A 133,839-nucleotide genomic window follows, 5' to 3' on the forward strand; every position below is an offset into this window, starting at 1 on the left:
TTTGGAAAAAGTAGTGTTTGAGTGCAAAACACAGCATGCAGGGGATGTTCACGTCATTTCCTTTGGGCTATTTTAAGCATTTTAGCAATGAATCAGTCCAGAAGACCTGATGTCCTCTGGCCCATGAGTGGGGACCAGGAGGCACCTGAAGCCATCCCAAGCCCCAGGAAGAGGGGGACAAGGTCTCAGCACCTCCATCAGATGGCAGCCAGCCATGGGCTTGCCTGAGTGGGTGCTAGGCCTGGGATCAGCAGCAGCAAGGAGGAGACCAGGGGAGGCAGGATGGGCACTGGGAGGCTGTCTAGTCCCACTGCCCCACAGCCACTCTGTGAGGCACCAGCTCCACTGTCAGCCTGGGCTTTCCATGTCCCCTCTGCAACAGCCAAGCCTGCTCTCACTCTGCATCCTAAAACATTCTCTGGGTTGGATAGTATTTTTTTTCAATTGCATATGAAAATTCAGAGGGTGGAGAAACCTTAAAAACACAAGTTGGAACAGTGACACTCAGACTGCAGAATGCTTGAAATAACAAATTTTTTTTGGCAAACATGGAGAACTCTCACATCTCACTAGAATTAACTTTTGACCTCCAGACCTAAGAGAGTCAGAGTTTCAAAAAATGCAGCTTTGCACAATGTGCACTGAATTACTACAGTTCCCATGTGCATACAATCGGGTAATTATGTATGCAAAAGTTTAAATTAAGGCCAGAACAGACAATATACTTTAAAATACTCTGAGTTTAAAAAGTGTGTATTGATTTGTTGCAGTGAGTTAACCTGAATGCAACAAAGGGTTTACCAAATAAAAGCTCTGCCTCTTCCTTTGTGCAATGATTACACTGTCCAAAGTACGGTCCTTGACACCCCCAGTAACACACCACTGCCTTTAGCAACATGAAGATCCACTACAGAAGGAGGACAGTACATTTTGGGACAGTTGCAGGGCCTTCAGTGAAAAAGGATCTCATTTAAGAGGGCATTTGCAATTCTCCACTGGATTCACCAGATGCTCTTGATAGTGCCTAGTTACTACATTTATCTAACCACACATTGACATTCTGGGTATATGGGAAAAAACTTGGGAATAGCTGAAGTGATGATACACTTAAGCACAGCACCCTGCAGCTGTTCTGGAAGGGATTAATTTTCAAAAAGTGGGGTGAGCCCTTAGAAACTTGTAATTCCTACTTTGAGAACTTGGACAGGCTGGTCTGCATGAAGGTTCAGGGTGTATGGCACAGACATGAGGTCACCCTCCCAGGCTCATTAGACCCACGACTAAGCAAAGCTATCACTTTTCAAACACCAAATGTGGGCAATTGCTATCAGCATTTCCATGCATGTTTTACTTTAAATAGTTGCTACTTGCTCATCCTTCTCTTAGCTGAAAATTACCTATATACCTAATGCATACACTTGTTATGTGCCTGTATATATTTATTTTTAAATAGCTTATGCATATATAACACAGAGACACAAAACTTCTCTGATGCTTGCTCCTGGAGGGGTAATAACACAGAAATATTTAAGATGATTCAATAGTGGACAGCTCAGCAGATGTCTCCAGCATGGTGCAAGACATTAACATCTGCTGACTCATCATAGCAGTTAATTCGTGCCTGGCTCATGTTCCCGTCATCTCAGCAGCAATTTAGTACTTGGTGAATTTTCTCTCATCAGGAGTAAATGTTATCACAGACTTGTGATTATGTGCTATTTGAAACTGGTAGAGCTAAAGCCATGTGTGATAATAAAAGGTAATTGTTTACCTTTGAAGTTGATATCTATGGCCTTCGTGGCACTCTGCAGGAAATTGGGCCAGTCCACGACTGCTCAGGCAGTCAGGCTGCGTCTGACACCCCTCTCTAGGGCGTGAAAATGAGGTGGGTGCACGTGCAGAAGTTAAAACAAGCTAGTGGCACTTTTATAGACTTGTTTTCCCTTACTGAGTGAAGCTGAACACACTGAAGAATTCAGTAAGGGAAAGGTTCCCCTTCTATTTAATGTGATGGCATTGCTGGCTAGAGTGGAGTAATCGAATTTTCTTATTTTCTTCCAGTGGAAGGACAAGCGATGCAACACCAGCTATGTACCCATAAGCACACCTGAGCATAGGCCCAGATGTCACAGACACAATGGAAGGCAGGGGAGTGTGTCAGCCTGGGGGTGCCCAGTGGCTCAAGGCCATCCCTCAGCCAGCAGCACAGCCATCTGCACAGGGCTGGCCGCACTCTCTGCAAGCAGTGCCTGAACACCGGAGGCCACCATGTCCTGGGACATGGCACAGTCAGCATCACCTCCATGTCTGGGACTTGATGCATGTCAGCTGATGGATGACCTGAAGAAGACAGCATTTTGGGAGCTTCAGGGGCAATTTTTCCTTCAGCAGCCGGAAGCTGGGTGCAATTTCATGCCATCCTTAAGAAGCAGATCCCTAAGTGCCCGAACCTGGTTCTGCAGTTACTGGCTTGGCAGACACAAACTGCATTTACCATGAATTCCCTGATCTAAGAAACAGATAAAGGTATAAATCAGGAGTACCAGTTGAAGGGGTTTAGTGTTTGTAACATATGCTATTTACATACTGTTAGCTTTCACAACTCAGTTTCAGTGGATTATAACTACTCCTAACAGAAATGGCCAGGGAGATGAAGAGGTCTCAACATTTTTGCCTGCTTTTCCTTTTTCCATCTTATCCTCCCAAACAATCCACATTGGAATTCATAAATAAAGACATATGCACATTTGGAGCACGTTCAGATCAATTATCCCACATAATTTTTTTTGGAGCTGGGAAGAAGGTATATTGCCTAAACGGTAATGCCTATGGATCTTTAATATTAATGTGATGCTCAAGAGATAATTACTTCTCATGAACCGGAATGAGTCTGGCCAAAAAGGTTGAACACATCCAAAATTCAGCTGATTTGAGTGCAGCTAATTCTGGCTGAGTTTTTTTCCCCCCTTCTGGACATACTGCCAGATGTAATAGAAATAAACCCCATTGAAACTGGCTGAGGATACGTATCATATTCTGATTGGTAACAGATTTGCAGATTATGGGACAGGGGAGGAGAATTTACTAAAATACAAAAGTCAGTTAAAATACCATCATGGTTCAGTACAGTCTCTCCAAAAAGTAAGAGTCTTTCCCAAGAGGAATCCTCATATGGAAACTTAGCTTCTGCCCTGGCAGAGGGTCCCAGAAGGAAGAGAAAGGAAACCATTTACTGCAACCCTGCCCATGGTCAAATGCAAGAAAACTCTGGTGCCAATATGATGGAAATGGACTTCTGGAAAAAGAAGAAAAGATTAGGCTTGGATTGAACTACAACCTAGGAGTGTCAGACCTGCAGCAGGATGCTTAGTGGGTAACCTATAGAGAATGGCAAGATTCAAAGCCTGAGTAAATAAAAGCTGCCTCCATCACTTTACAGAGGGAAAAGCATCTGTCTCTTGTATGGGAAGGGTATGAGAGCCCTTGCGTACCTGACCTGCAAAGCAACACTGAGCCCAGCTGACACAAGCACAAGTTAATTCCTGCAGCCTGGAGAACTGCTCCTCTGCATGGGACTGCCTTCCAGAAAGCTGCCCAAAACAGGGCTGGTGAGTAAGGAAAGCAGCTCCTGGGTAGGCCAGCTCTGCCCTGGCTCCTCCGTCCTGCTGTGGATGAGTCATGTACAGAGCCGGAAAGGAAATAAATGCAAACACATGGCAGTCAAAATGGCTTTCACAGAAAAGAAAACATTGGGCTGGAGCTGCTGTGGGTGTGCAGCATGGAGCTGGCCCTTGTGGGACGGGCACCTCTCGGTGTGCAGCTTCGTGCAGCCATCTGCCATGGCATAGGCAGCTAGCAACATTTCCTACTTGCTAAAACTCTTTGCCAAGGTCAGGTTAAATATATCATTTCTTCATAACTGAGTTTTAAATGTTTAATTTACATGGTTCTGTTTGACATTAAAAAGACTGGAAGAGGGAAAAAGGGGCGGCAGAGCAAAGGAAAAAGCCAGCAACCCTGGATACAGCAGGAGTGGAGGGATATAAGGGTAAAAATCTATCTGGAAAGAATACATCTGTCTACTTCTAGTATTAAATGCAAACATACACTTAAACATATAGGTTACACATTCAAATCTGGAAATACCATGTATTTATCCCATGCCACTTTTATTTCACCTCCTCATACAAGGACTGTTTAATGGTTTTTAATTGCACTATCATGTCCTCACATCTCCATAGCACCTCCTTGCAAAGACAGGTGACAGATGAACTGTGGTGTAGCAGATCCTTCTTGCAGGAACCCCTTTTCCTTTGCTTTGGAAGAAAGCTGCGCTTTTTTTACAGCTGGTACTTCTCCTCAAGAAGTACCCCTGCAGCTTTCTGCACTAACAGGAGTGTAAAAGAATCTATAGAACACCCCCATCATTTTTATTTTGGTGGTCTGACAGCATTTTCTGAATAAATTAAAGGCAAAATGTAACTACATTTTTAAGAAAAGGTCCCAAAATTTGATAATGGAAAAAAAAAGTACTTTCCTGGCAAACTTTGTCTATTCTTGCACCTAGAAAGACATGACTTTTTACAAACCATGTGTCAGTACTGCAGCTTTCTAAAAAGTTTATCTCTAAGCACAGTCAACATAATGATTTTTACCAGTCTCCTCTACCAACATAGTCTGGACCTTGCAATGTGTTCTTGAGCCTTATTCCTTTTACCATCTGGGGAGACCTTTCCAGAAACAAAGAAGATGCCCTGTTTTAACAACACAGTGTATCTCCAATGTCAGAGAAAACACTTATGATTAAAAACACTCACAGATAAGGACCATGACTTTTTAAATGCCTGAGTGACAAAATAATTCAACCCATTAATATTACTACTACAAAATGGAGAGGATTTCAGTAGTTCTCGCCAGAAATACTTTTCATGTATATCATGGATCTCAGGTTCCTATTTCCCAATGAGTACCCAAAGACATGTCAGGTGTAAAGGCGTAAGAGAACAGCCAGCCATGGCATGTTTTGTTAGCATGAGGTGAGATGCTCCACTCAGCTTTTGCATAACTATCCAGCCATGATTTTAAGTATTCAATTCTACTTGTATGACTTCTTAAAATTCCCTGCAATATAATTATACTGATGGGAATGCAGAAAGATAATTGCTTTTAGAGAAAAGTTTCTCTTTTGTTTCATATTCATCTGGCTTCCATAAATAGAACAGGAGACCTTGAACAGCAGCAATATGCATTCATGTGTCTCTAGCTATTTATTTACAAAGCTAGACCTTGACAAATCTAATTTGTTCAATAAAATTATAAAGTATGCACAATAATTCATTTAGACAAAAAGGCTTGAAAAGGAATGTCACTGGGAGTGTGTCTCATCACTGGAAGTGATCAGCTGATTCCTAAAGAATTGGCAGGTGCTCTCCTTTTGGAAAGCAGCAGTGAGGTAGTACTTAGGAGAGGAAAAAAGTGAGCTAGGAATCAGAGTAGTTCTTTATTCAGACAATAATTATACAAATTAGATCCATGAAAGCCAGAGAATAACTGTGCCTTGAACCCTGTCTGTGTGCATAGAACAATGGAGAAATTAATAATTAAATCTATTACATATGCTCAAAACTCAGCACAAAAGAGACTTCACTAGCTCAAACAATTCTGCATTTTCATTTGAATAAAGCTTTCATACATTTTTTCTCATTATATATATGTATTATATCTTAAATGTAACAGCTTATTTTGTTGCCTTTATGCCTTAAATTAATAAGGCTACACTTTAATGCACTAATGTTGAATAGCATTAGCATGCTTTACAGTCATTACTTGTGGGGGCAAAAAAAATCCCAAGTTTCCCAGTGGTGAAATCAATTTGCCCATAACTTCCTGTCTCTCATAACCTCTGCTAGCATAGCTTGAAACTTTGTGCTGCTTTTCGTACCAGAAGACTTGTTTATATGTTCTGGCTGTGGCTGGGGCAGGATCTGAAGGTAACACTATTCCGTTAAGTTTGCACAAACAGTTCAGGAACAGACTGAAATCTTTTCAGCCAGTTAAAGCAATTAGCAGCCAGATACACCGACCTAATGCTATTTCCTTTGCAAGAAATAATTTAGCCTCAGAAACACAGATGGCTCAGTGAGTTTTGACCCAGAATTATTTTCCTTTGGCCGGGCGGGGGGACCTAGACACACGGGGGGGCTGGTGGGGCGCAGAGCGGGAGGAGCAGCCAACTTCACCCCTTCCCAGCTGGAAAGAAGGACTGGCTGCAGTATCTGAATGCCGAGGGTGGAGGGAAGAGGATATGGGGGAGAGAAACCACTGAGAGACTTCAGATGTAAAAATTACTGAGAGTTCCTCCAAAGTCCTCTTCCTAGATGGAGCCTGACTCCAGGCCCTCACAGCCTACAGCCCACGCAGGCCCTCCGACGGCTGCCAAGTCAAATAACACTAATTGCATTACAGATTGCAAGCAGAATTTGCTGTTCTTTTCAACTAAACCCAAGACTTTCCATTTCCACTTTGTTTGGGGAATTTAAGTGGTCTGCGTATTCCTACTGCCAGCCAGGATATGGGGTTAGGAAAGGGGTGGCAATCGCTCACTCAGAGACCAAAAGCAGATCTGTAAACTTGAGAAACCAGAGAGAGTAATTGAAGGAGCAGGCTAAAGACTGACAGCTGTGAGAACAGGAGCCTTGGTGGAGGCTGGCTGCCCCTCACACACCCTGGGCAGTGCAGATGGCAGTGGCTGGACCCTGGTCCAGTGTGGGGAGTGCAGATGCTGCTGTGCCTCACCACAGGGGCCACAAACCTCCTGCTCTCCAACAAGGGGCACCCATACCCACGCTCCCTGTGCCACTGCTATGGGAGGCATCCGTGGCATCATCCTGCAGGGGACATGAGCCACAGCTTAGCACTCAGCCATCCCCCAGAAACAGGAATGTGGGACAAGCAGTTCTGGGCTGCTCCCTGAGCACCAGTGGGGAAACAGCCCATCTCAGGGGGCAGAACCACAGCTAGTGGTGCTTCCTGTAGCAGTACACAGGGGAGCGACTTTCAGCAGCACAGCATAAAATCCTCCCACTTCTCCATAACTTTTAGAGTAAATTTAAAAAGGTTTTCTGTAGGAAAACCAGATGCCCATACTTAACTTAAAAACTTTACATCATCCTATTGTTTCCTCAGAAATCTGTAATACAGAAATGCATGCATGTGTCCTGTCTCTTTTTGCTTAGTTGCACATCACATTCAAAATCCCTAACACTATTCAGTATTAAAGTACTTTGCAATTATTAGGATGGCTCCCATTGTCTGGCAGCCTCCAGGGAGAAATGAACTCCAATTTTTAGGGTGAACAGAAATTCTGACAAACCCTCCCATCAGTCATTGAACATGGGAAGACTCCAGTCCTCTTGAAAAACCTCCTCAGAATTGCTCACCCCACTCCATCAGCTGCAATGCAATACACATTTCACACTGCAGCATCCTTTTCAGTGGCATTTCAGCTGAACAGAGATGTTAGACTGTCACGCTTATTTAAGCAGAAGGGTTATCACTGTTCCTTCACACAATACTATATAGCTCAAAGGTGCCATAAGAAGCCCCAGATACATGCCAAAAAGGTTTGTGAAAATAAACAACGTAAATTTGCTCCTTTAAGTATCATCATGACAAATTTACCGGGAGGCCGGAGAGATAAAATGCAGCACTTTAAATACCTAAACTAATCAATAGAGAGAGCCAAGCATGCAATCCATTTTCTGAGAAGGGCAACCTTTTAAGGTTAATTCTTCATTCATATAAATACAATGCCGGGGTCATTATTTAACTTGAAGCAGCCCTTCATTAAACTATAATACTGGGCTCAATTTAGCACTAAAATGAGCCACCCCAAGCACCCGCCTTCCTGCAAAGGCGGGCCGAGCGCGGGAAGGCCGCCTGAGGGCCGCGCTGTGGCGGCGGAGCTGCGGCGGGGGCGGCGCGGCATGCCCGCTCCTCGGGCGCCATCTCGCGGCGCTTTAGGGTTAGGGCAAGGGGTTAGGCTCAGGATTGAGGTTAGGCCCTTAGGGTTAGGGTGAGGGTCAGAGTTAGGGTTATGGTTAGGGGTTAGGGTTAGCGTTAGGGTCAGAGTTAGGGTTATGGTTAGGGGTTAGGGTTAGCGTTAGGCCCTTAGGGTCTAAACCTTTTTGAACGTTTCCAGGGATGGCGGTTCTACCACTTCAGAGCCTCACCAAGATTGAATTCAGCAGCTGCTAGTTTATCTGTCCTCAGATTCATCTCAGAACATCATCTGGTTAAAGACTGGGCTTTTTCATTATAAAAGTGATAAAAAGCACAAATGATCTTTGTCATTACCAGCCATGTCACTGCAACTCTGCATCTGCCACCTCCTAACCCGGGCAGGGGGACGGCGAGCAGCCGCCCACACACTCAGCAGCCGCTTTGCACACTGCCTTTGCCCACAGCCCTGAGCTCCCGCTGCAGCTCGGCACGGACACTGCTCCTGCTGCAGCTCAGCACGGACACTGCTCCTGCTGCTGCCCCAGACACTGCTCCTGCTGCAGCTCAGCACGGACACTGCTCCTGCTGCTGCTCAACAGGGACACTGCCCCTGCTGCTGCCCCGGACACTGCTCCTGCTGCAGCTCAGTACGGACACTGCTCCTGCTGCTGCCCCAGACACTGCTCCTGCTGCAGCTCAGCACGGACACTGCTCCTGCTGCTGCCCCAGACACTGCTCCTGCTGCAGCTCAGCACGGACACTGCTCCTGCTGCTGCAGCCTTGGGCGGCCGGCTCCAAGGCCCTGTTGGCAGAGGGGGGTTCTGAGCAGGGATGCCAGGGGCACATCCTGCTCAGACACCACCCTCCAGGGCTCTCTGGCAGCACAGGACTTCAGTCATTTGTTGGCCAAATCATTCCATATGTTAGTGCTAACAAAAATATTTCCTGTCACACCTTAAAGAAGCCATTGTATCTTGCCATGCCTCATTTTCTCCTTTTATAAACCAGAGCTAAATACTTCTTTTAACTGTATAGTAGTACTGTAAAAATCCAGTGCTGTTTCCATCTCTGAATATCCTTCCTTTTACAACATATTATCTAATTTCTGTCCCCTAATTAACTCAACTGCTACTCCATCACACTTCGAATATTGCTTGAAGAAGGAAACAAAGCCTCTGTGACTAAACAAGTAAGCTCTTCTCCCACCTTTCTCTCAAATATTGTACACTGTGATCTAAGTGACACTGGGGAGCACTGGTATCATCACCATCTGCTAAGGTGCAGCACCCAAACAGGGACAGATAGAATCCCCATAGTCCTGGGACAGACACGGCTTTGGCAGCCACTGGCCTGCCACACAGTCAGTGTTCATGCACAGTCAACTTCACAAGAAGGAAAAGGATTAGCAGCACTTCTGGTCAAAGCAAAGGAGATAGCACGAGTTCAAAATGACTTTCCCGTGACCACACAGGAAATCTGCAGTGAGATGGAGGGTATGACCGGAGACTTGTGACCATGGCTCATGCTGGGCACGGCAAGGGGCCACCCCTTCAGCAGTGGTGGAAAGGCACATGCACATGCTTCTGAGATATGGATACAGAATGAGCTTAATGCCTTTCCTTGGCATAACCCATCTGCAACGTGCTGCAACTGGCCTAAGAGGTGAATTAAAAGTGAACTCTCTCTCAACACTTGCATTGGATTTCTTTGCTTTGGACTTCATTTCTCATAAGCAGACATTATTTAAATCTAGTGAATTGAATTTTAAAAAGAAAATAAATTCTTATGCCTATTAGAAAAAAACCCAACCCCAACATGAAACAGGTCTTCTGCCTTTTGTGAGAGTCATCTGCAACACACAGCCATGGAGGGTCTGTCCCATGGGTACTGAGCACTGGTGGCAGCCAGCAGCAGTTCCTGGCAGGAACTGATTTCGCTGGTTTCCCAAAGGTAAGTGCATCAGCACAGATCTCTGCCTAAGACAACAGAGGGCAAACACAGGAGACACATACCTTCAACAAGAAGGCCAAAGGTGGCAGCAGAGCCATGGGACTCCGCTGGGTTGGCAGGGTGGGGATTGCTCAGAAGTGTGGGTAATGGCAGCATGTTCCCGGTGAGCACCACAGATGTCACATGCCCTGGACACAAAGATTCTTCCATCCCCATAAAAACGGAAAAACTTATTTTGAAGGGCAGGGGGAGGGGAGCAGAGAGATGTAGAAACAAATGGGTTCAAACAAAGTTTTATGAGGAGAGCTGGAGTGCACTCAGCCTGTAAAACAGCCCATGGTAGTGTCAGGCCACCACTGGGCAAAGGTACTTCATGATGGTGTATAATCAGGTTTTATGAGAGGGATACCACTGTCAACAGGTGATTGAATGGCTTTTTGCATGATGGACCTTGCCAGGGATCAGCAGGGGGAAGGACAGAGATGGCCATTTACCTTGACATGCTTCTTCCACACAAGCCAAACTAATTGCACACGTCAAAAGGAAAAGGCAATGCATGGCTTTCATCCGCTCCTGATAACGATCAGATAGGGCTCTTCCTGTCTTCTCCAGCAGCCCTTCCTCCAGCATAGCTTGCAGAGGAGAAACAAAGTACAGCTTTGAAGGTCAGGTAATGGCCTAATTAAAGCAGAATTCCAACTCCAACGCTGTGGCCCTGCCCTTTTAAAGCACAGCACTGGGTCAGGCTGTCAGTTGTGGTTTAGTGCACTGGTGCTGTTAGCACACCCCTAGTAATATGCTCTTTGGCTTAACATGGGTCATCTGACAAGGAGGTTTCTAAATAATTGCAGCAAGTGCAAAAAGACATGTGTTCATTTTAAAGCAGTTATTGCCCTGTGAAGGGTGCCTACCCCCAGCCCTGCTGGAGATGGGGAGAGTTTTCAGAGGCCATGAGAGCAGGTCTCCACTTCAAGCACCAAAGCACAGAGTGGGTAGTCAGGGATGGGGAGGTTGCTACAGAGGCCTTTGCAAAATAGTCAGGCAGAGTTTAAATCTGTTACTTGCCTAGAGTTCCAAAAAAAGTGTGCAGTGGACCTGCAAGTATGAAAAGCCCTGGGAGATCTGCTCTCTAAAACAGGTATGATGTTTTACCCCTCAATTTGCACAGACATGTATTTATGGTCCACTGGTATTTCTTTGGAGTGCAGGGGGAAGTAATATTCCTTTTGACAGCATTACTGTATGGCAAGGGCACAGGTGCTCCTGGGCTTGTTTTCAGTTAGACACAGGCCTGAATGTATAGTGAAAAGTGAAAAGGTTTTTTTGGCATGATCTCAATCCAATATCCTCATGCTTTCATTTTGTATGACTAGTCCTTGCTAGGGCAGGGAAAGATGCTTCCTTTCTTTTTCAAAATGAAGTAAAATAACCTCTTTTTACCCTGTTAAATATTAATGGAGCTTGGACAAGAGGGATGTCAGTCTGGGAACAAAGTGTTCTATATAATATGCTGCTTTCTGTGTCTCCCCAATTCCTTCCACCAGCTGCATACTTCACCACAAGGCTAGCCCAAGACAGGGCTCTGACACACCACTGTTCCCAACAGCTACAGCTGTCCAAAAGGATCAGATCACCTTCTCTGATCATTTTCCTCATTGTTTTTTAAACAAGAGGTTAATATAGCAGGCAAACAAAGAAGGTAATTGTGACATTTCTTTTCAAATCTTCAGAAGCAAGAATCAGACCTGGGGTGAGAAAAGCAGGTGCAATTGCTGCTCTGTAATCCACTAACGCTGCCAGCACAGACAGCTTTTCCTGTTCTGACTCTTTTCCAAATCAGTCAAACTAGCTGCAATATTCAGTACATAATTGTATGTTGCTTTATTTCTCACTTCAGAGCCTAGGATTAATTCTGGCATCCCAAATAACAATATCTTGTTTCCTGATACGGCCAATAACAGCAAGTTTGATTCATAACTCATGAGCAGTGCTGCAAATGCAGCGCTCCCCTGACACCTACACCTGTTTTTTGACCCTTCATGGTGCCTGAAACATGACAGGCAAGTACAAAAATTAAATTCCGTATTAAGACATAAATTATTACTTTATTATATTAAAATGCTAGAGGTTAGCACACATTAATTGGGAACATTAGTCATGCCAAGGTAGAAAGTTCTACAGGAAGAAGATTAACGAAAAGACAGGAGCAGCCTGTGCAGGGCTCAGGAGGTCTGAATTCCTGGCTCCTCCACAGTGTTCTTGCCTAGCTGGAGGCAATTCACATATATCAACACCAGTGCTATATTTGCAGATACCACACTCTTGGCTTAGGAGTGCAGTGAAAAACCCAATCTTGCTGTTATCTCAGCACACATCAGTATCAAAACAGCTCAGCAGGCAGACCCACCAGGTCTTCATTCCTCCAAACTGTTCCAGGCTGCTGTACCTGACAGCTGGCAGCAGAGAGGGGAATCCAGGGAGCCATTCCCCCCTCCAGGCACAGGGCAGCCCTGCCCAGGCCCCAGCCCACCATGCTGTAGCTGGGCGAGGCTGCACACAGGCAGCAGCAGCAGCCATCAGAAGATGCAGCTTCTCAGACAGGCAAACCCACCAGAGCTTCAGTGCTTACTTCTGACACAGGACAACAGTACCAGATTTTCTAACCAAAACACTGTAAAGGTTAAGGGGACTTTATTCAATACTACCCAGTAATAAACAGATATTCTGGCAGCCACACAGCAATACCTCTGACCAACACAGGCTTCCTTTGGATCTGCAGCACAACTGCATTGTGTGCCAATAAAAACATTTCTGTGCAGTAATACTAACACAGCTCTTTATCTAATTGATCAACAAAGAACAAGCATCTATACTGGCCCAAAATAGGTAAAGAAAGTGCTTACCTGATGGAGGGACTTCTCTCTGCTGGACAGATGATGATAACAGGTGCCCAGAGATGAGTGGGAAGATGAGATGTGCCAGATGCAGCAATTCACCTCTGGCACCTGTGTTTGTCTACTTGCTTTGCACGTGCAGGGTGAAACATCTGTCTCTGATGAGTAACTGTGGGGAAGTTACTTAAACTTCTCAGTTATGCTCTGTGTCATCTAAAAGACTGGAAAATCATAATTCCTAAAACCTGACACCAATATCCCACAACTAACCTTTCTCCTGCCTTTCAACAGACAAGTCTTCAGCTAGCAGTCAGTTTTTACCATCTCTTGGATATTCTTCACAGGAATTAGAGACACCAACAAATGCTAATAAATCTCATTATTTGACGCATTTATTGAGAGTTGATGCATCAGTGGATGAAGCCTAAAAACCAATCCACAGAACCCTAAGAAACTAAAACTAAAACCCCTCCTCATCTGAAAGGACATTCAGAGAGTGGAATCCTATCAATTTTGAAGTGATGTGGGTAAGGATTTGTACCAGCTTTAGGCAGGGTGAAAATTTGGCTTTGTTTTTAATTTACATTGCTTAAACTTTGTTTCTCAAAAATCCTTTAAGATTCTATTAGTGGCCTGTTTTTTGTGGTAGCAACATCACATGAAAACTAGCTATTTATTCCTTGAGGGTTCCCCCTGCCCCCACATGATTTGGGAAGAACAGCTGTATGGGGTTTTTTGATTTATATGGAAAGAGGAAACCACCCTGGGCAAAAAAGTCTACAGTCAGCAGAAGCAGCACTTTGTCTTCAAAGACTTAGACACAAGGCTCCCAAATGATTAATGTTTCTAACTCACATTTTTCTTGCAGATGTGATTACAGAAGAGAATATGAAGAGGAAATGATTTTTTAAAAAATTGTCAGAAATGTATGTATGTATTTTCACAACAAGGCATGAAACAACAGAAACCAATTTTCTGGCTGGTTTTAGAAGAATAAAGTCAACAATTACAAACTCAGATGCCAGAGTGTTGAAATTTGAATACCTTGTCACAAAACTAGGTATTATGCTTTCCTAGAAAGTTACAATACTTGCTCAACCTGAAAGAAAACAACCCATGAACAATTTATTACTTAACTATATGTTAACATAAATAGCTAAAGTCAGGCTCCACACTTGAAAAATTGACAAATACTGTCAAGTATCACAACATTTAGCTTGCATTGCTTTTAGTTACGGAGTATCACAGACTTGAAGAAATTTTAGAACATCCAGTATAGCTGTGGTACCCAGATCCCCATTTCCTATTCTTCTGCAGTACCTTTGGAACTAGACAGGAAGACTTCCAGTCTTCAATCATGATTTGAATTTGGATAAACAAAATGAGATTGGCATGGGAGAGAGTCTATTTTGGACTTTAAACCCATCTTTTTCATGCCTATGATAAAGGACAAGAGAGTTTAAATTACCACACACAAATCAGACATGAAATGATGCAATTAATTTGAACAATCATCTGTGAACATATAGGATAAACCATGATGACATCAGGGTTTCTCCCTCCTCTTTCAGTCACAAGGTACACAATTGCCTTGGAAAACACTGTTGTCAAAGGAGCAACAAGCTTTAACATTAGGATCTTTAATTGAAGAAAGCTCTTTTAAACTTGTTTCCTAGGTACCTGAACTGAGTACAGCCCCAGCTGTACTCAGATGCTGAGAGACACAAAGAAGCTGGGTTTTGAAAGCACATTCATGCATCTGCCTGTGCCTCTGACTACTTACAAGGTTTTCAACCTTGTCTTCAAAAGCTGCCTTTGGCCTTGTAATTCACTCTTCATTTTTCTTGAACTTTCTTGGTTGGGTGAGTTGGGGAAGACGCAGTATAGAACCAAAGATAGACATAAGCTTACTGCAAAGCTTTGCTCAATAAAACCTGTTGATTGCAGCCTAATTCTCATCTTGTCAGGCACTTTTCCTGCACAAAGTTTAAAAGAAGAAAAAATATCCCCCCCGGGTTAAGTATCCTTGCCAGATAGATGGAGTAGATGCATGCAAACTGTCCTTGGTGCTGTCAGCAGCACACACAAGCTAATGCAGCACAACACACCAGTGCTGCCCCCACACACAGGACAGGCACCTCCACTGCCACCAGGCTCTCAAAGGTGACCCTGAGTAAACACCGAGTTTGATAAACTCCATACTGCGGTGTGATCTCATGTCCCACAACAATACCTGCAAGATAAGACTTGTCCTTTGGAAGACTTGTGGAGGAACAAAAACTAGCACACTATCTCATAGAGCCAGCTGAGAAAAGGGACAGACTGAACACAGATGTCATGCACTCATACATATTTTTCCACACACTAGGGGGTAAAAAAATAAAAGGACACTGACAGAGAATGTTTGCTAGTGTGGGGAGGGCACTGACACGTTCCTGTTTTGCTCTGTTTTAAGGGGAAAACTCCCTGTTTGCCTTACAAAAAAACCCTTTAAAAACCTTGTTGAAAAGTTTTGTGGAAAACATTTACAGCCATTTTTGCTGACAGTAAAACTCATGTTTCTAACCATCTCTCTGAAGTAGCCTTTAGTATTAACAGATGTCTTGTTGGAATCTGCCTGAGCCAGTGAACTCATTCTGAATGGACACCAAAAAAAAAGTGCAGCATTTTTGCTCCACATAATCTGAACATTAAGTTGCTTTCTCCCAGATTTTACGGATTTGACTTCTATCATGCAATTATTATTTTATCTTCAAGAAGCAAAGACCTCAGATGCAGAGCACATGAGCCTACCAGTCAATGTAATTTACTTTTCCAGATCCATAGCTTAGCTGTCAGTAGTATTGGAGCACTGTGGGAAGTAGGTATATGGTCTGGGCTATAAATAGGAGACATTTCATTTGGTGGTGTACAGGCCTTGCTTATAATAGCAGCAGCCTCGATGGCTGCAGCTTTAAGTTTATTAATTCAGTCAGGAGAAGGCACTGAAGATCCAAAGCAGATAATTAGGCCAGAGACAGCCATCATAGCTGTTAATTTAAGCAATTACTGCAATATATAGTGGTTTATATATATTGTACTTTCCTCTGTTCTTTACAGACTGTCTTTGCAGATGTAAATACACCCCTCCTTCCATATCAACTGCTTTGCATGATGTTTGTCCATATTTACACCCATTGTTACACACTGCTGTGAGGCAGTCTTCACAAAGCCAGCCTGTAACTGCACAAGTCTCTAGCATTCCTTCTCCTCTTGCCAATTCTCCAAGTCATACAACATTTTTAAAGTTATTAAATTCTAAATAAAGGAGATTAAGGATTCCAAATTCTATTCTGTGCTAAAAACAGCAATCAATAATTGTCAAGACTGTAATAGTGCCTTTAGGCCGTCTAGGCCATTATTCTCTACACTAGCTTTTCTCTTTTTTTGGTAAAGAGACAGCTTATAATATTTTCCAGTAACTGCTGCATCAAACTCAGAGTTCTGGTAGAGTTAGAGCATTCAAATTATGATACCAAATTAGGTATGTTTCTCTTTCAAAACAGAACAAGGTTTTTCATTATTGGTAAATAATGAAACTGTGTTTGAAATAACACACATGTATACAGCATAGAAGTGAATTATTTCTTAAAACATCAGAGGAATGCAATACCTATATACTCGAACTATAACCACAATTCCCATGAATCACCATTTTAACCTATTTTGTTCCCAATTTTAACTTTTTTTTTCAATAGGAAGATTATTCTCTGTGCAATTATTTTGACAGTCATATTTATTACAAAAGGTTAATGTCTGTGTGTAGCAAATGTGAGAACGGATTCAGGATCAGCCTTGTAAGTGTGCAGGAAAGGGGCAGAGAATGTTTATCACAGTATTTTCCATTTTTATGAGGATGCAGTTGGTTATTATAACAAGGTTAAAGGTCTCAAAGCCTTCATTTTTAGGCCACAGGTGTTCTTTGTAGAGGTTTTTTTTTAATAAAGAAAATTATTAGTCCTTTAAATTAGCTCTTATTGAAAGTTACCACATCTGTGTTATGTGGTAATGAAGCTGGGGGAGGAGGTCATAGCAGGGGACATGTGCTTGAAGAAAACATCTGGGTAGTGCTTTGACATTCACTAGCAACTTTTTTTATTTTATTAAAAAGTAAGGAAATTATACTGAAATCAATTGCAAGATGCAAACAATAAATAAAATGAAAATACAGGATCTGAAAAAAAAAAATTGGTTAGAACAAAAACCACCTTTCCCTTCTATTGCTCCCCTCCCATGAATTCCAACTGCTGAGATTAATTACATGGGCAAATGGCAGCATCAGTTAAAAATGGTCCAACCAGTACCTACCACATACACTAGTAATTCTGTCTTTCAGAGGAGGAGCTACTGTCATTTTAAATAAAGCTTTTTGTTGTATTGCAACTTATTTTGGCTGTCATTCTATTTTACTACATCATTTCAGAAACAGGTACAGTGACCTTAGGAAGTCCTCTAAATAGGCATTTTTTTCCTCCACTTCCCCCAGCTGATAAAAGCAGAGACTTTGTTTCCTGTGCACAATTACACCTATCACTTCCATTCACAGGAGCAAGGAAAAATCTATTTTAAACAAAAGGGGGATTTAAAAGCCATCAAAATCCTCGAGTGGAAGTTGCGGAATAGTTCCATGATGGTTTTTAATCGTCAAGGCTGATAACTACATACTGAGGAACTCCTGCATTAACTCCTGACCCCTTGGCGGGGTCAGATGATGTTCAGCTCCTTAGCACACACAGCCAGGGATGTTTATAGGGCAGTGGTTACAATATGCCTCAGAAATCATAAACAGCAGCATACCCATGCTCACTGTATTTTCTTGTTCTAAGTCCTTGCTTACAAATGCAAATGACATTTCTAGTCTACTCAAGTTCTTACACCACTCTCAGCACTGCAGTAACTGAGGCTGTTCCCATACCACAGCAATTGGTTGGTCATTAGTTTCCTCAGGCAGGGAAGCACAAAGGTATAAATCCTCTGTTTTAATGCCAATTTTCTGTTCTTACAAATCTTGGCTTTAATATCAAGAACTTTTCATTGACACTTTCAAGCACAGTGTATAACCCCTACAAACTTAAAACCTATCTGGTCACAAAGCCCATGCAAGTTCTGAGGGCCTCTAAATATATTTGGTTATAGCTGTATGAAATTATTACAGAAGAGCTACACTCCAGCTTGTCTCTCCCCTCCAAAATCACAATAGCTGCTAACGAAGTTCACAATACTGTATAACAACATACTCCAGAAAAAAAGCATTCCATGTGAATGTGACATGCAAATATTAAGACAGGACACCAGACTTCTTTTCTTTCCCCTTCCCAATGGGTATTTTATTTTATAGCATTTGCATTAGGTAATCAACTGAAACACTTAAACAACAGAAAGCTGGCAGCACAGTGAGGGAAAATGGAGATTATTTCTCAAACAAATAGCTGTGACAAAATTGTTTCAAGTTGGAATAGTATTGCACAAATGAATCAATTTACGGAGGGTGAGTGGGAGCAAGCATCTTCAACATGGATTGTGAGGAAAAAAGGCACTATTTAGCTGTGTGTGTGTTTAAAAATAAAAAGGTCATGAAGCACAATCCATGTTTTTCAAAATTACATTCAGTACTGCTTTAGAAATGCTCACAAACCTGTCTCTTTTGCAGAAGCTATGGAAAGCTGCTGATGTAAGTATCAGACAGTACAAGTGTACGAACATTTATAATTATGCTCCAGATAAGTCTCAAGAAGAGAGGCTCTTTCTATAAATACTGCTGCAAAGGTTATACAGTTGCATAGGCTTACAGTAAAGGAAGCATCCATCCAACTAAGCAGCCTTAAACTTTCTTTAAGTTCAATCTCTAGTAGTCATAAAATATGCTCTAACTTTGAAGAGCTAGATTGGCAGTGCACTTGAATCAGGCTTTTCCACTGACTGCTTAAGCAGCACAGCTCAGACAGTATCATCCACACACCTTTTTGTCACATACACCTTTAAGTATACATATACACATTAAGCCAGGTAAGCTTAATGGAAAATTTTAACAGAAGTGTAAAAAAAAAAACTGAATTTTTCCCAGTATAAGATAGAATTACTCTGAGATCATCAATAAGCAAAAGTTTATTCCGGTAATGTAAAAATAGCTAGGTATCTTCAGAAAACCTAAATACCCAGAAAAGGCATTTCAAATGATCAGGGTGGGCTGGTTCTCCACATCCTACATTGTATAGCTATACATTTTAATGTGTGTTTGAAAATGAAGCCATAATCAGCATACCAATAAAAGAGAGATTGCTAGAAAATCCACCCAGAACAAGCAGGAATGTGCACAGAGGACATTCTGCATCCTAGCCTTGGGTCTGCTTATAGATGCACTAAGAAAATAAAAGTGAAATTCTTGTTGTGTGGCTGCAGAATTATTAAGGGAAGGAGCTAAAAGCACTGCTGCTCTCCTGCCAGCACTGCCCAGAGTATCACAAGTGCCCCGAGCATGCTGTGGGCAGGGCTGTGTAGTCACCTGCACAGCAGGACCTTGTGCCTCAGGCTGACATCAGGAGTTTCAACAGGGCTAGAGTTGTGCACAAAATCTGGGTGGCACTTTTGTACAGAAAGTACACAACAGTGTCACAAAATCTACTCTCAACTATATGTAGATATATGAGCATTTCAGCACCTTTCAAATGAACTCAGCCCTGCAAAAAGCCAATCTCACTCCTCTACAGAGAGTACAGTGACTCCACTATAAAGATCTGTGTTCAGGAGGCTGCATAATAGTTTACTGACCATACAACCTGCAAAAACAAAACTTCACATATTGCTGCTTTCCTCTATGAGTCATTAAGGGAAAATACATGAAATAAATAATATTTATATACCATCAAATATTATTAATGGCAACAACTTGGATTGTTCCTGTTTCTAAACAGAAAACAAATAGAACAGATTATTAAAAAATCTGTAAAGCTCCTTTTCCTAAACTGTCTTTTAGGAAATCCAATTTGATAGTTGTAAATTCAAATTATTCTAAGTTCACAGTTGTCCTTAATGGTTGCACTAGATATAAAAGCAGATAGTCTTGTCTGCAGTCCTTGTGTGTTCTACAGATGATCACATTTTCTGAGTATACCTGAAATCAGTACCGCTCCAACTGTTGTTAGCATTTCTAAAAATGTTCCTAAAATTCTTGTTTGTCTCAACCATCACAGTTCACAGCAAAGAACAGGAAATTATAGCTGCTTAAATAAAATGTGTTATCTTACATGAACTATGAAAAATATATTGCTCTTTTAAAAGTAAAAAAATTTGCATTGTTCTATTGGTTTTGTTATTGGAGACTCGTAATTAAGAAATTCTAAATCCTGGAAGGAAAAAAAAGAAACATAACTTTCAAAACTGCTTACAGAATAGAAGTTGTTTCTGTAGACCCTACTGAAATCAGTAGAAGTTTTGTCTATTGTTTTCTTGTCAATAGAGAAGCAATTGTACATACCTACTTAGATGAATATTTTGCATTTTCTCTTAGCAAGCTCTTCAGCTCTCTTAGAGGTGCTCTGCTGAAAATTCTGAAGGAGATTCAAGAAGATAAACTAATCTGAATTAGAACAACATAGTAAAAAATCTAACATAAAACTATCACTGAGTGGAAATCTTTCCTGGGACTATAGATATTTATTTTACTTTTAAAAAAGGTGTCTGCTTTTCAATTAAAACTTTTAGATCTCCATTAACTACTTTTTGTGTATGACTCCTCAGTTCCTTTCATTAGCTAGGAAACATGTCTTCATGTGTGACCTAACACATCCTATATCCAAAGATGTTGGCATTATTATTATGTCAACAGACAAGAACAGGAAGTCTTATGCATGGTTCATGCTATATAAATGGTAACTTACGAGAAGGAACTTCCCTGATTATTTGGGAAGAACAAAGAGAGATCTATTTTTAAAATCAGAAGGGAAAAATCTAAGAAAACAAAGAAACTGCAAGATGTACTTGATAGTCTCTCGTTATCCTCTCTGTAATTGGGCTGTTGCTTTTGGCTGCAGACATCCAGTTCACAGACCATTTTCCATTTCCTTTGTTTTCATTACAAGAACAAGCTGGTTAAAGAAACTCCACTTGGTAATTTTAAACTAAACCTTCAGCATCATACCTTAAGAATTTAAACCTTTCCCACCATTCCTTTCTTTGTCTCCTCAGTGCCTTCCCGATCAAATCTTGTGAAAAGCACTTTTAAGAAAAGGCAGGTGGAAGCTGTGTAAATAGTCATATCTTTAAGAAAATTCAATAGGAAAAATTCTTGCAGTGCTCCATGGCCATTTGCTATAATGCAGTGGCCCCAAACATCTGTTCTCAAATTTCAATTTACTTCATTTGCCAGGTGTTTCACATTCTTAATAATTGCAACTCACAAATTCACAACAGTCACGTAAGGCAGTTACATAAATACAATTATGTCAATCAAGTTCACTGCACCTTTCCCAACCAGACTGCATATGACAATTTTCTTCTTGTTCTCTTACCCTAATAAAAGGATGAAGACTACTTTTCTGAAAAGAAAATCCCTGGAAAACATTCTGGTATTGAAGTCAGAGAGGTCACTGAAGTGCATTTCAGCAATGTCCAACAGTTAACTCAACCAGGAAGTAGATGTGATGTTTTTCACTTCACACATAACAGAACCAGTGCAAAAAACCCCACTTAAAACTAATTACTTTAAACCTTTTGGTCCAAATACATAAAATAAGCAGTATTTACAGCATTTTACTCCTTTTGTAAATGCAATGCTTTAAAACACATTATAAAGCACCTCAGTAAAAATATTCTACAGATAAAAGTATTGAAGTAGTAGGAAAACCCTAGCCATACCACAGCTCACTAGTAGAGTCATAATATGGATTCACCAATACCTCAGTTTACAATTATTACAAAGAATCCATGGAGAAACTTACTGAATTTACAATTTTTATACCACTGTGTAAGGATCAACTAGAACTGCAGACAATACCAAATTTCTTTGTAGTTTTCCCAACCTCAGCCAGTGGTGGTGGTGATCAAAAAAAAAAAAAAAAAAAAACAAAAACAAACCAAAAAAAACCCAACAAAATCCCCACTGCTGATTCTTTAACTTTTTACAATAGTAATGTGAAAATGACATTTTTAACACCAATGAGTAGTTGTAATTTTTTAATAAAACCACATATATAAATATGGGCAATTCCAGCAGCAGCATTTCTCAGCAGAACATGATTAACCATCCCAATTAATATCATGTGACATGATTCACTAAAACAAAGCACAGATGTCAACCAGTTATTAGGACTACTCATACTGTATACAACCAAAATTTCCATGTTGAAAGCTGGGGAAAAATGATTTCCTCTTCACAGAAGTATAAATGAAAATAAATTGCTCTGAAAATTAAAAAGAGCATCAATAGAAGTGGTTTTTTGATTGTTTACATTTTCAAATAGGACTGCCGTGTTTTAATTGCTCCAAATTACATTGTAGATTTCTTCAGGTTAAGGATATTGACTCCCACTGAAAATATTAGTTAGATAAAAGAAATGAAGCCTTTGCTTCTGGATTACCAACACAGCTATATCCAAAGCCCTGGAGGTGATCCACAACCCACTTTTCCTGTATAAAGAAATGTCTTGGAGGTCTACAAGCAATCTAGTTTCCATGGTTGAGGACTAAGATGATGATGTGGCCAAAGATTTAGGTCCATAAATCTAATAGTATAGCATTCTTAGTTTGATTTAGGGTAAATCTTTTCATAGAAAAAGTTTTGAGCCAGAATATACAATTCTCCATCTTTTTCCCGAACTGCATGTGCTCTGACAAACTGAAATTGCTCCAGTGCAAATTCATAGAACTCATTCTCCATTTTCCAGATTTCAGACTGCTGTAGCTTGGCAATAGTTTCTTTTGTGGGAAGTTTTTTCTCAGTTGTTTTCCTAAGATGCGACTTCTTTCCTAAATGCAAAATGAAAGCAATAACTTCACTTTCAAGTTCACGTGCTCAAAAAATGTTTACAGTCCTTTGTTATTTACAGAGGTTTTATATTCTCAGTGTGTTGATAAACTGCATTAGAAGAAGCAGGCTTTAATCCAAAATTTATTAACACAACATGAAGAGTTGGAAACCTGCAGTCTCTCTCACTCAATGTTTATGAATTTTGCATCCATTCTTTCAATTCTTCCTGTTTGCTCTAATAAACCCAGGGAAGGAACATTAATTTAAGGAGTAAGATTACTCCATATAATGGACCTGGAGCAAAACTGGTCTTTCAAAATTAATTATTTATATGCTAAGCTGGTATCAAATGTTAAGAATTTTAGAAACTGCAGAGACTTCTTTCATAGAATCATAGAAACATTTATGTTGGAAAAGACATTTAAGGTCATCGAGTCCAACCACAAACCCAACATTGCCAAGTCCCAGTCAGCCATGTCCCCCAGTGCCACATCTACACATCTTTTAAATACCTCCAGGGAAGGTTATATTCAACTCAGACTACCAAAAACCTCCCTGTTCTGGTGTAGCTCTCTGTAGCTCTCCATAAAAGAAAAAAAAATCTTGTTTTTGCATGATTTCAATTGTCTATTTCTAATCAAAATATAATCTCTACTAATAGCATTTAAACCATTATTCTCCCATCTAAATAGGATACTATAGTCTTATCACAAATTATACATAAGCCATATCCCTGTTGCAGAGTTTCTGAGACAAAGATGACCAAAATGATGACGAGATTTTCCCCAAGGAGTGCTGCTGCTTTCTAATTAACTTGTTAATACTACATATCCAGGCTCTGTACATCAGATCCTTTTCTCCCTCTATTTGCAGCAAGGAGCCCTGCTAAGATAGATCTTCTCTTCATCATAAATTGCATGGCCAGCTCCTAGAAACTGAGCTACTTCTTGTAGCTAGGAGTGCAGGAAGATAAACATCTACTTCAGTCTCTGCATCCCTCAGGCTTTATTGCTCAGCCAACCAGGCTGCATTGAGCACAGGGCTTCTGAGGAAATGGAAATCTGCCACATCAGCTACTTTAAAAAGCTGAAGCCACTGTAAAACTTTAAAAAAAATACTCTGTTACAAACATATCACAATGTTACATGCAGTATACCTACACATCTACCTTTACCCCAGCCTTAAATATTTATAATTTGTGTGAGGCAGAAAGATACTTAGACTAGCATCACCCCTGACAGAAAGAGAGAGAGAGAGAGAGAGAAAGAAAGAACTGAGAATCTTTGAAAAGGAGTTTGTTTCTTATATAGGAGCATCATCCAGCTGAGAGGCACACCTGGCAGAGACTCAAACTATTCACCTAGATCTAAACAATTTACAGTAAAAAAGGCAGAAAGTGGTTGAAAACTCCATGAATCAACTGTTTTAATACCTGTCCGGTACAGTTCTGTGGCACCCCTGAAGAACCGGGGCAGAGCTGCCTCCAATAACATGATAAAGTCTTCAAGCTCTTCAGTAACTCCCACTAGGAAGTATTCATTAATCAGATTGTATTTGGCTTGTTCCAAAGCCCATCTGCTTCCCACATTCCTAAAATGACAGAGAACAATTATATCAAGTTCCGATGTCAGCCAACAATCCTTAGTCCCTAGATGGAGATTACTTCACAACAGGACATTTGTATAGGAAAGGCAAGACTCATTCCAAGTTATAACCATTGCTAACTTCATTTCCCTTTGCAGTTCCTCTCATTTGTGTTCTCACCTAAAAATGTGACTCCTCTACTTATAAAATAGTCTAAACAAAAATATCCAGTGTGTGTGTGTATATGATTAATGCCTCTATTCAAGCAATTTTTTGGGGATTTACACTGTCTCAATATTAATACTCTGTCTCTACTTTCACATTAGATACCAGAAATCTGGCAAGAGCATACCTTCCCTTTTGCATCTTCTTTCTTTCCCTGCTTCTCCACATGGCCAGAGAGGAGACAGGTATGAACAACAGGCACTGAAAGAGGAGCTCCCAAGTGGCCATTTACTTTGCTTATGTTTGAAAGAACAAAACCTTTGACAAATAATTGCCCTTGCTATCACTCAATCTTTCAAAAACTCTATGGGGTTTTTTTGGGGTTTTTTTGCTTAAGAGTTTTTTAAAGTCTTTGCCATTATTATAAAATATTTTGCATTGACAGATGGACACAATTTGCTTTTGTTTCAGTTTCTGCTAAGTAGCATTGACTACTGGATATCTGGTAAACGTTTAAAAAGACGATAAATTTATCCTGATCTCAATTATTGTGTAATTCCCAGGAACTTTGGGAGCTTGAACTAAAATATATCCATTCCAAAAGAAGGATTCTGTAGTCTGACATAAGAGAAAAATGTCAAGACTTTAAATCTGCAAAAATGATTTTTAAAATTGAAAACATGTTTTCCCTCATAGCACTGCTGATACAGTATTGTAACATACTGCTAGTTTAAAGAAGTGCAAAACTGTTTCAGTAAATCCATCTTTAACAGAAAACACTCAAGTATCCACTGCTTCAATCTGTTCAGTCCCTCACACTTTTATCAACTGGACTACATACTGAAATTTGTTAAAGTTTAGATTTCAGCACTGATGTACTTGATGAACAAGCTACATTCAGCTCCCTACCAGCATTCTGAGCTGTGGCCACAGAAGAATGGAATTTGAAGCCAAAGTTTCTCTGGAGCACAGTCGGAACCTCCAGCTGCCACACATTCATCAAAGGTCTGGAACAAAGACAAAATTGAGCTGAGCTTTAAAATCTCATCTATGTATCTAACATCTCAAACAGAAAAACACATATATGATGTTTTAGAAAAAAATGTCAAGCCTTGCTTTCACAGTGTTATCAGGATGATCTACTATCTCAGCTAAACAGTACTTGGACAGTCCTTTATGGTTACAAGTAATGAACAATTGATCTTACCTGATACATTGATATACCTTTGATATAACTTTAGCAAAGGCTATTTGTCAAAACTAGCAAAAATAGTCAATAACTGTTGGTATAATTATTTTCCCCTATAAAAGAAGTCACTAAAGATACAGCATCAAATGCCATGAGGAATTGTGTGATCCTGCAACAGCTGGGTCTTTTTTAATACAGAACATTGTGCATTTTGTCTTTTAGATTAAACAAGCTTCTATTACATTTGAATAATGAGAAATAATTGCCATTTCAAAGGCTAATTTTGTTTTGGCAATCAGAAGAACTGAAAAGAAGTTGTTCACAGCAGAACAGAATATTCCATACAATATTGCTCTTGATGTGGATACACTGCTGTAGTAACAGAGTTTCAACTGCAGTAACACAGTTACAATAGAAACTCCATTAGCGCGGCAGGGAATTTGTAAATGCTTTACTGTGTCACAATAAAGGAAGCACTTGTGACACTTCTAATCAAGATATAAGGCCTGTACCTAGGATATATTAAAAAATAATAGATCCCATGGACAACTTTTTAGATTGCTTCTTCAGTATAATTACAAGTTTCTGTTCAAAGCAACTATGTAAAAACACATTTGTGTAATTATTTGGGGTTAAGAAAAAGAACAACATGATTTGCTTTTATTTTGAGGTGAAGTTTATGAGATAATCTGAAAAAATTATTGATACTATGCCAAAGCAGGGAGTAAACTATGGTGCCTTGGTTCACATTGAACTCTGAGTTTAGAATAGCTTGTACATGTCACACATCATAGATAAAAATGCAGCTTAAGTGGGAAAACAAGACATTGGTATGCTTTTCCTAGCATAGTTCTCTAGGGAAAGTCTGCACTGATCTATTGTTAAATGCACCTCCTAAATTATGAATGTTTATACTAAAAATGAACTGGCATCTATGCAAAGAAAGATTTCTTTGCTTATACCTGCAGGTTATTTTACAGTTAATAAGCAAGAGGAAGCAAGCCATTTTCTAAGTAAGCTGAAATAGGACAGACTTCCTTCCACACTTCCTCTTATGCACCTACCTTGGCTGTTCCATCCAGAGATTTATTATAAGAAACACTTGCCTCTACAGACTCTGCATTTGGAGCCAAGCTAACTATGACTGGAAGCACAGGGTACAGAAAACAACCAAGTTTAGAATTCTTCTATATAGATGCCATGGTATGGACTAGGAGGGGCCAGAGTATAAAATACATTGAGATTCCTTCCCACTAATAAAGGAACAATTGAGTTTCACTAGAAGTAATTCCTGATCTTCCCTACTTTTCAACTCTAGAGCTTTTCATTAATCTACTGTAACACATACTAGAATAAAGACACTGCAGTTGGCTCAATCCATTTTTGAGCTTAATTTTAAGCTGAATTTTATAACTAAGGTATGCAAAATTTACATCATCTATATATGGACAGTTCTCCAGAGACACTTTGGAAAAATAGTACTACCTGATTTACATGAAAGAAGCCAGAAGCTTGATACAGTAAATCAATTTCACTTCAAATGAACTTGAAATGCTTACAGAACATTTTAAGTCTGTACAACAACTAAGTCTCTCAAACCAAAAGAAAGTGGTATCGTAGTGATAAAATGTAAAAAGTCCCTTCAATAGAAAAACATCAAATTAATAACGCAATGCATTGCAAGCATTATAAACAGAAATGCATATGACCTTTTTCCCAGCAAATCAAATCCCAGCTTACAGTGCAGTCTACCAAGCAGCAACACTAAGGATTTTTGGCATGTTTCTCAGTGACTACCTAACCACCTTGTTTGGATTATAATTCAAAATTAAAATAAACACTTAAATTTTACTCTTTTCAGTAAGTTTTATGTCCTAGAAACAGCTCAGACTTAGCAGCATGCTCAGCTTTCCAAGTGACTGATCTCAAGCAGGAAAGAGGAAGACAGGCTACAAAAGATGAGATCCTATCTCTCTTTTTTTAAAATGCCTTTATGATATCATATCACATCACCTGTTCATCTGTTTAGCCAGTTCTATAATGACAATTTTTAATCTTAATTTCAATTTATTCTTGAAGCTTTCCTCTTCCTATGCTGCTGTGCTTCAGGATACCGGGACAAACTGAACTGCAGTAACTGAAGATGGCGCTAAAGCCTAAATAACAGAGGAACATTTAGTTCCCAACTGGAAAAAAAAGAGGAATGGTTTGCTCCAAATATTTTAAAAGCACTATTTAGATGTGGACAGCACACAAAATGATTATTCACAATCATTAGTTGTTATGGTGTTTATAGACTAAGCTGTATATTTTGTGTGACTTTTGCTTGTTTTTTCAATGTCTCTTGGTACTCACACAGCACTACACTAAATTGTCAACATTACAGAAAAACAGCATCAGCTTAAGAAAATATAATCACTGAAAATGTATAAAGTCTTTGGCTCTGTAAAGTAAAAAATTTAATTACATTTTATAGGATTCCACACTATTCAAGCTACAATTTTGTAACCCATACTCATGCATTTTATACCCTGCTTTTCTTCCCAATATAAGAAAAATGGAAACCAACATGCCCAGAAAGGTCATACTGCAAACCATGACAGTGGATGTAGAGATTCTTTCTGGAACAAATCGCTTATGGAGCCTAAATGACGTTGCCATCCTGAAACTGTATCAGTAGTCAATGTTTGAATGTGTTAACCTGAATTTGTCTACAGCCACCTAAGACGCGAGGAGGAAGTACAGAAATTTATGTGTCAGACTCCACAGTTTCCAAAAAGATATTGCAGTGTTTACATTTTTAAAAAATAGAATAAATTGGGTTGCTAATTATATGATAATAATCAACAAAGCCAAAGCATCAGCAGTTCTACAGCTTTTGCTGAAAAAATATGTCTCAACATATTTTCAACAAGAAAAGATGTAGCCTGCTTACACAGAGGATAAACCTAATCTGGTAATTATAATTCTGGATACCTAATAACAATTTAAAAACCTATTTTATTTAATTTTTTAACAAATTGCAACATACAGTGAATTTATAAGGGTACAGAGAACCTACTAATGTCATGCTCTGCTCCAGTATGGACAGGAAATGGAGAATATAGCTTACAAAGCCATCACTATCACCAAGGCTGATAAAATAACAATTTGGCTTTGATCAGGGTAGTTTTAAAATTGTCTTCACATTGATTTTAGTAAGCTCAGCATATATTATTGGGTGTACTTTACCTTTTTATCCCCCTGCTTTCGCCTCCGTAGCCCTGGTCTGTAATCATCTCCAAAGCGCAGAAAGTAATAGTAAGAAACTAGGCGTTCTATAGGGTCTCTTATGACATTTATGTAAATTGGTTTCTTTTTAACACCAAATCTAAAGTAAAAGAGGAAAAAACATCTTTCAAAGGACAAGTCAAAGCTTCTCATCTAATACTAAAAGCCTGTCTTTATTGCTACAACTGAAATCCATACACAGAACACATGACACTGAGAGGAAGCTTAATGATCACTTCTTTTCATCTCATACCCAGTGCACTACATGGATGGGAAAGTAAGTTCAATTTCAGTCTGCCTAAGATAATGATTTTAAGGGTTTATTATTAAAGAAACAAACAAAACAGATATATTGTCACATAAATAGATACTAAAAATGTTTACACAACCATCTTGACTCTAGTAATGCCTTAACTAGTTAAGCAGCCACATTCATGTTTATAGTAAGTACAAGGAAGTTTGATATGGAGTTCTGGTCCTTGTGAACTGGGCTTTGCAATGCTGTGAGTGGTTTTCCTGGCAGGTCTCCAGCTGTCAGAGACATTAACTCTAATAGCAGGAAGACAGAGCTCAGAGCCCATCCATAGCCTGGGTTGAATGCATACAGCTATGCTTATTAAATATAAGTCTAAGATAGTATCTGTAACCATATTAACTTTTCTATCTAAAGATATTAAATTTTTCCATAGACATTTACCCTAAGCAAATTTTGATGCCCTCCACTACAAACAGAAGCCTGATGAAATGAGGTGGTAAGCTCATACGACACAGGAGAAAAATTTAAACCACCAAACTGTTTTGTGCAAATGCTACCTTTCAATGATCTATGCTCAAGTCAGCTTTTACAATACATTCTCAGTTTTCTTTTCTTTTCCATTCGAGATATTCTGTGGCAAATTATTATGGTATCCAAATATTAAAGAGTTTATATCACAGTGGAAATTGCAAGTGTGTCAAGTGCCCTGAAGTAAAGCTAGAAGCTGGAAAAAAAAGTTCTCTTCTGTTCCTATGCAAACTGGGAAAGTGTTCTCCATCAAAAGAGGGCCATTCATGCCTAGCTTGGCTAAAACAGAGAACTCACAGTTTTAAGATGCAGTACCATGATTTTTAAAGGGGCAAATTTTACTACCAGATACTGTGCATATGAGGAATGTTAAGTTGAAAAGCTGAAGAACAGAAGTGTAGCAAAAGTAGCAGAAAGGAGGAAGTTAGAAAAAAAACAATTAACAGGCATTGCTTTTGCCAAAAACAAGCACTACAGACAGAGAAATTGTTAAAGGCTACAGAAAGAGCACTTGATTCTCCAGTGCTGCCAGTAGAGTACCAATGATTCAGGCTGGAGCACTCTAAGGCAGAACTGCTGACATCTCTCTGCATGCCAGCTGTGACTTCCCACAGTCTGCAGAGGAGAGAGGGGTGAATATTTCAACTATTCTGATGCAAAGTCCAGGCTTTGAACTTCACCCTCTTTAAACTCCACTGAAGTGCATGAGACATGCAGGTGGTGTCCCCTTCCACAGACTGCTGCAAATGCTGGGGGAGCTGTAACAAACCATTTCCATAGAGAGCAGACTCAGCCAATGAACAGCACATATCTGTGGGTTAATTGCAGATATCCAAGCCCTTAGAAATGCTTGTGCTGCATTGTACAGTCACCTGCATTTGCACATGAGCTTGAAGAACTAGTTTCAGTTACAAGTAACATAAACTTACCAGTAACATAACTTATTACTCTAACCTTATTAATAATGATAATGAATTGGCAATTGCATTGTCAAAGAACATTTTTTCCCAACTATTTACCAGAGAAAATAGAGAATAAATGGATAAGAAATTTTAAAGACAAAAAGAAAAGGGAAAAAACTTAAACTTTTATTAGCATAATTTCTACGTGGATGGATTACAATAACTTGTCCTCAATACTGTGAGTTATTGATGGAATCCAGTACTTTAATTTTCAGCATATTTTAAGAGGTACTTCTGATATTTGAGAGTGGACCTAAGTCTGATGTCCATGGATAAGGAAGCACTGACTCTTCTGAAATATTTTACACTTCTTAACTACAAGAATGTTCATTACAAGAACATACCTCACAGCCTTAAAGGTGTGGGCCTTGCCAAGCACAACCAGCGTATTCAAGATATTATTTTAATAATGAAAACCCAAAGTATGAGAAAGCAAGCTGTTGTGGGGAAAAAAAAATCACTCAGGTGAAAGGGCAACAAACAACAAAGACAAGGATAACACAGTCCTGGAGGGAAGATGCAGATGAAAGAAATCTGTGAAATTGCTTAGATGCTTTCTAGATGTAAAATATTTTAGTTTTAGGAGTTCCAGTATCTGAAAATGTTTTCAGCTTTATGAACTAATGCATAAAATAACATTCAGCTTTGCTGCATCTGAAAGCAGTTACTCAGTTCAAGCGTTTATTAATGTTGAAGCATTTTAATTTTAAAAAGTCAGAAAGGAAACTAATGAATTTTGATGTATTTTATTTGATTGACTGATTTGTCAGTAACTTTTTGCCTGTTACTTCTTGTAAACTTGGTGCTACTGGTTATTTTCAGCTACTACTGTAGCTTTTCGCATTTTCTGATAATGTACAGTATTGGGAATCCACACAGGTCTCACTTCCCCACCTCATTCTTTGTAATAAAAAGTCCAAATTAAAAATCAGAGTACATGACAGAATGAGTAATTAAAAGGAATGACTAAACAAAAGGAATTATTACATACAAAAAAGAATCTAAATAAATACTTTAATGCACAGAAACATAGAAACACTGAGTGACCATCAGCAAGAGGTAAAAGTAGCGGTTACTATCATTTGTGCAGTCAAATGTAATGAGATCTGAAAATGCCACTTTCAATTTTAAATAATTTTCCACATGCTCCAAGTGCAAGATAAAGCACTGCCTAGTAAGCATCTTAAGCAAAACTGACTTGTCAGTTCAAGGGGAGGTTTCATAAGACTGAGGTATTGAGGATCACAGCTTTAGATCCAGAAGCAAAAATAAGACAAGAAAAGAAACACATGAAAGTGGAAATAAAGATATGATCCTGAACCTTTGAAGTCAGTGGGACAATTTTTAAGATATTTTATTTAATTTAATTTTAGAAGTAGCAGCATTTAACTCCACAAGAATTATTTCAATGCTTTTTCTAGCAAATCAAACTATTATAGACCAGAAAACTACTTAAAAAGACAACTTTTCATATTTTGATAAAGTGTAAAAGGATACTAAGGTAGAGAAGAATTACATAACTTAAGAGGCAGGTGGTGTTACTCTTTATATGAAGCATTTTTGAGAATAGGCATGTTAAACCTCCCCAAAATGGGAAGCCAATCCTAAAATCGAACTGCCAGTGCTTCAGAGAAAAGCCATGATTTTCAGCAAAACAAGCTTGGAATTTAGACAAGGAACACTAATCCCAGTATATAAACGTTTTCTTTTATAAATGAGACTCGGCTATAGTTTATCATGCAAGACAAGAAGAGCAATGGGTGAAGATCACCCCCAAACTCCGGCACTCCGCGAGGGCCGGGGCGCGGCTCCTGCCCACGCTGCAGTTCCCAGCTGGAGCGCTGGAGGGCGCGGCTGCCCGGCCGGAGCCCATGGGAACGTACTTGGCGAAGTCCAGGTACGAGACGTGGCCGTGGTAAAATCCCGGCTTCATCTCCTTCCACGAGGTCACGTTCTTCACAAAGCGCACCTGCGAAAGCGGGCAACAAAACGTGTTTCTGTGTGCCTCATTACATTTACCCATACACGCTCTTTCCTGGCTTTTGATCTTATAATGCATTCGATTAAAAACTCTATTTTGAGTATTATAAAAAACAATTGTGCCCCCTAAAGTAGACTTTCCTGCAGCATACAGATGACTGATTTTAGGTCATCAGGATTTAATGATCAGAAACTAACAAAAGCAGAATACAGCAATCAGAAGGACAGGCCAAGGAAACCTATCACAAAAATATCAGCAAAACAAACATTTATTTTTTTGTCAGTGCATTTTATTTGTAATTGGAAAGGAAGGCAGAATTCTTTCAGTAGAAATGCAAGTACATATTTTACGGAATTGTCAGATCTGATATTCAGTCCCTCAAATAAAAGTGTACCAGATTTACAGCATGTTCTTAAACCTATTTTATTGGGATATAAGAAACAAATCTGATGGGTTCATTTGCTCCTCCATCCCAAAATGCAATGCACAAATAATCCAGAAATGTTATAAATGCATGCAATGTAAATCAGATCTATAGTCTGCTATTTTGAATAGTCATCTTAAGCCTAACATTTCAGTGAAATTTTCATGCTAAAGCATGAAGTAGCCCTTAAATGAGGGCTGATAGAACACTTATTGGCAAACTTCACAAAAATAGGAATAGCTTTACATTTCAAAGAACAAAATAAGACACATGCCCCAAACCAGAGAGTGTGATCAAATTAAGTGGGACATGCAAATCCTGATAGAGCTTGGCTTTACCAGATGAACAGAATATTTTAACATCAAAGCAAGTAACTGAAAGTTATTCCAAAACTAGTGAATTGGATAATAAAGAGAGGATGATAAATTTGTACTGCCTGAGCTGTTTGACAAAGATATGCCATTTCTGAGGCTGTGAATTAAAAGATAATGTTCTCTGCACATCTGCAATATCTTTTCTGTTATACAGAGAAACAGATAACCACAAAGATTCTAAGGTGAGACAAGAGAGACAAAAAAGCAAAGTTTGAGAACTCAAGACAACACACTAACTACCATTCTGTAAGGTCAAATGTATTGAAAGTGTCCTGAAGCATAATATTCACTACTATAACCTCCCAGTTGAAGATTTTAAGAGGTGAGACTGGCAGGCTGCTCTGTCTTCAATTGTGCAAAACTCATGGTCTATGATTTAAGAGGTTGGTAACTTTATTTCTTTAAACACTGGCTCTTGGACTCTCAGATAACAGAAATTTATTCTAATTTTTAATAACAGGTAACATTAATTTTTTTTAGTATACAAGTTTCACAGTTTGTGGTATTACAAAATTTAAAGCATATATTGCACATTAAAATGGTGGCAAATCTAGCTGAAAAGCACTGCACAATGTTACACAATGGTGTTTTATAAACTGCATTGGCTTTCTGTCTGATTTTGTCCATAGCACAAACTGTTAATATGGGACTTTGAATCCAGTTGAACTACCTTTACCTTTACAGGTAAATAAACTGAAATAAACCACAATTCCATTCACTGTATCTTTCCAAAATTAATGATAAGATATTTTCAGTGGAGAGCCTCAGCTACAAATACTTCTTTACCTGGCAAAGATATTTCCTAAATACAAAATATCAATCACCTTTCCTTCCCTCACCTTATAAACCCCAAAATGTCATGGCTGGTTCAATTCTCCAAGTAAACCAGTTATGCTATTTAGGCTGTGCAGTGCAGCTCACATATTAAAGTGTTCATTTACGTTTCCATGAATGAGCTTTTTAAAATCTTGTATCATCTAACATGATTTCTAATTCATTTCAGTTTCTAATAGACTTGGACTAGACATAAGGTAATGTTAAGTACAAAATCCTAAGTTTTTTTGTTTTAGATCCCCATGCCAGCCATCTGGCATCAAAATGTAGATCTTTCAGGCCTCTAACACCAGCCAAGCTAAGAGAAGGCTAGGAAGGTTTTATAACACACCTGTGACATTTACATCTCTCTTAGGACAGACCTACAACATGCTGAGCCCTGAGAACTATAGTTTCTAACACCTATAACTAGCCTGCAGGCAAGAGATTTTTTTTTTCTCTCATAATTTGCAGCATTCCAAAAGCCAGAATTGTTCCAGGTCATGGACAGCCTAATGAGTCTGGATTCACACATTTTAGGTCAGAGATTAATATTGCTCACTGCTTCATACTGTTAAATATGATCAATTTTACTTTTCTTTTCAGGGCTTAGCAGATACTGTAGCTTTCAAGAGACAGAGCAAGCTTCTCCATCAGAGCCCAATTGAATAAAATTTGAGGTGACTTTAAAAGTTCACATAGATGTGAATGGAATTCCTGTGAAGCTGTTTCAGGGTGCTTTTATATAATCAGCTACAAAGTTGCTTCACAGCCTTCAGTAAGTGGGAAATCAGCTGAGGTTCACTGAATTAAAAAGCCTGATCAAAGGTACTCCAGGGGCATAAGATGTCCTGACAGGTAAGTTAAACACATTCAGTTTCTAGGACAGTAGGAATTTAAAACAAGTCCCAGTGAGCCAAAAGAAGGAAAAACCCAACCAGCATACCAGGTCTGAGAAAAAGCCATGTGTGCAAACAAGTGATGCTGTAAGTTCTGATCTCTGTCCAGTAACTGCAGCCATCAGTGCCTCTTCTCTAGAGTCTGACTGCACACTCTCACATGAACTCATGCACACCCAGACACACTCACAGTCACACACACTCACACATGCACACACAGATGCATGTGTGCACACGTCTGCAAGCGTGTGTGTGTGTGATTGTGAGTGTCTGAGTGTATCTGATGTGTGTGCATGTGACTGTGCTTGTGTCTCAGCGTGAGAGTGCCTGAGTGTGCAAGAGTGTGTGTGCTAGTGTGCAAGAGAGAGTGTGTGTGTGCTAGTGTGCAAGAGAGAGTGTGTGTGTGCGTGTTAGTGTGCAAGAGAGTGTGTGTGCGCTAGTGTGCAAGAGAGAGTGTGTGTGTGCGTGTCAGTGTGCAAGAGAGAGTGTGTGTGTGTTAGTGTGCAAGAGAGAGTGTGTGTGTGTTAGTGTGCAAGAGAGAGTGTGTGTGTGTTAGTGTGCAAGAGAGAGTGTGTGTGTATGTGTGTGTGTGCTAGTGTGCAAGAGAGAGTGTGTGTATGTGCGTGTTAGTGTGCAAGAGAGAGTGTGTGTGTGTATGTGTGTGTGTGCTAGTGTGCAAGAGAGTGTGTGTGTATGTGTGTGTGTGCTAGTGTGCAAGAGAGAGTGTGTGTGTGTATGTGTGTGTGTGCTAGTGTGCAAGAGAGAGTGTGTGTGTATGTGTGTGTGTGCTAGTGTGCAAGAGAGTGTGTGTGTGTGTGCGTGTTAGTGTGCAAGAGAGAGAGTGTGTGTATGTGTGTGTGTGCTAGTGTGCAAGAGTGTGTGTGTGTGTGTGTGTGTGTGTGTGTGTGTGTGTGTGTGTGTGTGTGTGTGTGTGTGTCTGAGCTGGCTCTGACCCACAGGTCTGGAATGCTGGAACAGGCAAGCAGCACACCTTTGGCTGCATGCCATGAACAGCCACAAGCAAGCTCAAGGCAAGGACAGCTGAGAATCAATTCTGTGAGATGGTGAAAAGATTGAGTTCACCAGTTCAGCCACAGTACAGCCAGGATACCTGCCCTGCAGTAGAAGTTCTTTCTCAGAAGGAAAAGTACAATTGGCACATTCAGCACTTGTACTCAGTAGATCATCTAACTCCAAAAGAAAAGTTCTTAAATGTCCACAAACACATGACAGTACTTTCATTTCTTGCAGAGTTGCTGCAGGCTTTTCACTTGTTCCACTTCTGACAGCCACTGAAACCTCCACTAGCAGAGGAAATAAGTACCACTAAAGCAACTATGACTGTGCTGTCCTCTGAGAGACCAACTGTTTTAGAATGCACTTGGAAGCAAGATAATATATTTTCATGGTGCTCTTTAGAGGAAAAATTGAGAGAGAAACTGAAGGAGAAAAAAACCCAAGAAACAGAAATCAGCAAGCTGAGGGACTGAAACACTGGATAATTGTAGCATTAATAACAGTACAGAGAATGTTCTCACACCCACTTTTTAAATAATATATCAAGAATACATGCTGTAATGCAGAACAGTAATTTAATTTTAAGTGCTTTCAATGACAACTTCACCATGTAACAAAAGCAATAAAGTTTGTGTGACTGGTATGCCATCCTGAGAGCTGTAACACAGGCATTCTTGTATGGACAAAGTGTCACTGCTGAAACGTGCAAGCAGCAAGTAAAACTCAACCAAACAACTACTCTGACTTAATTAAGAAAAGCACACAGGTCAGAAATGCAACATGAGCAACACAGCATTCAGCTTGCTGCAAAGAAAAGGCCCAGACTGGGGAAAGAGGGGCAGCTCCCAGGATCCTGCTGCCACAGATGCTGCAAAAGAAAGGAGGATTGCTGGGACAAGTTACACCTGAAACTAAAATGGTGTTAGCAACTCTTATCAGATTATCTCAAATCAGATACATACTATTTTGGAGTGGATTTTAAATATCATTTGTTTCATACTGCATTCAAGAAGTAAAGGTTTCACATATGGGCAGAGAACTTAGAATCTGTTAGAGAATTACAGTAGTTTGGAAAAAGTACAGCAGAAAAACTGCACAAAAGAACACTCTCTAACTTACAAATTTCTGTCAGGCCCAAAGCAATCTTCACCTTACCCAGGGAGATTTGCTTTAACACACAATATCACTAACAGAACAATTTTGTCTCTATGATATGTTTATATATTTTACTACTGGCACATAAACACCTAATGCACCCAAGTGAGCTATACTGCTGGAGGTGGCATATGAATATGCTGTGCTAGTCCAAGCCCACACAGAGTAAACATCATCAGCTACCACTCAGCACCCCTGCCATCTCTTGAATTATGCACTATGACTTGCAATGGCAAGGTGTTCTCTCCATGTATTGAAGGTGAATAATTATTTCTGCATCTTTGAACAACTATGCAATATATGAAGTTCTTCATTGTCAGCATCTCCTAGTTAATGGCCACCAAAAAACAGTATCAAGTGTCTAATTAAACTACATAATTTACCACCTTGGACAAGAGCATAGTATCAAAATGAAGGTAGGACTGACAGTATTGTGGACATGCTCAGCACAGACAGATTTCCATTTTTCAATAGATTATTATTAGAGGGAAGATGAAGAGTTTCTGTTTTATAAAACTAAGCCAGCAAAGAACAAATTTTATTTGAATTAAGTTCAAACAGGAATAGAAATTTAAGGTAGCCTGTGTTTAATTTATACCTACTCAATGACTAGCTCTCCTATCCTCCAGGACAGACCTCCATTTCAAAAGGCACCTTGACAGAAACAGAATTTGATGGGAAGTGCAGTACTATGATACCTGACTTGAGTATGATTTTTAATTAATAGGCTTATTAAATCTTTTGAAAAATCACCCTGCTCTTCGTGCACAGGTCTTAGTACTTCTTCTATGCAGTGGAAAGGACTATAGTGATGACTACCAGACTTTACTATCAGAGTAATCATGTATGACAGTACCACCTTCATATATAGGAAACAATTTTACAGGAGGAAATACTCCACAGTAACACAACTCCACTATCACAGAACAGATTCCAGTATCACCCAAGTCCATTATTTCCTCTGCACAGAGATCCCTACCTCAACCCCTGCCCCAGTCCAGCTGTGCTGAGCTGCTTCAGCCTGCAGACATGCACTTAGAGGAGCTGGAAGGCTCAGTGCTGACATGCTGCAATGCAGAGCAGCTCCTGCCTCTGCTGCATATCAACTTAAGTGATCAGCATACAACCGGCAGTAGAGAGCTCAGAAACATTTGTTCTACAGGCAGGGATGATGACAGTGATGTTTCAGATCTCTAACCTGGATTCTCTGCAAGTGCACTCATGGCAGCCAAGGAAATACTAATGAAAATAAACCAATAAACCTACTTCCTCACCCCAGCCTAATAAAAAACACAGCACTGAACCCTCATCATCTTTTTAAAATACTCTTTTTGAAATACAGTAGCCATGGCCATTTCTAGTCTGGTACTACAGTGATTTTAGTGAGGATTTTAATGGATGCTAAGTGACCCGTCCTTTGCAGAGCAAGCTATTTACAAGCACTTTTCTATATGCTTTTTATCACCTGTGAGACCTGACCAGCCCCAGTACTAAAGACACAAGTCTAGCCCTGACAGCATGGCACAGTGCCTGCACTACTCAGAGAGCAAATTGCCTAAGACTGCATTCACTGCAGATGGAGATGACAGACAAGTTGTATTACACAGCCAAAACAGTTATAACAACGAAGGTCATTTCTACCCTAGTCATGCCCCCTTTTTAGCTTCATTTTTGTCCAATAAACAGACACTTACCACCTCCAGTAGCCAAGCAAAAACCTCAACCTATTAAGAAATAATATTCTCTACAAAGAAAATATGAAAACATTAGATTTCATTTATATTGGAATATGTGACAAAGAAGTTAAATACATCAGATGACTCAAGTTTACATAGCAAACGTTTTTTCTTATGCTCTTCCCTGGTTTCATAAAGACATCCTGCATTCAGCAGTTTACCTGATCTTGCAGAGACATAACAGGGTTATTTTTGGTTGTATTGATATGTAGAACATGGTATTTGTTCTTCGCACAGAGATCATAGGCAATATTTGTGAAAGATGTGCTGGCAGTCTTGGGTACTCTGTTGTAAATAATCACCACGTCATCTTCCTCATCCAGTGTCACATCTTGTCGGGGACCATCGACTGTGTGACGTTGCTCTATTTCTCTGACTTCATGCCTTGCAATAGCCCTTTCTGTTAAGGAAGAAAAATATAAAATTTCAATGTAAGTCTCACCAACCTGAAGTTCAAACCTTAGAACACAATCTGGTGAAAAGCAGTAACTCCTGAGCAAGAAAAGAAACACTAGCTGTAGTATGTATTTCTGACATATCTGAACAAAACTTTATCAATAAAAATGAAGGAAAGACAGTCCAACACAGAACACGAAGCCTAGAAAACAATATGCTTAGGGAACACAGACCATACTCTGTGACTCACACTGATGTCATTTTCTTTAGACTCACCATCTCTAAAGGAAAGTCTATAATGCACAATGAAATGGTGACATCCCTGAAATATCCCACATGATTTCTGCAATACCCCTAGTTAAAAATTATAGTGGAAGAAGATTTTATTAATTTGAAGTTTGACAAGAATAGAAGCAAGAGATGCTTACAAAACAGGTAACAGACTCAGGCTTTTTTCTGTTCTAGACAAGTATGTACTTTAGTACAATTTGTAATACAGATGTCAAAACACTTTTTCTCACTCATGTGGTGATGCTGCCTTTAATAATGTATTTAAAGAAATCCGCATTTATCAATAGTGTAAGCTGAAGTTGATATCACAAGAGTAACCTGTAATTCTCTGTATTATTTTCTTTTACATGGTATAGCTCTTTATAGATGACACACTTTTAACAGCAGCAGCAGCTCTTGACCTTTACTTCCCTTGATTCTTTAGGCAGCTTCTTCTATTCTCTTTCACCAAATCTCTTTAATTATAATATAAAATCACTTCTAAAGCAGAATCATCAAGCTGTGAATAGCCTACCCTGTAATTCCACGTAAATTGTCTTAAACCACAAAATTCCATCTGTCTGAAATGCTTCAAAGCTTAAACTCACTCACTCTCTCATATGCTCATATCTCACACCCCATAACTAAGTTACATCAGTAGGAAAATGTTTGTAGGAAATGCTTATTGAGTGTATCTCAATTTTCCACATGACATCTGTTGCTCCCCACTACATCAGTCACAGTTTTTGCTCCTTCCTTTCTCATTTGCTACCTCTCCCATCAATGCTGGCAGACATCCTATTTTGGAAAGAGATGAGGCAACAGACTCAGGTTTCATCTCTCTGAAGATAGCTACAGAAGAATGGGGCTAGCAAGTCTCCCCTTCCTGCCAGTAACAGATTAGAGGAAGCATTCAGTAGGGAACACAGTTAACCATGTGGCTGCCCAAGGCTACATGGATAGTGAATACCACCTAGAGAGGCTGAAATGAAACACATTTGGTTGGTATTTTCTACACCAGAGTAGTAGATCTAAGCCAGATTTAATCATAGCTGCACAGAACCCCAGGGCTGATAACACTTACATGGAAGAGAGAAACATTTGTGAGAAAGAGACATGATTTGCAAGAGGATTTATGAGAAGCATTCTCTAATGAGGTATTTTAAACCTTGATGATTCAAGAATTAGTGTGATAAGGGCACTTTAAAGACCATGCATAAGATATAAGAGCTGCATGATTGGATGCAATTAGCAGAAAGGCTATTGCATCCAACCACCTTCAGCTTCCCATTGCAAGGGGGAAAGCAAGAACTCAGGTAAGGAGCAGAACCTTCACAAGCTTGATGTATACACAGTCCTATTATGGAAAAAAAAGGAGGCTTTAAATTTCAAGCTGAAACAAAAACTGATCTTTAAGACGAAGCACTGAAATCACCTTTTTGAAGTAATTGCAATAGTTAAAAAACAAAATCTGAAATGAAGTGAAGGATATAAACTGCTGAAGCGCAAGAGGAAGCACCTGGAAGTGTCTAACCTGGTCAGCCATTCTGAGGGCCTATTTCATTCTAGTCTACAGAATGTAGTAATACAATAATGAAAATTGCAAATTTTGTAAAAGTGCACATTTTTTCCCACTCACAAACTGTTAGCAGGAAGTCAGGAAGCTCCTCTGCTATTTACTGAAAAGTCAGTTTAACTTTTAAAATTATGCATATCATTTTTTTTTATTTATAAGGTTCGTTAATTTATTATTTGGAGATGGGAAGAGGTCCAGTAATGGTAAGATGCAACTGAGAATAGTCTTTGGGATACCCATGTAATCAGAAGCTAGAGAATTTGAGGAGGTAATGGGCATTTGATTAACTACTTCATTTGTTCTTCTATAAAATTTAAATAATCTTGGAAGTAGAAGCCCTGCAATGGCTGAAAAATGAACAATACTTCTATATGTTTAGAAATACGGTAGAAAATGCAATGCTTTAAAGACATTTGACATGTGGAAGATAGGGAGGTGTATTTACTAAATATATCATGTTTACCAAAACACCTCCTTAGATAACAGCCCTGCGAATATGACTTTGATTACAAGAACCTGTCTACATAAGGTTGGACTGGTTTCACTGAAAACAATTTTTAAAAATTCTAAAAATTTTTAGACGGGTGATTTCTTTCATCTCAGAGATTCAGTGGACAAAATATCCCGAAGTCTTATTGCTTTCACTGCATTCTATTTAAACTTTGTTATAGGAAAAATACTTATGCAAAATTATTAAGAGCCAAATGCTTAAACAGGCTTAAGATCATACACTCTAAATTTCACATTATATAACTACACCCATTTTAAAAGATATTTTAAGTAAGTGATACCCTTTGAGTACAAGACAGGTTTTCATAAAACTATAATACAGGATAATTTTAAGGCATAAAATATTCTGTTTCACACTGTTTTACTATTGCTTGTTGAATTTCCCCAATTGTAATACACAATATAATTGCTACACCCTTGGGATAAACTCTGTTCTGTCATCTGCAGCTGTCCTGCACACAAACTTTCATCAACTGCAAGGACAGTTTGCACATAGGCAGTACCAATATGATCAGTGTAATAACAGTTGCTGAACTGATTATTTACCAGCAGATGAATTACTTGCAGAAAATCCTTAGTTGGCTGAAGTAGCTGCTTTGTAAACAGTAGAACAAGTTTGTTTTCTCACCCATTTGTCTACATGTTCTTCTAAATCTGCTTTCATCCTATTTCTGTAACTCAGCCTCTTGGCATGACCTACATTTCTTGAGCCATCCTCTTGTAGCAATAAACCACAAAATATCATGGCTAGCAACAAATTGGTTTGCCAGTCAGATGCTACCAGAAAATAACACATAATGGGCAAGTTATGTCTTCTCCTTCAGCAGAAGCATTAATAGCAACATTTCATCTATATGCCATCACTTCAAGGTTACTGCCCTTTCAAGTCAAAGCAGTTTCTCAACAAGCTCAAAAGTTACTAACAAGAAATACTTGGAGAGTAATGGACAGGCCAAGGATCCCAACTAATAAAATCACCTGTGAAAATGCAGTAGACCCATACATACTTCTAAAAATATTTGAAAACCCAGCTGAACCATATTTACATAATTACAGAAACAAATCACCCAAATGAACAATATTTAAATAATTATAGAAACAAATGACTGGGATCCTAAGCAGTTATTAGTCTACATTCCTTGCACATTCAAACAGATAAATGTCTTAGATAAAACAAGCTTATTAGCATTGACTTCAAATCCAAGAATTAACTGCATAACTGCATACAAAATCTTCCCAAAGAAAATAGTGTGTCATGGATTCTAACAACTGAAAGATTAACAAAACCAAACATTTCAAATTCCTCACATTTTTTACAGAAGCATAAGAACCTCCTGGGATCTCTGAACAAAGAAATCTATCAAAATCAGAAATTCTTCTTTACCTTCTAACTTAGCACTTACCATTCTTGATGAAAGACACATTTAGAGCCTTGCTGGCTGTCAAAATCAAGTTCAAGTAACTGAAAAAAATAATTCGGAGCATACGGCTCTCCTTTCCCAAACTATGTCCTTTGTCCTCTACACCTATTTTCCTTTTGTATGTATCTACAGATATTATTTAGGCTCTCTCTTCAATCTGACTTATGTGCCTGCCATGCTTCATTGTGAAAGTGCCCACCCAGACAAGGAAAGACTCAGTCTTAAAATAAGTTTTAGCTCAGCAGCCTTCGAGTGTTGCCCAACAGAAGAAAAAGATGTGGATTCAAACTTCAGCCTCACTGGCTTGAAGGGAAGGAACTGGACAGCTGGCCTGGACAGCACCGCCCCTGAGCAAACTGTTGCTGTATATTTACATTCTGGACACCCCATTAACCAACAAACAGGCTTCCTGGAGTTGGGAGCACCAGGTAAGCCAGCTGACTTGGTGTCTCAGCTTGCTTTCCACCTTGCTCCCAGGCCAATTAGGCAAGCAGCTCTCAAGCTGTTTCCCTGCCCAAAAGCTTTGTTAAATGCATGACTGGCCTAAATACTGAACCCAAGCAGGACTGCAAACCTACTCACTATGGACTCCATTCTCCTCTGACCAAGAATGAAAACTGAACAACAGCTAAAATAGAATCATAAATCTGTAGAGAAGTTGATGTTTGGAATCATTTTCCACACCCACCATATAGACACAAAGTTTAGGTATCCCAGCAAGCACGGTTATTCCCAGAAATAATATACATACTTAAAGCAAATACTTCAATAAAACAGCATCCAATAAAACAGAAAAAAATAAAATACTTAATTCCATCAAATATGAAAATTTCAAAAGTTTGTAAATGCTTTAAAACAGAAGGTGTATACTTAAAACACATCTTCAGCTCTAACTACAGCACCACTTCCATGACTCCTGAATACTGCACATAATGCTAACTATAAAGATAGCTAAAGATCTGTGGAAGCAAAGTGTTTAGGCACCATGATGTAGTATATTTAAAAATAAGCATATGTCAAGCAGCTCCATAAGCTTTCCAGCTTCAGATTGAACTGTTTTGCTTGACCCAAGTGTTGACTTCAAGTTGATGAATTAGCATCACACCAAACACAACAGTCACCATTTATTTTTGTTGTCTCCCAGTCACTTGCAATTTCTTGTTTCCTTGGGACAAGTAAACAGCTGTAAAGTGAAGGATGTAATCACACAAGGAAAAGCTTTGTGACTTTTCAGAATGCCAAAACTGTCAGTAATCTGTTACGAAGCACTGTGACTATGATAAGAGCAAAGAAAAATAAGTTGCAAACCAGGGATTTGTTCTCTAAATAATAAACATCAGCTGAGTATATAAAAGTAGGGTTTGCTTTATTTATAGTGCCTTAATATCTTAATGCAGGTCTCCAGTGTCAGCAAGAGAAGTTAATGGAACTGTTTTCTACACACATACAGTTGTCACAAGCATTCCACTATACAAATATGCATGTCACTCCTTCAAGAAAAATCCAATTCAAATAGTGAAAAAAAGCAAGATCAATATAGAGTGTCTGACTCTATTTAGTAAGGCAGCCTGGAGACTGGTGCTTATCTATATATATTCATTATTTATATTATTACACAAGCTTTCTGCAGCCATACAATCACTTACTTTTTAAAAAGGGTATTGACTAGCAAAAAAGCAAAAAGAATCACTAACCTATCTGTTAAAATCATTGAAAGGCCTATATGTAAGGACAATGCTGTATTCTAGTAAGCACCATCAGGTTTAATAAAACTAATTGCTAAGACATACTGTTATTTGCAACATATTGCACTTATACCCCTGCTTGTCTTCACACATCTTGGCTAAACTAACCTAATCTGGAAAACAAGCTATTGCCATCTGGTCTAACAGCCAAAAAAAGGAAGACAGCAAACAGCACTGCCTTCTGATCAGAACGGCAGCTGACGTGGTTAAGGTAGAAGAGCTAAACATTTTACTAGGAATCCGAGGAAGTTGGAGTACCAAGAATAACCCTACAAAAACTCTGTGTAGCACCAACAGACAGAGCGTGATATTTGCTAAATTGACACTGGCTATGTATAGATTAAGCATTTACAGTGATAAACACGATTTCTAACCCTAATGTTGTTATTGGAGCTTGTGTAAAACAGAAGTTCTGAAAGAAGTTTTAAAAAACAGAAATGAGCCTGTGTGCTGCATGAGCCCCACGGTTGTTAAGTCATTACAGAATTAATTTTAATTACATTTTAAAAATACTGATTAGATAAGCTCTTAATTATATTGTTTGTTTTGTTTATAGAAACTATTTATCTTGGTCTTAGCTTAATTTAAGAAACGTCAGTTTAATTCTATATCCTGGCTGCTTTGTGCATAAATCAGAAGTATGTTTTATTTTCCCCTCAAAAATGTGAATTGTTAATCAAGATATTTTCTACTTCATGTAGCTAAAATATCAACATAGATTAAAAATAATGCTTTATCTATTTTTCCAGTCTAAGGTTGGCAGCCTAAAGACCTCATCTGCAAGATCGAAAAGATAAGCATGAATAAAGATAAGCTCTAACAACATACAGACCACTTAAAAATTACATTTCAGGAACATCAAAGCCATTTTAAGTAAATGAAAGTACAAAAGCCCCTCCATTTTTAATTAAATGCTAGAATTACAACAAACACGAAATTAAAACGTTATAATTATCTCTGGAAAACTCTTTTTGCTGTATCCTTCCCCTCCTCACACTTAAGTCCAAGCTATTTTCAGGCAGAACTAGGAGTAAAAATACAGGCACTATCAAGCTGGTTCCTTTATGAATAAAATAATCACCTGCTGTAAGGGGAGCCCTTCCCCTTTGACTCTCAGAGGATTGAAAGGAGCAGTGGCCCTGTGCACCCAAGGAGTCCACGGAGGGACCATTACAAACTCCTCTCAACACGAACGCCCCTGGTGTACCCTGAGGTTCAGCTGGACTGTCATGAGAGAAGCCCACATGAAATCCTCCATACCAGTTTGAAACCATGCACATAGAACACTTGTGACACAACTAGCAGCTAATGCAAATCTTCCAGAATCATCTTCTCCATGCTAAGAAACAGTGGCAATCATATTTCAAATACCTGCATATCAACATCACAACTATAAATCTCTTTGTAGCAGACATTGATTGGTAATATCACAATTATACAAGCAAGAGTTTGACCTCATTTCATGTCAGTGTGATATGGAGCTCCTTGTGCTTGGTAATAAAAACAGAAATAGTCCAGGCTAGTGATGTGTACAGTGAGGTGGTTTTATACACAAAAAACTTCCCTCTGGCAGGAGAGCCAGCTGGCTCATTGAAAGCCTCTTGGTGTTAATCCTGATTTAGATTGGATTAAGCTTTTTAATTAAAAGGAATTATTCGCCTACATGCATGAGAAATATTCTGATCTTCTCCCAGATCTTTTTTTTTGAACAAGGAGGACTATTTGATGAAATTTGTCCAGAAGAAAAGGGTAAACCATTCCTTCAACTGCATCTCAGGTAGCTGTTACAAAAAGCTCAAAACAATTCCAGCCCCCTGCTCAGTATTTTGGTCCCACATAGTGAGGGATACAGCAGATTTGTATTCATCAATCTCTACCAATGCTTCCTAACCACAATACAGCACAATTATTCATTATCAGAAGACATACCATCACTGAACTTACTAAAAGTCAGAACTGCCAAATGTTATGCTGGGTAAGGCAATGCCACTGAAATAAAAGACTAAAAGAATTCCCCCAGTAAGTCCAGAGAAAAAGAGGAATCAAGATTCTCTTTTGGTATTTCAAGTTCATTAAAATACTCATTTTATGATGGGAAAGTGTATTTAGCTTTACATACTGCTTTGTTAGCAGTCAGAATTGCACAGTATGCAGAGTTGACTGGTCTTGAGAAAAAACCAAAGCACCCCAAACCAAACACCAGGAACACCCACATATTTGGTCAGATTATCTTTTGCAGACATTAAGACTTTCAGTGGTCAGATTTTATTTTATACAAGCAAAGTAATCTGCTTCCAACAATAGTCAATAGGCCAAAATCTAGCATTAACCCATTTCTAATAAGGCTGAAACCTGCAGAGCTCTAGAAGGCAATAATCCTTTTGCTACCATTGAGAGCGGAAGTGTTTTGAACTGTCAATACCAAGGCACTGATGATGTTTTAATTTGATTTTAAAGAAATATTACACAGCACAGCTATGAATAGCAATGCTAAAACTCTATTTTAAAGAGATGGTTTGTGGAAACGTCACGGCCCGAGCTCCCAAAGATGCTGTGACTTTGAGAAGTCTGTGCCCACACCAGAGCTGCAGGTACTGGTCTGCTTTCCCCAGAGAAGCTGTACAGCTGTAACACTTCTTTTCTATGCCAGTATGAAAACTACCAAATTAATCTAAAACATTTCCTCTCTGTTCTTCACATCTCCATTCACGAACCCGAATTCTCCTGAGGTGCTTTTGGTTTAAGGCTCCAGTGACCATCAATGGTTTCTGTATCTACTATTTAAATTTCCCTTGCTGTTGCATTAAGTCTCCATCCTCAAATTCCATAAGCCTCAATTACTACTTTTGCATATATGAATAGTAAGGTTCAAAGGTTCATTTTTATGTTAACAAGCTGCAACCACGTATGGATGTATATTAATATTTGTTGGTAATTCTAATAAAGCATGTATGAAAAAACACACAAGTCTTCCCTTCTGCTACATGAAATGGAAGTTACTACTTTAGAATTTTAAATCAGAAAGCTATTTTAATCCAAGCCATTACTAGAGGCAGGGCCTACAAAAGCACTACTATAAACTTCTGTGGGAGGATATACTGATTGATACAATTTTTTATAAGAAATGCATTATTTATCTGAGATACTTCAAAGCAAAGAATACCACTGGTGAATTCTGATGACACATAACCTTCCAGATACATGTTAAATAGTGAACTCACTCTTCAGACTGAGTGAGCAGAGGGATACTTGAAAAGGACCTCTTTGTCATGATACAGACTCTCTGGCAACACTGTTAGATAAGGAATAAAATCAAATAAATTTTTAAAATAAATAAATGGAAATAAAATAAATTGAACTTTGACTCATGATACTCAGCAAATTTAATTGCAGTGGTTAAAGAGGGAACCATGTGACAACAGTACTCAGGAGACAACATATTATGGTAGGATCAATTCATACACAAGTTTGGGCAGAAAAGACAGAGGGAAAGTCAAGAGGCAATAGTCCTCCATAGTACGACGTGGTACAAAGGAAGCTCCATGATGAGCGAACACTGAAAATGTGCATACTCTCATCCTTCAACTCCTCAGGTACTGTTCTATATCTACTTCATCATTTTTATCTTCTGTTCCAATTCAGTTTATCTTTAAAAAGGCAGAAACACTATGGCTGTATGTAAGTTGTAAACACTAACCTCCCTTGTGCATATTAAAATAATTTCTGAAGTCTTATTACTTCTACATTCCTAGATTAAAGTAACTTCTCTTAGTTTCCAAACAGCCACCTCAAAATATTTTCACACCTCTTCTAACACCTAGTTCATATCAACTTATCTTCTTCTCAGGAAGGCAAGGATATCTTGGGCTGACATCAATATGCAGGGTTAAAACTGACTCAGGGTAAAAATTCTCACTACGTTTCATACATCACACTATCAATGAGAAAATGGGTCACTTTTCATCAAAGGGAAATTCTCTATCTAAATTGTTGTAGATCAGGAGTTCACATCTCTGTATACTACTAGGCTACGACCAACTGAGAACTCTTAAGCAAGATCCAGGGTGAACCACAGTACATATGTGTAGTGATTTTTTCAGCAAAACTATATCAAATTTAAAAGAGTTTATTCTGTCCAAGTGGTCTCCCCTCTGTGCTCCCAAATGTGAACATATTATCTCAATGGTAATTTGGTTAAAGTAGCACCCATTTATTTCAGAGGCCATAGAAAAAGCCCCTCTCAGTAGTCAATGCCACAAGACTGCAACTACAACAGGTAGTAGAAATTTCACTTGACTTTACACGTGGTACTTAAAAAGTATCTGGAACTTCAGTAATTTTGTATGCACCATGAACTCTTTTAACCTGTTCTCTGAGGTACAATTTCTGTAATATACTGACTTCTAAAAACTGTATTTACAATTGTACAGAGTAAGTTTTATTTCAAAATACAACATTTCCCATTGAACGAAAAAGCACAGAGCTGCCACAGCTCTGTTCTGCTTTTGCGCCTTACAGCTGCTCAGAGGGGGAAAAAGAGTCGGTTTAGGTATTGTGAGGTTTGTTTTTAAATCCTGCCTCTCAGCACCCTGGAAGCAGAGGAGTTTCTTGCCGCTCCTCCCCAGGAGGGAAGCTGACTGTGCACCAGAGCCAGCAGAATCTCCTGCCACAGCGGGGGCCGTGCCGGGGCCGCGCCGGTCCCTGACACAGGCTCAGCGGCGCGGGCCGAGCCGGGACCCAGACCGGCTGTCTCTGCACATCTGCTGCGCACACGAGCATTTGAGAACAATCCCTGCTTTCAGCCCAGATACAAACTCGCCCAGTATATTCAGCAAAAAAGCAGTTGAAGCCAATAGCTTTCATTTTCCAAAATGATAGAGACCCACTCCCTCATGGCTACAAATGTGACTGGTTCCAGCCTCTGAACTTGAGATGGAATAGCCCCAGCTCTCTGTGAAGGGTCATCCTGTGCAAAGCACACAGCCACAGGAGGCAAACCATACGAAATCAGCTTACCCATTGAAAACAGCTCTGAATTGATAACAACTGAGCTGCAAAACCCCATAGAAATTCACATTCACTCCACTAAAACAACTGCAGCAGACTGTCTTGGTGAAAGGAAATTCACCATGGACATGAAATACAGTTTTTTCAAGAAGTGAGAGCTCTTGATAATAATTACTTAGGCTATTACAAAGCTAAACCTCCCTAGGCTGAGCACCATTCTGCCTCTCAGAAGAACTTCCAGCCCAATTTGGAAATCACAGACAGCATCCTGGCTAATTTAACACACAATACAGCTGTCCTTAAATAAGTCCTAAACTGAAAAATATTAAAATGATTCGTCATGTTAACTTTATTATTCAGATTATCATTACATGTGAAAGCAGGAAACTCTCAGGCAGTACAGGCATTTTAAGGTAACTTGATTGCAAAGTTTAAAAGCAACAATAATTCACCATTTATCACAAAATAATTTGGGTTGGAAGGGGCCTTGAAAGCTCATCTAGTCCAACTCCCCTGCAATGATTTACAGTCAGTTGTGCAAAAATCAAGACCGATGTGATGAAGAGCATGAATAACACACGTAAGGTTTTTTTACTCACTGTCTTGTTTTCCACATACAGGAACATGTGGGTCCCATTACCAAGTCCTTGCTCCAGCTGAGAAGGTAGAAATCTTCACTGTAAAACATATGCTGACATGCATCTTTCAAAAGCTAGAGTTTTAACAGTTTTATTAATTAGTCTAAACTACCTGAGTTCTCAGAATTAAAATTGTATCTGTTACAATAAACGCTCCCTAATCTAGTCATCACTAGCTGAGAAACACACTGCAGAGATCAAAGAGATTTGCAACTAAAAAACATTTCAGCGATTTTCCTCTTTCTGTTGCCTACCTGAATCTAAGGATGTATTTTATTTTCTTATTTTACCATAGTAGTACAACTATGCAAACCTTTCTTTTAAAAAATACTGTCACTAGAAAGATGAGGGACTATCTTTGCTAATTAGCGGAAATTTTTGCATCAAGAAAACTGTCTTTAAAATGAGTTCTGTGTCTTCAAAATTATATGAAGTACTAATTTACAAAAATAATATGTACAACAATCACTTGAAAGCTTAGTTCCTGCTATAGGACATTTCCATTGGGCAGCAATCTGGACTGCATTATAAGACACTATTATACATGAACAGATGGAAATCATAAACTGATATTTAGCTACAGATTTCCTGTCAGAAACTTATATAAAAAGAAAAGAAGGAAATATGCTTAACATTTTCCATTAGCCAACATCAAATCACTGAAAAAACCAGAGGCATCCATGTAATGCCTATGAAACAGCAACCTATTTTAATCCATATCTTTTCATGTTCCTTACAAATCAAATAATCTTATTTATTCCTATGTTTTTATCCTTAGGCACACAATGTAGGATCAAAACCAATAAACTACCCACAAAAGAGCACACATTTCAGTTTCAGTTAAAAATTAAGACTTCTCAGATTTGAATTCTTACTTATGGCTGAAAATCAGTAGAAACCATTGAAGCGCTACAGAGCTTCACAGGTTGGTCAGAACCGATTATCGTATCACAGCCAAAAATGTATTAAACTTTCCCATTATAATCTTGGCTAGATTAGCAAACCCATTGTTTATATCATTCAGATATGAAAGAAACTCAAGTTGCAAAGATTAATGTATGTAACACCAAACTACTATGAAAATAAACTGCTCCCTTCATTTAAGGGCAAAGTAATATCAGCTGTTGCAATCAATATGACTATCTTGAAATACAGTATTGTTTTGGATTACACTTAATCAGAACCTTCTGCTTCACTGCCAGGATTTAAAAAGAAAAGTAAATATTAATGCTATTAAAACAATACAGAGATCATCAGTTGCTGAACATGCCACCCAAGAGGAATGGGGACTCTATGGGAGATAAGGTACAGCTGTCATCTGGGTCATGGGAACTGTATTTCACAACTGATAAAATTGATAACTTCAGCCACCTGTAAACTAAAAAGTGTCCAAAATATTATTTCACAAAACGTCAGAATACATTAAGTACCACATGGACATTTCCTTCGGCATGTAAGTCAATAGCAGTGTAAATTTTGAGTCTGCACATAGACTGAGTTTGCTGTTTTCTTCATGGATTTACCAATGAAAGCTTGTAATATTATTATTCTACACATTCAGCTTCTTTAATTTCATTTTCTTTCTGCACAAACACAATACAAGCAAAGGAAACAAGACTTTCTTCTGTTTCAATAGTCTTAAGATCACCGATGACCTCCAAAAGGATTTCATTGGAGGGCCTTACTATTAATTACTCCAGGCTAACAACAGTTAGGGCTTCAGGCATAACCAAGACAACATACCTAATTCCCCATTTCATGTGGTGAATTCATGAGGTCAAACTGCATTAAATGTGGGGAGGAAGGAAACTAATTGGAAAGAAAAAATAATGTGTAAGTTGACTATCAATTAGAATATGTTGTGTTATTCCACACTCCACTAAAGAGCCAGCACTGAATCCAGAATTTCTTATATGTATATAAATTCACATTCAACAGATGCACAAAGTTCAAAAAGTCTGTGTTATTATTTACTGAGAGCTGGGAATAGTCTACACAAAGTAAACCTGGCAGCTCACAGCTATCTCAAACTTACCTTTGGGAAGGGCACCAGAATTCTGCAATATTTGTCTGGACACAGATAATAAGCCTAGTCATTCATAATTAACAATGTTCTCCTTTTGTTTTACCTTATGCAGCTGAGTAAGCACTTGTCTGTTAACCCAAACTGAAGAGAAGGAGTCTGAAGGTTTACTGAATACCACCATTAAGACATAACCACAGTTCCAGCAAGTGAAGTTAAAATAAAAATAGCCACAAAAAAACCCACTAAAAAAGGTGGGAAACCATCTTAAGAAGTAGAAAAATATACCCCTGTATACTACAATGAAAGAACACCAGGCACTCTTGATGGTTAACCACATGCACTGGAGGTAAAGAAGTAGTTCTTCTTCCAACAAACAAACAAACAAAAAATGCAGCAGTTTCAAAAGCTTTTAAAAGTTCTTTTAGGTAGCTTTTAATAGACTTGAATGGGAACACTCTGAGGCCAGAAAGCAGTGAGCAGCCTGAGGATCCCATCTTCCAACCATTAGGTTATGCAATCTACTGCCTCAGCCTTTTTTCTATGGCTGCTTTATCAAAGAATAAACACAAATACTTGTTTATAAAGCCGCAGGAACTTGAGGGGAATGGACATGCAGCTTTCACTAGCAGAAGAATGATAGTCTTCATCTATCTTTTTATATGTAAGGCAGTTGAGATAATGTTAGGTCTTGTCCTAATGGATTTTGTTTTAGTATCTTCCAGCTCAGAGGTAATATAACATGACATACCAAAAGGCTTGTGAACAGGCTGAGAACACTGGGGACATCACTTCAGCTCCCCCTAAACTCCCTCCAAGCACAAACTCTGCTCTACAGAACATACCTATTATTATAAAATTACTCAAGGTATGTCTTTGTCCAATTTATTAGAGACTGAATAGGAACCAAGAATACAGAGCCGCTGGTCTACTCAGAGAAGGTTTACTAGGATGCAGCAATACATCCAAGTGAGGAACCAGAGGATCTTCCAATACACTTGGTATTTGTGCTGGCAGCCACAAATAACAGTAAACAAGTTTTTTGATTGCAGACCTGTGAACTAAAGGGGAAGAATATATCATCCAATTCCTTCTCAAAGTTCTGCCACTGGGAAAACAGAGCACTTCCTGTAGGGGGAAAAGGACCTAGCACTCAATTGTAGTACACCCTAAAACAAATCCCAAATAAAAAAAACCCCACCAAAGTAACTCCCTCTCACCAACACCAAAAACTGCTGATCAGTACATGATTATGCCAAGTACTTTGTAATGAAGTTCACAGTTGTAGTTTCCAGCTATGACAGCCCTACTTGCATTCTGTTCACAGCTATCAGTGTCTTCTCAAACACACCTTGTCACCTCTCACTGGTGTCATTTTAAGCACCAAGCCTGCAGCTGTTCAATTTCCAGTGTCAAATCTCCCCAGTACTTCCTAAACCCTCTGAAGCTCCTACTCCTCTGTCTTAAACACACCCAAATGTTAAGATGCCCACATACAAGCTGCTGTTGCCTAGTTTCCATTAACAGCTACAAATAAAGTAACAGGAATAAAGCAAAACACTTAGGAATAGAAACACTATTAAGAAAATCCATTTATCAATTCATGCAGAAACAGTCTCCAGATTAAGCCAATAGCAGTTGAAAGACAGCTCCCCCAGGTCAATCACACCTATAGAAAATTAACAAAAAATATTTTTTTTATTTCAGTTAAAAGTTTTTTTCTAATTTGCATTTCACAAATTCTATCCCTTAGCCAAAATTTGCTACCTCAACTTTGTTAAAGTTTATTCTGCTTTAAAACCCAGCAGGAAAATTAAACCCCTTCAAGCCATCCCCTAGCCCCTGCCTCCTTCTGATAGTGGAGGAAACACTGGGAGAGATTATAAGATGCAATCACAATTTACTGAAAAATCACAATAACCACAACAATATTAATAAAAGTGTACGAAAGAGTGTTTTACCCCAAAAGGGGATTCACCACAAAGCAACCAAAAACGCTTCCTGAAGACAGCACCCAGTGTGGTTTCCCAAAGGCAAGATGGTGACTGGCCCTGTGGTACATGGGAAAACAAAGGCTTAGCTTCCCCCAGCCCCAAACAGGGACAAGGCAGAACCTGGTGGGACCTGACAGGGCTCTGAACAAGTCAGCTGAGGCAGGGGAAACAGGGACAAGGCAGAACCTGGTGGGACCTGACAGGGCTCTGAACAAGTCAGCTGAGCCTCTCCCAGCCTGACTTTGTGGAGCAGGACTGGAACATCTGGTGCTCCGGCTGCGGCTCCAGCAGCTGCAGCTCAGGTGTCACACGGCTCCACTGGGCTCCATGCCAGCCTCTCTCTTCCCTTGCTGGGAGCCACATCTTGGGCTCACCACCACTGCCTTTCAGCACCAAACCACAAACCTGCAGCTCCCAGGAGCAGGAGGCACCAGTTGTGGAGAGGGGCTTGGTCCAGCAGGCTGACCCAATGCCGGCACAGCCCTGCCTCGAGCCCGACCTTTCCGCTTCCAGCTGCTCCCTGCAGACACCACGGCCACAGTGGTACCGAATTGAACAGCACTAGGAACTCCAGCCCTCTTCTCTAGAGCCACAACAATGTTTCACAAGGTATTTACCTCTGGTAATCCATATAAACTTCCTGAAAAAAACTTCACTTCCACCCTCAAGAAGCTGCAAACACTAGACAAACAAAAATCACTTGGAAGTATTTCTTCTTAAGCTCTCTTATATATGTCAAAGTCTAGATAATCACTATGCTGTGGCAAATGAAACTATTTGGGTTTGTTTCAGTTCTGTTTGTTTTTTGCTCCATGGTGTATTTTTTGAGATTTATCTCTCAATCCAAGTTAGTCATATGCATTTTTATACCTATATTTTGCTACAGAAAAAAAGAAAATGAAAAACTCTTTTACAGAATAAAACACTGATATAGCAACATGCAGATGACTAATATACAGACTAGGTGCTTGAAACAGCTTCTACTTCAATCATCATTTCCCTATTCAACTATTCTGTAAAATGAAACCAAGCCTTGACTGACAAAAAATACAAAAATGTCAAATTAAAATATTTGTTCAAGTTCCAGACATGTAATAATCTGCTGCTCGTAGTGGTGGTCTATAATTATGCAACAGAGATATAGCATACTTATGCAAATGAAACTTACACTAAGGGATCAATTTCTCCATCCTTGAAGTGCAGAGACCCAGGAGAATATCTTATAGCACCAAAATCAGAACTTGGAGTGGAAAAAATTGGTCAGTAAAAAAATTAAATATGCTCATGTATATTTGAAAGAACATATTCAAGACACTAGAATTCTGATTTCAAAGTGAAAATAATCACTTTTCTGTCTCTCACAAGGACAGCCCACTGTCAATATGTATTTTGGAACAACTGTTATAAATCAGCTTGCAATGCTCTTCCCAGCACTGAATGAATGCAAAGGTTCCCAATAGTGAATTCATGTCCTTTCAGAAAGAATCTGGACAATTCAAACATTGCTGTTCCTTCTCAAAACAAAGCACACCATCACATTCTCATTCTATAACTTCAGCTAATACGTACACTTCGTACAAATGTAAAACTCTCTGTAAAATCAAACCCAGTAATAATCTTTATGAAGGTGGTCATTCAACTTGTGCTTTACCACCTGAATGCTTCCTTCAACGTATTTATGGTAGAGGTGATAACAGATGTCTCCTGCTTTTGTTTAGCTTTCCTAAAATTCCAGATGCCAGTGTAATATGTGTCAACTCCTTTGGCCTCTCAATTACTGTACAGAAGAGCTCAGATAGGCACACAGCAGAGCCTGAGAAGTACCATCTTAACAGGAATGAGGAATGGGCCATGTGTCTGCTCCTCCTGAGCCCTAGCTCCCATCTTAGCCTCCTGTCACAAACCCATCCCCAACAGCGGCTTAAGCCAGTATGGTAAACCACAAACAGGTGACAGAGTTTTCAATGGAGACATAGCAAAGAACTGAAGGAAACCAAGGACTGATGCACATTTTCAAGGCCATATTGAAATATAGCAAATTTCACCTCCTGGGGACAAAGACTGTTTCTCAGTTTGATCCTCTTACGATTTTTGCTTCATCTGGAAAGAAGTGCTACAGATTCTGGGAGAAAATCATTTTGTCTAAATTCTCTGATGCTATGGAAATGTCATAGTCATCAAGAAGAAAAGGCTGGGATGGTACAAGTCAGACCACTATTTGTTTTGCATAAAGGCAGTTGAAAGAAAAATTTTCTCAGTAAATTCATGTGCATTAATCAAACAAGTCACAGGAATAAAGTCACTATATATAGATGAATATTACAAAGAGGAAAGCAAGTTATCATTGTTTTGCTATTACTGGTATCAATTCCTTTTTTCCCCTGCTGTTGTCCTACAGGCTGTACACACAGACATACTATTTATCCAAAAGAAAATGAATTTTGCAAGGTTACTGCAGAATAAAGGGTGCAATCCAATGGTCTGTGTTTTAACACTAATAACAGATGGCTTATCTCAGAAAACTGGTTTCTACCTGTGTGAACCAAGTTCAGGGACAGAATTGCTTCACAGAGTCTGCATATGAATTTTATGACAATTGAACTGGGAGAGAGTTAACTGAGTACTGCATTAGCTGAGCCCCACAGGAATGGCTCTGCAATTTCCCAGCAGGCGCAGCAGTACCGCTATGGGCACGGTCAGTGCAAAGGCATGAACGACACTGGCACAGAAGCACCAAAGTGATCCTGTGGGGGCTTTGTTCAGTCTTACCTCATTTTCCTGTAGTCTCATCTTTCTCACTTTTCCATTCTACTTCCCTGTGCTCTGCCACATCATCCTATGGCCAAAACATTCCATGGGAGCCAATACACATTTCTCTTACCACAAGATCTCCTCCTGATTCCAGAAAGGTGAATGCTAACTTTTGGGCAGTCCATTAATAAAACCAATAAATACACAACACTCTTGGAATACAAAGAGGAAAAACCCAACCAAAACACAAAAAAACAAACCCACCATAAAAAAAAAAAAAAACATGAAAATTACATAGCCAATACAGGTTGCCCATGACTGACATTTTCTTTTTAATTCAGAGTGTCACAGATTATTTTCTTATGCCCCCTTCCATAATTTTTAATACAAAATACCATTACAAGGAACAGAAGCAGCAAACAAATGAGGTCTGGCATCACCTTGTCTAAAAAATAACTATTTCTACCTCTATATATATTTCTCTGTTTCTCTTCAGCTTTAAGCTGACTAGGTTTCTAGTCAAAGTTTTAACAACAGAGAGAGGAAACAAAACAAACATAAAACCCCTGCTTCCTTTAGGATGCAAGTCAAAAAACTTCAATGATCTTTATAAGCACCTGTTACTTTTTGGTTCCAAAGAAAAAGTGGTACCAAACCAGCAGAATAGAATTATGACTCCATGAACAGCTAAAAATGGAAAGTGATCCTCTAAATTAAAAAGTTGAGGAAGATTAGGGAAAGTTCAGATAAGATTTATGTCTAGAGAGCTAGCAATAGGAATGAGTTATAAAATATCAATCTATAAAACATTGTAAAAGAACATTTAATATAGAACTTGTAGTAGGGATAGTTAAGATCAGTTTTCACTATGACAGCAGCTTGTAGTTTAAACTAGTCGTTAAATTTGTGTTAGACGTGCACACAGTAAAAATTAAATTTAAGACCTGCCCTTTTCCAAATGTTAAGAAGAAGTACTTGATTAACATTATGTAAATGTATTCCTATTTTGATCATGACCAAGCAGAAAATGTTCATTAAGATGCAAACACAATATGCTGAGAAACTGTCAGTCCACCTCTTTTGCAAATTATTCATTAGGAGTCAGGCACTACATTAACACAAATTTCTATGACAATAAATACACATAGACCTGAAGCTTAATGCAGGATGAAATTATGGGAACACTCACATTGAGTGCTTTTAAATGCTTTAATACACTGCTACGTAAAGTTTCATGACTAGTGATGGCCTGATTTATATTTTGTGAAACAGCATACTTGATAAGACAGAACTTTTTGGCTGTTCCCCACTACCACTATTAACTTAGTCAAAAGTTTGTAAAGCATTCTGATAAAAACTCCTGCATATTTACATTTTTACACAATAAACAGTAAAACTACTACTGCTAGAGTTTAGTCCAATGTTTACTCTGCACTGGAAACAGAAATCAAAATTAGTGAATATGCCTATAAAGATTAAATAGACAATGTGCTTTTTCATAGCTTTAAATTAACATTACAAGAAGAGAATGCCAGTTGCAGAACAGGTATTTCAAAGTAACAGAAAAATAAGTACAGGTTCTTGTTTGAAGTTGGTTCTTGTAAAAATCTTCATAGATGTGATCAGAGGAGCCATTTACCACATCAAAGGAATCTACACAAATACTTTTTAAAGCAGCTCCATGAGGATGGCACTAAGTTTTCATGTTTGGCCAACATAAAGCAGTGGTTCCTTCCCTGCTCCTTCCTCCAGCTACCCTCCCAGACTCCACAACTGGGGGAATAATCAGAGGGAATGTACTTGGTTAGAACTTTACTCTCTGCAAAACAAATCTGAGTTTCTGATAGCTCAAAAGGCTTGATGAGCCTTTCACCATCTTCATAGCCTTCCTCTGGCCTCTTTCTAACAAGATCTTTCTTATATTGTGGCACCCAACTGTGTTACTAAAAACATCTTTCCAAGTCTACAGTGATTCTTTTTTCCCCTTTTGGAGTACCACAAAGGGCTGGAATGTTGCAAGAGAGCTATTTTAAATGCCCTGGAATCTGGTCCTGTTTCTTCTCTTTCACTTCTGTGAATTACACCACACTTTACTTACCAAACTGAGAAATTAGTGCAACTATTTACTAAATGAATATTGTTCTCAAAGCCCGAACTCCTAGCAAGGAGAGTGTTTGTACTATTGAACAGAGACTTTTTCATAGAACTAGTGAGAAAGGGTAACATTGCTGATACCAAGAAAGTGTCATTGCATTTACCTATATCTTTTGGATATAGTATGGTAAATGCTAAGCTGGAGCACTCCTAAAAGGAAGTATGAAAGATTTTTAAAAGTAAAGAAAAAGAAGGAAATATTCCTGGAAAATCTCTAACTAGTATACACTGGTCCTTAATGTAATAATTGTAATGTGACCACCTAGATTGTTTTAGTCCATGATGGTGCTTTCTTGTATCTTTGAAATTTCTGGAATGACCACAATGACCACATCTACCATGAGACCTGCATGCCTCCAGAATTTATGGATTTAAACTCCAAAACTCTCTTGAGACAGGAAAACTGATTTTTCCATTTTATAAACAAGGAAGTCATTTGCCCATGCATGCACACACACAGCCCCCAGCCAGAATTTAAAGCCAGACTGCATAAATGCTTGGCTCAGACCTCAATCACAGTATCAGTATCACAGTTCTCTGTAGCCCTGACTGACACAAAAGAGCAGCTGATATTTCCAGAAGGGTGTCCTGAAATCTTATCCAAGTTTGTTTCTCAGAAGAAAGACTTCAGCTGCACACCAGAACATACACACTTTATTTTCTACTTCTTCACCAGAATGTTTTGTCAAATGGCTAGATAGGATTTATTTTGCTGCAGCATCACCTTATGCCCTACTCTGATACTAATGCAGTTGTCTAATATGCCTTAAATTACCTGTTTGGGCATCTGACACTGAGGTAGCTGTACTAAAAGCTGTGTTAAGTTTGAATCTTGCATACAGCAGAGGTCAAGATAGCAATGAATTATCTACTCTGGGTAGATAATTCAATTACATTATTGCATTAAGTACAATACCTTATCAAAATCTGTTTAGTCACCAGTGTCCTTTGAGAATGACAATAGACATACAACTATCAAGAAAATAAAAATCAGCAGTTAGAAGTTTACCTTTCCCTACTCATTTCTCTGGTGTGTATCAAATTACACAAAATTATACAGTTGGGGGTAAAAAACCAGGTGAACAAGTATCCACTCCCTGCAGTATCAGCTCTGACAAGAAATGGCACTTTCCAAACTAATTACAGTTTAAGAGAATTATGTTTAGTTAAACTTAACTGCTGTAATTCGGCCCCTTGAGAAAAAGAGGACAGCTGGTTTTCAGAGTATATTAGCATGGGACCAAGCTGCCAGTACCTGTATAGAGATACAGAAAGACTGCTGCATATCTGTTCATGAAGAGTACTCCACTAAGCACAAGCTTCATTCAACAAAACTTTAAATTGCAATTATCACACTTACCTTACCTAGACATCTTGTAGTTTGCCCTGAGAGTAAGGCCCAAGATATCAGAGATGCCGTCCTACATTGCAATTAGACATTATCCATTTATCTCAATCATGTGAGAATTCATCCCTGTATTTTAATTCCACCATCATGGTTTCCATGTGGAAAAATGGAGTAGCAGACTACCTCAAATACACAGTTGTGACTGTACACATACCAAATTCATGTAATTGGATGTATTTTTCTGAGGGCCCCTTGAGACACGCAAGCTCTGCAAGGTCTGGCACCATGTGATGTTTATTGCTCTTCATCAGTTGTGATTTAATAAAGTAGCTGAAAGAAGCTCTGGCAGATCTATTCAAGATATGTGCTTCTCCTCCCCTCCAATACTAATTGAAGTACTAATTATGTAATGACTTTTGTAGGTGTTTCAAATTAGGAAGTATAAGACTGTAAGAGATGAACATTCTCCTTAACAGTAAATTTATTTTTCTTTTTAAAAGAAGAAGCTATATTTCCCTGAAAGAAGTCCTTCTCTGCTGAAAGTCATGCCAAAATTCCAAAGGAAAATGTCAGCAGCGTTAGCCTCAAAAACAGATGCAGTGCTAAGTAAGAACCTGGCTATATTCCTCAGCCTGTTTATGGACAGCAACTAGTTTTGAAGAGGTAGGTTTGCTGGCCTTTATAAGCATCCATTTTATTAGACTTAAGCTCATTATTGCTTGGGTTTTCCACTTTGATACTTGATGTTAAAACTGACCTTAAAAACACTGCAGTCACTTCTTTGTGCTTTTGGAGATAAAAACAATTTTTTGCATCTTGCAGTTTCTATGCCTGATAATATAATCTCTTCTTCTATCATTTATACATTGTGATTTTTCTTCTTGTGGCATTGAATAAAATCCTATTCTACACATTAGATACATTTAAAAAAAATACACCCACACATCATTGTACATTCCCCCTTCACAGAATTAAGAACTGAATTAAGAGCTCTAATAAAAATTTTAAAATATATTGAATACTGACCACACTTTATCATCAATCAGTAGGTTTCTACTGCTGACTGAGGAGATTGATAAGAAACCATCTGATTGATAAGAAACCATCAATCTGTAATCTCATCTATCCAATGAATTATACAATACTAACTAATCAGACTCTCATCAAATGAAATCATAGGTTCTGGATCTACATGGTCTCTCTCAAACTAGGTATTTCATCACTCAAGATATCCCAGGGTCTAGTGATAGGAAAATAACCCCCTCCTGTTCCCAACTTCCACATTCACTGCAGTGCCTTAGAAGCTGTGTAACCCTTCAGCTTTCTCAAACAATTACTGCTCTAAGAACGTGATCATCTCAATCACTGCTTTGAAACTACATGGCCCAAAAGTAGATTTTTATCCTAATACTTCATATTTAGAGGAATGTACCAGTTTATGACCAGTTTCCCCATTTTCAGGTTTTTCTACAATCCTGACAGGAAACATTTGCAAGTAGGAATCAGCAGGCCCACTGCAGACCCAATCAATGAGATGAAGGACTATAATTTATCTGCCTAAGAATCACCTTCTGTACCTGGCATTCTGCACATAATTACTCAACTGTTGTTTAAAACAAATACAACATTACTGGAATGAATGCCATTAATCAGCAGGCAGCCTCTGCCTATACAAATCAGCCCCACTCGACTTCTAAGTACTATAGACAAATTATTTACATTAATTTTTTATTAAGAATTTAATGGTATTATAATGCACCATACCAACAAATCAGCACAACTAATATAGTTGGAAATACCACTATAAACTCTACTGAACTTCTCTGGCAGCAAAAAGAAGCTGAGCTGGTAATGTCAATGTAAAAACCAGGCCTTAGCTCACCACTATTCTCATGAGAAAATATTGTTATGACTAGTTTACTGCACGTTTTCAAGTAACAGAAAATACCCCAAGGAAAACAGCAAGTGTTTTAGTGCAGCCCTATTGATGCACTGAAGAGCCTGTCAATGTATTCTGGAATTTCATTAAAGTTTATAGTAAAACAAAAGGTCTCTTTTCTCATCTCATTTTGTGCAAGAGCCACTCAATTCAACTTTATAATCCAAAACTCTATTAAGGATGTAAGTGTTACTCCACAGCAAATATGATCTGAATGCCTTTATTCATATCTTCTTCCCTCACATCAGTAGAAAAAACATATTTCCATTTATATTCAATAATAAATTTTCAAACTTTTTTTCCACTTTTTCTAGGCAAATCAATTGTGAATGTGTCAGCAGAAAAAGTTGACATTCTAGTCACAGAAAACAATGAGAGAAAGCTGCAACAGGAGTCAGAAGTAAGAAGCCACTCATCTATTTTCAGCAAACATCCAGAGTATCTCTTTCATAGATATGTTCAAATCTAATTACTCTGCAATGGCCAAGCAGCTCCATACCAGGGATTTCCTGTTCACCATTGCAGTAGAATGATATTTATAGCCATAAACCAGAGTTGCTTCTTTCTTCTTTTACATTTTAGGGGTTTTTTTTCCCCAGAAAAATTATTTCTTTCAATAGTTGCTCTGTCTCCCATATTGTTTCTCCCAATAGATGCATCAGAAATATTTCTGTGTTACAACATGGGATGGGGAACTTTTTTCAATATAATTTCTCCAGAGGCTGAGGGAATCAGTTCATATTATTTTAAAAACAATAGTCAGTAATGTGATACCTAACAAAAATGCAGAGAAATAATGATAAAAATGCAACAAGCTTCAGCCAATGGAAGGTAAAGGTCAGGGACATTGCCACTATCAACATATTAAAGGTGAAGATTAAACCAAGAGCACTGTCCCACAAATACAGACACTAATTGCATCAGGCTATTTTCAGAATTTCTGTATCTTCATTCTTGTAACCAAATGTTGAGGGCCATTCTTTGCTAGCAGTACCCTAAACAGATGAAAACTGAGCAGCATTTGACTGCAAGCACAGAGGAAAACCTGAGTTAAGTAAAGCACACATTAAAACATCTTCAGGACAGCTAGGGCCAGTAATGAATAAGATTTCCATTTTACCAGTAAAATACATTTACTATCCAGATGAACATACAGCACTCAGCAGCATCCTTTTACAGGTCAATGGGTTTTCTATAGAGCCAGTGTGGAGAAACATTTCTAAAGTACCTCCTCAAATACGCTTGTCTAAATCTGTATGTCCAGCTGCACAAGTAAGCTGTCAGGCCATAAATAAAGCAGACTATTTGGCAAGCTATTTATTTATTTCCTCAGACTGTTTGTACTGTTGCATTTCCTTCTGAAGTGCTGCAGCTGTAAAGGTATTTCAGGCTATCTATGTAAGGATGCACAAAGCAAAGTATCAACAGTTAAATTTTCTTCTTCTACTGGCAGCCACAGTATCCACAGATCTTATGAAATTTTGAAGCCTAAGAAAAGACTGACACCTGGTTTGAGGGTCTTGGCAGTGGGGTGGGGAGAACATGTGTGGTGGTAAAAGCAAATGTGCATAAACAATCCATGAATATAATTTTAAGTAATGCAAGCAGCATCAGATACAATCCCTATGCTCTTCTGTTTTTAGCTGTTAAACTGAAGGCTTTTTTATTAGTAAGTGCAGAACTTCAAATATTTTCAGAGGCTTAAAAAACAGTATGATTCTAATAATAAGTAATTGCAAGAGATGGAAGAGGTCTCAGTAAGCGAGGAAGAAAAAAAAGTTATGAATCCACAGAGACAGTTCAGGTCCATGCATCAAGACTTAGAAACAGTAAGATTCAGGCTCTCATGAATTAAGTAGGCTGCTAGTGTGCCTAGATATATTTCAATATATGCTCCATAAAGTCAGTCTTTGGGTATATGAAATGTCAGATAATCAAATATGAAGCAATTCCAAAAGAAAACTTGTAAATAATACAAAATACAGAGCATGTTAGTCTAGCAAGCCCATTTGCAACCAGTTTCACTTGAAAATGCTGATTAGAGCAAAATGTCAGGCATAAAGTATGTAAAGAAAAAGTGTGCTATAGTAATCAAGTCTAAAGATGACAAAGATGGATGCCTGCAGTTTTGTTCAAGTCCTTAAAGAAAAGCTGCAATCACTTGGCCAGCTGGAGACAAATATATTTTCCTGGCTACCCAGGCTATCCAAAGAACAAGCAGTAAATCTCTCACCACTCAGACTGCAGTGCACCTTCCCAACTGAAAGCCTCAGGCCTCCAAGTAAGCAGCCCAACTAATTCCTAAAACCACTGAACCTTTTCCCCAAAACCATCACTGTCCTTAGTGAAGCTGAAGTGCATGACAGCCAGCTTTCCAGCTCCCTATCTTCTTCAGATACCAGGAAGATAAAGAATGTCCATCCAACAGCTGGACAGGAAAGCTTTAGCAGAGCATCTCTACTGACTTCCCACAGAACACTGACCATGGAAGATGCAGCTGTGACAATACAGTGAAATGTATGAAACCATTCCACAGATGAGGAAACAGGGACTGTGGAATACCCACATCTAACATTGAAGTGAAAACACTGTAGCTCAATTAAGGCTTTTTCCTGAGTCCTGAATTGCAGTCTTACAGCTTTCATGAGGCCTTGAATCCAGTGACTAACAATGTGACAACTTCAGACCGAGGACAGTTAGACATAAACATCAATCCTTGGTGCTTTTCTATCCCCTCCACCTACCTCTCTTTACTCTTCACTAGAACTCCTACACCACACACACCCTCTACCATGCTCTCCTTAGTTCAATTCTACATGGTGGTGAAGGGGAATCTGATCTTATAGAACATACATGATTAAAATACTTTCAGGATATATATTTTTATCTTCTTCCTGCTGCCTCTTCTGTAAGATCAACTTTGTAATTTCCTGTTCCAATGTCCAGAAGCAATAATTCAGCAGCCAGCTTCTATGTCCAAGTATCTATTTTCAGAGAAATAAAGGAGTGAAACAGAAAAAAAACAGCCACCAATATACAGATATTTATGCAATATCCACATTCTCCACATCTCTTTCAGTCCTTATACCTCTGAGTAGCAGTTCTGGTACATTGTAAAACAAGTCTTATTCACTTTACCTCTGTATCCTGCAAAGATTATACAGATTTGGAATGAGCATCAGGGGAAGGAGTAGTGGGGTCTAAGTCAGCATCGCTGCCAGAAATAATGAATGTCAAAGAACATCCCTAAGACATCTAGAACATTGAGGAATGAATAAGTAATAGGTCTGGATTTTAGCCTGCTTTTCAGAAAAGGAGCCTTCTTCTCAAACCCTCTTCTCTCTCACTGCAATATTAAATATAACTTACTGGATACTTGGAAACAAAATATAGTCAAGATGTCTTACCAAAACTAATTAAAAACAAGCCAAACCAAACAAAACACATCAACTGCCCCCACGCCCCAAAATATCAAACAAAAAGCCTCAGCCATGATTTAAAATAAAATTCTTGTGCATTTTAGTGTAATATGACTCAACTTTCAGGAAAAAACCTTACCAAAATGTAAGGTTACTTCTTTACCAAAAGGTATGGTACTACTTATGTGTTTCATTACATAAGCGACAAGCATTTTAATGGAAATGTAAGCAAATTTCCTTTAGGTATTTCAAGATTTTTGTAGCATTACTTCCTAACATTAGGAAAACTAAACCAGTAACATATAGTTAAAGAAATTTTGCAAGCTAGGCCTATAGAAAATAAGCTTTGTTCAGTTTTCCAGTAAGGTAGGAGAGCCCAGTTAGACAATACATTCACCACTATGCCCCAGGAGTTTAATTCTTAGACCTCTGTATCTAAGAGAGATAAACATCTAATCCTGTACTAGCTGCCTACTAATGGCTCAGTTTCCAATTCAGCAAGATAATTAAGCAAGTGAGTATTTCCACTCACTTGTACAAGACTAGTCACATTTTGAATTATTTCTTACTGGGAATCTTGAAATTCTGGGGTTTCTTTTTCACTTTTTTCAGGGGTATGACTTTTGTTAAATCTTATATGATGGAGATGTTCACATATCCTATGCATCAAATAATGCTAGTAACAACACAAAAAATTGTTAAGACTTTTTTAGGAATAAACTGTACAAAAGTGAAAGAATTTGCTTGCAAAATTAGTATCATTTTGTCCATCACTAACAAAGCAGACACTGATGTTTGATGTGTTTGCTCAAAACAAACAAACCCATCAATTTCTTGTCATAAATACTGCTTACATAAAGAGCAAAATTCACAAATATAACACTTAGAAGAGTTACACCTTTGTCTATTAAACATGTCAGTCAGCACCTGCTGACTCACTGAAGAGAAAAGTAGACTTGAAAAATAATGTAACTTAACTCCTTTCTAATGAAGAAAATCATCAGATTATATCTGCCTAATCCTAATTTGCAGCCAGTTATTTCTATAGAAATTGAATTGGGTTGTTTTCCTTGGCTCCTAGTATTCCGCACATTCACCTAAAGAACTCAACAGTTCTTGACTGCTGACCTCTATCAATAAGCTGTTACTTCTTCTCCTCTGGAAAAATCATGTTCAAGGTTTACAAAGAGCCCTAAGGGAAGTCAAGTGAGTTAGGTCTTATTAATCTTTATCAGATGATAGAACTAGGAGCCTAAAACAGATGAGGAAGCATGTATATAATCATTTTCTGTCAAAGCAAAACAGCAAGGGTAGCAACCCCCAGCTGAGCAGCAGCAGCATCTTCTTTAAGCCCAGCTAGGTCCAGAGAGGGCGCCCTGTCCCAGGCCTTCTCCATTAGCTACATAAGCACCCAAAGACTGTTTAGTTTTACAGTTCAAGAAGTCCTGGCTAGGAGTCTCAGAGTGATGAAAAAGTCAAAGGGCATGAAGAGAAGCGATGTGTGTCCTTGCTTAAGGAAGACTGCATCTTTTCAGTACTTTGCCATCCCTTCTGAGCATGTAATCTTATGTGTTTAGTCACTACCTTTCTTAGGGCAGAGCTTCCATTCCCCACTTTCTTGATCAGAGCAGTAAAGCTACGACTGTCTTGTGAATTATTCCCTATTCAACAGACTTTGTATTCTGCTTTTAATGGTAGAGCTTCTTAGTGACACTTACTGACATATACAAAGCCCTAGAATCTTACCCTGTGTGAAAACCGAAAATTTAAAATAGCAATACAGTTCAAAGTAAAGAGCATCTGGTTAATTTATAAGGCACTTGTGATACCTACATATCTATTACTTCCTCTCCTCCGCCTCCACATGATTACACCTCATTGAAATAGCAAAAACACTTTCATGACAGGGTTCTAGCTCTTTTGGCAAGTTGCCCACAAAAGAACATCTATCCCTGTTACAGTAACTGCAGCTAGAATATACACCCTATTCCTAAACAAACATGCTGCAAAATCCTAAATACACTAGAGTGCGCAGGATCAATATTACAGCCAGTAATACTCCATCTTGCTTAACAGAGATTTGTCATGCAAAACTAAGAAAATTACACTTAGATTTAAGCTACACTTACATAATCTACCTGACAAGTACCTTTCTGTCATACTACTATTCCCAAGGTTTAAGCTATTTTCTTGTGTTTATTCTTATTAAAATAGGAAATAGTTTTTTCACCACACACCATAAGTAACTTTCAGATCTCAAACTCTTTTTGTCACCTTTTTTGCTCAAAGCTTTTGTACATCACTTACTACTGTAAAGGAATGTTAATAATTCTGAATAATCCAACTAACAGCAATGGAAAAGAAGTTTTACACTAAGGAATTTTTCCATATTCTTCTGGCTACTCTCATGTGGAGTAACCTCCTACAGCAGGCAGTACTCCCCAGCTGGAGTGCCATGTTCAACTCTGGGATGCCCAGCACAGGAAGAGCACCAATCTGGAGCAAATCCAGAGGAGGCCACCAAAATGACCAGAGGGATAGAGCACCTCTGCTATGAGGAAAGGCTGAGAATGGGGATTGTTCAGCCTGGAGAAGAAAAAAGCTTCAGGGTGACCTAACTGTGGCCTTCTAGCACCTGAAGGGGGCCTACAGGAAAGATGGACAGAGACTTTTTACAAGGACATGCAGTGACAGGACAAAGGGGAATGGCTTCAAACTGAGATTAAGTTTAGGTATTAGGAAGAAATTCTTTCCTGTGAGGGCAGTGAGGCATTAGAAAAGGTTGCCCAGAGAAGAGATGGATGCTCCATTGCTGGAAGTGTTCAAGGCCAGGTTGGATGGGGCTCTGAGCAACCTGGTCTAGTGAAAGGTTCCCATGGCAGGAGGGTTGGAATTGGATGATCTTTGAGGTCCCTTCCGACGCAAACCATTCTGTGACTCAATAATTCTATAATTCTATGGTATCAAGGACAATAGAGAATCTAGACACTTAAACCATCAGAAACAGATCTAATCTCCATGAAAATACCTGCACAATCTGAAATGGCCATTAGGGAAATTTGTCCTAAATTGAATTAAATATAAAAAATATTTCTTACGACTTCTGAAGTCAAAAAGCCACCCAAAACTAACTTAACACATCACAGTAAGCAAGAAATTCTATTTCATATTCACCCAAACTCCCATTTACTAAATTGCATCAAGGGAGAAAATATAATCACAGTGAATTGATTATGCAATTATGATATGATTATGCTTCATTTTCCCTCTTGGTACAATTTGGTAAATGTATGTTTAAGCAAATGTTAAGCAATACTCTACAGGTAATGCAAGTTACACTTATATTTTAGTGGGAGTATCACCAAAAAGCAAGAGTCATGAGTGCACATTAATGCCTTAGTATAGCAGATTATTTCAAGTATACATGACTGTGAGAGTGGAGACACTGTCTAGATTATTACTACAACATCTTAAAAATTAAAATAAGCACAAACTTACAATCTATGGTATATATTTTATTAGCCAGAAATTTAATAACAAAGGAAGACCACAGAAGTGGACATGATAGGATGAGCTGGGTTGGTTTTTTAGTGGTAACAATTACACAAAATTTGTTTTGTTAATAAGTTGGTCTTACGTATGTGCAGACTTAAATGCCTGTTTTCCTCATCTCTTTGCTTCTAAAACCATATATTTGTAAAGCCCTAAACCAGAAACTAAAAAGATATATGACATCAAGTCAGACACCATAGAACAGCATAAAATCTGAAAAGCACACTTCATATTTTCAGTGTCTGCTCTGAAAGGAAGGGGAAATAATCTGGCAGAGAATTTTCAGGGTAACTATTTTGCAATAACCTCTTTTCCAAATACTATTAATAGGAATCTCCTCTTTGCTCGCAAGTACTTATTTCCCCTACTAATTAAAACCACATTCTAGACTAGTCAAGGAAGGCTTAAGCACTCCTCAAACTAACTGTGTTCATCTTCACCCCTTTCTCCTTTTTCTTCTTGGACTGTCCTTATTTAAGCTGACACAACACAACACCAGAGCTGTGAATACTTCTGTTTTTTATGAAGAGGATCCTATGTCACAGCACAATGTGCTCCCGAGTGATCCCAGCGTTGCACATAGAGCAGTAAGTTTCAATGGTTTAACTGGTATCACAGAACCACAAAGAGGTTTGGTTGGAAGGCACCTTAACAATTATTTAGGTGTTACCCCTGGCCATGGACAGAGACAACTTCCACTACACCACACCACTCAAAGCTCCATCCAGTGGGTTTCAAAGCATCAGTAGTTTTGAGATTTTGCCCACAAAGTTGAAAGCTTCATTCAGTGCTCACCAGGACATAAACTCACGTGGCGTAAGGTTATGGTCAAGTTAGTGCACCATCACTAGAAAATAAATCACAAAGCATAAAGTTGATCTTGAGTGATCCAGAACATTGTTAGGAACCTCACCATTTATTACTGCATTAAATATTTCATTATTCAAACTTAGCTACGGGAAGCCCCAGGCTAATCTTGCCAAGATCAAATTACTATTTAAATCAGCATTAGATAATACAAGTATTCTAAGATATTTCAAAGTGTCTGTCCCATTCAGACTTCCAAATTCCAAACAGAACTGGCAAGTTTGTACCAATTATACCAGCCAATAACGAAGCAGTTAACCTACATCTGTGTAAAGGATTCTTTGTAGCAAAAAGCTGAAGATTACAACATTTATTTTTCCAGCCAGCTTACATCAACATGCAGCATTCACTACATAAGTCTGTGTATTAGAAATTTATTTTTCAATGATTCACCTAACCTTGACTTGCTTTAAAATTAATGAATCAGATTATCACCAGACTTCTGCTCAGAACTGAAGTTTGATGGACATTACTGGAAGAAGTCTTATAAAGTTCCAACCATAAAAAAATTTTCTGTTCCTAGTAGTAATGTACCAAGCACCATGACCCACTGTACAATGTGGTGGTTGGCAGAACTACATCAATACCAGCAACTTGATGTGTGACTAAGATTCAGTTCTAAATAAGATACTAAATTGCAACCACTTAGATAACCAATAAATATGTTTGCATTATAAAACTACAGAAGAGAAAGCTTTTGTATTCTATTTATCTTTCAGTTTATAATGTAGAATACAGGTCTGGAATTCAGACATCCTGCATTTTTAAACCTCTAATGAACAAAAATATAGCTTGAATTTAAACTGTTTTGTCCAGACTTCACTAATGCTGATTAGAAAGATATTGATTCTAAATTGTAAAATAATTCCTAGTGCGAAATAACACCCTGAATGAGGATGTGGATGGTTTAAGAGCTGTTCCCATTCACATCCTCCTCCAGGAAAAATAACTTTTTGGAATGTCTGAAAGCATTGGTAATTGAACACTGGAGTTGTTAAACAGTTGTATTTCCACAATTATAAATACCCAACCACCCCCAACCATCCCCTACCCCCACAAAAATCCCTGAAGGGTATGGAAGCCTTAGAGGTACAAAGAGCACTGGAATACATGTAATACATGCACATCACACAGTTGCTATGCTGCAGTGGTGGTTTGTAGAGAAACCTCAGGAAAGGGAAAATGCTGCATATACAGAATCCCAGGGACAGAAGGTTCAACCTAACACAGTAACTCAGGCCTGTCTGTGCTTTCAGTACTTAAATCCAATGCTAACAGTTTTGTCAATGCCAATAACTTCATTCTTAGCAACCCCTCTCACTTGTGAGTCAGGCTGGGTAAGAGGATTTGTCTCTTACTAATCAATGTTTTACCATTTAACAGAGGATCTTTAAATTCTATGTTTAAAGATTACTTTCAATGGATGTTTATCAATTATGCATTGTTTGCTAAAACAAAAGATAAGATACTCTCAAAAGACTTTTGATCTGCAAAATAGAGCCTGGGAAACCAGTCATGAAAAGTCCATTTTGAAATCTAGCAAAACTGAAAACAAAGAACAGAAAAAATGATGCTCTTTTATACAAGAATCTGCAGAATTGTGATGGATGATGGAGCCTGCACAATCTAAAACCCTGCATAGTTCAGAAAACCTACAACTTTGCTGGGATGTGGTCTTATATCCTTTACAGGAATGGAGGAATTTCACCTGGACTTGGAGGTAAAGAAAAATTGAAGTGAAAGATCATATTTTCCAGTGTACTGCTTCTGAAAATGGTATTTAAGAATTCTGCTTCAGTGACATTTACATTCAGCCTGTGATACATTTGTAGCACTTAAGGAACCAGAAGAAAAATGTTTCATTCAGGTGGCACTTTTTCCAAGAGTGCCATCCACAAATTCGATTTCCAAACCTGATGCATGAGCCAAGACTTCAATGACAGAAGTTAACATATATTTGGTTGTTTCAAGTAATAAAAAAAATTAACCATAAATTCATTTGTCAGGAAATACAGCTCCATTTTTATATATGTCCCCAAAAGCAGCGTCACTTAAAAAGCCAACTTGGAACTTCTATTGCAATCTTCACCTATTATGTATTATATGAAGAGTGTGTGTATTACATGTGTTAACCATCATTGCTAACACAAAGCACTAGATTCAAAAACAGGGTTAAGTGGCACTGTCCACAAACATTTTCAAGGTCTGGAAAGCAGAAGAAAATCTGCTGCTAGGTTTCACTAGTATTTTAATGATTTTCGTGTTTTTTCATTAATAGAGCTTTATTTATAATTCATATTGTATTTGGAAATTCCTGACTGGTGACATCTAGTCAGACACTTTACAAGCCCATGCCCTGACTGTGAAGTCCTTCTTTCCCTCCATCCCAAATCCTCTCAAACAAGCAGGCAGTGGTGGAACTGCCTGGATGTGTCTGAGTGCCCAATCCAGAGCCTGATGATGGTGAAGGAACCCTGCTGTTCCTTCAGCTGGGACTCTGCTCCTGCTCCAGCCTGAAGCTCATGTCCAGCCTTGAGGAGTAGCAGTGCAAGTGGCTCCATGAGCTGCTGCCAAGTCCCTTCACCATCTGTGCCATGCAGCTCCACCTTGGGCAGATTGGAAGGTCAGGCCCAAGAGGCAGAGAATCAGTTAAACCAAGATAGCAAAATCTGGGAATATGAATCAGAGCTCTTTTATGAAGAGAGGCACTGGATTTGTAAACACTTAGCTTCCATCCACTGTGCTAACATTGACTGCCAACCACCAGCAGCCCAGCTCTCATGTGGATTTATAACAGCACATTTGGAAAGGCTAAGTTGTATCACCAGGGGATTAAATTTTCTTGAATTAGTATTCCAGAAATATGATGATCAAACTCCATTACTGGCACTGAGATACATTAATATAGAGAAGCCAGAGCAGAAAAAAGGAACAGTTCTATTATTATACAGGCTGTCCCTGCAGAAAAGGTTTGAACTATTCAAATCAAAGTAATGGCAACGAGTTACAGTAATGGGTTTATAGAAAGTTCAATTACATTTTCAAGAGTTTTCATGAATTAAAAGTTACTTTTTAATTGGGGGGGTGGGGGCCTCTGTGGTGTCCTATAGCATCATTATTGTCCTTCCTTTTTAAGTAATAGGGCTTTTATCTAGTTTTAAATTAAAAACCAGGTAATCTAAACATACTTTGATTAAATTGGAAACTAGCCAAAAATGACTGGAAATATTTGCTTCCATAGGGTAAAAGAAAGCTTCTGTGCTGGGTAGCCTAGAGGAAAGAAAATGACTTGCAGACAGAGTTGCTTAATCCACATTTTATTTATCTCTATGTCTGGATACTCAAAATAGGGTAAATAGTAACTAATCTCATAAAATTTCTGTTCCAAAATTTCTGTTCCATTATCAATCCAAAATCCAAACAAAATGGGAGTTAAGTACAATAAATACACCAGTGCAACCCTGTGTTTATACAGAACTCCCCATAGTTAGGATATTGGCTCACTCACTCCCAGTATTTTTACTATCTGTAATCAAGACTCTCTTTCCCTATTTTGTGACATGAACAATTAGCATCAGATGGAATAAAAATTAAATTTCCACCTGACATGACTAAAATATAGTGGCACTAGAGCCAAAAAGTTGAATAGCCAAATTTTTCCAGTAATCAGCGTCAGAGAGTCTTTGCACAGAAGGAGTCTGGTTATGAGTATTCATACAAACAATTCTGATCTGCAAAAGCCACAGGTCAAAGCCCTCATCATCCCTCACCCACAACATTAAAGACAGAAATCCTCCCATTTTCCATTTAAAATTCCTCTTTGCCAAGTTTGCATTACTTCTTAGTTTGCTATTCCCATCTGCAACATGTCAGACATTTCAATTAGATATCACAAAAACACTCTACTCCCATCAGTGTGTTTTGTAGGCAGAAGCTGGGAACAAGTGACACTCTTAAGTTCCAAGTGGATACAAACATAAATAGCACCTCCCTGTAGATCTATATGTGGATCCCAAAGCATCCCAGGAGTCAGGTTCCCAGACTCTGAACTTTCACTGTGCATGACTGCTGTCTTTATGAAAAGAACTCTTTGGCTCAGCTACAGTTGTCATGGAGACAGCAACTTTGATTTTTAGATCTTTTGTATATGTGATATTTCAGCCATATGTTGCATACATTTAAGTTCTCTACCTATTCCTAGTCTTTAAAACTATGAGAAGTAAGAGAAACTGAATGATTTCAACATTAAAGTAAAATGCAAGCCACATACTTCTCATTGTGGAAAAACATACTTGCAATCCAGGATAACCACAAATTTAACCACATACTTGGTTGATGTTTTTCCCTCCAGCCCAAACAGTTCCAGTTATGACAAGATTTCACTTGAAAAATTAAGGCTCTGTTCTTCTGATAAAGCCATAAGATGGGCTTTATCTTGTTCATTAACACAGCAAACTAGCAAACTGCTTGTTGTGCATTAGTCCTGCATTAACAACATCTGAGAGAGGTTCCAGTTCCAATCACACCAGAGGTACTGCTGGGCAGACATCAGACTCCAACATCCCAACTGGTTTGCCTGTGTCTCTCTAAACTCAGAGCAGCAAGGTCCTTGACCACACCCCAGGAAGCACAGGAAATGCAGTCTCAGCCTCACAGAGTGGTGCTTGCTACAGTAAACATCAGACACACGGGCTCTTGTAAAAAATACCCTCAATACCCAGTGACAAAGGACTGAGCTATGGTCTGGACTCTAGAAAAACAAAAAAGCCAAAGATCACAAAATACTGCTTAACTTTAACAAACAGTTACATAAATAAAGCAGTGCAACTGCTCTCACATTTGGCATTACAACTGTGATTGTCTGTGTTTCCATATTTTCAATTTCACAAAAAATGAACAGAAGTATAAGCTGCTCTACTCCATAATTCAGCAAATCTACCTAGGCAACCAGAGGGACAAAAAAGCATATCCACTTTATCTGTCAGGGTCCTCAATATAGAGTCACAACTTCAGTCCAAGCAAAGAGCACTCCAACAATATTTCTTCATAAAAAAGAAAGTACTTTATAACAAGCTAGTAATTATTTTCTAAGCTGCATTCAAGCTCTTGACTTTAAAGCTAGGCACATAGATACCTCACAATAATTCTACAAGTTTACATCTGAAGCAACAATAGACAGCAACTACCTTTGCCATGGGAACAATTCTTAAAATTTAAAGGAGTTCATTTCTCAAATATAAATATTAGTGTAGAGCAGCTGCTACAATACATAACTTGTTTTCAATGTAGAGATACTACCACAAGGGTTTCCAATCTCTAATGTGAGACAATACAGCTATGGAACAGAAATACAAGCTACAAATGGACTCCATCTCCAGCTTAAGCACATCACAAAAAGAAATCAAAACACTCAGGCAGGAAAGTAACTTGCTCTCCTCTCAAGAAGAAATTACATTTCAAATATTTAATGTAGTATAACATCAGAAGGATGACTGGTCAATTATAAAATCTGAAAAGCCTCAGTACTTTCTCAAGGAAAAATAAGGAAAAGAGTTTTCCTTATGGCAATATGAAGAAAAAAATCAAAACCTGAGAGATTAAAGTGTGAGCTGCTTTCTCTTCCACTGTACAACTGCAAGAAATAAAGAAACATGTTATCTTAATATGTTATTTATTCCACCAGGACACTAAGAATGTAATCCATCACCCATCCTAAAATGTGTTCTATCATATTTCATACCATTGTAACACTGGGAATTATGCAGTGTTTCAAATAAATACATTCACACACATTTAAACACACTCCAAATGGTACTTAGACCTTTAAAATTAAGATCTGGGGTTTTTTTCCTGATTTGCCTTCTATAACAAAATCCTTCTGAATCCCTGAGCACCATGTGGACAAACCTGAAAACAGCTCAAAAATAAAAGCAGCACAGTTGAACAAGTATGGCTCCATGTCAGTTAAAACTATAGCTTGGACTGGAACTAGAAACTCTACATTAAACATATTCTCTGTATTTGATAGATGGTAGATGCTAGGTTTTCCTACCAGTAAAATAAATCATTAAAAACAGCAAGTATCAACTCTTCAAAGAGTTTGGGGGTTTTTAGCTATACTATTATCTCCATACTATAAAAGCTCTGTATCTTGATTACGAATTAAGTTGCTACTATCTAGCAAATAAATTGAAGGCAAATATTTGTTGGCATTTTTGGTTCGGAGATAACATGATAAATTCCCTGCTTTCAATTTCATAAAATGCTGCTGTTATCAAAGTTATATCTGCTATCTGATTTCATAAAAACTGGGAATGTCAGAACATGGCACCTTGCTAACAAAACCAGCCACTTCAGCTGTATCTGCAGCTGCAGAAGCAATCACAAACAGCATCCACTGATGGGTCAGGAGGGCAAAACAGAGGAAAACAATGAAGTGCATGGCAGGGAGGAGCCTGCTGCTGAAACATTCCATACTATATTTGCCCATATTTTAAAGTGGTTGGTGGAAAACTATGACGGTGCAGAAGTGTCATAAAAACGATTCAAGAATCAGAAAGGTACCTTACAATGAGAGGCTTAGGGAATCCAACATGTTTAGTTTTTCAGAGAGGTTGAGAAGTGAGCTGATTAGAGGATGTAAGTACCTTCACAGGGGAAAAGCCCTGCAGGGTGGTGAGAAGGGAATATAGAAAACATTGTAAGATCCAGTAGCTTTAACACAAGACCAAACATATCCAGATTTTAAGAAACTGTGACTTTATTTCCAAATACTGAAAGGTTCCAAATGAACAAGGAAAATGCTCTTTTTCTTGATGACATTTTCAAAGCAAGACTACGTGCCTTCCTGGGTGAAATGGATTGACAAAACCTTTCCTAAATCTGACCTGAAATTTAAGTGAGTAATGATAAACAGAAGTCTTTCTATGCCTTCAGCAGAGGTAAAAGCTATAAACCTACACAACACTGAAGAGTTGTCAGGCATACCCTGAAAAGGATGAATGGGAGCATTAAGGGACACATGGTATTTTAGGGGAAGGGTCCTGGTGCACACATTACCTAAAGGGCTTCACTGGTTCAGACCAAGGCTCTAATACCCTGTCTCTGACAAAGGCCAACTGGCATCTGGAGAAGACAAAACCAGGCTGAGGACAAGGTTATATGCTCCTGATGTACTTAACATCACCCACCTGCTGGCAACTTAGTAAATTAATTTATTTTCAGATTAATAATTTTTCTACCCCTAGTTCTAAGCATTTCAATGATCATTTCATGCTGTGGCATTGTGTTCTACAGTTCACCAGTTTGTTTCAGCATTTTTGAGGCTATCAAGCAATAGTTAATTTTTGATTGTTTCCTACTACTTGTATAATAGGGATTCCTTGCTCACTTTATCCATAGTTACAGGCTCCTACCATTCCTTTCCTGAGATGTTTTCCCAAGTCTGGTGACCCTTGGTCTACTTTATCATTCCCCATATAGGGAGATGCTTCATTTCTTTATTTATTCTCAGCAGTCACAGATCATCTTTTCCAAGTCTGCTCTAACCTTTTCCATGATGAAGGGCAAGAAAGGCCAACACAGCAGAACTGCTCCATCCAATAGAAAACAAAATATTCTCATGTGGTTTATGATTTGTTTTTAACATACTTTTTTGACCATTGTTGAGAATTGATCAGCAGTTTCCATACAGATAACTCCTGTAACCCCAAGAACTCCTGCCTCAGTGAGGACAGCCAACTCGGAATTTAACATATGTAAACTTGGGATTGTTCTTCCCTTAATACACTTAGATATGACAGGTTTCACCTGCCATTACCCAGTCAGTTGGTATTAGGAGATTGTTCCCCTGAAAAGCTCATTATCATCAAACAATGCACAATAATCTCTAAACAAACAGCAAAGTACATATCACAAGTTCAAACTAGGAATTAATGTTCAGGAAAATATACTAGTAACAATTCAAATCACAGTCTTCAAAAGATTCAGATTTTTTCCTAGGTAATTAACAACCTAGAAACACTTTTTAAAAGCATTACAAATCTCATTCAGCTACCATTCAGCTCTCTCTCTCTAAAGCATTAGAAGGAGCAGAAATCAGATGTAAATGAGGAGATACCTGCAGAGGTCACACTGTCGTTATTTTTCAAAAGCCCACACAGCCCTAGTGTTCAATGACTTAAACTCTGCTATTCAAAATACATTAAAACTGTTCCCAAACAATAGCACTTTTTGTTGGGTTGTTTTTTTTAAACAGACTTCTTTAGAATTTAAGCTTAAACATAGACTTGAATATAAAATGCAAATGCATTCCCTGAGTACCACCATATCCAGTGCGACTATATTAGAAACTTAAGGAATTTAATTGCAGGAGGATACTCCAGACAATCAGTTTCACTATTATCAACTGTCTACTCCTCACAAAACACCAAATCCCCCAGATTTAAACCAACCCTACCATGTGGATTTATTGAAGACTGGTCAGGCAACGGGTTTTTTTTTTTTTTTTACAGCTGAAACTATAGCTAGAAAAACCTTTACTATGTGGTGTTATAATTTTGAGACCATACAGTTTCAGTCAGGGTGTCCTCCTCAGTGAAAGTGCTGTGAAACCATACAAAAACAATTTCTTTTGGGATGAACACAGCAACAGCACAAAGGCAATGGGAAAGGGGAGGAATATCAAATTCACTGTCCAGTTCCTATCTCATTTCAGTAAAGCTGTGCCTAACTTGCTTTCATAATTTGTATGCAACAATACATCTGTTTAGAGTTTTATGTTCTCCTGATAATACCACTTTCTGCAAGAACTTATGATTCACAAGAGTGCATCATCCTGAACTCATTTTGTTCCCAACCATTTGTGAAATTATTAACCAACTGGTTTTTGTGTGCACTGGATAAGAACAATCATTTTGCACATTTAAAGTTTTCAAAACTTCAAGCAGAGTTTTTCATAATGGGTTTTCTGTTAATACTTGTTTGATTGGAGGCCCATTTTCCTAGCATAAATTTCACTACAGTAGAATTTAAAAACATGGTTCATGCAGACAGGACTACAATTAGATTATTTGTTGATTTAATGTTCAATTTATACTGTGTAGTTTCCAAAACAGAAAAATTTGTTCAGAGACTGTAAATTTAACAGGCTCTAAATTACTTGGACCTAGTGAGTTCCTATTCTTCCCTAAAGCCAAGCTTGCACAGACTCTTGGCATCTTTCAGTTGTCTATCCTCACCCTGCAGGTTGTTATGTCTAAAAATACAGTAATTGTATTACTGCATATACAGTGCTGTGTTTGAGTGCTCAGGCCAAATTAGCTTAAGATGGTATTTGTTACTGAAACTCATTTCCTCTGAGAGATTCAAACACTCTGCCATGTTCTGAAGCAACAGGTTTATGACAGTAGAGGTAAAAGGACAAGTGAGGCTGGAAAGCATCAAAAATTCTACACTGTTATTCTGACCTTCTGTACTTCCTTTGTTTTCAGAACCAGACTCTGAAAAAAATCACCCTAAGCCTTTTTGTATGTTTTCTTATGAAATCATTCACCCCAGTTTTTTCAGAGAGAGGAAAAAGTTCTCTCATTAATTTTAAGTCCTGACTTTATTAAACTTACAACCTTTTTAGAGTAGCAGTAAGGCTTTGCAACAACCCCAACATAGTTATCATGGGGAATAATTAATACACAGCAGCTTTTAATTTCATCATCTGGCTAAGGGAGCAGGAAATGAGGAGAAATTGTCTCTTATTCTGAGATAACTTCCTTATATTTATCATTATTGAGAGAAACCTAAAGTTGCACTAACAAGAAGTGTGTTCCTTAGTTGGCCTGTGATAAGTGGAGCACCAACCCAAAAAGAAACCACAAAACTTTGTATTCATTCACACAGGATTATTCAGGATCTCTCCTCTCCCATCACTTTATTCTGAAGCAAGTTGGCAGTATGCGTCCATGAATCATGTCTACAAATGTCTGCTATCCATTCACACAGATGTCAGGGAAGTATTTCATTTGCAGTATCTCATAAGGGGTTTTTAGTGAAGTCCCTCCCTGACTGGTCCACAAATTCCAGTAACAGAAATACTGCAGCAAGAATTCCACTTAAACATAAGGCCACATATTGTCATTAGAAAAGGAACACTGTTAAAATATGATCCATTTCAGTTCTGTGGTTTCAGATCAATACAGCAAGTCTTCAATGAAGAAATAAGACTCCTTGAAAGACTACATTTCATATTTGCATGGGGGGGGATAAAAAAATATGGGAAAAAAATCAATATATGAGGTTGTTTTCAAGAATGTTATGAAATGTTATCATCTTACAAGCAATTTTACATGCCTTTTCTGTTACCAGCAACATTTGCTGTATGCTGCTCTCCTAAGCTGATTTTATTTTACTTACTGCTGAGTAAGTGGCATTCAAGTTGCTCCCAGGAAAAAGCCATGGAAGTGTCAAAAGGAGGTTAAATTCTTGAAATAGCCAGTGAGCTCCTAAGACTGACAGACTACTGCTTATTTGAGGAGTAGAATAATAAGCATAACATATTTGTACATATACACATTAAACATTGGAAAGTCTTTAACAGCATGACTTTGTTATGAGAAACTGTGCAGAAATTATATACTGTCTCCAAAACAGACATCAGTCTTCTCAACATACGCTCTCCTCTGAAACGTTAGTTTAACAAGCTTACTTCCAGTTAATATAAAAACTACCTAACTCTATAAAGGTTTCATTTCAATGCATACTGAACATAATTTATTAAATAATTAACAATCCATATGGACTAATAACTAAAAATATGTCATTAAATCATTTAAGCCAACCTATAAAGATTCTCTCAGCACAAGGATGGCTATAGGACTTCAAGGGAAGAAATTTTTCCTTATTTAATGTGAAGTGGAACAAATGACACAGAAAGAAGACCTGTAAATCTCTATTTGTAGTCACTTCAGGACAACACACATCATGAACAGACTCATGCTTAAACCAACATCATAAAAGCAGCACTTCAGAAACGTGAGGGAGCTGAGGATCAAAAGCTGGTCAGAAACAGGCTGAGAAGCCAAGTCCATGCCCCAGAGAGGCTGCAGTGGCCTGAGTGAGCATCCTCATTCACACCTAATTCATGTAGCTTTAACAGGGTAAGGGACACAACGCAGGTCTCTGTCAGCTGGCACAAGGATACCAATACAGTTTATTCTCTATAGCAATTTATCAAATTTTGTGAAGAATTACCAAGTTTAAACTCAAATATAAGTACAAACAGTAGCTTTTTGTACATATACAAGTTTGTAATGTGACATACCTGCAATGCACTTGTGAAGGACACGGATCTATACTGTTTCTGTATTAGGATGGTTCTTTTGGGTATTTTAAAAATACAAAGACTTTGTCATTTCCACACACACATGTAAGCTGATCAGCTACATCCTTGTGACCACGCAGAGAGGGGAGTAGAGGCTGAAGAGCTACTGAAGGCTCCCATGCCTGATGGCCTATAGTGACCCACAGCATTAGTAGTAACCTCCTGCCATCACATCATTGCTTGTCTTGCTATGAATCATCCCAAGGCCTTGCAGCCCCAACCTTCCCCTGCTTCACGAACAGACTATTTAAAACATGGGAAAATTACTCTGCCCAACAGACTCTGTTTTATTTGATTGTTATTCCAGGTTAAAGGCTGCCCTTTACAGTCTGTAAAAGTTGTCCTGTTCAGGCAGTGGTTCACAAATCAACCTGTAAAATGGCAAAAAGCTCAATAAAATTGTTCTTCATTCTAGCATCGTAGCCAAGGCTCACAAAGCATAAAAAGGAAAATTTCCACAAAACACACAAACAAGGAAAGTCATGTGTACTTTGTTGATCCAGTGGTTGTGTTCAGAAGTGCCTTCTTCAAGGCAAGAAATCTTAAATTTTCATTAGAAAATGTCACTTCAGCAGTTGGCATTAGCAAATGTTCTTCTTGGATGTCCACGTTAAAAAATACAGAAATAACACAAACCCCTGAAAACAATCCCAAACACAAACACCAAACCCAACAGTCATTTCTACACCAACACAAAGTTTAGCTCTTCATCAACTAATCATAAAATACAGTTTATTCCAACTATTAGAAAATAAAACTCCTAGTCACAAAACTACCACTAGAATCTGCAATATGTGCATTTACCACACACAATTCTCAAGTACAAGACATTTACGCTGACATTTTCTGGTCACGACAATCCCTTTATTAAAAAAAACCAAAAAACCAAAGTATCCTAAATTCACCTGAAATAAGCCTGCAGATCAAACAAGCAAACAAGTCTACCTCAAAATCAAATTCAGAATGCTAAGAATCTCATAAATGCTTTAACTACTACCCCATACAAAATGTGAGCGATTCTAGTTTGGAAACACAACTAACTGCCTGATGTAACAAGCACTGTGTGATGAGTACTGGAGGTTACAGTGACAGAATGCTTAGTGAGTACTGAAGTGCAATTTAGGATGATTGTTTTAGATCAGGTTATTTTCTATTAAAAAAAAAAAAATCAAAGCCTAACCAACTTTTACCTTCATAAGATCATTACTGCTGTCAAGGAGCAGTGTACAATAAAATGATAGCACTAAGATATGTAATGATTGTAGTAAGATTAGTCATAGTTTGGAAAAGAGCAAACTTACTTGATTTCTAAGTAAATTGTTAGAGAAAAACAGCTACACTTACCAAGAATGCTTTTGGCAACTAATTGACATGCTCTTTGACACTCACTGACAATTCTTGGATGACAGGCCTCCTAAAAACTTGGCATTTGGCGATAATTTAAGTGCCACACTTTTCAAGGAATGTCGTGATACTTTTAGGTAACTTTCACCATGCACTTAGCTCAAACAGGAAGCAGTGATAAACTTAAGAAAATAATTATCCTCAAATCATTAAGTTCTTTCTACCTACAAATTTCCCCAAACCAAGATCCTTTGCTCTGAAAGTAAAATGAACACTCAAAACCTCTATGAGGGTCTCCCTAGGACAAAGAGACACAGACGGCTCATGAGCCTACACCACGTCCCACATTCCATCTTGGACAGCATGCAGTTCTTAAAATCAAATTGCCATCTATATTACATACCACAGGAAAATTATGAAGGATGCAACTGAAATGACCCAATAGAACAAGATTAGCCAAATTTGAAATCGATGCATTTTGATTCTTAAACATCACAGGATTATAGCGCCTCAAATTCATTGTAACAAGGTGTTGACCAAAGGAAAAAGAACAATCTCTTTTGATGGTTTTACACCTCTACTTAGTTAACAGTTATCCACTGGTAAAACTTTAAACTACCTGGTAGTTCTGCCTGACATGTATTTGTAAGGACTAGGCCTTTTTCTGTAGAAAAGCTAATTTAGGTTCCTATTTAATTGTGGAACCTGTTACAGCAAAGGTTGAAGGGTTTTAACAGAATTTGCAGAGTTAATAGATAAGCAATTCCATCAAGGCCAGAAAACAGATCCAACTCAATTCCTGGATATCTCAGAGGATGTTCATATAGATTTCTTTTGCATAGTAATTATCTCTAGAGTGCCATATCATGTTTATATTTACATGGAAATACTTAATATATATTAAGTAAAAGAGATGTAGGAACAATCACTTTATTTCGTATTCCTGCTGCTATATGAATACTTGACAGATTTTGTTGCTTAAGTGTCATGCTGTCAGACATTCAGCAGGTTTTCTCATATTTAAAAAGCACATTATTGCTATTTTTATTTCCACATTGTTTTAAGATATATAATGAGAAGAGGCAAGTCTAAAAATGTTTACCATCTTCCTAGATTCATTCTTGAAAATTAAAATTTCAATCTCACTTAACATTTAAAATCTTTTCATCATTTCTATCAAAATAACTATCTTGTATGAATATTTTATAGCACCAGTTTAAGATATTTATTACATACCATTACTTATTGCAAAACAATACGTGTTTTCAACTGCAACCTTGACACAAGCTTCCATCCCTAAAGTGTGCACATACTTAAAACCTCCACAAAATCATCACTAATGCTCCTTAGTCACTCAGTTTTCAAGGGCTTTTAATTATGGATTAAAACAAGGAAAAAACCTGTATTAATTTCAATACCTTCAGTCTTCCTTCACACACTTTTTTTCCTTAAACCTGATATGTGAATAATTTATAATCTATTTCTCTTTCTTAACTCTCCTATTAAGACTGCCTTGCCATCTGCACTATGCAATCACACTTAAGTAGGCACATAAAAATCAGTGGAAATAATGCTTTGGGTTGCTCCAGCAACCACAAATGTTTAGAAAAATGCCCCCACAAGCATGTCAGTGAGACCAGATTTTTCAGAGTATGGTTTGGAAGGCACAGACAGGAAAACCAGAAGAGGATACATTTAAATGTTTTGCCGTTTGATTTATCATTTCTTTGCACTAAACCAACACCTCAGTTTTAGGCTGGCTTTTCACATCAGAAAGGAGAGAAGGGTTTAATGGCATTGCAGAGGGTAAATGAGAAAGCAATAGGAATCAGAAGCAAGTATATCTTCAGGGTGTTAAACTAGTGAAGCCAGCCTTGAAAATAGGCATATTCTCCAAAACTCACTGCCTTTCTATTGGGATCAGTAAGACTGTGGGCAGCTCACAAATGCAATAGTTGCACTGATCCTCACATACACATCCTTTCTTCTTCTCCTACCCTCTCCAGAAGGTAATTTTTAATATTCTCTTCTATGTCTGACCGTGTGATTACAAGATGAATTTGCCCTTAGTCCAAATTCACTTATCACACCTCAGGAAGTGGTGTGATAGCCAAGAAGCCTGACTAGTACCCTGTACCTTTGTTTTTTTTTCAGGGCTGGACAAAGGGATGGCTGTCCCTTCCAGTCCAGAAGCAAACATGTGCCATCTCTACAGCCCAAGCAGAGACACCCAAAGCCTCAAACTCAACTGAAATCAAGAGTGCTGTAACTTCATGCTCCAAGCTGATTCCTGCTGGTGGAGGAGCTGGGTACAGCTCTGGTTGCTACCCTGGCTGTCACTGGGGTGACACTCTCCTACCAGAGTGCCAGGCACACTGCTGGGAGAGCACTTCATGCATCCTCTGCTAACTTTAAGAGCTCTGCTGTGACATCTCCAGCCCTCCTATGCCCCTCTATGACTGGCAGAAATTTTACTTCATCCACCATTCCAAAATCTTTCCTCAAAATGCACAATTTTTAAAATAAAAGCAGCTCCAACTGAACTCTGTGTAGAAGGTTTTACATAACTCTAACTGCTTTGGCAATTGAATAGTTTCAAAGATAAAATTCAAGATTTTACCAAACATGACAGGTCATAAACACTCCTGTGTTTAGGTTTAAGCTTAGACAGGTATTTCTGGTCATTCAGCCTGTGCTTTTGGCTCACAATGCATGTTTGTGGGGCAGTTCAAGGACTACAATGAATATTACTAGCCCAACTAGAAAGCAAGGCATTCTGGCACTTTTAGCCAAAACTGCATACACATTCAACACAGACAATAAGCCCTTGTTTACAGGTATAAATCAAGCAGCATGCCAGAAATTTTATACAGTGCTTTTTATAGCTTGATCAAACAAAAATATTAAAGACACTCCTGTTGAAGTTAACTTTAAACCTGAAGAGGCCCTGATAAAACACCAGAGCAAGTTCTGTCCTCACTCAAACTGACAGCAGCAGTGCAATTAGCACATTGGATAACAACATGGACAGCAAAGGGAGAGACACCCACAAGTATTTTTTAAAAATATTTGTTTTCATAAAAATAAAAAGACAGTAAATTTACAAAACATTCCAATTCCTACTAAATGCTTATACATCAAAAGGCCACTTTTATGATAGGAAGTCTTCAAACAGCAAATAAACAGCTACTCTTGAAATGCTATCTTTCAAAGCTCAAAAACATTCTCAGTCCAATCCCACTATACACATTTTGAAGTCATCAAATTGGACATCAAGATCTAATCACTTCATCATAAAACAGCAAACTATTTATTAGGTACTTATCTTCAAAAGCTTGCCTTGTTAGCAGAATCAACAAACTTAATACAAAATAGCTACTCTGACTAAAAATCTATTAAAACAGTCTAAATTATTCTCACATAAGGACGTAGGCTTTGTAAGGGTCTTTTGTTTGGTTTAAATTTTTTAAAAAAGGCAGGGGGGGGAAGAGGGGCAAACTTTAAAGCACTCAATATTCCCAAAGGCACTAAATTTGATTACAGGAAAGCATTTTAGTGCTATGGTCATCTCAGTTCATAGGATAATGTATCAAGAATATTGTTATTTTGTAGGTATTCTGGAGAAATACCTACAATAGGAAAACATCTTTTCACAATTTTTAAGAGTGCACGCTGCTGAAGGTTTACTGACAAAGAGATGCTGAAAAACCTTGGCTCTGAATTTCTCACTGGGAGTGCAGTTGAAATAAAGATTTTACCAATGAAACACTTCACTCAACACCAGCATACAAAAAACCTGACATTATGGCTTTGTTTCAAAAAATTCAGATCCTTACACAAGCTATTTTGTGTGTCCCATACAAAACAACATCTTCAGAAAGTGATCACAGGCTTGTGCTCGAGTGTTTTGGTCAGGAGACAGGGTTTCTGTCCTTCAGCTTGGGAATAAAACCCTGGTGGGAGATAGTAATTTTACTGCCAACAGTGGAAGGACATGGCTGGACTCAGCTTTTGTAAATATTAATCCCCTTTTCTTGAAAGAATAAAAACTTTTAAATTACATCATCCAAAAAAAAATCATCTCCCCAATTTACGTCTGTCACTCAAATGCTGAGGGAGCCAAAATCTTTAGTGCTTTGCTTCATAAGGAAGGCAATTTTTGGTCTATTTAATGTGTCAGAATAAGATTCTATCATTTTCACATCCTATCTTTTGGCTTTTATTCTAAATTTCTAAACCCTTCTTAGAATTAATGAAATCCTTTGCTTAGAATGAATGATCAACATCAACTCTAATATAATTGTTGATTAAGATGTAGTATATTAAAATCCATTGCAAATTCCATATTTTGCAAAAAGAGACTTCTCATTCCTCCCAAGCCCTCCACAGAATTAATGCAAAGAAATGGAAATATTTCAACAAAAATACAGATATGTTATTCATGCAATCATCCTGAATACCTTCAACAATAAAATACCCAGAAAAAAGATAATAGAAATACTGAAAGAGGAAAGATAAACAGGGAAAAATTCAAGGGGAAAAAATAATCAAACTGGATTTCCCCTTTCATTTTGCAGAAAGTGAGATGCATAAGCATAATCTCTGTCCAACTGCTTGCCTTTTTGCACCTTTTTCAAAGTGAAATGAAATGCTACTGTCTTTCAATCTGCTGCACAAGAAAGATCAGTCCTATATTACAACATCAGAAAATACAGACAATGAGAGTGAGGAATATAGACATAGATCATATTTATTTCACAGGACTATATGTATGATAAATTTATATACTTCATACTCTCTCTCACCTAAGAATTTTTATATATATTAGGAAAAAAGAAGATAAAAATAAGATCGTCTGAGAGAAAAGCCACTAGAGAAGTAAATGGAGAATATATGCATTTTAATTTAAGGAACCTAAGAACCCATCCCCACACTCTTTACAGCTTTACAGCAATTATGCACAAGGTTTGCATAAACACTTCAAAATCATCAAAAGCTGTTTTATCAAAACAGCACTTAAGTTTTACATATGTTTCAACACAAATCAGTATTCAGAATTAAACAGCAAACTGATGAAAAAGAAGGATGTCAGCTGTCATTTTAAACTCTAACCAGATATAGAAAGTGGACATGAAGAAGGAAGACAAAGATTGGGCCAAAGTGATAGAATGGTTCTTTCCAAATACTTCTTGTAATTTAATTATCTTATCAATTATTTCACTGCCATGGACTTCCAGCTACTCACGATGAATTTTATCAGTACCAGAAAACTTGAATAATTATTACAGCAGTAATGTTATTGAAACCATTATGACACAAGGATATTGCAAAGTAAGGACAGCAATAATATGCTGAATACTAGAGACAATAAAAAGACACGTGGACACAGCTGGGTTCTCTGCAGACATATCTGCAAACAATACCTGTATGGTAAAAGTATGCTCTTAACTTACAGCCATAAGAACTTAACTATAGCAATGAACGAATCCCTTGGTAACAAACAGACACTCAGTATGAAGCCAGACCCTGACACCCACAGGCACATCCTGCAGTATCACTGATGTCCTGATTGTCAGCACAGTCCTGACACAGAGCCATACAAACCTGTGCCACAGGAATGCTTCCCTGAGTACTGACACTTGGTATCCTTAGGGAAGTGCATGGGCGTACCAACCATAATCAGCATTAGAACTTCTTTTGATAAAGGCAGTTTAGCAAAAGAACTTCCAGCATTTTATCACTTTATCATTCCTATCACTTATTGATAGGAATGCCAAATGAAGGGACTTGAGTTCTCCAGAACTCAAAAAATGAAGTGGCAAGGAGCTGGGGGGTGAATAAAGAACCAGCTGGGCCAATTCCAGCAAGGAAATAGGTTTGCTTTTCTCTCCTAAGTGGGTGAAGACTTCTCTGAATGCCACCATTCTCAAGATGCTGGGCTTTGAACACAACTTCACAGAGCCATAGGTTTTCAGGGGAGTGAACATTCCAACACAGTGGATGGGCTTGAGGACCACATGAAGCTGAGGGTTTGAAAAAGATACTGCCTATCCCCAGATTGCAGCTAAGAGTCTGTACATATTTATGAAAGGCTGCAGACAGCTGGCCAAATTTCAAATACCTCTCTCAACACTGGAGTCCTTTCACTCCCTCTTTTATCTTTTATTTCCAGTTGAAAAAATAATGCAAATACACGTACTAGTTCAGCTATTTTCCTACAGCATGGAACTCTCATTATGCTTGCCAGGCTAGTATTTCAGATACATAAACAGATTTCAAGCAAAGCTCTTACCACTATTTTAATACTGCTTTGACAAGGTTTAAATACACTTTAGATAAGTGACAAAAACTACAGATTGCACACAGCTACACAAAAAGACTGCCTTTTGATCCATTGCAGTGATAATACATGGAGGATTCCATATGCAAATGCCATCTTTTTCCTACTCGAGAGAAGGCACTCATTATTAGAAGAAAAGACCAGTCTGGCCAGAGTAAGTCTAGCAGTGAGTGACTCATGGTTGTCAGTCAGTAGATATGGAAATTATTTCTTCATGAACTGTCCCTAACTTCAACACCAGAGGCAGTACAAAGCTATGCAAAGAAGAAAAAAATCCAGCTTCAAATATGTCAGTTTTCTGAAATACAGAAAAAAAAAATTTCTACAATTTCTTTCACTTCACAGGTATATAGAACCATAGAATGGACTGGGTTGGAAGGGACTTCAAAGATCATTTAGTTTCAACATCCCACCATGGGCAGGGACACCTTTCACTAGGGCAGGTTGCTCAGAGAGGCATCAAACCTGTCCTTAAACACTCCAAGGGATGGGGCATCCTCAACTTCCCTTGGCAGCCATGATAAACTGGAAAGCAATGGTTTCATCTGTTACATTAAACCCAAGGTCTAAGAGTTTACAAGGTCTTTCTTGGACAGGCAGTGTATATATATACGTATACATATATATACTAGCCTCCAGTGAGAGCTAAGGAAAAGATAAAGACATAGGAACTTGCAACCATTGGATTTCAGAGGTATATTGGAAACATGAAAATTTTACTTACTTTTGCCATGCTCAGAAGTAGAAAATAGACAAGAAAAACAAAGTGAACGCTGGCATGCCATTATGCCATAATGCTGTTGTTTTAGTTGCTTTAGCACAGAGAAAATAAAGGCATCAAATGTAGTTTTTTTCTGATTTCCAGTACTGTTACTGTTTTTCCTTTTAGAGTGCTAAGCACAGTAGAAAAACCTGACAGGAGGTATTTCATTATTAAAATAACCCAATCTATCTTCCTAAGTAAAAAAACAATGATATGGAAGAACAGCATGCAGAACTCCTTTGAACACTTTCTCCTGAAGTTGCCAGCCTTGAACTCAGAGCTATCCTTACCAATTTTTAATATTGCATTAATTCACAATGAAGAACACAGTACTCACATTCCTTTCACTGTCCCAAAAGCCTTTTCTGTCCTAAAGAGGTGACTGCAAACATGTCTCTTTTCCAGCATTCACATGGAAAATGGTACTGTAGTTCTACGTGCTCTTCAACTTAACTTTGAGCCTTACTAAGTAACATAGATATGTAGTGGCCCAAATCTGGCTGTGTTCAATGGAGAACCCAGAAAGATAGAGTGCCTTACCTGGTGATTACTTCATCCACTGCCCATGGCTGGAGGGACTGGAGGTACTGCATCTGTTTTCTCAAGTCCACTTAATCTTTCAAAATATCTCTAAAATGCCCGCAAAATATCTTTAACAAAAATATACCCCTGCCAGATCACCAATTTTCCAAGTTATACCCCTGCCAGATCACCAATTTTCCAAGTTATTTCACTAAAAGCACAATGCCTGCAAAGTAGGTCCAACAATATTGTAGTTTCTCAAATGCAGCCTTTCAGAAGTTTATAAAGTTATGCCTCTTATTTCCACTGTTAGAACCAGCTGTTGGGGTACCAGCAGAAGGGGGTGAGATCAAGTCACAGACCCCATCAGCAAGTCTGAGCTGCCTTGATGTTGCTTGGGAATGTGCACAGTTCTGTACTAGTCAAAGTTCACACATTACCAATTTCACAGAAAACAGAACACCAACAGCTGCAACATTTATTCCCCAAAAAGCTATAAAGAAATATAAAAACCGCAAACAACAACATAAATAAAAAGCAGAACAAAATTTATACAATTGCTCAATAACACAGTTTTCAATGGGAAGTACAACTGTAGTATGGGAGTAGTTTAAAATTTATTCTTAAATTTTAAATTCTTAAAATTTATTCTTAAACCATCTGGGACAACCAGAGGCATGGTGAAAGGGAACAGTAAGAGGGAACCAAGTGAAAAAGTGTGATAAAACCAGAAAGACAAAGTGTAAGAAAGTTCCATTGGATGGGGATAGACTAAGGAAGCAGCATTACAATTCTTATTTCAGGAAACCCAGTATACAATAAAAGTGCTTCTGAAGGAATGCCTTGGGCTACTCAGCAGCAAATAAAAACTACTGTCTAACAGGGCAATATTTAGAAAAAAATCTAGGAAATCATTTGCATAGCTGTGTGTGGCCAGACCTGCCAACAATCACAAACTCCTCTTGATAATGTTCTGTGTCCCTCTTTATAAATGCTCAATTACAATAACAATATGCTAAGGAACCATGCGTGCTATACTAGAACAGACAATACATTTTCTAAGAGATTTCCCAACAGCATGCAACAGGCAGGCCTACCGACAGGAGATTTTCATTTCTAAATAAAGGAAACATGAAATGCCTATCATTTCATCATCCCAAAGTCTTTTATGTCCATAAAGCCTAAGACTTAATCATTGGGAAGTTAAAGCCTTTAACTTCAAGGGAACAGTGGTTTATTAGGCACAAAATGCTTAGAAAGATACTACCCCATCAAGGGTCACATATGCTAGGAAATCACCTTAATTTTTTTTTTTTTAATATGGAATACATCAATTAAATTTTCTTTCCTGGGCTAACAAAAAGAGCCTTAGCCTTTCAAATGATGTAAGTATTTTTAAACAAAAAAAAAAAAAGAAAAGGAAAAAGTAAAATATTAAGGATTTCTTTTAAATTACAGACTTCAATACTCTGAATTCAAGGTGCTGAATAGATATGAGCCATTATTTTGTTTATCACTTAACAGAAGAAACACTCCCACATTACAGCTATGAAGTTTTTCAACATGATCTGAAGCAGGTTCAATCCTTGCTTTCCCTGTTATGGGATATTCTGTTTCTCAGACAAAGCCTTTTTCCTATACAATATGGAAACATCACTAAAGTGCTAGAAAGTAGCATTATTGTTTCATTCCCCCCCCACCAAAGAGCAATCCTTCTCCACCTCCTATCCTCACCTTCTCTCACCAATCCTACAGACTTCAATCCTCAAATGAGACACTGTCTTCTCCCACTTCCCTGGCCAATCCTGAAGTGCTTCTAGTGCTGTAAAACACTATTATTTAAACAGAAGGACTAGAACACATAAGAACTTCCCCCTTCCTTCTCCCCACCAATAGATTACAAAATCTTGGGGATGGAAGTGAAGATAGGGATAGTTTACATCCAGCTGGTTAATTTTTTTCATCCAACTCACCACAAATACTAATGACAATGCAGGAGATGGCATGGTACACATTAAACATGTTAAATGCTAGGCCAATTTATAACAAAGGCAGAGCTGCACTCAGAAGGCTTCCAAAACCCAAAAGGGGCAGCCAGACATTACCTCTGTTATTCTGTTCCAGGAACAACAGTGAAATCTCAACATTTGCCTTTCAGGAGCAATATTCTCTATCAGGGCTGTGTATTCCTAGAGCTAATGGGCACATACCTACACCAGGCTTAAATAAAAACATTAAAGTTCTCACTGGCAATTAGGGACAACTTAGCCTGGAGAGCATGCTAACGGATCATGTAAACCTGAAAATATGAAAGATTAATAACTGTAGGTAGAAATCTCACAAAAAATGTATTTCAAATTGTTCACACTCTGCTTGTGATCTCACCACCATAAACTACTTTTACAGAGCTGCAAAGATGTTAATATTTTTATTTACCTTTTTTAACTAGTAAGTTATTTTTCATATGAAAAAGCCCATAGGTTTATAAATACCCTTTTAAAGGATCACAGCAATTTTGTCACAAAAAGCAGCAGCATTTGTGATGGTCATTTGCTTGTATGTCCTCTACTTCTCAAATAAGAAGTCTGCCAGGGTGACCAAGTTTATCCATATAAAGTCTTACAGAAAAAAAGAAGTTCCCATTCTTGTTTCACCCAGTTTCACTTTAAAGTCCCAATTTCACTTTACAGGCAAAATATTCTAAGTTATTAAACTGAAATTAAGGCCCCCAACTGTTCACTACAGAATTTGGAGTTGCTCATACATGAAGGATTTGGATAAAGCCCTTTGTGTCTGAAACTACAGTTGAACATTTTTAGACCTGCTGAAAAGACTGCACAATTATTTTGCTATCAAATCTGAAGTAATTTGGTTTTCCTAGCCAATGCCTAACTCTTACAAGAACTTTCCAAGATGACAGTTTATCATGTGATATATCAATGCAAACACTCGGCATAGCTCAAAGCCCAATCCCCAAACACCATGTATCAGGACTTCTGATACAAAGCTGTAGCCTCATTTCTCTTCACACAGAAAAGCAAGGCACAACTTCCCAAGGATATTTCTGAGATTCACATTCTCTGAATGTGAGAGAAAGAAAAAACAATTCTTATCTCATTTACTGCTCCTGTGTTTTGGAACAACTGGAACGCATTGAGGAAGAATTTGCTTGACTGGATTCTGGTGTGAGCGTTTTGATTCATTGACCAATTGAATCCAGGTGTGTTGGGACTGTGGGCTGACAGTCACCAGATTCTGTGCAGTTGAGTTCCACTTATAGTAAAGGCAAGGTGACCCCCATGGCAGGGAGAAATGATGCATCTGACTCCATTGATATCAGAGGGCCAATTAATTACTTTATTATACTATATTATTCTATACTGTATTACACTACATCTAAACTGAATCTGCACCAAGCACCAACTCAACTCAACTGCACACAATCTGGTGACTGTCAGTCCCAACACACACACGTGGATTCAACTGGTCAATGAATCAAAACACTCACACCAGAATCCAATCAAGCAAATTCCTTCAGGTAAATAATCTTCCTCAATGTATTTCACTTGTTCCAAAACACAGGAGCAGTAAATGAGATAAGAATTGTTTTTTCTTTCTCTCACATTCAGAGAATGTGAATCCCAGAAATATCCTTGGGAAGTTGTGCCTTGCTTTTCTCTGTGAAGAGAAATGTAGCTACATAAAGCACCCACTGAAACACACCTGAAAGAACAAAAGAGCTACTTTGTCCTTACCCTCAAATCATAGTGTTGCTCCACACACACCCACACCATTCTTTTAGGGGACAGGGAGGAAAATCTGCACTCAAGTGCATTAGGCCAATTAATTGCATTGATCTGGAGAAAACCATTTTCCATAATGCACCTCAGTAGAATTCTAACCAATCATGATGGTAAAAAAACAGCTGTAATGAAATCTTAATATTTGAAAGTCATAAAATACATACTAAACACGTGATAAGGGAGACATTCAGACAGCTAGAAGCTTTTAAACAAAGCGTACTCTCAGACTAAAAACTGGAATCTGAGTTCAAAGCTGCTGCAGAAAGTCCTTTTCCCCTTCCTTCCATGGGTTTTGGAGAGTCACCAGTAAGTTGCACACAAAGCAAATCTTTCCATCTTACTTTTAGGAAACTTCACAATAGTTTTCCCTTCTCCTCAAGAAATAAATTCAGAACAAGATAGTAATTAGATTCTTGTCCCAAAGCAGTTTAAGTATTTTAATCCTCTAAATATATAAGTTAAATATGTCCATTGCATATATATTAGGGAGGAAGAAGTTTTACCGGCAAAATTCTTGATTCTCACACATATTATGTTACTCTTTAAATGCCAGGAGTAGATTTCACTAAAGTAGCACACACTGTCAGCAATAGAAGCATTGAAGCCATGGCTATGAACCACTTTAGAGCAGATGTATATAAAGTGCCACTGAACCTTCAGCACTATGGCAACATTTGCTTGCTTTATCTTCCAATTTCATTTTCTTCTTCAAATGTTTGTTTACAGTTATTGAGACCCTGCAAAAAAAGAGCCTCGATTATAATTGATAAGAACTTTTAGTTGAAAAGTACGCAGAGTAAGGGCCTCCCTCAACTCAAGCAGTCATCCACTGCAATTTCCAGGTCCTAATCACTAATATGCAGCTCAGAGAGAATGGAGTAGAAAAGAAATGCTGTGAAGTAAAATCCCATGGCATTCATACAGCTCAACATTAAAGTATGTGGACTCTGTTAAAAACTCATTGGTAAACTTCCCATGTCGCTCAAATCCACTTCTACTGTTAACACCAGAAGGATGTGCACTTTTCTTCCTACAAACTTAAATTTACACTATTAACTATTGTTAATAATGTAAATATTTTAGTATAGTCAAATAACAGGAGAAAGCAAATCCACGAAGTTTGTGAACCAGTTCCTTATCTTGTATACACCAGAAATCTCAGTGCTCTGTTTTCACAACTCCTAGGCACCACAAACTAGGTTGAGAATGGTGTTTTTTCACATCCAGGAGACCCTGAATTAAGCAATGTAAAAGCTTTACAAGTTCTGCAGCCTTATATACAACAAAGTAGTAAGATGCTACCCACTAGGCAGATATTACTCTAAAAATACCCTTTTAAGGCAGGAAAAGTAAAAGAAATTTTACACAAGAGATTTCTAGTCCGCTATTCACTGAAGTACAGCTCAGTGGCAGTCTAAGAAATCACTAACTACACTCAGTTAATTCAGAAAATAACATCCTACATTAAATGAGAGGTAAACAAATTATCCATTTGTCATTAAGAGCATTTCTTTTCTTTACACCGTGCTTTCCATTACAGTGCCAAGCGTTAGTAAAAGGTCTGAATTAGAAATCAGATGTGCAGAAGATGGTAATTCGCTGCAGCAGCAGCCTCAGCTGGGTCAGCACGGCCGCTGCTCTCCTCGCTCGCAGGTGCCTGCGGAGGCAGGGGCGGGCCGGCCGCTGCTGCCCCGGCCGTGAGGGGAGCACCGCGCCTCGGACAGAGCCCCTCGGACACGGCGGACACGTTCGTCCTCCCAGCGCTGACCTCGCACAGCTCTCCCGATCTCGCAGAACAAACAAACGAACTCAGAGGCCAAAGGCTGCCGCGGACAGCCCCTCCTGCAGAGCGGCGGGCCCGCACCGACCCGGTACCGTGTAGCGGGGCACGGCAGCGCCCGGAACCAGGGGAGCAGCGCCCGGGGGCTCCCCCGGCCCCGCCGCGCTGCCTCGGCCCCGCCGCCTCCCGCGCCTCGCCCGGCCGCGCCCGCCGCCGCTCACCCAGCTTGCCGCGGGACTCCTCCAGCTTCTGGATCTGGTTCTCCAGGAACAGCACGGCCACCCCGAACACCAGCACCGCCAGCAGCTGCAACTTGGGCGGCAGCATAATCCTGAGCAGCCCCATGAGCAGCAGCAGCAGCGCCGCCCGCCCGGGATCACGACATAACGCGGGGCCCGGCCCGCGGGGGCCGGCGGGAGCCGCGGGGACGGCGCGGGCGAGGAGGGACGGAGGGAGCGCGGCCGGGGGCGCGGACAGGGCCCGGCGCCGCCGCTCTCACATCGCCGCGCGCACGGCCCGCAGCGCGCCCGCCCCGCCCGGCCCGGCCCGGCCCCCGCCGCGCCCCGCCCGCCCTGCGCGCGCTGCTCGGCAACCGAACGCCCGGCCGCGCGCCCGCCCCCGCCCCTGCCGCCGCCGCCGCCGGGCCCCGCGGTGGGCCCCGCCCCGCGGCCCCGCCATTGGGCGATGCTGCCGCAGCCCCGCCCTTCACGCGCTCCGATTGGCCGGAAGCGGGAATCGCTCCGCCTCCCCCGCCGCGCTGAGCCGCCGGAGCGGGGCGATGTCCCGCCTACATGCGTCCCTTCCTGATTGGAAGGCGCCGCTTGAAGTCCCGCCCATCCGCCCGATCTCGTTGGGTCCAGGCACCACGGCCGTGGGGAAAGCACAATACTATTGGTCAGACCGGCTGTCAGTCACTGGGCTGAGGGCCGATGTGCCAGTTGGCAGTTCCCGAAAAAGGGGAAAGGGTTTTATTCGGGGTTGTTTCCGCAATGCCGGACCAGCGTTGGAGAACGGCAGTTTCTCCAGCCCCGCTGCGAAGCACTGCTCTGAACAGAATAAAATGTCTTTGCTCTAGAATTCCAGAAGATAGTCTGGGTTAGCAGTTTGTGCTCGCCGTGTCGGGGGCTGGGCGCAAGTCAGTGCTCTCCCGCATCAGGCGGTGTGTCGGTCACCCGCCATGAGTGAGGTCCTTCCGCGGCCCCCGGCGGCGCTGGCAGGGGCGCTCCGGCACCAAGATGGCGGTGGTGGCCGAGCTGGGGGCGCTGGGGCGGCGCTGGCTCTGCTGGCTCCTGGGGCTGCAGGCGGTGAGAGCCGATCCGGCGCCTTCGCGCTCGGGGCTGAGCGCGGCTGCAGCTCCTGAGACCAGGAGCGGTTGTGAGGGCGGGGAAGGCAGCGTTATACATGTCCCGGGGCGGGAGGCGCGGGCGTCCGCGGGGCGACTGCTCCTGCGGCCGTGGCCGCCTCTTTTGCTTTCCATGTCGGAGATTGGGCTCTACTTCTGCCCTCTTCCTAAAATAGTTTTGTATTGGTGCTGCCTTTTTTTAACACAGTAAATTATTTGGTGTGAAAAGAAAGCAATAGTGTAGCGTAGATTTGGAGCCAAAGCTTTGAAAGAGCAAACGCTGATGAAATGTGGCGCATCACTTGCTAAGTGTCTGAAATTATCTTGGTCTGATGGGAATTTGCTTTCTGGAGTGTTAGGGGTTTTTTCCAGTCCTAATCAGAGACATTTATTATGATTATTATTATTATTATTGTTTCAGGAAAGTATGATAGTTACGATACTAAAAAATGAGTAAAAATATTAGGGATAGAGATTTCCTTCTCTTTATTGTTTCCTTTACCTCTCTGTACTTTTATTCTCAAGGTATTTTGAGCTTGCTGTGTAACCAAAACTGCTTGAATGAGGAATTATCATGTAATGGAGCCTTTACTTGCTTTCATACACTGTTAATGTTTTGGTTGGTTCTTTCTCACACACACACAACCCAAAATAAAATCCTCAGGAGAGCATTGGCCTAACGTTCATGGATTGTTTAGGGATCTGCTGGGCAAAGGTGTCCGGAGAGAGGCTGCTGGAAGCCAAGTGACAATGCCAGTAGCCCTGTCATTGCTCCAAGGGGAGCAGATGCAGCAGTGACAGTGAAGAGGTGACAATAAAGCATCAAAGGGGTGGATAGCAAGGCGCAAGAAAATGGTTTTAATTACTACCATCATTGATTTAATAAGTGAGCCATAATTAATATGTAGCTTCAGCAGAGTTTGGAATGCTCCTTTGGGGCTTTTTATGCTACCGTGTCAAGAGACTAACTCATTCTTTCTAATCATTGCAGCATTTAAAACCATCTTTTAAAAAAATAATTAATACTAAGTGCAACATTGTATTGACTTTCAGGTGAGTGTTTATGGAGCACAGTTGTCATCAGAAGCTTGCAGAGAGCTGGGCTTCTCCAGTAACCTGCTGTGCAGTTCTTGCAACCTTCTTGGGCAGTTCAATCTGAATCAGCTGGATCCCTTCTGCAGGGAGTGCTGCCAGGAAGAAGCTCAGCTGGAAACTAGAAAGGTGAGTTTTGGACCAAATCCCTTGTGAAATAATTGAACATGTCATGTTTATGATACATGAGAACCTGTGTTATCATCTCAAGAGGAAAATGCAGTGGTTACTCCTAGCCCAATATACATGTACAGGGTCTGGATTTGCAGACTTGCCATCTGCTGTGAAATTATGTCCCTGTCCCAACAGGGCAATCTTTGGTTCTTTGGCAGCCCTTCCCTGTTGTGACATGACCATAGTTGGGAGCTATATCCAGCTTCTTTTCAAAGGAAGATCCATGGGATTGGAAGAGGGCAGAAGAAGAGGATAAGGAGAGTGGGGCTTGGTGACAGCTCCTGCTTGGTCACTGACCCATAGCACCATGGCCAGGATAGCTCAGATCAGTCCCAGGCTACAAAGGGCTGCTGCAGCCTCCAGTCAGTTCCTGGAGTGGCACAAACCTGATAGAAGCAGGACTGCTCAATTCCATCCTGCAGCAGAACAGCTGGATATTTTGGGAATGATCTCTCTAAGAGCTCATGCTGTGCTTCAGTCTTTTCAAGGCAAAACCTTTCCTTTATCTATAGTAAATAAATATCTGTGATCCTTAAGGTATGTTATCAATGAAGAATTTTTAGAGTTCTTGAAAAGAATACATGTTTTCTAAAATGGGGTAATTTAAGAGTGTTCTAGAATATAGTGAAGACAAATTAATCATTGAGAAAGTAGAGGTTTCAAGGATGAGAGGTGCTGAAATTATTTTTAATGGCTAGGAGATAGTGAAATAACTGACATAATGAAATTAATGGGCAAATCTAGCAGGTTTTTCTTGTCAATTAAATTCAGCCTAATATTTAAAAAAGAAAGTCTGCCTTTAATTTTTAATAAACCCACTGATTACAGTGTTAGGTACAATATATTAAGTATCAAGAAGCATATGTTTGAGATTGGCAGAGAATTCTCAGTTTAATTAGTAGCTTCCTATTATTGACAGACTTTAAGTAGTAAATTTTATGCATTAACAAAGTCATATTTCAATACAATCCTTCTGGGACTTGATATGTAAGGCTTTTTCTTTGCTAGATCTGTGAACCTGATAAAGGAAAGTTTGTCTCTGGGGAAGCTCCAGTTCTTTTACATGTGTATACACATATATAAAAATAGGTACATATCTGTACATATGCAAACAAAAACCTGAGGTTTCAGAATGAAGTCTAAGGAAATGTACTAAGAGGGAGTGGCAGAATAGAAAGGGTCTCCAGCATGCTCAGTAACAGCTGTGCTGGCAGCAGCAGTGAGGCTTTGTGTCCTCATGTAAAGAGAGGATGCTTTCATTTGCTCAGGTAATATTCTCAGAGTTTTCCCTCAGTGCATAACATGTAGCACAAGAACTTAGGAAGCAGGACAATTTCTGTTGTCATTTGATGGGAACATAAGCTAGGGAAACTATGTTGCATTTCTGTCAATGTCACTTCTGAGAAAAATGTCTTAACAGTTTATCAATAACATATTTAAGGATGTAAGTTAGTTTGTACTGTGAACATTGTATTAATAAAATTTGGATCAAATAACAGAAATTAAATTAATAGAGAGTCTTCTTAATTTCCTGAATCAGACCTAGATTTCATTGTGTGGATAATTACACTTTCTGTGTAAGGATAAGCAAATGCCATTTTGTGGTCAGGACTTCACATTGTAAACATTATTAGTCTGAAAACTTTTTTTTATTTTAGTCATGATCAATGAAGTAAAGTAAATAGCACAGAGCTGGACAGGGTCTCAAGGGTGTTTGACAAATTCTTTCATAGTGGACCAGATTTCCTTGTATATTCACAGGAAGCAAGAAATTGTATCTTATAAATTGGTTTTTTTAATCTATTTGTGTTTTACCCAGTTTCATTTTCTTGGGATTGGGCTTTGTAGTAAATGTGAACAATGTAGATTTTGATTATTACTTTATCTTTCCTTATTTCTGTGATATTTCTGAAGAAATGTAACACAAATGATACTTGAGATTTGGAGATAATATGGTAAGCTTGAAGTATGGGAGTGATTATGATAGTATTTTCATACATTTTCATAGCTCAGTTTGAGTGCAGGCTTCCCATATTGTGTGCATGAATGGAAATACTGGATTGTTCTAACATTATTATTTCTTATAGCATCATTTCTAATTTTATTATGAATGCTGTTTCAGAAAGTGGACATTTTTTATACTGGTACTACTGCTTAGAAATGTATATTTCAGATTTGGCAATTGTTTGGAGGTTTTACATTTTTTTTAAAACTCATACTCAGTAATTTCTCTTGAAGACTAGCCAGTGGAAAATTAGTGTTTGGAGACTGTTAATATTATCTTAACAGACTGTATTCAGAATCATCACGTTTTGAATTGACTTGTGTTTTTACATAGTGCTGGTTGTAACAGATGTCTGTAATTGAGTTTGAGATTTTACTATTACATAAAAGTTAACAATATAATTTTTAGCAGCTTTTTGCTAAACAAAAATTTTCATGCTAGGTATGCAGACTATGAAAACTGAATGCTGCCTTTTGCTGTAGTTTTTCCTTTTCCCTGTTTTTTTTTTTTTCCTGTTACCACAGAAATCTTCCTTCTAATGAAAATTTGATAGTAAAGAGTGAATGAATATTGAAAGTTCTTAAAGGCTTTTTTTTTCCTACCCTCTTGCTTGTAGAATTTTTCATCTTACTCAGAAGCCCTGCCTGTCAGTGTGAAATGTTTGACTTTGTGATTGGCAGCCTGGCATGTTGCTGAGCTCCAGAGCAGAGGTGCTCTGGGTTTTGCTGGGGCTGTGACTCCGTGCTCCAGGCACCTCTGCTTCCCCAGAGGTGGCACAGCACCTTGGCTGCCTGCTGCAAACAGCCTTGGCAGCTGCTGGAGTTCCAGGACATGCTTCAGGACTTTAATTTTACTGTCTTTGCAGCCATGTGGCAAATATCAGAAATAGAGAAAGCAAGAGTTAGTTTATTGCATGACTTTTGCCTGAGTTCTAAATGAGAATTTAAAGTTAAAGGTAATAGCACATCTATCTGAGAATTTTTACATAATTGCTGCTTTTCACAAATGGTCTGTGAAATATCCTCAGGCCTAAAAATGTTTCATGCTGCATAGTATCCTCAAATGAGATGTTTACAGATTTGAACTGTTTCATAGCCTTGAAAGAAGCGTATTTATTAATCCTGCTCTCGTTATTGGTCCAGTAGTTTGTGAATTGACATTGTGGAAAATAGCTGTGAGATATTCTTGTTACACAAAATTTGTCTTGCTCTGAACTTCTGCTGACACCTGTCCAGTGAAATATTTTAATTACTTCATAATTGGACTGTGGGTAAAATGAAAATTGTTTTGGTTATTTTCTCCTCCTCTAAAGATTTTGTATGCAGTCTGACACTAATTCAGAAGCCAGATTAAACAGTATTGCTTTAGACAGCTGCAAGTTTTAAGCCTCAGTCTGTCAGATGCAGAGTTCTGCTGGTGTGTAAAACAGAGAAGGATGAAATGGAGGTGAAGCTAACTGTGCGTGAAATTGTAGTAGCAGGAGAGATTGTCCATATTTTGCAGTAGCTGAAAATAGCTGCACTCCATCTGCAGCTTCACATAGGCTGTGCTATCATTTCAGACATAGCTATAAGCATATTCCATTAATTGTATATTATAATCTTAGATTTATCTCAATAATATATGCGTGTCAAAATCCAAATTGATTTTAAAAATCAACTCTGTGATAAAATTTGCAATACATTAAATTTTATAGTTGCACTGTGCAAGATTCCTACAACCCATAAAAGTTATCTATATATCTAAATGGCGCTTTGAAAAATATATTTTGCTCACCAATATGTGTTGAACTTCAACATTTTAAAATTCTACTGTCAAGTATTTGTCATATGGGATTGTTAAAGTGTTTGGTGACTTAGAAAACATGATACCAGGTGTAATGACTAGGTGCTTCTTCTATTAAAAAAACAACAAAACAAATTGAAAGCTTTCTTAAAACTCCACCCTTTTACATGTATAGAATTCTTAAATGTGCTCTCATGAATTATAAGGAAGAATAAGGTGACAAGTCTGAACAAGAATAATAACATTCTTGTTCAGACTTACTTTTTAAAACTCAAAAAATAGTTTATAAAACTCACAATAATTGCTGGAAGTAGAATAAGTTGAAGTGCTTTTAATGCTTCTGGTTACTCCTGTGTGACCCAATTTACATTCATTTTTCAGGTTCGTTTTTTTTTCTTTTCGTTACACTAATTAGAGTGCTACACTCAAGTTGCTGTTGACTGCTCTCTTGTTCTGCCAGAGGCTCTTAACATGAATAGGTCTACTCTCATTGGAGCTTCTGGTTTTCAACTCAATGGTTAAAAACAGAACTACTTAGAATTCATTGACATCTCAGAGATGTAAAGTAAGTCATATCAATACTTACAGAAATTAATTAGAATTTTAGTTTAATTCTAGCTGTTTCTCAAAACCCACATATTTTTCTGTCTTTTGATGTGTTCTGTGAAGTCTTTTTGATACTTTGTAAAAAATCAAATTGTTTTTATCTGACTGTAAACTGACTTCCTTGTTTCTAACATGTTACACAAAAATAGTTGAAATTCATTCGTTTTCTAGCAAGTGTGACTTCAACAATAGTGTGATCCAATGACAGCATATTTTGTTTAATATTCAAGTAAATAATCAGAACTTTGTAATTGAGACTAATATGTCATATGATCTCCTTTCAAAGTTTGCTTTTAACGAAGTGTCCCATACAATTCATACAGGAATGATTTTATGGGCTCTATTGATAGAGAGGTTAGGGAATCTGAGATGACACTGTTCTCTCTAACTGAGAAAGTCTCTTACCAGTACTGTTGCTTCAAAATATTACCCACAACCATTCCTTGTATTGAAAGTGTGCTGCAGTGGATGTCCTTCTCAAGAACTTTACCATGTACACTCTTTCCCTTCCCTCTGTACATGATGTTATTGGCAATGAAAATTAATGTTGATAAGAAGTAGTCCTAGATAAGGGAAGTGCAGCTAACTAGTCAATGCCTAAGACAGAAATTTACTGCCTTTTGTTTGGTTCAGATTCACCAAGTGTTCATCTCTGTCAGATAAACTAAGATAAAATACGTTATCTGTCTGTAATAGGGTAAGCCTTACCCATGGAACAGCTCTATCTGATCTTATCAGTGAAAAAAAAAGGTTAGGGAAACTATAAATGTGAATTTGCTAAATGTGAGTTTCAGTTGTTGATGTGCATCAACAACTGAATGTGCTGGTCAATGGAGTACCTTTAGCTAATTAAGGCTGACCTTCATCTAGATAAAGCACTGGCATTTGACTCTACATTTGTTGAAGAAACTTCAAAAAGTAAAAGTCTCAAAATTAATGAAATGTGCAAGGTCAAATAAATATCTCATGACATCTGTTCTCAGTGTTTTCTTTGCAACTCTAAGATGCATTATTTTTTAACAAAAGCACAGACTGGAGAATAAAAGAGATGTTCAGGGATTCTACTTGTAGAGGTAAGAGGTGCTTAGATAGAATCAGATGATATAGTCCAGAATTGAAACCTGACCTGTTAGCTTCCTGGCTGTACTCCTTCACTTGCATCATTCTGACTGGGTCCAAGTGAGAGCCAGTAAATAGGGGCCCTTTTTCTGCCACCCTTCTCTATTCCACTCAAACTGGGCATTCACACCACCTAAGCCAAGTGACGGTTCCAGAGGTCTAAAGTTGGTGGTTGCTCAGCTTCTCTATTTTCTCTCTCACCCTTGTGCCAGATCTCTTGCTCACATGAACTTACACCAAACATTGCAGAGAACAAAGTTAATAAAAACAGGCTGCCAGGACCAGAAGCTGGTTTGGAACTTTTCAGTGGTTACTGGATTTTAAACAGCAGAAATGTTTATAGAATCCAACAAGGAGGGTATCATTAAACACCAAAAGTAGTGGTGGATGACACATTTCCTTTATGCTGAAGAATGGAATAGTAATGCACAACTATATTTTGTATGTACAGAATAAAAAGTCTCCTTTGAGTCTTCTACTCAAAGCAGAACTCAAAGTTCTGAGGATCTCCAAGAATGCAGATTGTACAGTCTTCCTTAGTAAATTCCTCAGTGCTTAAACACCATCATTGTGACTTTTTTTCACCCTTACACTCCGTCGGAATTTCCTTCCCCACAAATAAATGAGAGCTTAGATTCTGCTCAGCTTTGTTCAGAGCAATTTGCCTGCAATACATATCACTAATCACAGGAGTAGCACTGACTCACATAAGTGGTTTTTGACTGTTAGACTCTGTTTCCACACTTATTTAGAGTTAGGCATGTCCCTTCACAGGATAATGAGCTGTCAGTGGTAGAAGTTGCTTTGTTGCTAAATTTACTGATGACATCAGTTCAGAATGATTGTGTGTGTATAGCAATGACTTTCTTGGCTTGCTGTATTATAGAGCAGTAATTCAGAATGTTCCTGGCAGTGAGGCTTTCTGACTGCTCCCTGTTAACCCACAGATTCTTACTCATGTTCTGCCTCCAGGAAAAGGAAAGACAAAAGCAATTTTGAAAGCCTTGAGCTGTCCATATAAGTGCATTCTCTCCCACAGAAAATACTTTATAGTTTGTATCTCAGTGTATATTCTTTTGAAGGTTTCTAGCTTAGAAGACTAGTTTTCTAGTAAAAGTCACAAATTAACTGCTAGTTAAAAGAGTTTAGAAAAAAAGCAAAAGCAAAATCTATTTTTGTTGTAAATTTCTAGGAAGAACAAATATTAATTAACCTGGTTTCTTTCTGTGTGTGTGGATGGAACACAGTAAAAATTAAGTTGCATGCTTTCATAAGAGATAATTTACCCTATTTTTCAACAGTACCATTTTGCATAAACTAAGGAACTTTGGCCATTAATAATAATAACATCCATATTTTTGCTGAAATTTTTTGAAGTCAATAGGAGATGAGGAGCTGTCTTCTGCAAACCTGCTTATATCTTAATATGAAATTAGAATTGCAGTGAATGTCATAAAAACAGCGTTTACATTGGAAAGAGAGTTGTTACTAAAGATTTAATAGAAGATAGTATTTTACCTGAGGCAAGTAAAAATTCTAGACGTTTAGCTGTAGCCATAAGTTTGCTTTTCTGCTTATTCTCAGAACTTAACTATATTTTTGAAACAGATATTAGGAGAGGACAGTATGCACATACTGGAGAGAATCCAGGTGCCATAAAGTAGCTGTGGCCCCTTTTGTGGCTGTGCCTTAACAGCCTGTTTCATGTCATGTTTTAAGACTGGTACTGTCAGCTGATTACAAACAGCTGTACAAATCCAGCCTGAATGACACTTTGTAACCTGTGTCAGGCAGGGTCACCTCGAATTAATAATTAGAAGAAAGCAGTGCGCAAAATATAAATGTCATAGAAGTAAAATTAGGTATAAATTGCTGTATTTTATTTAACTTTTTTGTCACCTTTGATCTAACAGAATTTTATTACAATCAAGGAGCAATCTGACTAATACCACTTTTTGCAGTTCAGTTTGGTCTGAATTCCTGTTTGGGTGTAAACATTAATGGTTATGTAGCAGAAATGTCACTTTTCTTCTGGAGTCTTCACGATGAGTAACTGTGATAACAAAAGCATATCAATGTAGAAATGAGGCACTGCTGGAATTGTGTCTTGCAGAAATTGCTTCAATTCTCTTCCTAATAGCAGGTGAAAAGTTTTCTTTCATATAAGTTAAAGAAGTTGCATATTTTTACAATGCATATTTTTAACTAGCACAATCCTTATGCAGAAGGGTGTTATTCTGATGTAATTAGCACTCTCCTTCATAATTAAAGCAGACATGACCAGTAATGTGGTTTGTCTCTTTTCATTTGTGAAAAGCCATCCTGATTGCATCAGTATGGACTGTTACAAGAGTTTCAAATGCTTTCCAAAAACTTGAAATAAACTGAACTCAGATTGATACTTTGGAAAAAAATGAGGGAGAAGTTCAAATATTGTCACAGTAACTTTAGAAAACATGCTGCTAGAATGTTATAAAAATGTAAGTTCTTTTTATAGATGCAGACATGAATCAGCACTTGTTTTGGATTTTAACATGGACACTGGTAATAGTTTAGAATGTCTTCATTTCATTGCTTCTAGTACTTAATTCACTTTCATAAGCACTAAAACAAGTGAAGCATTACTTTAAAATGAACTAACTCATGAGTTAAGCATTGTGTAATGAACTGACTCGAGAAGTTTGTGCCTCCATATGATACATGTCATTCTTATTAATACTTGAACACAGTGGCTGCCTTCACAAGGAAATTTGGAGAACATCTGCTCTGGACACAATGAGATGGTAGATATTAACAACTAGGCTTTTGTGGTGGGCTAAGTGATGCAAATAAACCTAGGTTTTTTGCAAAAGACACCTTTGTTTAGAGTTATAAATGAAGCCAGTTGATTCTTCTTTTTTCTGGTCTAGCTATCGAGAAGGCAGCTGTTATTCCCAGCATGAATCTAAACCTTTTTGTCTGAGAACATTTGGGTTTCAATTATGGCAGAATTACAAGCTCAAAATTTAGACATCAATGATTGAACTGTTTTCTTTGTTAAATTTCTATAAGATACTGGCCAGGAATTACAAACTGGGAGTAGTGAGGTGTTACAAAATGTCTTACATATTTTAGATTTCTACAGTGATTTTGTTCCATAAAAATTCGTGTTTGGAAGGAAAATGACTATGAATAATTTGCAGTAATAAGAATTCGATAATGTTCATTTTACTGTTTTCCTAAATTTGAGTGTACCTAGCTTGTGATAGACTTACATAAAATAGTTCATTAACTACAGAGAAGGTTATTTATTCCTTTGTCTACTTCTTTATACTGATTTCTTGATAGAAAAATGCAGATACCTGTCAGTATCAGAGAAATCAGAATAAATGTTCAGTGGATTAGTGAGTATACAAAGGAATATCTAAATCTAGGATTGCTCATAGAACTGTTGAATTTTTTTTTTTAAAGAGACAAGGTAAGTGAAGTTTATGAACCCTGTGCCGTGTTTCCTCCATTTTTGTAATTACTTCATGTTTTAATTCCAGAGAAATTTTAATTATGCAAGCTAGTTATCTGAGCTGTTTATCACTACCTTTTTTAATTAAAACCTTGAGTTGGGTGGTGAAAAAGCTTATAAAAAGTCTAGTATTTATGATCTCTTGAGTATTGTTTCATAGTATTTCTGGGTTTTAACAGTCAAATCTTAGGTTTTTATCTTAAATACAATGTTTAGTTGAAAATGTATCTGTAGCTAGGCAAATTTCTGAGATGCTGTTCCGAACAGATAAAGCAGTGTAACATTCTCTTCTCAGGTTCCCAAGGAAGTAATGATTATTGATTAGTTCATGTAAGAGAGAAGTTGTAATTTCCCTGCAAATGATTAGAGTATTTGTTATGTTCTAATTGATAGTATTTCAGCAAATACTGAGTTGGCCCTGAATCAGAATTTGAATATTCAGAAATGAACATGTATTTTTGGCTGTCTATAATGCCTCCATGCGATCGGTGATGGAATGTTAATAAAATTGTCTTGGAGATTTCTGTTTATCGTGTGTGGTTTGCTTTTTCAGATGGGTTCATGAAAGTTAGTTTTAATTACTTGTGTTCACAGTTCATATTTTAAGTGAAGCATGAATTTATGTAATTTCAGTAAGGTTATATTTTCTATACTCAGACTTGCACATTTGTTATGAAAACACTGTCTAAAAGAACATGAAAGCAGAGGTTTTAATTGTCTATGAAAGGTAATAAATTAAATTAAAAATTTTTAAATTAAACTCGTTCTGTCTGCTAATCTATAACAGTGGGGTTTAAGGCTTAGAAGGATGTGATTTGGTATACAGTATTATATATCTATAGTATATATACTACATGTAATATTAAAATTCCTTACTTTGGAGTATGAAGTTATATTTTAGTAGCTGGAAAATATGTTGTCAATTTATTTAAGATTCATCAAACTATAGAACCATTTGCATGTTGCAAAAAGAATCACAAAATAGTCTAAAAATATGACAGTATGCAAGATAATAAGGTGAATAGTTTTTATAGATATTATATAAAATTTAACTTATATTTTAAAGAGACTGAATCTGAATATCTTGCATAGCAGTCAGAAGGGATTGACATCTAAGTGCAAGTATCAAAGTTAGCCCAGCCTGTACATATTACTTCACCTAAGGCCCATTAATGTGATCTGTCCTTCTGCAAACACAATGAACTAAAATCAACCAGTAGCCCAAATGGGAAATTTTAAATTACTGCCTTATCTTTATTATAAGTATTTCACTGTCCAAGTTAGGTTTATAATGGAAAGTAAAATTTCATTTAATGAAATTTTGTTAGTATCTTTGGGAAGGAAGGAATAGTTTTCCTATTACTAATCCATAATTCCTGTTGTAACATGTCCAGTTGTAGTTTTTAAATGAAACTTTGCTTACACCAACAGTATATCTCAAAAGATCTTTTTTGTTGTTGTTGTTTTTATATTTTTAGTATAACGAATGAAAGTTATCATGTATCCTGAGTGAATGGGTCAGCTGTTGCATAATCAGAGACAGGTCTGGAACTGTGATTCTGTCTAGGATCTTACTTGTAATTAGCATTGACAGAATATCATATTGTCTCCTCAGAGAAAAACAGTTCAACAGATAACACACTATAAATAAACTAGTAATTTAGATTACTTTTGTCATTAACAGCTTCTGTTTATTATTACAGCTTTATGCAGGAGCTGTCCTAGAAGTATGTGGATGAAAATTGGGAAGGTTCCCTCAAGTCCAGGGTAAGTAAAGCCACTAGTATTCCTTCAAATATGAAATATTGTCACAGCTGAATGACAGAAGGTACTTTTAAGTGCATTACAAGTAGTCATAAATTCAGTATATTATATCAGTAAAGTTGCATTGACCTGAAACTCATAGAACCGGCCTCCAGTAATTGCTAGATGAAATTATATTGTGCACTTATGGAACGATTTTATTTTCACAGATCCTGCCATTTAATTGTTTTATCAGTGGATAATGACAGACAGATAACAGGAATAGAATACAGTAGAGCAAAAGGAAATTCAGTACCATCAGTGTCTGGTGGGAGGAAGCTGCAGGAAAAAAAACTGTGAGAAATTTCAAACTGGACTTTTCTTATAAATTAGGGAAGAGCTTAGGTGACAGCAGTACTATGGTTTATTTTGGGGTTTTTTCCTGAAATGAGGACCCTAATACCATACTCTCTAATGCTGAATTTTGGACATAGTTGGACATAAGTACTAATTTAGCTTTAGAATTTAAAATTGCACAAGCAGCAAGTCTCCATCTACTGTGGGAAGTATTAATACCTCCCTGTTTGAAGGCTGGCTGACAGAGTGGGGAAAAAAAAGTTTTTAAAAGAGGTAACAATTTACATAAGTTGTACTGCATTATATCCTTTCCTACCACCTCTGCCCACACAGCTGAGTTGAATGACAAGGCCAGAGCAAAGCTCTTTTCTCTTTTCCACTGTATAAAATGTCCAAGTGAGAATTCTTTAAATGACTTTTCATACTGAGGGACGTGAGGAGATAACTTTGTTAGCACAGGAGTCTGTATTATCTCCATGAATGTTCAAATTTAGCAAACATAAAAATATTCCCTACTGTTGCTGCCCATTCGCTCAGCTGCTTCATGGTTCTGCATTTGTGACATGAAAGTGCTCATTTGAGCCATAGGTTTGAAGGAGCAGGTTAAGCTGTTAGCCTGACTCAAGCCTGCATTGTGTGCTCAGTTATCTTCACGTGTAGGTCCTTGAAGGAAATGGCCCTCAATTCCTGCTGTGTGCACACTTTGAAACATATTCCAAAGACTTGGGATGGTGCAAAAGGAAAAACTTGAAAATTGTGACTAGTTCTTTTTCCCTTTCAATTCTTGGTTATCTAAACCTCCTCAAATATTTACATTCCGTTTATCATATAGGTTACTTTTTAAAGTGGCTGGATACAGTTCATTGTTTTTTGAAAAGGATCTCTGTTTTGACCACTTATCTTAACTTATCTTAACCAGTTTTGATTTGGTACAGTAAGAATTAAGGACTGAGTAGTGCACTTAAATTTCTTTTTTGTGTTTTCATCACCAATTTCTGCAGCTACTCAATCTAAACTTATCTTAACCAAATTTACAGCTAGGGTATTAGAAGCGTTTGGAAGATGGGATATGTATTAGAAGCATACTTAGAAATTTTTAAAAGCAGTAGAATATATTCTTTCAGCTGTTGTTTGCCTTCACACTTGTATTAATCTCAGAATACCCAGATTTTCTCATTTATTTTAACTTCTAACAGAAACAGTATTTAATGTCTCCATCTTGAGACATTTGTTATGGAAGTTAGGTTGCCTTAAGGTCATGCTGCTGCTTTGGAAGCATTGTCTTTGTAGGCTTCATTCAGCTGTGTAGCCTGTCACTGACAGTGTCTCATCACAAATATCTGAATCCTTTTCCATAGCTTCTCTGAGGGTTTTGTTAGAGTTTGTTTAGATGTGTTTGGTTTTTCTCCCCAGAATATACACAAAATGGCATTGTTAATTGCAGGACTTTGTATATATTAGAATTACATGGATTAGTGTATGTTACTACTGTATTCTGAGATTAATAACTGTGAAGTCTTGGCCTCTAAGTACCTGTGTAAATTGTTTTGTCACTTGGACTAGTCCCACAGACTTGATGTGTCTCAGGCTAAATCTGGATTATGTTTTATTTGGCTAAGGGATGAGCAGTGTTGTTTTGTTGGGTTTTTTTTTGTTGCAGTTGGATTTTTTATTATGAGATTCACATATTAAAATAGTTAAGGATTGAAATCAGTTGAATTAATAAAGGTTTGTAAAAGTTGCACAGTTGGAAGAAGCTGTGGGCTGCTAGGTCCTCTGTCAAAGTTTCTTTCAAAATTACTGGTTATATAATCTTTAGCTATAAACAGTTCTCAGTCCACCTGTGTGCCTGAAATGTGAGAATCATTACATATGGAATATATTTGTATATAATAGGAAAGCAAAGGAGTGAGAAATGATGACAAAAATCTAGTCCTCAGCAAGAGGATGGAAAAGTCTGGTGTTCAGCAAGTTATCTCAGTCTTGAACTGGATGTTACTGTTTGTAGTGTCACACCAAACAACTAAATTTGGCATTTGTGAATGTGGCCATGTCTCTCAGGTTTTTCAGATAGTTTCTTGTGATAAGTCTGATAACAGAACCCATTTCTGTATGCCCCCTTTAAATTCAGTACTAAAATATTCTTACTGATAAGTTTCCCTTAAAATAAAGTGCTTTATTAGAAATGCTATACTCTAAAATTAATTCCTATATTACATATATTTTGAAATTGTTCTGTATAAAACTGTTTTTAAATATTTGTCATTTAAAAGCTCTCCATTAAAGTAGAATATTAAAAATCTAAGTGACAAGATTCATACATGAAGCAATATCTTAATATACAGGTAACACAATGACAGTTTTTGGTAGACATCCATAAAACTGAGGCTCTGGAACAGAATAATGAATTAGCTGGGTCAGTGATTAATCTTGCATATTTGTTTTAAGTTGACTTTTCAGTGGCAGCTGTGTTCTGTTCACCATGAGAGAGGAGATCAGTGTTTAGACTCCCACATTCTCTCCAGTTTGTTTAAAAAACTGAATTAGACTGGGTTTTTTCATTGAACATTCCTTACATATTTCTCTCTATTCTTTTTCTTTTTTTCAATAAAATAATTCTCACCTCTCCTTGTGAGTTAAGAAGTGGACATGCTCCAGCAAATCTGTTCTAGAAACAAGGTTCTTAATCCCTGCACTCATGCTGAGTGCAGCTACATTAAATCCTCTGACTTCAGAGTCAATCAGCACTATTATATCACCCAACTTCTCCAAGTGCTAAGGGAATTCTTTTAGCTACTAAAATGTAATTTCTTATGGGATTGTATTGTATGAAGTAAGATCACTCATTTCCTAGTTATTTTAATCTGCAATTCATAAGTACTGACAAAAGAAAGTTAGAAAATTATACTAACCTTAAATCTTGCACAGATAAAAGCATTACTAAAACTCTTGCTAAGAAATATGGATACTGTAGTGGGAGACATGCATTGCTTTATCGTAATCTTTTGCAAATAGATGACACACAAATTAAAACAATACTTCCCTTCAGATTTAGAAATGTCTCTTGCCCAACTGCTTATACAAAGTACCCTGTCTTTGGGATTTTTTGAAGCTGCTTCTTTGGGTTTGATTGGAGCTCTGTCTTGGATTCATTTCTGAAAGCACGTGGTGCTTTTTATAAAATCATGGACAGCTGCATTGTAACTTAAGAGACTACCACTAGTAGCTATTGATGTGCCATATGAATTCTTAAATTTAACTTTTTATCTCAAACTGAGGTCCCCAAAAGGTACAGAGCTATAGTCATTCACATGTAAATAAGTGCTTGTTGTGTGCTGTAGTTCAGTCTTTTTGCTCAGCTTTCGTGGTAACTTTGGAAGCAGACTCATACCATATTCAAAACTGCAGAGCATGTATTTGTCCCCAAAACAAATGTCTGAGGGAAGACATTAATGCTTTTGTCTTGCCCAGTGATTTACATCTTCATATTTCTAGCAAACATTGCCAATTGTCTTAGCAATGCTCTACTATTGGAGGCATTACTAAATATTGGAATTTCCTGTCTTCATAAAATGTCCCTCTCTTACTCTAGCTTTTGTTTTGGTTTCTTTTCTTTTTCGTGGATTTAACACTTGATAATTGGGAATGCCTCAATAAAATGTTTTTTAATTCAAGTTCATTTCAGGTACAGAATTGTCAAGTCTGTATGGTCAAGTCCTTTGTGCCTTTTTAATATAAAATTTTGCAGGATTATGCACTAACTTGTGTCTCCAGTAAAATTTCTTACTTTCAAACAGCTTGTGTCTAATAATTCATGGCCAAGAAAGCAGACTGCCCTTCAGCTTATCTGAAGTAACATTACACTTGCTTTCTGTTTATTTAGGTTAACTCAGAACAAATGTTTGTTCTGCTTGGGGAGTTGTTTCATGTCCATTTTGGGTCAGGAAGTTCTCTTATGCTGTGTCCTGCTGCACCTCAGAGAACAGTGCAGGTCTGTGCATGTACACAGACTTGCCCTTTTGGCCACAGTGATCCTGAGATTCCTGCAGTCTCCACTTAGGGCTCTGGGATTTAACTCCAACAAACTAGTTTTCACAGACTTTCTTATTACACCTCTATGTTTTGTATTGAAACAAATGGACATTCTAACAATAGCAGTGAGTTCTCCAATCTGTTGTGTTCATAGGTAAAGGCTGCTTTTAGTTCTTTAAAAGCACTGTTCAGTGGCGGCCAGGCTTTAAAATGCTCATACACACTTGATCCTTCTCTGAGCCTGTAGCTGTAGGTGATTGTGGGGCAGTCCTGTCTGCTCTTCAGGAGCACCTCAGCCGTGCCTTCAGCAGCAGTGCTTTGGTACTGCTCATCATTTCCTGCAGCATAAGGTGAAGTGGTTTTGCAAAGCTCTCTGTGTCTGGAGAACAGCTCTGACTCCTGCTCCAGGATTTAATCCATCAGAACGTGGTGTCCTGGCACTGAGCTCAGGGTTCATCTTACAGAAGTCACGGTGGAAAAGGCCTCTCCTGCTCATCCACAGGTAGCTTAGAGAAAGAGTTGTTTTTCTATGGTGGGTAATTCCTAAAGCTGCTACAGAGAGAAGCAGATGGGGAGATAGCTTGAATAGGATTTAGTATTAAACACCAGACTACTAAATAATGGTGTATAGATGATGTGCAAGTACCCTTTAGAGATAGAACCATAAGAAGCAATGTTGATGTCAGGGTATAGAGGGGACACTGTTGGAGCAATGCGAAGGTGGAGCATATGCACCACATCCCATGATAAGCAAGTAGTCATATGTCCCTAAATGTGCACTGTAGCTGCATCTGACTTCCTAACCTCATCATTTCAAAGGCTGCTAATTCAACTCAAGGACTGATTTTGTGGAAAGAAAAAAAAAAGCATTTGATGGGGTAATCTGTGTTTTTAACGCATGTCAGTATTTGAGTTTCTCATTTTAGCTTCCGAAATTCACAATATACAAATTAAGTTATTTGTACATTGAGTGTTTTTCTTTGTTGCATTACAAATTCAAGTGAATGATGCAGAAAGTCACTATGATCAGCATTAGAAATAAATATGCCATAACAGAAACTAATTTTGTTGCAGCTGTCTAAAATTTCAGGAAAAGCATTCTGTAGTGCTTCAGCTTTCAGAAGATTTAGACATTTGACATTGATACAAGTGTGTAATAGCTACTTTTAATGTGGCAGAATGTAATGCTGCCTATAGAATACTTTCTTCTTCCACCTAATGCTGTTTCTACTTTATGTGAGCTTGTTCAGTCCAACACTGCAGCCAGAGAACAGCCTCTCATGTCCAAATAAGCTTTCATCAAATAATCTATCACTCAAGTAACAAATCCTCACACCTGTTACAAGCTTGAAGTGCTGTAACCTGAGGTTCCTCCCAAAGGCAATTTTTTTATTACAATCAAGTTCCAGAGTTCAGATTTGCTTCAGAAACTCTATCCATTTTACTATGCTCTTGTACCATTTTGCAATTAGTCACCCACTGTACTGACTGCTTCTTACAGCCCTCTTTTCATATAAAGCTCTAGAGACTGATTTCAGCTTTAGATTTAGGTTGAAGAAGAATGTGGAAAAATTCCTCCAGAAACACTTCAACAGTCTGTGGACTTAACAAATTATAAGAAATGTGTATGCTGCTTCTTCGCACGTTACTTTTGATGACAACCAAGGCAACATGTCACAAGGGCATGGGAAACACTGAAGCTGAAAATACATTTTTGAGTTTAAATCAGAATCAAACTGCAGTATGTGAGCAAGTATGGGTTATTTTGTGCTATTTGAAGTTGTTATACACAGCTTACAATGACATCAGTGCGTAGTCTGTAGAAGGAATAAAGACAATTTGAATGAGAACTCATTTTCTTCAGGGGCCTGGTACATCCGGCAGCTCCATGGGCCATTGGTATTTTTTTAAACTTGTTTATATTGTGTAGTAGTTGGTGCAGCAAGCAGTGTATATGATTCTTCTCTGTACTGGGAGCTCGGTGAAAGAAGGAAGAAAGTAAGTGCCACTGTATAACCATGCTGAGAAAGTGTTAAGGGAACTGTCTGCAGTAATGGAAAGATAGGTATAAAGATGCCAGGGGATATCTGTGCAATTACTGAGGAAAGCACTACACTTTGTCAAGCAGTATGAAACATTAGTCCTGAGGTTGCACTCATCTCCATGCACCAGCTGGATGCACTGCAATTTGTGAGAGATTCATTGTTGTCTAACCTTGAAAAAGCAGCTTTAACATGCAGCTGGCACCCTTGTAGGAGTCAGTCTGTACTGACAGGGTTCATCCTTGGGGAGATGCTACTGACATACTCCAGGAACATCCTGAATCCACTTAATTTCCATATAGACACTAAATCCAACTTTTAGCATGTGAAAAGGAAGAATGAGAACTGTTATTTTCTAAATAAATTTTAAGTATTTCTAGAACTCAGACATTCATTAGGGTGAAGTGCTCGGAAGTAGGGGATTATGCTCACACTTTGTCCTGAAATACTTCATATTGTCTTTTCAGAATTAATGCAAGGCCTGGGTTGTGCTGTAGGGATGCAGGGCCTGTGCTGCTGTTAATAGCTGCTGCCAGGTGCTGCAGGTGAGGGGTGGTGCAGCAGCAGCCCCCCTCAGACCTGCCTTCCCTCCCTGCAGCTGCCTGACAGCCCATGGAGCCTTGACACCGACTGCCTTCAGGAGTGCCAAGAGAAAAGGAAACACGAGCTTCTCTTCCTGTTTTCTAGCTTTGCTTTCTTGCTGGTTTTCAACACATAATCTCAGAGATCTCTGCAAGACAAGATTGACCATCTTGTTCACCAGAATAACACCTCTGCCCACAGCTTCCTGCGTGCCTGGCCCTGCAGAGCTGCAGAGTGGGGAGGGTGCTGCTGAGATGGTGTCACACTGAGCCTCCCTCCCAGAGCTGATCCTCAGCCAGACTCTGATCACTCCAACGCTTTTCCTCACATTGCCTAGCAGCAGCATATGGGCCAGTCTGCTGAAGGCTGCCAGTTGGGTGTGCAGATCAACTGCCTTCCACAGTTGCACCAGTGTTCAAGGAAAAGCCAAACAGACAGAATTCCTCTTTGGATTACCAGCAAAAATAGGTGTTCCTTTGGCATAATAAGCTTAGTATTAATTTTATGAAGGTAGTAAGATTTTAACACTAAAATATCTTTTAAAGCATAACTGAAAAAAATTGAGGAATACTAATTTGACATAAATGTACTTTATGCAAGTAGAGAAGAATCTGATTTTCTTTCTTTTCTCCAAACTGTAGCTTTCGTCAGGAGTGATAAGCCAAAACTCTTCAGGGGGTTGCAAATCAAGGTAAGTAGTAGCCTAACTTTTTTGTTTGTGATGTTAAGAAGAACTGTGTTTGGTGGAGACAGTCTTGTGGATTGTTCCCTATTTGCTGATCAAGTAATCCTTCAGTAGAGGACATATATTTGCATTGCCAGTGTGAATCTTTACAAGTTCCTGTTAGTAATGTTGATTTGTTTACTGCTCAGTAACTGCTTGGTACTAATTCTTTGGTGGTGGTGAGGTTCTGGTTTATTTTATTGTTGTTTGGTTGGTTTTAATCCAAGAAAAAATTATTATTATAGCAGATGGGAAAAGAATCTGAGGAATGTTTATATTCTGTTCTTCCTTCATAGATATCTTGGATTTACTCAATTCTGTCATAGTTTCTCCTGTTTTGTTCTCCCCTAGTTTTCTTACCGAGCTGCCATTTCCATAACAGTCAGTGATTCTTGGATTTTTCTTCTCCCTTTCAGAATTTCCTTGCTGTGTTCTACTGAGCTATTTTTTCTCTATACTTCAGACATCCAGTTTTATAAAAATGCATATACTGAATGGTGTTTCTTATGACTTGCATATATGCAAAGTTGCATAAGCTACACTGCCTTAAGCTCCAACAATTCTTTGGTTTCAAGATCTAATCTCAGACTTCACCTTCCTCTTAAAATCCTGTGTGAACTTCAAGTGTACTTTAAAGATGCACATCTTGATTCTCACATCTTGTGCCTGCCATCTCCGTTGCCCAAATGGCACCATCTGGAATCACTTCATAGCTATGCATGGCTGCAATAAGTGATTTGTCCTCTCAGCAGCAGATTCTATGTAAAACAGATTTCCTCTGTCTGTCTCACGCATTCATGTCTCTGTGTCCTCCAGTTTCTTTCAAAAGCTTTCTCTCCTTCTGTACATCTGTTTCTTTTTTTTTAAACTTTATCGATTTATTGAACATCAAAGCAGTCTAGACTACAATTGGTATCAAGTACTACCAGAAAAAAAATGTGCAAATGAATCTGTTTATTTCACAGGACTTTTGGAAAACTCTATACTATAGAGGTGCCACTAGCTTCATTAAGTAAAACCAACTAAGTTAGCTCAGCTGAGCAAAGTGGAATACTCCTGGGGAAATCTTTCCATAAACTTAAATGGTCACAGCTTTCTGATACTGTTAAAAGCTTTTATTTGCATTACTTAATTTGGAACTTAGTGAGTTTGAGAAGCGCTGAAGAATTACGTTACCAGCAAACCATAGTAGGCACACATACAACACAGCAAGAAAGAATGTGATTACATTAGAAATTGATAGAACTTCGACCTGTTAGAGTGACTCAGAATTTCTAAAATGGTAAAAAGGCTGTTGATCATATAAGAAAAATCATTCATTATCAAAAATCTAGCTTTGGTAATTTAAAACAGTTGGAGTAAATACCCTCCTTCAAAGCCATGCCAATGGCAGTGCCCCTCTGCACAGGCATTAACTGCTGTGGTGCACCAAGGAGAACAAAGAGAGGTTTCTGACACCCACCGCCACCCCTCTTCATTTGACTTTTTCCTCCACTTTCCTCTCTGACATTAAATGCAAGTCAGAAGCCTGAAGTGATTTAAATCACTTGAGAGCAGGGGCAGTGTTAGTATGGAGGATGCATTTGCCATCCAAGGTAACTGACTCTTCTTTCCCCCAGTATGTGCGTGGTTCTGACCCTGTACTGAAGCTGCTGGACGACAGTGGGAACATTGCAGAAGAACTGAGCATCCTCAAGTGGAATACAGACAGTGTGGAAGAATTTCTAAGTGAAAAATTAGAACGTCTGTAAATCATTGCTTTCTGTCCTCTTTCCTTTTCATATTTTGTCACGGTAATCTTCTCAGATGAAATGCACTACTATTGAAGAAACATTCCAGCATCTGTATTAGTTTTAAAATATCTGTTGTGCTGTACTACATCTTGTAATTAGAAGGGAAGCTTCAGCACACATATCTGACAAGTTGACAAATAGCTTGTCTTAACATTATTATGTCAGCTCTTAATACATTTATCATTAAGAAAGCTTTGTTTCAAAGTTAATTATGCAAATCTCAGTTTGCTATAATCAGGTCTGTTTTTACAAATGCTCTTCAAACTGAAGAGCTTCAAATAATAGAAATTATTACCATGCTTTTTGTCTGCTGCTCTTTCTTAAGGAAGTTAGAACCAAATGCAACCTATCTCCCAAAGAAACTTGGCTACTGATGCCCTTTTTTATTTGTATTTGAACTGTCCTTTTGTAGAAGCCTTGTTTACAGTGAGTACCTAATTCACAGGTTTGAAAGCTGATGGAGGAACTCATGCTCTGATACGGTGAAACATTTATTAAGTACACTTTAGTGAAGACTACATAGAAAACCTCTGAGGTGTATGAAGTCAGATGTCAGGTGTGCTTTACATCAAGTGTTTTGCTTCAGAAAACATGAGCTATAACTCTTGAAATAGCTTTCCTTCCAACTCTCAGAAGTTTATTGGAAGTTTGTTTATGAAATTAATTTAGAAACTGTTCCTTTAAAATGTGTATTTTTTTTTCTCAGTTGAAATTTATGTGAACAGGGAATATAGACAGTATGTATGGTATTGAGTCAAATCCACTAAGACTTGTTGGGTTTTTTCCACTTAGAGTCAATAAATATGGTAATCAAAAATAATGTGGGTTGTTTTTTTTTTTAAGTCTAATTAGCAAATAAGTCTTTGCTGTAATTACTTCATGCTCACCAGATTTGGGTTGGATGGGTGTTATGCTATGAATTGAAGTGATACACAGTTTTTGTCTTCATGTATAATTTTATATCTCAAAAAATTTCTCAGTAATTTACAGACTTTATTCCCAGCTTTTGAGAAGAAATCATCAGATTCGTAGCAGAACAATAAACCTGGGACTGAGACCATACTGAACTACCAGAAGTAATGCCCTAAGGTTATTCTTCAGGCATAGCATTTGGAGTTTTTATTCCCAAAATATTCTTATAAACTCATAGAGATTGTGTGCAGTTGACTCCTATTCTTGTGAATAAGTTCCTATCTTCCAGGTGACTCAGTGTGAGACAGCTACAATAGTGGTCACCACTGTCTTGGAGAAACATGATCTGTACATAAAAAGCACAAATCTGCAGCTTGTGCTGACTTAGCACAGTCAAACATGGATTTGTTCTTGGGACACATGATGTGTTAGTCAGCAGATGAGCTACAACCAAAACACGTGGCATGACAACCCTGTAACCTGGTAGTAAAAGTATGCTGCCATCCACTGGTCTTCTAATACACTGACTATATCCAGTACTAGCCATTCCTGTGTTTGCTAATTCCTATTCCACATACTAATCTGGCCTTGGATCCATATTCCCATAGTTCAAAAGCATGCACAAGGTACATTCCTGTAATTCCCTACATACAGGGACATGTTCAGAGTTCTCCCTGATTCTGTTACTGGGCTGCTGAGCCCTGATCCTACTCAGTCTGCAGCTTTTAGCACAAGCTAATTACTTCCTGACCTGTTGGCTGCTCTAAAGTGTGGAATTCATACTGTCCTGCCTTTATTTTTCTCATTCTGTCCTTTAGATGATACTCAGGTTCTTGGCTCTACAGACCTGTTAGGAACATTTAACATTCTGGCATAAATGAGCTGGGCTTTGTGCTAAAAGAGGCAATTAGAGTGGGGAATAATTTCTTTTGGAAATTCTTAAGTTTCTATTTATTGGTGAGAGGTTTTTTCCTCCAGTCTGCAGCTGTGAAAATTCATAGAGCTCAAAAGGTTATTTTGGTTTGTGGCAATTAACCACACAGAATACAAGGTTGAAAGCTCCAGTTTAAAAAGGAAGTGATTCATTTTTACTTATAGCCATGATAAGTACCCAGTACTTCATGAAAGGCATTCACTCAGACTTATGTAAGAATTATTTAATCTTATATAATGCTCTTGTTGTGCCAAATCTTCAGAGTTAATGAAAGGACAAATAAAAGCAGCAAGCATGCATGACTGATTTGGAACATGAACTGTCCATCTACTACTCCTATCTTTTAAGAAGGAAAAAAAGCAATCTTTTTGCAGGAGAGAATATCTGTGCTTTTAAGAAAAAAAAGTGTGTTGTACACTTCATTTTACACATATATATGTATGAGATGTAGAGGAACTTGAAGCATAGTGTACAAACCACTTGGAAGGGTTTCCTGGGTACTTGCTTAGTCATAGATTCATGTAATGTGAACCTGGATAATGTGATTGTAGCAAGCAAAAATCTGTTTCAGAGCTAAGGGAAACCTTCCAGCAGACATGAAAGTCATGGGAAGAAAGTAAGTATTCCACTCTGTGCTTGTTTTATTGTTTCAGCAGACAGATAGAACAAGAACAGATAACCAACTTAATGAAAAGCGCACACACAAAAAATCTGTTCAGAAACCTGAGCCCCTATTGAGAACGTCTCTGGTTTTGAACTTGAGCTTTCAGAAGCAGAATATATCTTCTGGTGTTCAGCCAGGGAGATTAGACACCACACCTCATGTAAAAAAGAAAGAAAAAACAAAAAAATGTTTTAGGCATCATTCTACTTCATTAGCATGGATGCTGGATTGTAAGAGCTGCAGTAGAATTTTTCCAGAGTCTGTGCATAAAGGGAAGCAGGCTCAAATCTAACAAGATGGTTTTCAAGAGTGCCTTGCAAGGAACACTGGCATTTGCCAGTTCTTGGATTGTGTAAGGAAGGTCAGGCAAAGCATTAAATTTTCTTTGCTAGGAATGCTTTGGTCACTTAAAGTAAATGGACTTGGAAATTTGTCAACTGTGCCTGCAAAGAGTCCATGAAATGCTAAAACACAAGAGTATTTCTGTACAAAACAGTTAAAGATAACTTCCTGAACTCATGTGATTTTCCTTAAGTCGTTTACTGTTAATGCTCAGCACAATTACTTTGAAACAAATTTGCTGTGATGTCTTAAGAGGAAGAACCCAAGGGAGAAGATAGCCAAGGAGACAGAACAGCCAGCCTGCTGCTATGTTACTGAACACTGTGGTTCAGAACACCAGCTTCACTCCTATGCACTGTTATAAAAAGTCTAAGCAGAAGGTAGTGGAGAATATCATCAGTAATTTTTTCCTATCACTGGTCATGAAGGATGGATAGAGGGCAGTGCATTATGAAATTACTCACTAGTGAGCTCAGACAGGAGACAGACTACAGAAGTGATCAGAGTATTCTAGTATTTATTGATTGAAACTGGAACCATAGCACCAAGTGAACACAGACTGTCTCAAAGAGTACCCAATTATTTGTTGTTCTGAAATCTTCAAGAATGCCCATCAGCTTTATTGCTGTCCAAGAAATAAGGTATCTAACAACATGTTTCAGTTGCCCCTCATAGAGTGAAAGCCTGCCTTCAGCACGTGTCCACCAGTGTGCAAATTAAAGTGTCTAAACCCTGGGACATGGAAGAGTTCTCTCAGCACTTCCCACTACTAAGGCAACTGTGATCAAGAGTTGACCATTATTTACTCTTGCATCAAGCCAGCACTGCTTTTGAGTCATAGTCCATTTTGTCTGCTCTCTGGCTGTGTTGTCCAGCTGCCACGGTTTAAGCCCAGCTGGCAGCTGAAGTACCACATGGCCTCCTGCTCCCTTTCCACAGTGGGATGGGGAGGAGAATCAGGAAAGATATTCTGGGATGTTCTCTTGACAATGATCTTCTGAGGTTGAATTTAACTAGGTTAGTTAGGCACCTTCCTGTCGCTTCCCTTAAAAATTGAAGTGAGACTTGTAAGACAGACTAAAGCATTCTTCATCTTAAATATGAGCACAGTAAAATTTCCACTTTTTTCTGCTGCAGAATGTATGTCATTTCAAGGCAGGATGTCTGTCAAACCCAGCTCTTGGCTACTATTCCTGACTAGGAAATTCCATGGGCAAACACAGATGTTTGGTGCAGGAGGATAAGCAGAGAGCAGGATCATTAGATAGTATTTTTGCTCTGCCTTTTCCCCCTGCATTCAATGACCTGGTTTCTCAGTGTTACTCTAGATTTTAGGCCACCTGACCCAGTTTTTGGTAAAGCACTGATCTTTGATAAGGAAAGGTACTGATGACAGACACATCTTCAAGCAACAGGCTGGATCATGGTGAAACACCTCAGAGCCTCTGTTCTCAGTACAGGTAGGCTCCAACCTGTAGAGTTTCCAGTCATATTGTGATTTCTAATAATGCAGGGTTGCTTTTTCCTCTCCCGGGTCTGACAGCAGAGCTGTAATAAGATGACAATCACAGCTTCCCTCCACTCTCAGCAGTAAGGAAACACCCACATCCATGCTGCAACAACCATGCTCAGCCAGGCATGCCGCAGCTGGAGCAGCTGTCTCCAGAGTGGAGTCCTGCTAATGCTTTTTTCAATTATCTGGATCAGTCACACTGTATCAAGTTTTATGACCTGCCATTTCTGAACTCCAGGGCCCCTGTGCCACACGCCTCCCTGGGAGCCTGGCCAGGCTCTCCTCACACAGGACACTTGGCCTCCCTGTCGAGGGGCACCACGCACACCAAGGCCCAAGGGTATTGGCCAAGTGCCACCTTCGACCTTTCCAAAAGATTGCTGAAGGGACTGTGACAAAAAAAGATCCACATCCTAATTTTCCTGGTAGCATGGAGTAGTCAGAGGTGTGTCACTGGCCATGGGACAGTCTCCCTATGACCCCTCACTCACCTCAGCCTGGACCTCTGACCCCAGAGCAGCATCTACCTCTGAAGCTGGTACTGGTTCCCCGATCCTGTCACACCAGAGGTGACAGCCCACCAGAACAGCAAATGCAGAGAAACTAAGCCAAAACAGAGCTTTTACCTCCTAATCCTGGTGGCAAAGATTCAGGTTTCCTGAAGAAAAGCATGGCAGCTGTCACCAGCCCTCAAAACAGATTTGCCAGGCCAAGAAATAAGCCTTACAGATCATTTCTGCATCACTGGAACCAAAGGCAGATCCTGCCATCAGGCAGTGCACTTACTGCTGCCAAACAAACTGGGGGACATGTGACAGCCACCCGAGGAGCTGTGTGTAGGTGTGAAGGGACAGCACAGCTCTTCTCCATGCCCAGAGACCTCCTGGCTGCCCCTGCTCCTGCCTCAGCACTGACCACTGCAGAGAGACCAATCTCCACTGCAGCACAGGGTGGGCTCCAGTGTCAGGATTTCACTGAGGTGTTTTCCTAAGGGGACCTGAGAGACACAATCATGTCAGGAAGGGTGTAAGAGTGAGCTTTTCTTACTTTATCTCTTTTTAATAAGGTGAGTCTCCTTGTCCTATGTTCACACTTGTGCACAGGTCCAGCTCTGTCCAGCTGTAGCTTCCCTGGCTCACCCTCTTCCTAGTTTGCTGACACATTCTTCACCATGAAACTATTTGATTGCCATTTATCATTGTAATAGCTAGGGATTTCCATAAATTATTTTTGTGGAAGTGGAACACGTCCCTGGGCCTAGCATAAGCAAAGCAATGCTGCTGTTCACCATTCATGCAGGTACAAGCACTGGAAGGTCACAGAATTTAGTAATACTAAGAGCATTTGTTACCCTATTACTCACTTTTTCTGGACCTGTGTCCCAGCCATGTCCTGCTCAGGATGGGAACGTGGTGACAAGAACCAACTCTGCTCTCAGCTGCTGCTTGTCTCACACAGGCAGTGCCAGGGCTCTGCTCTCACAGGTTTTCTGAGCCTGACTGTATTTGGCTTTAAGTTAAGATACACATAGTCATATCTGCCTGTAGGCACACAGTTTGTGATAATTGGGAGTGGGGCTGTGGCCAAGCCTCATCCCTAATGGGCTACAGCTGTGACAAGCAGGTGAACAGCATTAAAAGCAATGAGCCAAGGAGTGCCCAGGGGCACTGACCAACCACCAAAGGGAACAGAGGGCACACAAGGTGCAATGCATCAACAGGAGGGCTATAAAAGGCTGGGCTAAAGAACAAGAAGAGCAGATGCTTGCAGCCTTCTGAAGTGGTACAGTGTTACTCTGTAAATCATGGCTGTCTCAACTGTGACATCTCCCTTCCTTTTTAACATAATTAATAATTTAAAATGTAAGAAATTCAACAAGGACTACCACTGATAAACTGTAAATCTATATTCAGTGAGAAATTTTACCTGTTTTATTCTGCATCTTTGGTTACAAAATCAGAGGGACAGCATCACTTCATCAATTCACCCCATGCTGAGCACTAAGTTGAAACCTAGACTAGAGAAAAGAGTCATGTGAACGATGAAGATTACACATGTGTGACAGATACCATGTCTGCCCCACAGCAGCACCATTACAGACATCTTCCATGGGTTACTGTGATGGCAGCGTTGCTGTATAAACTGCATTGAAACAGACCCTGAAAAACTCGGGATGAACTTCTGTGGCAGAGTAAAGAGTTTTCATGTGATCTAAATGTCATCACCCAGGTAAGAATTGCTGTCATTAGCAGATAGATTCTACATGTAGAAAGGCCCTGCAGTGAAGTGTCTGAGTGACAAGTGAAGGACAAGTGAATGACAAGTTCCCTATTACCAGCCTCCTCTTGTTCAGGCACTGAGCAACACCCAGAAGTCCCAGCCCAATGGAGAAGGCTCCATGTAGCATGGGAGCACAGTGGGAAGATGCTGGCATTTTAAGTGGGTTTCCAGTGCACTACTTGTGATAATAGTCCTTGAGGAGAAGGGAGGCTCTTGCCCTACGTGCAGAAAGCCCAGGCTTGTGAGACAAGCAGAAGTTGTGATTTTTCTTAAAGCAGCATCATTACAAGAATGCCTTAAAAACTCAGGTAAAAACCTTCAGCTAAGCTCAGGATGCTGTGAGACTTTCTGAAGAGTTTTCATTGCTTTGGTATCTCTGATCTCCAGTCTACACAAGTATGGCACAGAGGGAGAGGTGCACAGAGTAAAAGAGCTGGTGCTGAAAATCCAGCATTACAGGATAGCACATTCCAGGTGTTTTCCTAGGAAACATCTCCCACTAAAGGAATCTGGACTGCCTACTAAGAATACAGTGACACAAACCAGTGCACACTAAGCAAGGACAAGAGTGAGGTTCACATCAAAAGCACACAACTTTTGCAGGCAAAACACTAATGCAGGCAATCAAACTCCCAACTCTACAGTCCAAGACTCCCTTCCCTGAGCCCAGACATTTGACAAAGAATCTTGTCTGATCCCTTCAGTTGTACATTTAAGGAAGGATATGATTGTTCAGGACCCTACTGTGAGGATTTAAAAGTATAATTAGCATATTTGTTACCGATATTTGCCGCAGGATTGATTGGATGACAAACAACTACAGTAATCACCATTGAGACAGACTCAGCACTTGGCAGCAGGGCCAGAGTGGCTAAAATAACACTGTTCTCCACATATTTTTTCTCCAGATGGTTACTGCTGCAAGGCAGCTAGCATTTAATTCCACCTTACAAATACACATAATTTGGAGGTACAACTATCCCACTCACAAAGACATGTTTAAAAGGTCTGCTGGACTCAAGACTGGTAATGCTGTCCCTTGCAAGTGCAAAGAGATATCAGTGTTCTTTTAAACTAGAGCAAATAAAGGTTAGCTTCAAAATGTACAGGATTTTACATAAGCTGAGAGCAGTTCAGTGGAGTACAGACATTAATGCCACTGGTCCAGTCCTCTGCAGCCAGAGAAGCAATAGGGCTAGAAAAGGGGCTGTTGGGCCAGAAAGTGTCTGACAGTGTGCAGTCTAGGGAGAGCTGCTGTCAAACAAACTGGGGGACATGTGACAGCCATCTCACTAGGCAAGTCTCATACACAGCAATCAAAGTCACTGTGAGAATTAAATGAAGTTTCCTGCACACCTGCTCAAAAGTCATTTGGCACCAAATCTTAAATAGCTCTCCAGCCAACTGTACAGTAAGACAGTAAGTTTCCAATTTAGCCTATCATAGTTATCTAAGAACTCACATACAAAGACTCCCCTCATCTCGAAACAGTCTCCTTATTTATGCCAAATTTAGCTGAACGCTATTTATCCTTAGGCATGTCTTTAAAATATATAATTAAGAAAAGGAGAGAAAAAAATGTGTGATCTACACTTTTTTACAGGATTTACATAACCATTGAAAAGCTTTAGGTCCTTCCCTTGTTACCAGTGATTTCTCCAAACCTCTCAGCATACTAGTGAACACATGCTACCTAATGGCCCCAGCTGGGATTGCAACTGGAACCACGGGGTTTGTGCTGCACCCTGACAGCTGGGGATTTGGGTTTTCTGAACAGTAATTTCCCACCACCCATACCCCTACAACCTCTTACCTTCTTGCTCATGAATATTGGCAGGGTTTGAGCCTGCCTGGGAAGCTGGACGAAAGAAGAATCTGCTCCTCTAAGAGAAAGTCTCCTGTGGCACACGTGGGGCAGGGAAACTTCAGGCTGTGGCCGTGAGCAGTGCAGCAGCTCTGGAGGCAGGACTGGCCTGAGGTCAGCCAAGGGTGACTTGCAAAAGCCTTAGGGTAGCCATGGTAACTTCACCTGATGCACTACAGTCACTGTATGCTGCTCTGGAGTGAAATACTCTTGCCTCCCTAAGTATCTTAATATTAAAATCTAAAGATCTAAAAAAGTCTTAATATTAAAATCTAAAGATCTTGAAAGCTTTGAATTGACAAAGAAAAGAAAATCCTTATTAAGTTGACACCAGCAGTGATTCTATTAGCACAGGGCAAAAATATGTCTGACCTGATCCAGGTTGGACTCTGTGTATTTCTGTACTCCCTTGAGTGGCTGCCAGACCTTCTCACAACTGGTGCTAAACAAAACAACAGAGCAAAATGAAACTTTGGGAAAATTATAAAGTAATATTAGGGCCTCTTTTCATTCCAACAAGTGAGAAAGAATTCTATCTAAAGTAATTTTTTCTTCTTGCTATTAATATAAAATGTAAGCAGAGCCCTTGAGAGGTGATGTCTGAGCCAGCCTTTACAGGAGGATATGATTAAGGCACAAGCCATCAGGAAAACAGCAGCCTCAATCATCAGATCACTCAGATGATGTGGATGGATCCTCCCCCATTTCTGTGCTGCACATTCTCCCAGGTAAACAGAGACAATGATACTCACCTTTGTGAGGGAAGTTTATGATCAGCAGTAGGGAGGGATTAAACTGAAAATGATGAACAGTTCCCCTGCACAAGGAACAGGATTAGAGACCTAGAAATGCTCCTAGAAGCTCAATACACCCAATGGAGAAAAACCAACGCTTTTCCCATTGGAAGGCGTATAGAGGTTAAGGTGGGGAAATATGAAATTAAGCCTCAGTGACATGTGCCCTTCCCTTTACCAAAAATAGATAAAACATAACTCCCCAATATCTCCAAAAAGGGGATTTGAACATTTTCAAGACTCCTAACATACAAAACCTCCCTGGTTTTGTGAGACTCCCAATGCACACAAATATCACTGCTGAGCATCTAAAATTAAAAGCGATTTAATTCAGAAGTAAAACTGGAAGATTTCTTGTTTCAAAAGTTTCTCTGCATGAACAATTTCCTCCTTCATTACTCCATTTCCAGTACTTTTGCTTCTGTCTATAACTGTGTAAAGACATTTTAAAGCTTTAATTAATTTTGCAATTCCAAATAGCTTTCCTTAATTGCTCATGTCAAACATCTATTTCATGTATTTAAAAATTTATAAAACAATTCTGTGCTGACAAATTCTAGATTATTAATTGCATGTAAGCTCCCCATGCTAATGTAATTCCTGTCGTTCACTTCTGGCAGGAAACTATTTTAAAAAGGCATAACATTCATACAGTAGTTCAGTGTTTGCCTTCATGGTACATTTTCCTGCCATTCCCTCAGCTAAGGTACAGAATTCAACAAGTTACCCAGCTTGGAGGGGCTTCTCACCCCCAGATGCCACCCTGAATGCTCCATGTCACGGCTCAATGGTAAGGGCAGCAGCACATAAGACAACTGAGGCTGTCTGTCAGCTTGACTGATGTTCTTTGCATCCTCACCAAACACAAATTTGCATGGCCAAACTAACAAGCTTGCAGTGTACTGCCTTGTACTTCCATTAATAGCTGTGTGATTAATTGGTTACAGCCCATTGTATTAGAACAAACACAGCCAGAAATTCTGCTTTAAAAAAATAAATCAGGATTGGGCTGCAGGCCAAGTTTAGCAAGGATTTTCATCAGTTCATAAATTCTTGAGGTGAATGAAATGGAAGAAAAAAACTATAACAGTTTCAAGGAGGTCTGAGATAGAGGGATTCAACACCACCCTCACAGGACTCAGTACCATGAGGCTAAGTAAATACATACCTTTGGCAATCCATGGAAAACAAGGCAGCCTAATTCTGCAGTCCTTGTTTAGACAGGACTTGCAGCCATAGTGCCAGAGAGGCAGTGACTAATTTCCCATCACCTTTTATAGGGTACAAACTCTCACAGGAGTTCTTGTTACACAGGATTCCAGAACTTTATTTATGGCTCATGGGGCTTCATAGCCCTATTCCCTTTCCCAGAGGTATTTATTTCAGACCAGATGTCTACCTGACCCTCTAAAAGACCAGCTTTGAACTGGGATAGGGAAAGCCCAAACGTAACTACTGATAAGGCATTTGAACACTAAATCCTTTTGCTCTATGTCTCATGTGGAGCTGCACGGTAAGGTAGAGAAAATCCACAAATTCTGAAAGAGGGATTAAAAGGTAGCGTGTTGCACTGCAGAATTTCACACAGCTTCACCACCTTCCATTGACAATCTCAGTCTACATTTTTGGGGAACTGAAAATCTATGCTCAAATATTTTACACTGAATACATATGGGAATATTTATGCCTGCTCATTCTAGGTGGAAACATTAAGATTACTTATGGGACTCCTGCCAGAAACTTAAGTCAGAGAAGTAATATAGTGGTTTTGAATCAAAAACATTTGCTTCATAAGCCTTTCTGCTTTGTGGATTGTCACAAGTCCCTTTCTGTCTACAACACTGAAATAGTGAATTCTTGGGCCTTCTAAAATGCAGGCAGGAAGAAGTAGCCTATTGATGTTCCCCTACAACTTCACAGGACTGCAGCACCTGGCTAAAGTCCAGACCAAAGATCCATTTCACAATGTCAGTTTTTAAGCCCCAACAGCTTTCAAGGTAGGATGAAGCATAGCTCAGCTATTCCATTCAATACTGATAATATTATGTGGACACCAAGTTTTTTTTACCGTGAATAATACCTTTGAGTCTGAAATCCCAGACAAGGTGTGTACGCAGCACAGACACAGCCAGTACAAGTCCTGACAAGTTTTACATTTGTTCTTCTGTTTTCTGAGTTGCAGTACACTCTTGGTATGCTGTAACAATCAGAAAGCCCATGCCAGCTTCTTGTAAAATGTGAAGCATGCCACAAAATACAAGACGAGGCCAATCCTGCCCAATTTGCTTTTTAATCACGTATAAATCCCTGGCTATGATGTCACCTGCATGACTAAAGAGAGCACAGTAATTCCTGCACTGTGTATGGGATCCAGGGATGCCAGAACTGTATACTGATACACTGCTGTTTGTGGGCTAATCATGCTTCCATTTCAGAAGACTAATTAATTTGGGCAGAGCTCTATGCTAAGTTCAATATCTCTGCACAGTCACACAGTCCATAGATATTTCTTTCCACCTTCCCACACATATTTGTCTCAATTAGACACTACATACTGATGGGTTTACCTGTGGCCAAAATTTCCACATGGCAGAGAATTTTGCTCCAAGATACACTACAACTCTAGAAAGAAACAGAAGTAACAAAAACTATTAAAATCTCACACTTTGCAAGAGGTCTAAATCAGAATTTCTGTTCAGACTCAGTAAGAGTTAATTTTCAAGCTTGCTCTAGCTAAGAAAGCATCAAAACCAGCAGTTATGGCAGAAGCTATATAAAACTAGTATATACTTTTCTAGAAGTATTAATTTACTGGCACTAATGATGTTGTATATTATGCCATCTACCATAAAAACTGATAAGCTGTGATGAAAACTCACTCAGGTTTGTTACAGAATATAAATGTGATGACTATTCTACTTGAAATTGTTCAAAATCTTAGCATTAATTAGAATGAAGTAAAATGCCAGTGAATACAGGGGAAAAAAATGCTTATATTGAACAGCCATGGAATCACTCATCCCCTGCCTGCACATATCCTTAGGTATCAATTCTGAATGCACTTAGTTTGCCAAACCAGTTATTAAATGTAAGGTAATGCATATTCTATATATTTTTCTGTGTTTGAAGTCTGATTTCATAAATATCTACAACTTCCACATAGGATTTTTCTGTCCTGGTTTACCTTTTCTCCTTTCTTTCAACCAATAAATCTTGTTCTAAGAAAACAGGGAATTAACTAAAGAAATAAGAGACCCAAAGCCAAAAATCAGTTACTTTCGTATTTGTCACAAAAATCACTGAGTCAGCAAACAAAACCAAAAGCTTCCAGTTAATTTCTGCCTGAAAGTTGCCAACAAAGTGACATGCAAAGATGGAGTTTTGGGACTACCTGCAGTAAAGTTATATTCAGTACAATACAAGTGCAAACAAGCACTGTTCTACCAGCTCCCCTTTTCAGGGGTACAACAGGGAATCTCACAATAGGTGAGTTTAAGAAAACATTAACAAGTTTCTTTATTTAAATTACTTTTGGGCTAAAATTAAAAACAGGGAAGACAGAGGGTCAACTTCAATTTCTCTCACACACAGCTTAAGCTGTTGACACATAATGAAAGTTTAGGCTGCTGCTAAATGTTGCCTTCACGTAGCTATACTACTCAGATTTCACTAAATCTCCATCGTCATTTAACATGCTGCTCTGTAACATTTTCTTGCACTCACTTAAATACAAAGTAAATTGCCCAGTAGAGCAGAGTAATTTTTTTTTAATTATCTTGAATATTCTAAAAATTAAGTCAAATGAACAATATTGATTTTAATTTAAACACATTTGATTGCAGTTCACATTAGAGAGGACTGCAGATCATCACTGGTGAAATGGCTCAGTCTTTTTACTTCTAAACTGTGGGGTTTTATCTTCCTATTAATTTTATTTAATGCATCATGAATGATTCATGGTTATTTCTACTTAATCACTATTATTATTGTTGTCTCTTATATTTGCATCTAATAGACAGAAAAAATTTAGGATTTTCTCGGCAGTTACCCCAAGAGATGAATCAATGTGATATATTTGTTCTAATGTAACTTCTGTACTCTAAAAAAGAGAGAGTAATTTTGGAAGTGAAACTCAAAATAAAAATCATCACTTTTTAATTAAATAGCCATAACACCTAAATTAATATAATTTTATCCATCCCACTGAAGTAATTTCTATTGCTGAATGTTTCATCACTACATGCTTGCAGTGACAATGTTAAACATTTGTTAAGGAAATGTCATTGCAAACAAAATTGCTGATCAGAAGCAGTTTGCTAAGCATTGGTACCAGTGTTCCCTGAGAGCTAAAGTGGACTCCTGGTAACGTTGCATGATCTGCACGGAGAAGAATTTCCTTCTCAAAGGACAGAGTTTCCTTCTACAAGTCCAACCCACTAAACTAACTATACTGAAACTAAAGGTAGAAGAAAGAAAGGAAGATTCCCTTTAACTACACACTTTTTAAATAATTTTACAGCCTTAAAAATCTGCTACTTATGAAATGCTAAAGGGTGCAGTGTTCAGGAAAATGTTATTTTATTTACAAATAATACTACCTTTCATAAAACCATTTTCAGATTCAATACATTTTTTCCTTCCTGCTTTGAAAGGAGATTCTCTTGCAAAGCAAAATGCCTAACACTAATTGAATCCAATTAGAACATGACAATAAACTGTTGCATAAGAATTGGGGATGCAGAATTTCATTACAACCGATAATCTGAAGAATTGTATGCTCATCTATTCAACTACTTAAATGTAGGGAGACAGTGCATATTTGCTTAGCAAAATGCAGTGCTTAATTTAACATAAAGGCTGATTTGCAGTTGAAAGATTTTTTATAATTACTAATCAAACTGAAT

General features: G+C 38.6%; 2 protein-coding genes across 2 annotated transcripts; one reads left to right on the plus strand and one right to left on the minus strand.

Annotated features, from left to right (window-relative positions):
• Nucleotides 1–18,181: 18,181 nt before the first annotated feature.
• On the minus strand, nt 18,182–97,311 carry HS2ST1 (heparan sulfate 2-O-sulfotransferase 1). The gene is made up of 7 exons (XM_054638164.2): nt 96,959–97,311; nt 39,363–39,601; nt 32,686–32,771; nt 29,018–29,156; nt 25,507–25,604; nt 24,281–24,438; nt 18,182–22,847 (listed from the first exon to the last, which is right to left on the minus strand). The coding sequence occupies exons 1-7, from the start codon at nt 97,080–97,082 to the stop codon at nt 22,621–22,623; spliced, it is 1,071 nt and encodes a 356-aa protein (XP_054494139.1). The 5' UTR covers nt 97,083–97,311; the 3' UTR covers nt 18,182–22,620.
• Nucleotides 97,312–97,891: 580 nt separating this feature from the next.
• On the plus strand, nt 97,892–120,452 carry SELENOF (selenoprotein F). The gene is made up of 5 exons (XM_054638143.2): nt 97,892–98,041; nt 99,133–99,300; nt 110,063–110,126; nt 117,757–117,806; nt 119,459–120,452. Exons 1-5 carry the CDS (start codon nt 97,973–97,975, stop codon nt 119,588–119,590), a joined length of 483 nt encoding a protein of 160 aa, XP_054494118.1. The 5' UTR covers nt 97,892–97,972; the 3' UTR covers nt 119,591–120,452.
• The last annotated feature ends 13,387 nt before the right edge of the window (nt 120,453–133,839 follow it).

Source organism: Agelaius phoeniceus, chromosome 8, assembly GCF_051311805.1.
Source record: "Agelaius phoeniceus isolate bAgePho1 chromosome 8, bAgePho1.hap1, whole genome shotgun sequence".
In the NCBI taxonomy this organism is placed as follows: Eukaryota; Metazoa; Chordata; class Aves; order Passeriformes; family Icteridae; genus Agelaius; species Agelaius phoeniceus.

Coding starts and splice junctions, on each gene's coding strand:
- HS2ST1 (XM_054638164.2), bottom strand. CDS start 97,082: ATGGGGCTGCTCAGGATTATGCTGCCGCCCAAGTTGCAGCTGCTGGCG. Junction 39,602..96,958: donor GGAGTCCCGCGGCAAGCTGG/GTGAGCGGCGGC, acceptor CTTCCTTAACAG/AAAGGGCTATTGCAAGGCAT. Junction 22,848..24,280: donor CACAGAACTGTACCGGACAG/GTATTAAAACAG, acceptor TTTTGCATTTAG/GAAAGAAGTCGCATCTTAGG.